The sequence below is a fragment of the Lissotriton helveticus genome, chromosome 5_1 (assembly GCF_964261635.1).
Source record: "Lissotriton helveticus chromosome 5_1, aLisHel1.1, whole genome shotgun sequence".
Classification (NCBI taxonomy): domain Eukaryota; kingdom Metazoa; phylum Chordata; class Amphibia; order Caudata; family Salamandridae; genus Lissotriton; species Lissotriton helveticus.
In genome coordinates, this window is record NC_136065.1 from 1,720,614,336 (window position 1) to 1,720,758,514 (window position 144,179).

Genomic DNA, 144,179 nt, shown 5'->3' on the forward strand with positions numbered 1-144,179 from the left:
AGTTCTTACTTCCAAGGGCCTTAGCAATGTCTCACCAATAATCTCTCTTATGTCTGTGCAATTGCTTGATTTTATCTACAATGTAGTTAATGTTCCAGGTGTGAGAAACAAGATTGCAAATTTTTTGAGTAGGTGTCCTCTCCAGAACTCCTATGTCATTAAGAATGAATGGGACGAGAGGATGGTAGCTTCTGTTTTTGGCAATGAGTTGCAAAGCATTTCCCATGAGGAGTGGAAACAAAGTTTGAGTAAAGATCTAGTGCTAGACACTGTTGTTAAACATGTTCAGAGAGGTTGCCCCTTAAGAACACATTGGAGAAGAATCTTATACCTTTTTGGGAGGTTAGGAACGATTTATCAGTGGAGGATGATTTATTGACCCGTAACGGAAGATTGGTTCCTCCACTAGACTTTAGGAAAAAAGTGATTAATTTGTGTCATGAAGGTCATCTGGGTATCGTTAAGTGCAAGGCTAGAGTAAAACAATCTTATTGGTGGCCTGATCACGACATGGATATTGAAAGGGAGGTTAGGAATTGTTTTCAATGTATCAATTCTGACAACAGCCTTGTTACCAACAAAACACAGTTACATTCCATTGTGGTTCCTCTTATGTCATGGGAAAGGATTGGTATTGATGTGTTTGGTCCTGTAAAAGGGTCTGGTGATGTTTTTAAGTACATTATTGTTGTGGTAGACCATTTTTCTAAGTGGCCTGAATACAATATTGTAGAAAAGGCAGATACAGAGGTTATACTGACATTTTTAGCAGAAATTTGTGGTCGTGAAGGTCTACCTAAGGACATTATCTCTGATAATTGGGGACAATTCATCAGCGATGGTTTTAAGAAATGTATTAAGGAAGCTGGTATCAATCACAGGACCATTTCTGTATATCATCCCGAAGGAAACGGTTCTGTTGAACGCTTTAACAGGGTCATTAAGGGGATTATTGAAATGTCTCGCAGCAATAGTTTAGACTGGGAGGACGAGTTGAGGAAGACAGTGAACGCTTACAGAGTTACCCGTTTTGAGTCTTCAGGATATTCTCCTTTTGAGCTCATGAGGGACAGACTGCCTCGTATAAAGGATAACATGGGCTGGCTTAAGAATACAGATGCTGTAGAGTGGTCAGCTGTAAATGTGAGGAAATCATTAGAAAATTCTCAACTCAAACAAAAGGAGTATTTTGATCGCAGTCACAATGTAAAAAAAGTCAATCTTTATGCGGATGATATTGTGAAAGTTAAAAAAGGAAGATTAACGCTCAAAGGTGAGAGCAAATTCTCAGACCCATTAAAAGTGGTGAGAGTAATGTGTAACTCAGCTTTGTTGAGTGATGGAAAAGTACGGCATGCCAGTTGTATTGCCAAATTTAAGGGTAGTATTGACTTTCCTGCTGTGCACAAAGATGGTTCCACTCATCATCCGATCAAGTATGATTGGATCCAAGATTCTGGTGAGGTGGATTCAACTCTTGAAATTCAAAGAGAGGAGGAAAATAGAGATTCTTCTTCTAACATCACCAAGGAAGCTTGTCCGTGTGGTAAACACACTGATGTGGCTAGGGCCAAAAGAGTGTGTGGAAAATCAATGTATTTACATGATTATTTAACTTATGTTAATTGAAACAATTTCTTTCATGCATGGATTGTGCATTTTGTGAAACATCTTTGATATTCATTCTTATTGGACTATGTATATTCTGGTTTGTTTATTTCCCCTTTTATTTTTTTCCTTTTGTTTTGTTATTGATATATATATTATATTTTAGTGTTCTTATAATGCTTTTTTTTGTAAATTGAAAGAGGGGAGAAGTGTTGTGTCTGCACTCTTGCATCTTCTCCTTCACTGCGTTCCAGAATGGCATTCTTCAGATGTTGGAATGCAGTGAGAGAGGAGAGAAGACAGTACGAGCAAGGAGCGTTGTGTCCTACCATTTCCCTGTAACTGCTGGGTTCATCTTTGAATAACTTTCCACTTTTGTACTGGACCTGAGTCTACATCCCCTCTTTACACAATACACCATTCAAATATACATTCCTGTTGTGATTGTAAAATGACTTGATAACGCAGGAAGCACCAGGGTTATTAATGATCGCACAGATAACAGGGTCTAACAAGAATAAATAATAGAACAATCACGTTTTCAATCATCCAGAAATACAGAGCACTCCTTTCTGGAAATGTATTACATTTACCTTAATAAACTGATCGTAACACCGCCGTGAACGATTCCAAAAGCCTCCAATACATACGACAGAAAGCAAAAATCAACGTGATGTCACACAGAAAACCGTGATCTCGCGACGTACGAGATTTGTCTTTAGTCACTTTTCCTTGGCAGCCATTTTCTTTAGCATTTAACAAAAAAAAAAACAGCTGTGGGTGCGAGCAGCACTGCAAAGCTGTGGTCCGACCGAGCACCATAAAATAAGTGATCGTACTGTGATTATGGGCAAATCGCTTAATCTCCCCGTGCCTATTAAATATTGAATGTGTCCTTAGCTAGTGACCCTCAGGTCCAGTTTGCGCTCTATAAAACTAGAAACCAGCATTTCTAAAAGCTGCAGCTAACAGCAAATAGCAATGGGTGGGTTTTCCAAAGCCACACAGAGAGATATAACAGGTCATTGCTGATTCTCGACCTAAAAATGATCCAAAAATGCAACATGGATAGGTCGAATTAATTCCGCTTAAAGCCGTCCTCTTTTTGAAATTAGGGTACCTGTTGCCTTTAGGCCCTCCCTCAACTAGCACCCAGGGAACCTACAAAAACCATGCATTTATAAAACATAGACACCCAGTGAGCCCTGGGAAGTGTGACTTGTGCTGATATGAGGTTTTCTTCCATAGAAACCTTTGCAAACCTTAAACTTTGGCTAGACGCCACAAATTTCCTACCACCCAGCGTTCCTCCACATCTCTGTATTACAATGGAACCTCACTTGTGTGGGTGGGCTTAGGACCTGCTACAGGAAATGTACAAAAGGCAACATAGACAGGTCAATTCTTTTCACTCAAAACCAACAGTTTTTTGCAATTTAGTTAGATGTGGATATTTTGCCCTAGCTCAACTGTCACCTGAGGAAACCTAAAGATCCAATGGATTTCTGTAAACTAGAGACCTGGGGAGTCAAGGGTGGGGTGATGTGCATGGCTCTTACAATGTTTTCTTACCCAGAAGTCTGTGCAAGTATCGGACATTAGCTCAAATAAACATTACCCCACATATCTGTGATGTAAAGTTGTGTGGCTAGGCCTAGTGCCCGCAACAGGAATTGGGAATCCCCTAGCTAGGACTCCCTATGACTCTAGGTTGATATATTTCATTGTGGACACTTGGCCCTGCCACATGAGTGGGGTATTGATTTTATCAGGTCAAGTGGGTAAATGCTGGTTAGTAGGAATTTTGTGGAACCCTGCTAATGCCAGATGCTTACATCCCAGAACTGCAAGGAAAATGCAAGATTTTAAGCAAGTTTGAGGTTTTCAGGCAGTGTGAGTAATAAAATATTGTGGGATGAACATGAGGACATGAACATGAGGACCACCACCCTGAACATTTCTGGAGTTTAGTTTTCAGAATTGCCTCGGTTTTATTAGGTTTCTTGAGGTGGCCGCTGAACCCGGGCCAAAAAACCATAGGCACCCCTATTGCTGATTTCTCAGAGTTGGGTTTTGTTGACTTTTGAGTTGTGAGTGCTAGGCCCACCCATACAAGTGGCATTGCATTTTCACTGGAACAAGAGAGGGAACACTGAAAGCTTTGATTACAGTGGAATCTGGAAGTTTACCTCACAGAAATGCAAGGAAAATGCTCAAATCTAAGCAAAGTTCTAGGGGTGCCGGGTATTGGCAGTAAGAAAATGTCAGGGCATCCACTCAACGATCATCAACATAGACTCCTCACAGTATTGGTGGCTATAAAAAGCCACAAAGATATCTGCAGTCCCTGGGGATGTGTGACGAGGCAACCCGTGACATCCCTGACAGCTAAGACCACTGAATCCACCTCTAGATGGTAGAGTTAGGCCACCAATAACCATCTGGTCAAGTTGCCCTGCTCTTAATGACGACAGCGGAGCTCATGGAGGGCATATTTCACCCGAGTGGTGAAGAAGCCGTTGAGATCCAAGTGTGCATTCTCCAGACTCCTGTGCATGTGGTCCATGAGGTGGTTCTTATTACAGATATACACAAGAGAAGCTACCCTGAATGAGTGTCTGATTCTAAGATGGAAAAAGGTGCCCTCGCCTTCTTCTGTGGGGTATTGGACATATCAAAAAATTTAAAGGACTGTGCTCACACACCACCAGGTGTCATGTTTTATCATCATCATCATCATCTTTATTTCGGCATCATGTGCCATAAAATGTACAGAAAACATTAAAACAGTAAATGTTAAGATATATACAAGCATTAAAACATGTAGAAACATTAAACAAATACAAGGAGCAGCCTTATGACGTTCTCAGAATATCTAACTCAGGGTTTATCATTTTAACATTTTTCATAGGTCCCCACTTAAAAGATGTCTCCTCTTATGCCATACGGACGCCAAATATTTGGCTAACGCAAAGACAATATGCCCAGAAAGATCCGTCTTTAGAACCCTGTATTCTTGCAGGCAATGGGAGAAGCCCAAATTTTTACATAGCGGGACAATCCATTTTCTCCGCGCCTGCACATACGCATTACAGAAAAACAATATATGCAAATCAGTTTCTAGTTCAGATTTGCATCCTGGGCAATGAAACGGGGATGACTCGGCCCATTTACTAGTAAGAGCCCGTAGCGGTAGACTACCATACCTCCATTGGAGATACAGTTTTCTGATTGATATTGGGGCTATGATGTCTAAAACAGTTTCAAGCCTATAGCTGTCCTTGATTATTAAGAATGATGACGTTAGGGTGCCGGGGGCAGTTCCTTGCATGTTGGTAGCCAATTTACTCTCCTGATACTGGATGATAAGCTGCCTCCGTGTAACCCCGGAACAAGATGTAAGCGGGTCGGACCATAGGGTAGGAATCCCTAGTTTCCTTATTTCTTTCTTAATAAAATTTAGCCATGGAATTTTCCCAATGTTTGGGAGAGTAAGGATTTATTGTAGTTCTAACCTATAGTTAGCTAACTCAGGTACTGACCAAATCCTGCGCCAAAATCCAGGGGTCTCAGGGCCAGGTCAAGTCTAATAGGCAGCAGGGGTGTGCTAGAGGGAAGTGATAGGAGCTGTCTGATAAAATTGTTCTCGGTTACTACCAGATCGCGATTGCACGTGTGGCCCCAGAGTTCACTTCCATACATAACTGCCCCCCTAGCTTGTGCTCTGTAAATCTCTATGGCAGGACCCACCGGCTTAAAGGTAGATTTGTTCTTGGCAATTAGTTTGGCAATTCCTTTTTCATTTAGGGTGATCCCTAAGTAATCAAATGTTTGGACCCTCTCTAGCGCATTAGATCCAATAGAAGGATTAGGGCGAGCTCGAGATGGAGGGTTGAAGACCATATATTTGGTCTTCGAAGCATTGATCTCAAGACCATGATCTTTACAAAATGCCTCGAAGCCATTGAGAACTCGCTGAATCCCCATTGGGGACTTGGAGAGGAGCAGGGTGTCGTCCGCAAACATAATTGCGGGTACCCTGCTGCCTCCAAGTTTGGGAGCATCAGTATTCTAAACCCCATTCAAATGCGCTATTACCCCGTTGACAAAGAGGCAGAACAGCGTCGGTGCAAGCACACAGCCCTGCCTAACCCCCCTGTCAACGGGGAATTTGTTGGACAATATCCCTTCCCTACCGCATCTTACCTGGGCATAATTATCAGTGTGTAATCTGATAATCATACTTAGTAAGTATTGTGGCACCCCCAAACCAGAGAGCACAGACCAGAGTTTCCTACGCGGTACGAGATCGAAGGCCGCTCTTAGGTCAACGAATACAGTGCAGAGGTTGCCACCCTCCAGCTGTACCGTTTTCCAAAATATCATGGAAAGTCGAAAGACTTGATCTACAGTGGACACTTTAGTCCTGAACCCCGCCTGATATGGGCTCAGGACTGAGTGATCTTGGGTCCATTCTAATAGACGGTCCAAGATCAACCTAGCAAAAATCTTTTGGGGGACGTCTATTAAACTAATAGGCCTGTAGTTGGCTGGGAGCAGAGAGGAGCCCTTCTTGAAGATGGGAACAATCTCTGCCCCCAGCCAAGTAGCAGGCACCGGCATCCCCTCCAGGATTGCATTAAATAGAACCTGTAGATATGAAACCCAGATCATGGGTTCACTTTTAAATAGGTCACCAGGGAGTTTGTCCAACCCAGGGGCTTTTTCAGTGGCAAGTCTAGCAATAGCTGCGCCTACTTCTGCCAGACTAATTTTGTCTGTGTCCAGAATTAGCGTAAGGGTCGAGCCTATCATCGGATCAACTTGAGCCTGATTTGGGTCCATGTCAGCCTCAGTGTATAGAGATCTGAAATGATCCTCCCACACACTGGATGCAATATTGGCCTCCACTGCCGGGGTAGGGTCAGCCGAGCCATTTTTGACAATCTGCCAAAATTTCCTGGCGTCCTGGAGTTTGAGCGCATCAGTCATGTCAGCCCAATTAGCATAGTCCCATTCAGTCTTATTATTGGCAATGAGGGATTTGTACTCCCTTCTCTTAGATCTTACCAAGGAGATGTTATGCTGCTGCTTCATGGCCGCTAGTAGATCAGTTTTGGCCTTGCCACAGGCGGCATTAAACCATGGGCCACAGGTCCCCCTTCTTTTGCCTTTGCGTTGCCTCTGCTCCGGGTTCAGAACATCAGCAAAAGTGCTACACATCTCTAGGTGGAGTACACCAAGTTCTTTATGAGTCTCCTCAGGCAAGAGAGAATGGTGTATAAGGTTGTCAACTTTTTGCAGGACCGGAGCAACCTTAGCGTATAGCCTCTGGATGTCCTGGGGATTTCCTACGATTTTGGACCAGCGAACTCTACGCCAGTTTGTAGATAGAATCAGTCTCGGGTCCGCACAGTCACTACCGCCCTCTTTTTGGGTTTTGAGACCCGGGAGTGAGATTTTTAAAATCAGCGCATTATGATCGCGGTCGGCTCGAGGGATTACATTGAAATCCACAATTCTGTCCCATTCAGAGATTCCCACGAATATGTAATCCAATCTGGAATTATGCCCCGGTTTGTTAAAAGTTGGTTTAGGTGGAATATCACCGCTCACCCGACCATTGCAAGCCCTTAAAGAATTCGCTAGGGTTAGGCAAGTAATTTGCATTGCCAATGGCGACCAGGACTTCAATGATGGGCCAGCCAGTTTTGGGATTCCCCATTTTCATCTTCCTCATTGGATGTACCTTCTAGGAATGATGGAAGGGGCTCAAATTGGCAATTAAAATCTCCCCCGACCACATACGGAGTACCCTTGGGGAGTGTGCTCAAAAACAGCACTAGTTCCTCGATAGTATTAGAAACTTTTGTTATACCCACTGGTCTTGAATAGACATTTATCAATGCCAATTTTATTACATCAGACCATTCCAAGAGTACGCATTGAACGTATAAGGAATTAGTTGGTAAAACCCTTGCTTTACAGCCCAGGTCGGAAGCCACCCAAATAAGTAGTCCACCTGATGGGCGACCCTTCCCCTTCCAATTTGCCCCAATTGCAAATGTATCGAATCCTACACGCCAATGATCCTCTCTTGCCCATGTCTCTTGAAAGAGGCATACGTCCTGTGAGTCTATAAATGCCCCCCACTCAGGAGAGTCCAGTTTATTAGCTACACCAGCCAAATTCCATGAGAGGAGGGAGACGAAACCCCTATCGCTATGATCTGCCTTAGGGCGATTGGTCATCCCATTTGCTCCTGCAACGCCCGGGGCGGGCATAGGCTGCAGAGTATTTTGGTTGCGTGGGATGAGACTTCTCTTGTTGGTATGGGGGCAGAGTTTCTTACTCAACCTGCGAATAATGGGCTCACAATGCCCTTCTGCTGCCTCCCTGGTAACTTCATGGTCCACCCCCCCACCCCCACTGAAGGATTACTGAAATTTGGCTGTCAGTCCACCATCTCTAGGCAACTATACCTGTTGGCGGTTGGGAACCTGCCCCAATTTCCCCTGTGTACTTGTTCCCTAAAACCCTGTTCACCCCATGTACCCCAATTTTCATTCCTGGAGGGGCGCCCTACTGTGTGCCAGTTACTATCATTGTGCCAGTTGCGTGTTAATCCTCTCCTGGGGGGTAGAAGAAGGAGAGACGTCGTGTTGTGATCCCCTCATTTCTATCCTGAATTTTCCAGGTACATATATAGTCAACAGTATGGGGTTCCGCAAAGTTAACCAATATGCAATCACCGTGTACCATTTTTCTTTCAAATCCTACCCATGCTACCCTTCGCACTGTCAGGATCTTGGTGGTAAGGTTCGGGGGTAGGGGCCTGTTTGTGTTTAGCCAATATTGGACTTTATTTTTTAGAGACCAATTAGGTTCCTCCTCAGTCTCGCTCAGTTCAGGGACCCCCGTCATGACCACCACATAGGGGCTTGCCTGAGGAGGCTCAGGCAAGTTCACCGATCGTCTCCTATGTGGGCCGCCGCCATTGCTATTCTTATTTGGCTGCGTCGTGTGGTCCCTGAGAAGAGTGGGTCCCTCTTTCATTGGGGTGGCACAGGTTCTTGTTTTAGGTACTGTTAACTTTGTGGTGAGGGAATCAGACTTAGATTTTATGTTAGTCACATTTGCTAATGATTTCTTGGTAACAGTGGCAGTGGGTTTGGCTCGGTTTGTACTTGAATTAGTTCCCCCTACTTGATTAGACCCGCTTGGGTTTACTTTTTTTGGGGCATCACGTACGTCAGCTATCTGTTTTTCAATGACAGCTAATTTTGTCTCGATGGGGGTGAGGTAGAGTTTAAAAAGTTCAGCAATCCTAGGTAGGAGTGAAATGTTTACCTCGTCATCCCTAACGCTGATCCTGTCTAAAATGTCCGAACCTTTTTCGTTCACACTAGAGGTTGCTTCATTTGTAGGGGCGGTACCAGGGGGATCGGTGGCTATAGACAAGTTTTGGGCAGAGGCCAGAGGGGCCTTGCTCAGTTGTTTGCCCCTAACCCTTTCATTTTTGGGGTTAGGTTTTTTGGGAATGCCTCCCTCCCTCCTGGCCTTCAGCTGGGTATCACTCAAATCAGTAGGGGGGGGTAATATCAACTAGGTCTGGGGTTTTATTCAGGTCCGCACTTGATTGAGGGTCTAATGAAAGATGGGAAACTGAGAGGTCTACAGTTGCAGGTAGGCTCTGTCTATGGGCGTGAATATCTGCCTTAGTTATTGTAGGGGTTTCTAAAATAGGCCGTGCCTTGGGTTGGTCGGGAGTTTTGGCTGTAGCAAACTGACCCATAGAGGATCTTTTTGCCAGCACCAGATCTTGAGATACTCTTCTTTCCAAAGAAGTAATTTCCTGATCTATAAAGGAATTAGCCCTTAGAAGGAAGTTATCTAGTGTGCCTGATTGTGGCAGACCCCCCGCAGCGGTTTTACTTCTAGACCCTCTCGTGCACATGACTATTAGGATAAATAACTAACCCACAAGACTCTGCAGAATGAATGTTCCTTCGTACAAACAAATACGTATAAAACTAATGTAGAACGAACACCTGCATGTGGGTCCAGTTGTAAGTCAAGAGTAAGGGGGGTGGCCCAGCCCGGCCTTACACGGACCCTAACGGGCTACAACGGGCCTGCCCTTGGCCCGGGCTTCACCCGGCGCCGTCCCGTGCGCGTACCGCGTTCGCGGTGAGAGGAGGACTTAAGTAAGAGTAGGCGGGGCGGGAAGAGGCTCCAGCTGCGGCGAGTGACCGGCCGCTCAGAATGCTGGGCATCGCAGTCCCAGCCCCGTACTCACTCTCCGTCAGGACCAAGTTTGTAATCCAAATGAGTGCCCCAGTTCTGCACAGCGCAGGGTCCTTCCTTCTCCGGCAATTTCCCTCCAGGGAAAGGAACAGGAAAAACGGCAAGTGTCAGGACTTCTTCCTCGGCTTGCGAGCAGCTCCCGCGAAGCGGGGGCCGCGAGCCGTTATCAGCTGTTGCAGGGAGGCGGGTTGGGAAGAGGCTCCAGCTGCGGCGAGTGACCCACCGCTCAGAATGCTGGGCCTCGCAGTCCCAGCCCCGTACTCACTCTCCGTCAGGACCAAGTTTGTAATACAAATGAGTGCCCCAGTTCTGCACAGCGCAGGGTCCTTCCTTCTACGGCAATTTCCCTCCAGGGAAAGGAACAGGAAAAACGGCAAGTGTCAGGACTGCTTCCTCGGCTTGCGAGCGGCTCCCACGAAGCGGGGGCCGCGAGCCGTTATCAGCTGTTACAGGGAGGCGGGGCGGGAAGAGGCTCCAGCTGCGGCGAGTGACCGGCCGCTCAGAATGCTGGGCCTCGCAGTCCCAGCCCCGTACTCACTCTCCGTCAGGACCAAGTTTGTAATCCAAATGAGTGCCCCAGTTCTGCACAGCGCAGGGTCCTTCCTTCTACGGCAATTTCCCTCCAGGGAAAGGAACAGGAAAAACGGCAAGTGTCAGGACTGCTTCCTTGGCTTGCGAGCGGCTCCCGCGAAGCGGGGGCCGTGAGCCGTTATCAGCTGTTGCAGGGAGGCGGGCGGGAAGAGGCTCCAGCTGCGGCAAGTGACCGGTCGCTCAGAATGCTGGGCCTCGCAGTCCCAGCCGCGTACTCACTCTCCGTCAGGACCAAGTTTGTAATCCAAATGAGTGCCCCAGTTCTGCACAGCGCAGGGTCCTTCATTCTACGGCAATTTCCCTCGAGGGAAAGGAACAGGAGAAACGGCAAGAGTCAGGACTGCTTCCTCGGCTTGCGAGCGGCTCCCGCGAAGCGGGGGCCGCGAGCTGTTATCAGCTGTTGCAGGGAGGCGGGGCGGGAAGAGGCTCCAGCTGCGGCGAGTAACCGGCCGCTCAGAATGCTGGGCCTCGCAGTCCCAGCCCCGTACTCACTCTCCGTCAGGACCAAGTTTGTAATCCAAATGAGTGCCCCAGTTCTGCACAGCGCAGGGTCCTTCCTTCTACGGCAATTTCCCTCCAGGGAAAGGAACAGGAAAAACGGCAAGTGTCAGGACTGCTTCCTCGGCTTGCGAGCGGCACCCTATGTGGAAATCTTCTCTGAGCTGGACTACAGCAAGGGCCAATTGCATCCTCTGTATACCACAATGACTGGCATGCTTTATCATCGACAGTCCTCGCTCTCTAAAAAACGCATTTGATAGAGAGTGGGCCTTTACCTGGAGACAGGGAGGCACTTCTACATCCGCGTTGGCATAAACATGTTGACAAAACTGATGGGGATGGGGTACTAAACCCCGTGTCCCCCTCCCTACCTTTTCATATTAAGCAAAGCCCATAAAAATAAAATTACATGTGGTTTTGCGTTAATTTTTAAACCACTCACTTCTTTGCACAGGCCCCCACTTAGTTGTAGAAGTGCCTCCCTGTCTCCAGGTGAAGTCCCGCTCTCTATCAAATGCGTTTTTTAGAGAGCAAGCCCTGCGTTGATGAAGCACGACACCTGGTGGTGTGTGAGGACAGACATTTCAATTTTTGATATGCCCAGAGAAGAAGGCGTAGTGCACCTTTTTCCATCTTAGAATCAGACAAATTTCACTCTCCACTGGGATTGTTCCATCCCCATGGAAACGGGCCATGGTTAGAGCCCTTTTTAAGAAACCTTCCATGGACCCGGAAATATTGGCAAACTATCGGCCAATATCGCTATTATCAGGGTTTGCGAAAATGTATGAAAAATATGTTAATTCTATCCTCTGCTTTTTTGGAAGAGAACGATCGCTGCACCCCTCTCAAACTGGAGTCCGCACACAGCAAGGCACTGAAACGGCCTTGCTAGTTGTGGCTGAAGAATCAAGAACGTTTTTAGATGTTGGTGGGTCCGCAGCCATCGTGCTACTCGATCTCAGCGTGGTCTTCGACACGGTCAACCATCAACTTCTGACCGAAATACTTAAAGAGAGTGGGGTTTCAGGAGTTTTACTTAAATGGCTGAAGTCATTCCTTAAAGATAGGTCCTTTCAAGTCTTCGATGACACCTTCATCTCGGAGAGAATGCATGTGCATTGTGGGGTTTCCCCAGGGATCTTCCATGAGCCCCATGCTTTTAATGTTTACATGCGACCTCTGGTAGAAATGGTTATGCCCTTTGGGGTTAAGATCGTCTCATATGCAGATGATACACAGCTGATTGTGTCTCTCAATCAGCTGGATGACAAACAGTATTACTTGGCCAATTGTCTGGAGAGTGTGTCCACCTGGATGGATAACTCTTTCCTAAAGTTAAATGGTGCCAAATGGAACTAATGTTTTGGGGGAAATCCATAAACATTGTCCTTGTGTTTTCTGGCCTAAATGCTTAGGTGTTATGCCCACACCTAAAGATCACATAAAAAGTCTCGGAGTGTGGTTTGATCACAAACTAGACTTTAAGGAGCAATCACGTAGAGTGGCAGCCACCTGCTTTGGAATTCGCAAAATGATTAGAAAAATTATTCCCTTGCTGCCTTTTAGTGCAGGGAAACTGCTGGTTCAGGGCCTGATATTGTCACAGCTTGACTACGCTAATGTGCTTTACCTAGGAGCCTCGTGCGCCACCATTAAAAAGCTTCAAATGGTGCAAAACTGTGCTGCACGCTCTTTAATGCAGGCTCCATATCGGGCATCAGCCATGCCATTGATTGTTTCTTTGCACTGGCTGCCAGTGGCCGAGAGAATTCAGTTTAAGGCCTTGTGCATTGCCCACAAGGTGCTTTCCTCTAGGTCATCTCCGATTTTAAGAACTATCACCACCCCCTACCTCCCTAAAAGAACATTACGCTCGGAACGGAAACGTCTCGCAGTAGTTCAGAAAGTTAATCAAGTTCGGAGCGGTGGACGGATGTTTTCCACCATATCAGCGAAGAGCTGGAATCAACTTCCAAACCATATTTGGCTCGAGACCAATAATTTCTCCTTCCGTAAATCTCTGAAGACCCTGCTGTTCCCTTGATGGTCCCTTTTTGGTAATTGGCTTAGTCATTAGCACTGGGAGGCCTTTGGTAGCCATGCGCTTTACAAGTACCTATTCATTCATTTATTCATTCATTCACACTCATTCAGGGTAGCTTCTTTTGTGTGTATCTGTCTTACTAGGAGGCCAGTTGAACTTGAATACCCCGTAGCCTCTGGTTCCCTCCCCTATTGGTTCATATTACGCCGGGTCAGGTCACTGACAGATGCCTCTAGGGAGGCTTGTTGCTATGCCTGGCACCTATTATGGAGCGCTGCATCCCTCATGAGCAGACTCCTAAGGGTGGCAATCACTGCTGCACAAAGAGTTTGTGAGGACTCTGCCAAGATTGTGTTCATTCCAAGACAAGGCCATCAGGAGCAGTGAGTTATGGGACGTAGAGTAAGGGACAGAGGGGGACAGATGGGCCAAGAAGAGGGTGGGGCAGGCAGGCTGTGGGTAAGGAGGTAGATGAACAAGTGGGAGGGACATAGGCTGTGGGAAGGGGAGGGGGAAGAATGAAAAAAGAGAACGACCTTGATGGTCTCTTTTTGGTAATTGGCTTAGTCATTAGCACTGGGAGGCCTTTGGTAGCCATGCGCTTTAGAAGTACCTATTCATTCATTTATTCATTCATTCACACTCATTCAGGGTAGCTTCTTTTGTGTGTATCTGTCTTACTAGGAGGCCAGTTGAACTTGAATACCCCGTAGCCTCTGGTTCCCTCCCCTAGTGGTTCATATTACGCCGGGTCAGGTCACTGACAGATGCCTCTAGGGAGGCTTGTTGCTATGCCTGGCACCTATTGAGCAGACTCCTAAGGGTGGCTTTCACTGCTGCACAAAGAGTTTGTGAGGACTCTGACAAGTTTGTGTTCATTCCAAGACAAGACCATCAGGAGCATTGCGTTATGGGACGTAGAGTAAGGGACAGAGGGGGACAGGTGGGACGAGAAGAGGGTGGGGCAGGCAGGCTGTGGGTAAGGAGGTAGATGAACAAGTGGGAGGGACATAGGCTGTGGGAAAGGGAGGGGGAAGAATGAAAAAAGAGAAAGAGAAAGGTGGGGGGGAGTGGGGCAGGGCAAGGGGAGAGCAAAAGAATAGGAGGGGGAGTAAAAAGGGAAAAGGTCTGGGGTAAGGAGAAACAAGAAGGAAGTGGGCTTGGGTACCTAATGCATGAGGGACGTTAAAGGGAAAAACTACTTCAACCGCAGTGGCAAAAAAACGTTCCCACTACCTGGGGGCGTCGAGGATGGGCCAAACTGGGAAGCCAAATAAAGAAGAAAGGACAAGAAATTGATGGGAGATGTAGGCGAGGAAGGGTAACCGTCCTGAGGGTGGGAGTAAGCCCCCCTTGGAGCTTCTGCACCAGGATATGGAAGAATATGGAAAGGCTCCAAGAAGGGATACCCACAGCATAGCAGAGAAACCCTGCATCCAATATGGGGATGTAGAATGTGAGTTGAGTAAACCAGGATAGAGACAGCACCCGAGTCCCCGCTGGGAAGAGGATGAGCAATAAGACCACCCAAAAAAACACCCAAACCCCCCCCAAGAGAAAGAGCCCCTCACCGAGGAGGGGAAACCAGGCAGTTCAAGCCAGGAAGCAGGCCACAAAGCAGGGCAGGGCCAGCATCACAATTATACCCAACAGTGGGGAGAAAAGTGTAGAAGTAAAAGACATGGCACGGAGCTAGGGATTACACAAAGGGACCCTTGCAGCGCAGCAGGCACTGAAGCATGGCAGGCTGTAATGCACAGGGCCAATCAACAATACGCACTAACATAAAGTATATAACACATGCAACATTCCCCACACCAGAAAGCAAAATGACAGAGCGAATAAGAGCAACTGTAGCAACAGCATCAGCGCTATTCGCATTGAAGAAAATGTAGAACAGTAAATCCAAAAGAGCTCCTACAAAGCCTCCCCCTACAACCTGCCCCAGCTGGTGGTGGTAGGCCAAAAATAAGAAAAGAGGAATGAGCCATTAGGCAGAACGGAGTCAATGCTAGAGGTGACCCCAACAGTGGAGACAAGGGAGAACAAATACAAGCACATGACTCAGCCAGTTGGTATCACATACCTTCTGGAGGTCTCCTTGCTGTCTTCCCCTACCACGTCAGGTGTCTACATGGCATTCAAGGGAGAATGGGACTTCTACCTGCCAGACACCTTGGTAAATTCCATCACAGCCCTGTTGACACTGTCTTTGTTGTTGCGGGAAGGTGTGGAGAAAAGCCACTCCAGCAACTTGCCACGCTTGCACTGCTGGTCCAGTGGCCTGGTACAAGCCAGGTCCCCATCTGGGCAGTGAGAAGTAGAGGCAGGCAGGGTTGTGCCCATGATGGAGTCCATGATGGAGTCCTGCAAGGAGTCCAGAAAGGCCTAGAGGTCACCTGGGACCAGGAAATCTATGAAGCTGCGATCCATGGTGATCCACATACATGCCAGTTACAACAGTCCATACTTGATGTCCCCACTTGTACAGTGCTGCAGCAACAAATGATAGACAGAATGCTGAATGAATCTAGCCTGGCCATTTGGACTGGTCTGTTCCCATGGGGGCAGGGTCAAGACTGATTTGCTTATGGCTGAGTTTAAATAGGAATTCATGGAGCAGCAAAATAATTGATTTCGGCCAGATCCCTGTACTGTGGTGAATGTTTGACATTGTTCAGCATTCTGTCCATCAATTGTTCTTTTTGCACTTGTGCAGGGCTGGGCATCGGGCCAGGAAGGCCCAGCATTTTTGTTGGTTTCTCTCGAGCAGTCCTCTGCAATGCGGTTCTTGTGGCTCATAAAGTCATAGGGACTCTGGGCGTGGGCTGAGGCCAGTATCTGCTGGACCTGGACATGGAACAGGAAACAAGCAATGAGAAGGCAAGGCTTGTCAGTAGGCATTGGGTCATGGTTCTGGATTAGATGGACACATAGGACCTCCAGAGGAGGAGTGAAGGAGAGCCCCAAGAGGCATCAAATAAGGTCACAGAGGATGTACCCATCATCGTCCTGCTCCACCTGCCCAGGGAATCCAAAGAAGCGAATGCTAGCCCGATGGCTTCTGTCCTCCAAGTCAGTAATTTTGTGCAAGAGGTGTTGAAGCTCCACCTCCTGTCCTTTGCTTTTGGCTACCTGTGCTTCCAATGCATAAAGGTGGGATTCCACTCCATACAGGAAGCCCTGAAAGACCCGATCTCTTTCCAAATTGACTTTATGTTGGAGGTGAAGTCAGTGACCTTGGCATCCATCAATTTCAGTTTGTGGCCGACCACCATGATTTCCTGGAGGATGCAATCCATCCAGTCATCCAGGCAGCATGGTGGGACCAGTGCAGGGGGCTTGTGGAAGGCCGCTGCTTCAGAAAAGAGCTGCTGTCAGGATTCCTTCTTAGAGGCCATGCAGATAAAGCAATTACAGGAGACACAAGCGGTGGCGGGAGAGCGGGAGGAGCTGAATCCACACCAACAACCAGAGGATAGTCCCAGTTGGAGACAAAGCAATCCCAAATCAGACGTGGGCCCCTGGAGGAGGGGCAGGGGCACTGCACTGGGGCAGGCTGAGGTAGGAAAACACACTTGCCAACAGCCAGTTGAGCCAGTCACATGTTCCAGGCCCCACATCAGTGGCACAAAATAGTCTCCCAGGGCCACCTGGTATATGCTAAGTCTGGGCAGTGAACACAGCTCCACTCATGGAGTTTGCAAAGTTTTCCGCACTCCCCGTTACGAGGACCTCATGGAGTTCTGAAAAACTTTTGAGGTTTTTTCCTCACTCGTATTTGTCAAAGTCAAGTTGGCGAGCGCGAGCGAGGAAAGTCCACCTCCTGGTGAGATATTTCCTTGTTCACAGTGGTCAAAATCAAGTTGGCGAGCGCAAGCGTGGAAAAACAACCTCCCCGCAAGATTTCTCAATACGGGCAGTGAGATATCTCATTGCGAGTGGTCGCGGATGCTGGTGACCGATTGCATTGAGAAAAACTGTCCGCGTTGAGAAAGCTGTCCCTCAAGTAAAAATCTACTCAAGCTGCAGAAAGGAAGCAGCGCCCACTTGCACTGTGCATGGTGCCGTTCGTGATGATTGCACAGTGCGGACAAGCACCTGGCACTGAGAATCATCGCAACCGGCATTTATCTAACGCACTCTGCCACTTGCGGAGCTTTGCGTAGCGCAGCAGCATTTTTTTTGCACTTTGCGGAGTTCCGCATAACAGAAATCCATGAACTCTGGCCAGGCTTAGTATATGCCCCCACAGTCAGCACGAGGGGGAAAAGGGGAGGTAGAAACAAGAAGCAACCCCCAGGCCTGGGTCACACAGCCCAAGTGTTGATGATCGGGGTCAGCCAGGTCCAGAGCAGCAGATGAGTGGGTTGAAGCAGGGCTCAAATAATCCTCTGTGGGGCTCAAGGATGGGGCCTCTAACAGCCCGGTAAAAGATCCCTCTGCGGGCAGATAAGCCAGGACACCAGCTTGGAGAAGATAGGTGGGCCCAGGCAGTAGAGAGCAGCAGTCAGAGTAACCGGTAATGGCCAGTGTCTCGCCCAGGCCCCCAAGTCTTTGTGGGCAATGAGCAGAGAGGGGGGAGTGCAATAGAGGACGGGGGAGCCATAATCAGTCCCTGGATGACCACCAAGGGCGGCTCTCCCTGCCTCAGCCTGCAGGTAATGAGGGGGCAGGTCCCATGGTGCCATGGCAGTGCTTATCTGGACAAAGAGAGAATCCATCACAGGCCATGCCTGTCTGGAGCACAGACCTCTAAGGTATTCAAACCACTCCTTGGGGCCAGCAGATGGAAGGCTCAGTGCCCCGGGCCCTCTCAGCTGTTGAGGCACTGGGAACAGGTAAATCTGGAGTAGGGTGGGGCTGGGACCACGGCCTCACATGCTCCACTGCCCTCATCGGCCACCGGGAGCTCTGCAGAGGCAGCAGGCATCCTGTATCATCGCTGAGGCATGGGACGTCTCCTGGCTGGGGCACAGACGCTTCTCCAGTGCAGCCGATGCCACTGTGGTGGGGCAGTTCAGAGTTCTGGTTGGCGATGTCAGGCGACAGTGAGCAGGCCGATGCCCATGCCCGGCTCCATCCCATGTTCGCACACCTTTGGGCCTCAGGGCACCAATCAGGGCATTCATGGCAGCAAAGCCGCCCACAATGGGTGGTGAGCAGTCAGAAAGCAGCTTGGGTGCAATTGCCCCCAGCATAGCACCAGAGTCTCTCCAGCAGGCCACGGAAGCAAGGAGCTCTGGCATCAGGGGGCCATTAGTGTCAGCAGCCTAAAAGTGGTATTTTCAGAATTTACCTTTTCAGACTTTAAATCCAACTTTATCATTAAAGAGGGTTTTAAATTACAATTCTTAGGACACAATCTCTCTCTTGCTCCCAATTGAAGGTTATCACTTATTAAATGCAGTAAGGTAACCCAGTGTTATCCTACAGGAGAGGTTGACCTTTCCACTATCTGGACACGTAAAACCTAAACATACTTGCCCGAAAGTTTTAAAGATAATGTACCCTGCCATCTGGGCTTTGTAGGGCATACTCTAGGTGAGATTTATATGTATCTTAAAGGAAGGTTTAGGCTTGGCAAAAGGTTTATTTTGCCAGGTCAAAATGAAAAGGTAAACTTCACACTCAGCCTGCAATTGTAGAGCTGAGTTATGTTTAAAGAAGCTACTTAAGTATGCAGCACTATAATTGCTGCAGGCCCACTAGTAGCATTTCATTTACAGGCTCTGGGGACATGTAGTATCACTTTACTTAGGATTTACTAGTAAAGTACTGTGCCAAATTGGCTGTAAGCCAAATACACCAGGTCTAAGGGAGAGAGCACAAGTACTTCAGCACTGGTAAGAAGTGGTAAAGTGTGCAGAGTTCCAAAAGCCATTAGAAATGGCTTCAGAAAACAGTAGGTTGAAGGCAAAATGTTTGGAGATGACCCTACCAAAAGAGCCAAATACAACAGCTAGGCATTCGGAGCACATCAGAACATCCATACAAAGTCAGAGTGAGTGTGTGTTGTAGTGCCAGGCCACATCATAAACAGCAGAAGAGAGGGTATGAGGTAAACACACAGATGATGCAATGGAAGAGACTAAACACCTAGATAGTTTGTTTAGGATGTCACACGCTCAATATTAGCATGTAGCACGTGTTCTAAATTAACATATTTTAATAGCTCCAGTTACCCTATAAAGGAGGAAGAGGAAACCGTGACACAGGCAAGGAAGTAGAAGCAAGATAACAGAGTCAAGAAACAGACAATTGAGAACGTGAACATGGCATCAGTTTCTTCAATGATAGCTCAATATGGAAAACATTTTGACCCCCCAAAAAAGTTTAAAGAATATTGTAGCGCTGAGTCAGGTTTTTGGGAAGATACTGTAGGATTTCCACTGAAATGGCTCGTCAAAACCTTCAGTTCAGGTATGTAAGACTTTTTAGCTGCCTTCCAATTTTGTGATTCTTCTTACTTCAGTAGCTAACTTTTTAATGTTAATGTGAGCCAAACACCGGAAAATAGCGGTTTTATGGTAATGGCAAATAATGCAAGGTGAGGTTATTACCTTGTGTTTTGTGTCTTCTCCCATGCGAATATGGCCACCTATCCGATGGTAATGTTGTCATTATCTTCCTGCATACCGTGTGCAGCTTTAGTGCATCACTGATGTGGAAAAACTGCATTAAGATATAGCAGGTGTAAAGATGAGCTTCAAAGTTGATAAAATTAAAAAGAAGTGCAGTTTCCATATAGTTTTACTGCTTATACTGTAAAAACTTCTAAATGTTATTCTAGATCGAAGAACCAGGCTGAGTTATATTATTGAATTTTCAATACAAATCAAACAAGTCTTTGCTGAGAACATTATTTTGTGCTGTAATTTGATTGTGTTGTTTAATTTAATTTAATGAATAGAAAAATAACACTGTGCACATAAAGTAAAACATTATATTACTTTAATTTAATTGAAACTAATTTCGTTTAGAGCTGCAATCCAATATCCGATATCCAGGCCTCCAACTCCCGACCATCTGTAGAGGGCCCCTTATGTTATTATAGTTTCCGGACCCAGGCATGTTGATATTAAAAATGCCCGTTGACATCAACAAAGGTAAACAATGTGAGGGGACACATGGGTCATGTTAGAAGATTTCACAGAGATAACTGTGTTACTTAGAGGCACAAGACAAAATCTCAGCAAAGCTTGCTGATCCTTCCTTGCTTTTTAGAACAGTTATCGTATCAGTGAGTTTATTTGGTCACTATTTAACCCATGGGCCAATACATAAAATATACTATTTGTCTGGCTAACTTGTAATTACCAGATTAAATGCCTGCAGAAGGTTGGACGAATGGTCTGCCAAGATGGTAGCCGTAAAGATGGATAAAAAAAATTCAAATTATAATATAATCATAAAACCACTGAATTCCATGGAAAAACAAAGGCTAAAATAACTTTATATTTATGTTTGCTAAAAATATCTTAGAGGACATGCAGATTAGCATGTTCTATGTAGTGGTCTTCAAAACATACAGTCTGGCACAGAAGAGGCCAACCACAAAATACAAGCAATTGTGTTTCAGAATCTAACTCTTGTGTTGCAATTTAAAGCCACAGGTCATTATTGACTCCACTCTGCCAAACCAGTGAGGTAAGCCTACAACAGTAGTGACTCTTTGGAAAAATATGCGGCCACACAGGTTCTGCCAAGTAACTCTTGACCCATAGGCCCAGACTCTTGATCTAGATTTGAATTTAGGCTACGGATGGGATTCATATGTGTTTCTTGATCCAAATGCGACATTGTCAAGCACAAAGCAAACTGGGAAAATCCTACCATTTCTCCCAACCACAACTTTTGTGCGATATAAGCCCCTGAATAGGTCCATTGACATACCAAAAGCCTTCACATGATGCCGCCTTTTTTTGTGTCCTATGCTGCACCTCATTTAAGGTACACTAATAAGTCAGGTAAAATAATTCAGAAGGGAGTAAGGGCATACGGGATATAAAGAAAAATCTGGTGCAAATGAGACTGCTTGGTGTATCGGTAAATTATACAAAATTAAACTTACATTTGAGTGTGAAATTCTATCAGTGACCATCATGTGTGTGAAAGTTTGTTTTTTCCGGGGTATGTGCTCTGGGTAGGCTCATTTTACTCACTAAGCATCCATATGTCTCCTTAGTGTTGAAAAGTGGGTTATTAGTAGTAGTAACTATGCAGCTGCCACTGGCAATAAGTCCTCTAACACAGTCTAGGGCACAGTACAGATCTCAATAAATTGTTCCCATGCTCAACCCTTGGTAACTTGGCTGGGAGCAGACAGGCTTAACCTAGGAGACAGGTTTAAAAAACCCAATTCAGTAAATAATTAAAACACAATAAACAATAAAAATCCCAAACGAATTTATTAAAAATAGGAACATTTGTTATTTTTAAAATGACACCAAGACAACAAAAGTCCAATGTAGGACTTACGAATCTATAGCGCCACTTCGGGACACCTGGTTACGCTTGACAGGGATAAAGTTAAAGTATTAGGTTGACGGCGATGGAACCCTGGTCGGATGCCCTTCTCTGTAAGCCGCAGTCAAGATTTTACGGTGGTGGTGCGGGTGCCGCCGCACTGGCGGTCTGACTGCTCCATTACGACTTGGGCAGTCAAACTGCATTGGCACCACCACAAACGGGCGGTGTTGCGACATTCTTGAGGCCCCAATATGCTTGGCAGGGTTGCTGCAGCCCCTCCAAACATATTCAAAGTTTCCTTTCTGCCAAGGTTTTCATGGTGGTAAGCCTGAAAAGTGTAGTGGAGAGGAAACAAAGGAGCCCTAATGGGTCCCCTGGTGTCTTTGCACCTGGGTATGGATGCAGGGTGGCACATAGTTGCCCCCCCTGTTTGTATGCACCCCAGTTCGAACAGGGAATGGAGTTGAAAGTCCATGCTCTGCAGGAACCTGCAATGGTGTTCCTATTGCGATGCCTGTTACGGCTTTCATGTGAGTTTTTAATCAGCCACCGCTGTGGGCCAGCCGACGCAGGACCGCCTGACCTGAATTCCAGTTGGAATCCGGCAGGCGGTCTAATTATGGCTTTGGTGGTGCAGGAGTGGGTCTCAGGTCTGGCGGCCCTCTTCTGCACAGCCAGAGTCATAAAAAGGCCCTCAGAATCTTTTATGGACTTTTTTCTGCCGGGGTCCCTTGATGCTGTTCACCAGTCCGGATTCAGTGAGATGCAGGCGAGTAGTATTTTAAGTGTTTCTTTATTAAGTTCAGGTTGCAGGGTGGAATTCAAGTAAGATGGTTTCCATATACATCTGCCCTTCAGCCTGGTGAAGCTTATACGCCAGCCCCACCAGGAGCAGCCAGCCTGCTGCTCAGCCCATCTTCCAACTGTCACCACTCATCCACCCAGGCACCCAAACATTCCAAGCATCACAGTCACACCAAGATTCCACTCTCAACACTTGCAGGGCAGCTAGGAGATAGGTAAACTGAGATACATATCGTTACATAAACAGGATATAACATATCACCGTCCTTTTAAATGAAAAATAAAAAGAACAATATAACATGGGAGAAACTGTACACAAGAAACTACAAATGTATAAAAGAGTTCAAAACTCAGGGATGCACAGTAAAATACGACAACTGGAGAAAGCCTGAACCATGAACAAAGCAGAAAGGATGAAGAATACATTGACGAGCAATACCAAATAAATTGACAATCAGTCAGCCACTGAAAGATTAGGACCTCTCTTATGTAAGGGTACCTAAGCTAACCTAAATATACGGGAAAAACAGAGCCCATACAACCATCCCATGTAAGATATTTGTGATACGAAAAAAACATGTAGCACAATAAATGATGTAAACAGTAAAAACACACTACCAATGAGGCATCTTGAACATAGGGCCCTGCAGATGGAACTGTAATCCCAAATACACAAGGTGTGGCCTTACAACATGTTTGACCTAAACACTAGGCCCACTTAATACCTTAATACTATGCTCTAGTGTCCATAATAGGCCTGTTAAAGAGATAAACACTGTAAAATTAAGACAAGTTAAAAAATGGATGACCAATGGGGCCAACAAAAGTAACCAAAACTATTTATTGTGAGCGTAATCCGACTTTAGTGGAAATGGGGGAGAATTTCAAGACAATTAAAAACCACCAACTGCAGCTTCTGTTGAAGCAGGAAGATAAGTCAGACAACACTGGAACAGTCTTATCAGAGACCCAAAGAAAAATGTCATACCCACAGCAGCTGAAAAACATGGATAACGCTGAATACAACTCTTCTCACGAGTGTGAAGATCCTTGTAGAAACTCCCCCAAACTGTTCCGGAGCATCATGTAATGCTGGACATTGTAAACGCTGGCAAAAACTGGAATATTGAGGCAGTGCATGCTAGAGAAATGGGCACAGCAATAGAACCGATTCTTGAAGGAGCTCTGTCAAAAATGCAACAGTGTGAAAGTCGGAACGTCACCCAAAATGGCGGCACGCTGCATCGGATGGCTCAAGGCACGTCGGTGTAGCAGAGCATTTGCAATCAGCATGATCTACTGCCTAGCAACAGTGTCCACAGTATGTCGAGCAGCACATCCACACGATCGTCATGCGATTGTGTAAATCAGGAAAACTTGCGCTTAGCAGGTAAGAAGGCTGTACTTCATTGTTTGAGATGGCTTACAGATTAAAAAAAGTCATTGAAAAGTTCCCACCACAAATGTCCCACACATGACGCCAGTTAGATGGCTGATTTTACATTGTAGTGCAATGAGTTTAAAAGTAGATTTCACTATAATGTCCTCAACGCAAAAGTCTCACTCGTGCCTCAGGCACCGTGACAAAGCTCCAGCAGTGAAAATGCACATAGAGAAATGCCAGAGAAGAGTTCTACTCTCACAGGGAAGAGCGATGGCAAAGTGTGCAGAGATTACCCAAACTCGAGCACACGCTTAGATAAATAACGAATAAACCAATGGTTTCCATTACATTTGACACATGTAAATTGTAACTCCCATTTTCAGCAAGTAAAACATTCTCATAAGCCTTTGAAGAATGATGTGGCTGGAACACACGTGAATGTAATGGAAAGAAGTGCGCCTTGGATAGGGTAGTCAGCTGTTTAAAACGTGTATGCTTGTAACAATCACAAAACCAGTTAACCCATACTGATGTAGAAAGTAGCAAAGTTAAAATGTGGAAGTATTGAGGCTCCCGCCACTTACCCACTTGCAGAAATGTCATTTTTAGAAGACCAATGAAGCACTGAAGCACATCCAGGCTGGGACTTACTGCTGCCAAGGACACTGGTGGGGCTTGGAAGCCTGGTGCTTCATTGTAGATGCTTGGTTCTTGGTGTCTGTACGTTTCTTTAGTTTCTCCAGATCCATAAAATAGACAGTTTCTGTAAATCCTATAGTATGCTTGGTTCTTGGTCCAGGTCGTTGCCAAAATATGTTGTATCTTCCCAGACATAGCCGAGTTGTATTTTAAGTGTTTCTTTATTGAGTTCAGGTTGCAGGATGGCTTTGAGGTACAATACGTTTGTTTCCATTTACATCTGCCCTTCAGCCTGGTGAACCTTATACTCCAGCCCCACCAGGAGTAGCCTGCCTAGTGCTCAGCCCATCTTCCAACTGTCACCACTCAGCCACCCAGGCACATAACCATTCCAAGCATCACAGTCACACCAACACCCCACTCTCAACACTCACACTGGCTGAGCAGCTAGGAGGTAAGTAAACTGGGATACATATAAATACATAAGCAGGATATAACACATTTGGAATACGGCAGACATTCTAAATGAGGCTTTGGTGGTGTGGGAGTGGGGCGCTGGCATGGTAGCTGTTGTAAATAGGAAATATCACACCACAGCAATTCTGTAGTAAAGCTTCTTATCTTTTAATTGCAGCCCAGAGACATAACATGTACCTCACCAGCTGACCAGACTCCAACTGTCGAGACTGGAATCTCATCTAGGTGAGGTCATTACAAAGGAACCATAGTAGGATTCTAATTGCATAGGTAGCAACAACATTAAGAAAGGACTGAATTGACATTGTAACAAAAGCATCAAATATACAACACATCTCCTTCCCTTGGAATGGTAAACTAAAAAACAAAACAACATCATGGATTAATACAACAGGAAGTTACTAGACACAATCAAGAATATCAACAAATATAATCATTCAAATATACAGGTGGACAACGTGATCTTGAACTTCTAGTGATATCATTTGTCAGACTAGATTCAGAATACATACCACAAGAAGATGAAGAACTCTCCTGAACAATTTGACTTTGTAAACCAAAATGATGTGATGCATCACCATCAACTGCCTCTCTCCTAAACTCGGTCAAAGGAGGGGCATTTACTTCTTCTTGAGTAGATAACATATACCCACTGCTACTTGGCGGGTTCTCATACAATTTGCCTCTTGAATTTGAAATGTATCCCTTTTGATATAATGCAACTCTACGATAGTTCCACTTTTCACCATTCTCCAGTAACACATAATACGGGAAAACTTGTTTTACTAAAAACGGTCCCCTAAACTTAGTAAGACCTTTAGATATTCGGCCTGGCTTAACCTTTGCAAGATCTCCCACAGAAATTAAATAAATAGATACTTTTTTACTGTTTTGGGATCCATAACCATTAGTATGATTTTTTAACCAAGTAGGTGTCAATTTTGTGTCTGGGGATCTACCTCGCATCATCTCAAATGGAGACTTACTGTCCTGCTTATGCAGAGTGGAACGATAAGCTTAAACCATTTCTTGAACCTTTTCATTTGAAAAACAACCTAATGCACAGGTCATTTGTATTATGCCTTTTACTAATCTGATGACTCTTAAACAAATGCCATTCCCTTGTGGATTATATAGACTTGTGCGACGATGAATTATCACACAATTTTCCAGAAACAATTTCATCTTGTTAGATGTTAACTGTGTACCATTGTCAATTATTAGTAAAGATGGAAAACCCTCAACCAGAAATACTTCTTTTAAAAACTTTATAATACAGTCAGTCGTAATTTCCTTAACAAAGGAGACAGTGAGCCATTTCGAAAAATTATCTACAACAACTATCGCAAAATGCTGATTGCAAGGCAATTCACCCATTGGCCCAATAAAATGCAAGCATATACTATGCCAAGGCTGATCTGGTGAATCAATTTTCCCCATTTGTTGTCCTGAAACAATCTTAAGCCTTTTCTCACCCTCTCTACAGCTTTCACAATGTTCAACACACGATGCTGCATCAGAATCTATAGAAGGCCACCAGAAATTAATCCTTATTCTACGCTGAGTGAGCGTTTGGCCTAAATGCCCTTCATGAGCTAATTTTAAAAGCTTGTGCCTCAAAGAACATGGAGGAATAAACCTGTCCCCTCTCATCAAAACCACACCATTAGAAACTGAAAATGCATCTAAAACCTGTAAAAAAGGTCTCACAGACGGTTCAACTGTACTTTCACGCCTTGTACTTGTTTTTATGAGCTGGACAACTTTCAATAGCACCAAATCTTTCTCCATGCTGGAACACCACTCATCCCTTGAAAAAAGTACCTTCACCAAGTGATATAAAATCCTGAAAGGAAGCTACAGCAGTCTCCTCTTGAAACTCAACTGCAACATCACCAGAGTTTTCATTTTTCATAGGCAGCCTGAAAAGACAGTCCGCCTGGACATTTCTCCAACCTTGAACAAAAGACAATTCAAATTGATAATCCTGCAACCTTGAAGCAAGCCTAGCTAATCTGGGTGAACCCTTACCTGCACCCCCAGGAGCCAACACATTCACTAAGGGCTTGTGGTCAGATCTTAACAGAAATTTAGCGCCCCACACATAGGTTCTAAAGTTATGCGTACCCCAGACTGCAGCAAGCGCTTCTCTTTCTATTACGGAATAATTCCGCTCAGAAATACTTAAAGGACGAGAAGCAAAAGCTACTATTTTTCTTCATTTCCATGTCTCTGTAACAACACAGCACCTAACCCAATGCTACTAGCATCAACCATCAAGATCGAGGTCAAACGGGGTTAACACTTTTGCATCACACAATTCTTTTTTAATATTTTTGAAACAATTGTTATGCTCTTCATTCCAAGAAAATCTTACACCCTTTTTCAATAAACTCCCCAGTACAGAAGTTTTATCTGAAAAATTCTAACTCTATAAGACCCATAAAGGATCTCAGCTGATCTTTGTCTGCCGGACAAGGAGCTGATTCAATGGCTAACAATACGTTTTTCTTAGGTTTGACACCTTCAGCCGTCATTAAATAACCTAAGTACTCTATTTCTTGTACTAAAAATGAGCACTTTTCCTTTCGCAGTGTCAAGCCTGCCTCCTCAATTCTAGACAAAACAGCCTTGAGTACATCATTGCGTTCATTAATTATATCACCAAAAATAGGTATATCGTCTTGAAAGAATAACTCTTTTTTTATGCCCCTAAAAATTTCCGTAACCATCCTTTGTAATACATTGGCTGTAGAAATTAGGCCAAAGGGCAACCTTGTGAATTGAAATGTACCCTCACTGGTTATAAAAGCTGTAAAGTGTTTTGACTCATCATGACGCCGTATCTGGTGGAATGCACTCTTCAGATCGAGTTTACTAAAATACTTTGCACCTTGTAGAGTTGTAACCAGTTCGCCTATATTAGGCAATGGAAATATGTCGGCTACAACACTCTTATTTAATGATCTTAGAGCACCACAAAATCTTATTTTTTTATCAGCCTTCTGCATGATAACCACCGGAAAACCCAAGTGGCTGCTTCAAACGGCTCTATTATATCCCCTTGAAGCATTTCTTCAATGACACTTTTGACCTCTTCCCTCACTGCAATGGGCACCCTTCTTGCTTTGTGCTGAGTAGGAACTGCATTCTCCTTCAATAAAATTGTGTGTTCATACCCTTTCAACTCCCCCAACTCATCCCTGAAAACACTTTTAGCATCAAGTAAGATGTCATTAATATTTAAGTCATCAATTACCATTACTTGCACTTGAGGTCTAGGGTTGACAATGATATGCATATCGTACTGATGCATCCAGCCCAATATGGGTGGACCATCCACCGATACATATACTTTGCCAAACGTTGACCTGTTCTTGGAACAAATCTTACTTTTAAAATATCCCAACAGATCAATCTTCTCTCCTTGATAACCAGTGGGACATATGTCACATTCCAAAAGTGACCTTTCACCCCAAACTTCTTTTAACATTGAATCAGGAATGATTGTCCTTTTCGAGCCAGTATCAACCATCAGATTAATATTTTTATCATCTATGATAAATTCAGCTTTGGGTCTTTTTTCTTGACAGATGCTCAAAACTGGATCATCAATTACTAAAATGTTGTTCAAATCTCTTTTAATTTCACAAACCGTATCATCTACAATTGCTACTCTAGATTTGGTTTTATTCTTGCACATCCTTGCAAAATGCCCTATTTTGCCACACTTCAAGCATTCTTTGTTGTTGGCAAAACAAAATTTTGCATCTGAATTATGCATGTTACTACCACATTTTGTGTACAACTTACTCTGGCACTTGTTGGTAAAACTCTTCTTTTGCACAAAATAACCTTTCTTTTTTACTAAAGCAACTGCACCATCATCACTGTTGTCACTATCTACTAAAACGTTATCTGAAATCTCAGCAACCTTCTGTTCTGAATTACATTTTTGTAACTCTCTCATGCATTTTTCCGATTCTTTAACCACTTTTTCCAAATCTATGGCAGCTTTCAATGTGGGATTCTTTGCCGCCCACAGCCTCTCCTGTATTTTTCGATTGTTACATTGCACACTCAACTGGTCACAAATTAATTCATCCGTCATCTGCCCAAAATTACATTTCACAGATAATTCTCATAACCGAGCAACAAAATCTTCTATGGATTCCTCACTGCGCTGTTTATTTATGTAAAATTTGTACCTGTTCATGACCAGGTTTTCCTCTTTTGCAAATCTGATCTCCAGTCTTGACACTGCCTCTTTAAATTCCTCTAAGGAAGATTGACTGCTTGAGGGTAGAACTTGAAGAAGATATTTAAATATTCTTTGACCTTCTTTTCCTAACGTAGTCATTAATATAGCCTTCTTTCTTTTAGGTGTAAAGTCTTCTCCATCCAAGGCTTCTATATAATTATTAAACTTCTCTATCCAATCTTCGCATGTTATCTGTGGAGTACCTGGTTCACTCAAGAATTGTGGCGGTAAAGCTACATTAACTGGTTGTGCCATTGTTGATATACGCACAAATTATCACCAAACACAATACAAATTTAAATTTTACAGAAAACTAGCTAGGCTGCAAATTCTTATAACATTAAGAGTACTCCTAAAATTATACTTGTAAATATCTCACACCCAAAGACTCACAGTTGAAATAACCATATAATGTGCAGTATAAAATATAATATACACTTATAACCGGTTGTTTTGCATTTGTGAAGAATGCTGGAGTAAAGTTTAGTTGTATTATATCTTCACACATATGTGATAAATATTTCACATAAGTTAACAGCAGTCACTAAATTCGCTTACTACAAATTCTGCTTTCTTTCAATCTGGCTTCTTTGTGTGTGTTTTCGTTTTGAAATATCCCCCCCAAAAAAACGAAAGAATCTAATTTGGGTGAGCACATCACCGTGCGCAACCACGCTCGTCGATTTCTACTATCCCGCGATCCTTTCCGTGAATTTTAACTGTGAGGAAAACGCCAACAATATCGTATACACTGTCCCAAGATGGCTGCTTGCGTCAGACGTCACTACGCTGCGTGAGAGTAACTCCAACAACGTCGTATTAACTGTCCCAAGATGGCCACTTGCGTCTGACGTCACTGCGCTGCGTGACGTATTTGACGTTACCCAGATACGCTGATTCCAAGTGCGCGTCACTGCCCGACTACACTGTTGCCTAGGACGCTGGTAGCTTGGCAACATAAACGTCAGGAAAGCTTCGTTCGCGTGGATCCTTTTTTTTAAACAAATCAGCTCACTGCATCGTCGCGCCAAAGTTATAATATTAATTTTCTCACCCAAGCCTCTCAGCAGTTATATTCCAATTGCCACTTTACATGGCGCGTATCCGTTTTGTACGTGGATACCGTTAGTCTTCTGTAACAAATCCGTGGACAAAATCCTTCCGCTGCAATGACGAAGCTTTTGACGACCTGGTCAGCACCGAGATCTCTCGCCAAATGTTGTAAGTAGGAAATATCACACCACAGCAATTCTGTAGTAAAGCTTCTTATCTTTTAATTGCAGCCTAGAGACATAACATGTATCTCACTAGCTGACCAGACTCCAACTGTCGAGACTGGAATCTCAGCGGGGTGAGGTCATAACAAAGGAACCATAGTAGGATTCTAATTGCATAGGTAGCAACAACATTAAGAAAGGACTGAATTGACATTGTAACAAAAGCATCAAATATACAACAGTAGCCCGCTCCTACACTGCCAAAGTCATAATAAGGCCCTCAGAAACTTTTCTGGAGTTTTTTCTGCTGGGGTCCCTTGATGCTGTTCATCAGTCTGGATTCGGTGAGGGTTTGCTGGCTTGCTTTTCAGGAAACTGCCAGTCAAAGTGTGGAAGTTGGAGCTCCGAAGCTTTTCAGCGGGCGTTCCAGCAGGTCAGTCCCCTTATGGAGGTTTTGTTTAAATTGGCTCCAAACTTCTGGAACTTTTTCCTGAAGTACCTATTGAGGATCCAAAGTGCCTGAAATACAATCTAAGCGTCTGGAATCTCCATGATGGTCCTTGAAAGTTTGGGACTAAAACTCCCACAATGAACCTGGACAAAACCCTTACAAATCCACTGGATGCACTCCAAGCAAAGAATTCTTGGTGGTTATGGTCCAGGTGAGCTCTGCTAACCTCTAGATTGCAGGGAGTCCAGTCTTTATTCCTCTTGTAGGGGCAGTCAGTTAAAATGCAGGGTCTGATGGTGCAAAGCAAGTTTCCAGCTTGGCAAGCCTTCTTCTTCTTTTAGCTTCAAGCAGCAGATCTGAGAGGATCTGCTCTTCTCAGATTTTTATTCAGTGTTCTCTGGGGTCAAGCAGGGGAGCGCTCTTGTGCTCTTTTCCAATGAGGTGTAAAACAACACCCCCGAGCAAGACCACTTCCTCCAGTGTGGCATAATCTTCTCACCTGCTTAAGGGCCGGGTCGCTCCCCTACGCCGAACAGCACCACCTGTGCGCGCTCACCCAGCTGCTACCGCTCCTAGCGGGTGTTCGATCCTCAGGTGCCCAGGATCGCCAATCTAACTGTGGTTTGGTCTGTAGTCTATTGCACTGTTATTTTCACTGTTGTAGCCCACCTGCGCCCCCACCTCCCCTTTTTGTCTTCTGTGACCCGTTTTTTCCTACCGCTGTCCCCCGTGGCCATGACCCCTCCCCACCTTGCTCCCGCCTCCCAGCTGCTCCTCCCTCCCTCCCCGCCTTAAATGGCGGCCACTGCCCAATGTTAGGGGTGACCTCTGACCCTGCTTACGGGCCAGGTCGCTCTCCTACCGCCAAACAGCACCACCTGTGCGTGTTCACCCCGCTGCTACTGCTCCTAGCGGGTGTTCGATCCTCAGGTGCCCAGGATCGCCGATCTAACTGTTGTTTTCCTTAACTGTTATTTTCCCTCCTGCCTGCTTTCATTTTCTGTTTTCTATTGCACTGTTATTTTCACTGTTGTAGCCCATCTGGGCCCCCCCACACCCTCCTTTTTGCCTTCTGTGACCCGTTTTTTCTTACTGCATTCCCCCACGGCCACGCCCCCCTCGCCGCCCTGCTCCTGCCTCCCAGCTGCTCCTCCCTCCCTCACCACCTTAAATGGCGGCCACTGCATCGACATGCCGCTGGTGCGCCGAAGGCGTGCCAAAGGCAAGCCCGTCTGCGCTTGTCCGCACCGGGACCGCGCCCAGAGCCAGAACCCCAAGACGCCAGACTCCGATACGACGCCAACACCCTCCTCACCCTCAACACCGGCCGAGACCACGGCTGCTTTCAGGCAGACCCGAAACGCCCCCACGGACCCTCCTCTTGCCACGCCTGCAACTTTACATGCGACAGAACCGCCAAACCCCCACGGACAGGACCCAACCACCTCCGCTGCATACTCCTCAACAACCGCTCCGCACGCAAACACGCCGTTGACCTCTGGGACCTGTTCGACACCACCGCCCCAGACGTTGCCTTCCTGACCGAAACCTGGTGGAACGACTCCTCGGCACCTAACATCGCCATTGCCATCCCGGACGGCTACAAAATATCCCGCAGAGACCGCAACAACGGGATGGGAGGAGGAATAGCCATCATCCACAAGTTCACCCTCCAGGTCCACACCCTCGCAGACAATTACCTCAACTCCGCCGAACACCTGCACTTCCGGATCCACACCGACCCCAACACCATCCTCAGATGAACTCATCTACAGACCGCCTGGACCCCGGGCCCTCTTCAGCGATTCCATCACCGACCTCGCCAGCACACACGCACTCGCCTCCACGGACTTTATCATCCTCGGGGACCTGACCTACCACCTTGAGAACAACAACGCCGCCAGCTCTGCCACCCTGATCGACAACCGATCGGAGAGGAGTTGGCCTAACAGCTAGGGCGATCGATCTCGAACCTGGGGAACCCGATTCGAGTCTCAGTAATATCGCTAAACCTCCTGTGATTCTGGGCAAATCACTTAATCTCCGCGTGGCTAACAAAATGAATGTGTGTCCTTGTGTAACGTAACTGATGCTATGTAAAGCGCTTGGATACCCGGTTCAGTTTGGGTCGAGTTCGCGCTATATAAAACTCTGCAAAAAAAAAAAAAAAAACCTAGCCAACCTTGGCCTCTGACAGCTCATCACCGAACCCACCCACGCCGCCAGACACACGCTCGACCCCGTCGGCTTCACTAGCACCCACATCGCCTTCAACCACACCACCGAACTCCACTGGACCGACCACAGATGCATCTACTTCACCTTCAAGAAACCAACCACGCACCACCGCACCCAACAGCTGCCTCGCCGCTGCTGGAGCAAAGTCCAGCTGACCTCCACCCTTGCCCAGAACCCACCCACCAACCCCACCGACACAGACGCCGCCGCCCGAAACTTCAGATAGTGGATCAATGACTGCGCCAACACCCTCGCCCCGATCAAGAAACCATCAATCAACCACCTCAGCAAGAAAGCCGCCTGGTTCACCGAAGAACTCCAGACCTCCAAACGAACATGCCGGAAGCTGGGGAAGATATGGCTCCATGACCGCAGACCAGACAGCGACGCAACCCACAAGGACGCCATCCGCAGACATCACCACCTCATCAGAACAGCCAAGAGATCATCCTTCAAAGCCCGACTGGACAACAATGCACACAACAGCAAAGAACTCTCCAACTCCAGCGCCAACAACAATGACATCCCGCCCTCGAAAGATCTGTGCGACTCACTAGCCACCTTCTTCCATCGCAAGATCACCGACATCCACGACAGCTTCAACTCCTCAGCCGCCCCGTCCGCAACAGGCCCCACCCCAAACTCCACCTGCACCAACCAGCTGACCTCCTGGTCCCCCGTCAACGACGAAGAGACATGCAAGGTCATGAACTCCATCCTCTCAGGATCTCCATCAGACCCCTGCCCACACCACGTCTTCAACAAAGCTGATGCAACTATCGCACCCCAACAGCGGAAGGTCATCAACTTCTCCATCGACACAGCGGCATTCCCAGAAAGCAGGAAGCACGCCGAAATCAACGCCCTCCTCAAGAAACCCAAAGCGGACCCCAAAGACCTCAAGAACTTCCAGCCCATCTCCCTGCTCCCCTTCCCGGCGAAGGTCATTGAGAAAATCTCCAACATACAGCTGACCCGCCACCTCGAGGACAACAACATCCTAGATTCATCCCAGTCCGCATTCAGACGCAACCACAGCACAGAGACTGCCCTCATCGCCGCCACAGACGACATCAGACGCCAGTTAGACAATGGCGAAACTTCAGCCCTCATTCTCCTGGACCTGTCAGCCGCTTTCGACACGGTCTGCCACCACACACTAAGAACACGACTCCAAGAAGCTGGAATCCAGAAGAAGGCACTAGACTGGACCACGTCCTTCCTATCTGGCAAAACCCAGAGAGTCCTCCTCTGCCCTTCCGATCCGAAGCCACCGACATCATCTGCAGCATACCTAAGGGCTCGTCCCTCAGCCCGACCCTGTTCAACGTCTACATGGCCCCCCTTGCACAAGCGGCCAGCCAGCACGACCTGAACATCATCTCCTACGCCAATGACACCCAGATCATCCACTCCCTCACCAAGGATCCACACACTGCCAAAACCAACCTCCACGAGGGAATGAAGGCCGTCGCCGAGTGGATGAGGAGCAGCCGTCTGAAACTGAACTCGGACAAGATGGAGGTCCTCATCCTAGGTTCCACCCCATCTGCGTGGGACGACTCCTGGTGGCCAACCACACTGGGAGCAGCTCCAACACCCACGGACCATGTACGCAACATAGGATTCGTCCTCGACTCCTCCCTCTCCATGTCAAAACAGGTCAACGCCATCTCCTCCTCCTGCTATAACACCCTCCGCATGCTTCGCAGGATCTACAAGTTGATCCTGACCGAAACAAGAAGAACAGTGACCCAAGCCCTCGTCAGCAGCAGGCTGGACTACGGCAACGCACTCTATGCAGGAATCCCGGGCAAACACCTGCATCGATTACAACCCATCCAAAACGTCTCTGCCAGACTGATTCTCAACATCCCCCGCTGCAGCCACATCACCTCCCACCTTAGAGACCTGCACTGGCTCCCCGTTAACAAGAGGATCACCTTCAAGCTTCTCACCGATGCACACAAGGCACTCCACAACACCGGACCAGCCTACCTGAACAACAGACTCAACTTCTACACCCCCGCCAGCTCCGTTCCTCCAGCCTCGCCCTCCCCGCCATCCCGCGCATCCAACGAACAACCTTGGGTGGCAGATCCTTCTCCTTCCTTGCCGCCAAGACATGGAACACCCTCCCCACCCATCTGCGGTAGACCCAAGACCTGCTCATCTTCATAAGGCTCCTCAAGACCTCACTCTTCGAGCAGTAGCAGCACCCACCTCGCCCCCCCCAGCGCCTTGAGACCCTCACGGGTAAGTAGCGCACTTTACAAATTCACTGATTGATGGATTGGTCCAAAATTCAGAATGGCTAAAATTTCAGAAGAAGAGAAAGAACTAGTTAAACCAACCTCCAGGTGGGCTCATTTCCATAGCTCTCCTTCCCCAACCACCTGCAAATTCCTGTCTTAAGCCTGTCATCTGGCTGGGTCAGAGGGGCTGGGGGGTAGATGGGCCTGGCATTCCCTGCATGTTCTATCCCCCTTTGAAGCTCCCTGCTTCATGACCCCCCTCTGTCATTCGTGTGTAGCAGAACTCTCTCTAGTTGTTGAAGTGGAGGAGTCTCATCAAAATACCTTAGACCATTTTCCACAGCTAGACCCAGAAACACTCGAGCCTCTGATGGACCAAATAAAATCTGGATCCCCGTGCGACCCTGCCCCACCAAGCACGCTGGCCTTGGCTGACCAGGTCATTCTTCCGACTCTAATGGAGCTGCTGAACTCCTCCATAGTGACTAGCACTGTACCACCCACCTGGAAACATGCCATGGTGCGAGCACTCCTGAAGAAACCCACTCTTGACCCTGGCAACCTCAATAACTACCGCCTGATCTCATTGCTCCCCTGGGTAAACAAAGTCCTCGAAAAACATATTAACATCTCCTTAACCAGGTTTCTCGAGAATAACCATCTGCTCGACGCTACCCAGACGGGCTTCCGCCCCAAACATGGGACGGAGACGGCTCTGATGGCAGTAACAGAGGAAGCAAGGCGGATCTTAGATCAGGTGGGATCAGTGGCAGTGATCCTCCTTGACCTGAGCGCCGCCTTTGACACGGTGAACCATAAAATCCTCTTGAGACGTCTTCTTAGCATAGGAATATCAGGTAGAAGCCTTGGCCTTGTTCAAGTCCTTTCTAAGTGATCGGACCTTCCAAGTTTTTCAAGGAGCCTCTGTCTCCGCAACCCAGTCTCTGGGCTGCGGGGTGCCACAGGGCTCCTCCCTGAGCCCTACGCTATTTAATGCGTATATGAGACCGCTGGCTGGGATTGTCCGTCCGCATGGTATTAAGATCATTACATATGCGGACGACACCCAGCTGGTGGTCTCTCTTACGCATAAGAACTGCCACCAACCACAGACCAGCCTGACCACCTGCTTGCAGCAGGTGAAGAGCTGGATGACGAAGTCATGCCTGAAGCTCAACGGGGATAACACTGAGCTCATGCTCCTTGGGCCTACAGCTCCCTCGACCTTGGAGCTGTCATGGCCCATTAGTTTAGGTGCACCTCCCACACCGAAAGAAAATATAAAAAGTCTTGGGGTGTGGCTGGACAAATCCCTGACCTTCAATACACAAGCAACTAAACTGTCAGCAACTTGCTTTGGTCTCATCAGGATGATGAAAAAAATCCTCCCGCTTCTACCTTTTGACGCCAAGCAGGTAGTTATTCAGGGCCTAATCCAGTCCCGCATTGACTTCAGTAACACCCTGTACTTAGGGGCGCCTGAATACTGCCTGCAGCGGATTCAGAACTGTGCAGCACGCACACTCCTTGGAATCCCACGCAGAACACCGATAGAGCCTGGGCTGAGAGCTCTACACTGGCTCCCTGTCAGAGAAATAATTAAGTTCAAATCCATGTGTATCACCCACCAAGCTTACTGGAAAGCTGGCCCAACAATCAGCCATTTTCTGATCACCCCTTACTATCCAAAGAAAAAGCTTCGCTCCTGCCATGCCTTTCTGGCAGCAGTCCCCCAGATCCGGAGATCCAGAGCAGGAGGCCGGTCTTTTTCCTACAATGCGTCCAAGCTATGGAACTCACTTCCCCTACATCTAAGATCCAACCCTAACCTGCTGACCTTCCGAAGACAGCTCAAAACTTTTCTTTTTAACTAACCAAGCTTACCCATGGACCGATTTCACTTGAAGGTTCAATCTAGTTCCTAGCGCCTGGACGCCTCAGGGCAGCTGCTTCGCTTAACAAAACCCCATTTCATTTCATTTCATTTCATTTCTCTACCAGATCGCCTCCCCCTGTGTGAGCCACTTATCACTTCATCAAAGCAGCCTGAGTAATCCTGTTAACTCTGACCAATCAGGGAAGAGGGCTCGAAGACTGAATTTTGGCATACAGATAAGAAAGTCTTATAACTTCTTTTCTGCATACTTAAGGATAAATTCAACAATGGCTTTCTGTTGGATTTATCAATACCAGTCTCTTAATTCATTGAGCAGTATTTATATTTAATTCCTAGCAATATTTATACATTCATAAACTATTGCCATGTTATCCTATAGGGTTAGGCATCGACAATGGGGAAACTGCAACGTGAAATTTCTCCACCATCAGGGAATATATAAAACATACTTTATAAGGACCCTGATTATAGTTACCGGTCCCCCCACCCCAGGGGCACCTAGAGGAGACATTAAGGGTCCTGAATATGCAACAATTGTATATATCCTCACCCCACAGAGCTCTTAGCACCAAAGTAAATTGCTAAGCACTCTACTACAATGGGGAAAGTGAAATGTTAAATATCTCTGTCTCCAGGGAATATAAAACTACTTTTTTTAAAGGCCATCATTATATGACCCTCCTTACCTGGAACACCAAGAGGAGAGCTGGGGTACCTAATATGCATATTGTAGTTTATACCTTTTTAAGTGCCCCAACCACCAAAGTCAAGTTTGGGCACAATTTACATTTAAAAGCAGTGCTGAAACACAAGGCTGCTTTTAAAATGACAGCAGACACTAAGCAGTGCACACATGCAAGTGCAGAAAGGGTTCTAAACTGCCATGCTCTATTCTTTACTAGGGACTTATAGGTAGTTTTAATTCCCCTGCCCTATTATCTACTAGGGGCTTATAGGGTAAGTCGTACTAATGGTAAGTGTACCCTAATACCTTGTGTACCTTAATGCATGTGTGTGTTTCAACATAACAGTGGGTCTTTTCAACATAGCACAGGCCCTGGGCCTGCCCAGTGGAGCACAGCGCACTCTCAGAGTCAGAAAACCAGCATACGCGGGCCTCAAATGGGACAAAAAGTGTGGGTGTTCTGCAAACGGTTCTAACACTTAGGGCTCAATTATGAGTCTGGTGGTCCATGGACTGCTAGACGTGTGGGGGCACAGCAATGGCAGTCTCCCATCTGCCCTATTACGTTTATGGCAGTGGAACCACCATTGTCCTGCCGCACCTGCCAGGGAACCGCCATTCCCTGGCGGTGTTGCAGTGGTCAGGAGACATCAATCTGCTTGGGGAAACATCTGTGGTAATAGGAGTTTCCTCTCCGCCATGGTTCTCATGGCAGTTCCTCCTCCATGAAAACCCTGGCGGAGAGGAAAGAAAGAGGGCCCTACAGGGGGTATAAATGAAAACCAAATACTCATTAAGTAAAACATTATATTTCTTTAAGATAGTTTCACCTTTTCATCTTAGAGCTGCAGTATGATTAACTGCCCTCCAGCTCCTGGTCTTCTATTGGAGGGCCCTCTTTTTTTCTCTTTCTCTTTCCTAGTCTTGTTGAGATTAAATGTACCCATTGAAGTCAATAGCTGTGTTCAGTTTTCAGGTGCCAGAGGGGTCATGTGTAAAACTTTCACACAAGCTGAATTCTCAGGAGAGCTTGTTTATCCTTCCTAGATTCTGAGGACAGTAGGCATACTAGTGGGAATATTTGTTCACCATTTAAAGACATAGGACACTACATAAGATACATAAGATACACTCTTTGTCTGACCGACCTGCAGTTTCCAGAAGGAATCACAGCTGTCTTGTATTTAAAAAGTACAATCACAATTAAGATGAGCTGGAAAAAGGTACAGGCTGCGCATTTGTTCTGTGGCAATAATTTGTATCATGTATGTTATCGGATGCTCTGGTTTCATATTGTTGGATTGCTGCATTACCTCCTCTTCGCCTTCCTCATCCCACTACTTAGTTTAGGTTTGAATATACCCATTCACCACTTTCCTTCTTCTGCTTTCGATCTGCCTTCTTTTTCTATGTTTGGGTTGAAGAACTACTCAGAAATTCACTCACCGCTCACAGCATTTCTTGTTCCTTTTTGTGCCCTTTTCCTTCCTGAAGAGGGCTATTTTCTTCCTAGGTTTAGTAATGGTAACCCAGTTGTTAGGGGCTCACTCAATCCGAGGCAGACTTTCTCAGCGAGATCTTTCCATCTTCCCAGGATTTTGTCCTAAACCCTCTCATCTTCCAAGACATGTTCAGGAGGTGAGGTGTCCCTCTGATGGACTTGTTTGCGATGGAACCCAACTCCTAACTATTGTTATTCTTGTCCAAATACTATGGACTGCAGTCAGCAGCCATAGATGCCCTAAACAGTACCTGGTTGAGAGGACTTGTCTACACATTCCTTCCTATTCCCTAATTCCAGTGCTTAATTTGCAAAGAAATAAGTGTCAGGGTTCTCATCCAGAGGCCCCTCCAACTTGCACCACCCATTGCCACTGGTAGCACTGCCAATTACAGTACCAACACAACTACTAACCATCACACTCCAAACAAGTGTGACAATTCAGACTGTTTGAAACCCCCATGGCTCTAAAAATGGCTTGAGAGAAGGTATCAGTTGTTTTTAATGTATAATGAGTTAATAAACTACTGTTGGTCTGCTTATCTTTAAATAACACAAACCACGCCACCATGTGGCAGCTGTCTTAAGTGCCAGTGTTCCTAATTAAGCCTCAGTGCTGAGTGCCGGAAACCACAGGCTCAAATTAAGCACTGCCTGATGCCCAGGGTCCTGGCAGGACCTCAGAAGGAGCCAGTGGAGGTCATCATGGTGCCTCCTTTTCAGACAAAGAGACCATGAATTCCCCTTCTGGTACATCTGCAGGTATAGCAGGAGTGGATTCTGCACTCTCTCCTTCTCTCATATGATATCCTCTCCCATTTCTAGACACCTTAGCACATTTAAGACTATTGGTCTGAAGGGTGAGAGGGAAGAATTTATGAAGAAGGTTGTATCACTCTAGTCTCCACCTCTCTACAGGCTTCTAAAAGGTTGTCCACTAATAATGTTTTGATCGCCAGATAGATAGAGCAGGGATACATGCTTTCCCCCTATGACTACGGACACCCCTAATATTCCTCAATGTTTACAAGAGCAGATTCACAAGGGGTTGTCCGCTTCTAGGCAAAGATCGTAGTAGTCAGTTTTAGGGTATTTAGATCACCTTGGAATGAGTTTTCTTCTATGGAACCTATAATATCAAGGTTAGTTAGAGGATTGAAATCTTGACACCTAAGTATCGTAATCCCTTCTTAGCTTGGGATATACCCCTAGTTTTCCTTCAGAGGACTCCCTTCTAGCCCCCTGATACTATGTCTAAAAAATTCCTCACTCTGAAGATCTTTTTTCTGTGCGGTTATTAGCACAGGCAGACGTTTAGGGGAGGTGGATGCTATACCGTGTCAGCATCCTCAATAAAAAATATATAAAAATCGTATTGTACTCTCTCTAGAGCCCAAATTCTGGCTGAAAATCAATACAGACTTCCATAGCCATCAGCTGGTTGTTATTCCTGCTCCATAACATGACAAAGAATAGTCTGATATACCTATTCACCTTCTAGTTTTAGTAAGAGCCGTAAAATATATTTGAAAAGATCTTCTAAGTGCAGGGTCTTCAATCCCCTTTTTTTTATTAATTACTGGCCTGTCAAGGAAGAACAGAAACCTTCCTCCTACGCCATGGCATAGGGGATAAAGATGGCCCATTGAGTGTTTTGATTTGCATGTTTTGTACAACCAAAAAACACTATATATCCTTACAACCAGAAGGGACTGATGGATGTAAAGTATAATTTCCTGGATTCATCCATGGGGTTCATATCTGTTTTCACAGTAAACTTCAAGTAGGCTGAAACCATGAAACATAGGAAAAATGGACTAGCACTTCACAAAATGCAGAAACGCTGCTTGTTGTTGAAAGGTGTAAAGATAATGCTTTGAGCAATGGTAATGTGCTTTTTTTTTAAAAGAATGTCTTCTTGCACAACACGTTTTGCCAATTTTTTGAAAAAGGACAAGATAGAAGGTTCTTCAAATTGCGCACAAATGTCTAATATTTAAGTTAAATCAATTCTCAATATTGCTACAAGGGACAATAGTGACGTCTATCCAGCGTCAAAAACAATGTAGTAAACTACATATAAGACATTTATAAGCAATATATCCCGAGCAGTTGCAATCTGCGTTAGGAAAAGCAATAAAGAAGAAAAAGTCTTTCAGTATCAATCTTCTTCTTTTAATGTTCTTAAAATAATATTTCTTCAGATCTTTAGCCTTTAGCCAACACGTGTTTCGTCTACAGCAGTCTATGCTGATAGACTTCGTCAGGGCTGTCTGATTGTTAGAACTAGATCTGTATTTCTGATTGGATTTATCCCATAGACAAATTCAATGTCACTCGTAAAATCTTAAAAGGACTATCCAGTCCAATGAAGTAGCAGAATGAAATTAATGTTCTTGAATCGCAAACCCACGTCTGGGTTGGTCAAATCCCACAACTGTGTGCAGTTGAATCTGTATCTCACGAGTATTCAGGGCGCGGCGTGAATACTCGTGAGATACAGATTCAACTGATTCAACTGCACACAGATTAAGATTTTACGAGTGACATTGAATTTGTCTATGGGATAAATCCAATCAGAAATACAGATCTAGTTCTAACAATCAGACAGCCCTGACGAAGTCTATCAGCATAGACTGCTGTAGACGAAACACGTGTTGGCTAAAGGCTAAAGATCTGAAGAAATATTATTTTAAGAACATTAAAAGAAGAAGATTGATACTGAAAGACTTTTTCTTCTTTATTGCTTTTCCTAACGCGGATTGCAACTGCTCGGGATATATTGCTTATAAACGTTTTGCCAATTTTCTGAAGAAAAAACAACAGTTTGGTTTTATTTTGGCTATTTTCTCTGTTCCCTGAATCCACAAACCCTACGTACCATAAAAATCCTCAAGATTTGGGGGGAAAAAACTTGAATATGACATTGATACCATTTGAGGAAAAATTGTCATGAAGGCTTCAGGGCACAGTTTCTCAAACATAAAAAAGACTCAGCTCTAGGGAGCGGGAGAAGCCTCAGAAGCATAATCGTTAAAATATTTAAAAAGTCTAACAAGTTATTTGTATAATTTAGCAACGAAATCCTCTTGCTTAAAAGATGTAAAATGTTTGTATATTTATACTCTTCCTAAGTAGCAGAATAAAGGAGGTAAGTCTTTTTTTATTGAGGCTTTGCATTCTTGCATTAGGAGATTCACACAATACGATATAGTAGTTAAAAAAACAGTGTATTAAACAGAACATAACTAGAATACAAACTAATGCACACATGGAGTATTGTTAGCTTAATCATTCTAATTAACCTAAATATCAATGAACCTTCTTCAGTCACAAACCGTAAACTAAATATTACAGATGTATTCAACTAGAATCATTAAGAGTAACAATGGGTTATTTCACGTTAATAATTATTCAAACATTTCAAATTATTTGAAACAGGCAAGGTAAAGGGGGATACAATCATGCAAATTGGCATGACCTACCTCATACATTTACTTCTACCAACCTGCAAAGTCTTCAAGGAGATCTTTGTTGTTGATATTTTTGACGTCAGCCTCCAGGAAGTTAGAAAATGGCAGGAGAAGGATCCTGGAGCAATCGATCTGTCATCTGCTGCAAAAACGCTTTGCGAACATGAAGGACAAAGGTATGTATCCTAAAAACTTACCAGCTCTTTATAGATATTTCAAGGATTATCCCATCTGGGGCATGTATTACACGTCTATGTCAGAATGGTCTTCTCTTACTATGTCCTGCATAGGTGCTAGTGAAACCGCACTACTTTAATTTTTATCGGGTTAATGGCAACTAGGTAAGACTTTTGCATTTCTGATCAGAATTTCAACATGCAGTGGTAAAACCAAATGGTGTGGCTTTCCTAAATACGTTGCATACTGACAATACTGCAGTGAAAACATGCTTTCACAGAGAACATACAAAGAGCCAAATTGCACTGTCGCATGTGGACACACAACAGAAACTGGCTCCTTGGCACAGACGGCTTGCAAACGTGTATTGGATATGGGTACATGTGCACGCAAAGCAGGTACACATTTTTTGCTGTTTAAAGAATTTGAGCAATGTCTCCTTATTTATTCAATTCTCCCAATAGCCTTTTCATTTCCATTCTAATGTTAATTTCAGAAGAAAGACTATTTGTTAATGTTCTTCTTGCTTTGTCATAAATATTTTTATTGATTTTGTCCTTAATTTTTGTAGTATTTTAAGTTTTTGAATGTGCAAACAGCTGACATGTGTTTCGCCGCTAATGGTCTATTGGACCGGGGCTTTTTCAAGGCTGCAAGAGATGTAACGTGACAGTGTCAGTTTAAATAAAATTACTAAAACTGTATTGAGAACCACTACCGAGTGAGGAAACTATGTTGTGCATAGGTGTCTAACTTTCAGGAAATACAGGGGAGTGTACTGGGGAGTGAAGGGAAAAAAGTGAAATGGAACCAGTGACCAACAAAATGAAAAAAAAAACACCTCAAAGGTATAGTTGATGGGGTACTATTAAGGGTATTAGCAGACACGACAGTGCAGAGAAATTTCCCGTGATAATCTGGCTCTCCTTAGAACTGTTAGAGCCCAATACAAAAAACATATCTTCAACCAAAAAGCCTCCTTTCTCCGGTCACAACTTGACCAGACTAGAAAGCGCCCTAGAGAACTCTTTAACATTGTTAAAAAACAAACCTCCACTGGCCCTCCTAAAATATAAGCCTCTATTTACAGATGCAAAGAAATTGCCAGCTTCTTTACGAATAAAGTCAACAAGATCGAACTATCCTTCTCTTCCCTCCCCCTCTCACTCCAACCTCCCCCATACAACACATCCTCCCCAACACTCCTAACTCACCTTTGTCCACTTTTCCACACCTCACGGTCCTTCTCAACCCCTCCCTGCTCTCCCTCAACCAGACCCCTTTCCCTAAGGCCTCCCTGCTAAACACAATGCCTCATGGAGTGATTTTAAGCCAGTATCAGAATCTACAATCACTAATATCATTGCCAAACTCAAACCTTCCTCCCACTCCAAAGATCCTCTTCCCGCCCATTTGGTTCAAGAACTCAAATTTATCATTGCCCCAATATGGACCAATATCATCAACTCCTCTCTTTCCACTGACTGTGTCCGCGCCTCCCTTCAGCTTGGTCAAATCTCACCCATTCTTAAAAACACCACTGCCGACCCCAATGACCTTAACAACAATCTCTAACCTTCCATTCCTCTCTAAAGCCCTTGAAAAATGTGTCCTATCGCAATTAGAGAAACATATCGTCCCCTTCAATCTCCTTAATGCTTTCCAATCTGGCTTTAGAAAGGGATGCAGTACAGAAACTGCTATGTTAAATATTACTGATGACATTCATCGCTCCCTAGACAAAGGTGAATCCTCACTACTAATCCTCCTTGAACTCTCAGCTGCATTTCTCAAAGAACGGTTTGGCTCATTCCTTCATAATAGATCACAGCAAATCAAGCTCAGCCACTTCCTCTCTGAACCGCATCCTGCCTCACTCGGTGTCCCTCAAGGATACATCCTCTCCCCAAGCCTATTCAATCTTTTCATGGAACCACTCACCCTCATTCTCAAACAAGCTAATATCAGTTACCACCTCCATGCCGATGATACCCAATTATACTACAGAATCAAATCCCAAAAAGACATTCTTCACCTCAATGACACCTTGACTAGAGTTCAAACCTGGTTCCATCTGAACCATCTCAAACTGAACCCGAAAAAAAATGAAATCATACTTTTCACCCCCAATAACAATTCCCTTCGGATTCAACTCTGGATCCATGACATCAAAGCTCTTAATTGCTCACTCTCCACCTCTAATTCAGTTAAATCCCTAGGCATCAGTATCGACCAGAATCTAAAGCTCATCCCCCAAATTAAAAATCCAGCCAAAAGTGCTCTTTTCACCCTTCACCACCTCAAGAAAATTAAACCATTTATTCCAGCGGATGATTTCAAAGTTGTTGTGCAATCGCTTGTCCTTTCCAGGATTGACTATGGTAACGCCACATTGGCAGGCACCCCTAAAGTCCACCTTGCACCAATTAAATCTGTCCTCAACTTAGCTGCTAGACTTATCTCTGACTGTAAAAAAATTGACCACATCTCCCCTGTCCTCAAAAATCTCAATTGGCTCCCAATAGAAGGAAGATCCACCTTCAAGATTGCCTGCATCACTCACAAAGCTTTTCACCAAAACACCTCCTCTTACCTTGCAACCAAACTACATAAAGCAGGATGCTCCAGGTCCCTGAGGGCACAAACTCCCTGGTCCTGATTCCTCCCAGACTCAAATTTCAAAAGACCCAATCCCTTGCATTTTCTGGTACCGCTCCTACAACTTTGAACTCTCTTCCCAAGGATCTTCGCTGCAACCCCTCTTACCCTCTCTTCAAACAAGAACTCAAAGTACTTCTTCTCAACAAATATTGGGGTATCTAATGTTACTGACTCTGAACTTGTTCACTCTTTTCTCTCCCCACCCCCTCTCAATCCTTTCATATTCTCACTCCCCCTCTCTACACCTCTTCTCTCTCCTAACTTTCAATATTCATTTACCCCTACATTTGTTTTCTGTTTCTTTGCCCCCTTAGCTCTTCTGAATGCAATACCATTTTGTGAATTTTTTTGCACATTGCTAATTTTATCTCAATATGTTTACCTTCCTAGTAAAGCGCTCTGATACTCTTGTGTCCAGCAGCGCTATATAAATCCTTTGAAATAAAATAAAATAAATAAATAAAAATATATTTGAGGGCTACATGCTTTGGCGCTGGCAAGAGGGAGAGTTAAAAGAATCTATTCGCTTTGCAAGTCACGTTTTAGAAAGATTGTCTTACTCATGCTTTCATTAATCTTCTTGCAAGGCAAAATTCATTCGAGTGAAGTCAATTCTCATGTGTTGTTTGATTGGATTGGTAAGTTTAGTAATCAAACTTTGGTCAATAGTTGTGCAATTAGTTGTTAAATAACATGCTTAATTAGAAAAACAAGCATAAGTCAATATTCAATAATACATATCCTGTGTACCTTAACAAGTAATCATAATGATAGTATGCAGTTTCCTTCAAATTTGTCATAAAATATTGGTTTTCCAGACAAACGAAAAACTGAGTTCTAATCTGTTAGGAAGATAAGCACAAAAAACGGAAGAAGCCATAAGCAAAAAATGACATTGTTTATAATACATGATTGGCCAACAGTTAGGATAATGAGTGGTATAACTCTGAATATGAGAAAAGGAAAAAGGCATCATATCCTTCATTTTCTGGCTTTATGCTCTCTGCAGTAACAGCTATAAGATTAAAAGTGAATCCAATGATGGTCCCTTGACGGAGCGCTATCATCATGCCTCGATTTCGATTTGATCAAAAAGCCTAGGCAACGGAAGCGAGGGCAGCAGGGGCTTAACAAATGCCCATGCATCCCCGGCAGTGCGGGGGTGGCCCTCAACCTCAAGGGCCCCCCCCTCTCAGCACTGCACTTCGGCCTGAGAGCTCCTAATAGAGTCCGGAGGGGGCCCCTCCACGTACCTGGCAGGGCGGCCCCCGCAATTATTGTTACACCACAGGAGGGCAGAGTCGAAATAATGTTATGCCAATATTAAAGTGTCAATATGATGCAATGGTATAAAAGTCAGCATTCCGATTTTAATTTGACATGGCAATGACTCGAGGTAGTGTGGGTGTAAATATTTGATATTTTTGCTTCTGCAGTGTGTCCGGGGGTCAGTTTGTGTTGCATGTGCATGACTGATTGTACCTGTCATCTTTGAGTATGTTCTCATAGCTAATGGAATTTGCAATGAAATATTGCATTGATAAACAGAGTGCAGAATCATTAATACCCCTAGTAGAATGTTGCTGCTACTCTTCTTACCAAAACAAAAGTGGTGTTCTGTCATCCTCCTCTGGCACAGATGATGAACCTGGCAACTGATATATTCTTCATACCCTGCAAATTTATGCTTACATAAAAAGTATTTAATTAGATAACAATTCAACTATACTATATGTCGATTAGTTTGATTTATGTCAATAATATCTATTTGAAAAACAACTATGATGCTTGATTGTACTTTTCAGATGTCAAATTGTCACTAATGCCTTGAAATGTAAGTATGATGGTAGAATCTTCTAGTAGCCACCAATATGTAACTGACAGTGTCTAAGCAAAGGCTGAAAAGGTCTGATAAAAAGAAGTCAATTGGAGAAAGCCACTGCCTCAATGGCCACTATCTATATTCCGAGTGTCTGAAATAATATGACACATCTATTTGTGCTGTGAAGTCACACCTGAAGATGAAGTATGCAGATTTTATTTATCTGATACTGTCGTGTCCACCCAAATATTATTGGGGTCACACCCAGTAAACCCCCAAGCCCCAAAAGGAAACTTACCTTTGTTGGAGAAAAATGAACTGACAAGGGTCTCTCAGTTCCTCTCCAGTGAGTTATGCTTTATCAGACAGGGAGTATCAATAGTCAGACACACCTGTCCTATAATCTGTTATCTGCAGGGTGATAGATGTAATCTTGTCTGTGTACTACAAAGCAGCCTTCACACCCCCCCCGCACACACACAAGCACACACACACACATACTCTATCAATATATTATTTAGCAGAAGTTGTCTGAGACTCCACACATAAAAAGATAGGCCTATCCTATAATTTTATGTGCAGAGTTCTCCATCCGACTGCAGAGTCTCCACAGTTCTAAAATTATTATTCGTAAAATGTAACTATTAGTTTGTGTCAAAAGGCCCTTAGAGTTTGCAGCAACAGTACTGTGTGTATTTCTTGGTAGGTCTACCTGCAACTGTATGTTAACATGCACAAACCTATATGTGTATTAGTTTAGCCTTGCATAGTTTCATGCTGTTAAATGCACAGAAATGTACTCTTCTCAAGGGTCAGTGGGTGCGATTCAAAAGGGCAATTTGTTCCATTTTTCAGTGAAGAATTAAAACAAATGTCAAAATGTAAATATAAACACTCCTGGAATTCTTTGTGAATCCCATGAAAGTTAGAAAGTTGCTCTAATAATAGGCGCTAAACAATGGGATAAAAATTCCGGTTTTCAAGTTGGCTTTTTTGTTACATTGGCTGACTGTATATTTCTTAGTTGATGTGTTTCTTAACAATTTGCATGTTTTACGTTGTTTGTCAAATCCTTCACTTATAACGAGTTTCAGAGAGGGGGAAGAGAGAAGAAGAAATGCGTGGCATGGGGAGAGGAGTTGGTTTAAGGGCTAGAGCAGTCGACCTTGAACCTGAGGAGCTCGGTTCAAGTTTCGGCAAAGACACTGACATTCCTGTGATTCTGGGCAAATCACGTATCTCCCCGTGCCTAACAAAAATTAATATGTTTCATGTAACGCAACTGGTGCTATGTAAAACGATCTGATACTCGTACCTTCGGGTCAAGTTCCCGCTATATAAAACTCAGTAAAAAATAAAAGGCATGATCTTTTGGTTGGTTTACAAACAAAGCAACGGTGCACCACCAAGGGGTTCAACCAGCAGGGATAAATCAAATGTCCATATTCAACAGTTCTTTGATGTTTCTTTTATTTATTTGTTCTTATTTTCTCTTTGTTATTGTTCCAAACGAGACAGTACAATCAACACAATGGACAACTGACGCGTTTCGTCCATATACAGGACTTCTTCAGGGCATAAGGATAAAGTAGGGAAGGCCCATTCAGTCGTTTTACATAGGGCTTGTAATGTCTTACTGATTGTCGTTCCCCATCAAGGGCAATATATTAGAAAACAGTGGTCCTGAAGTAATTTTATAGGAAGTAAGAATGAACAGCAGGTCCACGTTCACATGAATGGGCGTAATTCCCTAACACAAGCAATATTCCATAATAAGGTAATGTCCTGACTATATCTCCCAATGCTATTTAATAAAGATAAGCAGAGGATAATTTGGTAAGCGTCTCCTTCTGACAACCTCCAGATGACGATAAACGTTAAAGGACAGTGAAAAAGATCTTTTATCGGACGGTCCTTATCATATCACGTCTACTTCATCTAGCAACGCCTATGTGTAGTATATGTTGCTACTGGGGGAATGATCATACTCAACCTTTCCCGTGTCAAATCTAGAATGAATCCGTCGCGCTCCTAAGTAGGTCCCTTTCAACGTACAATGTCCATCTGTACTAGAATAAGTCACCGAATATCTATAATTAATCAAGTAAGAGAGGAGGCGTTCCCATAGAAAAATTATCATCAGTTAATACACCCCAGAGTGTCTCCAGACCAGCCAAGATATAGGCATAATGGCGCGGACCTCAATACGGGTGGTGAAAGGCGTGAACACCAATGATCTTTTGGTTGTTTTATAAATCCTCAGCAGTAGTGTTTCTCACAGTAATACTGAAATACTAAAACACATTGCCATTTAAATACATATTGTATCATGTCTGCACACTATGAAGAACTTGATGAATCGTTTTCTATATGTACAGCTGTGTACTGTAGGATGGAAACATTATGAAGTTGCAAAGTATGACAAACAGTTAAAAAAAAGTTAACATACTGATATGATATTTGTACAAACTGCATCGAAGAAGGGCTGGAAGAATAAGGCCACAGCCATGATGAGTGCAGTAAGTAAGCTTCCATACAGTTTATCTGTCACATATTGATAAATCGTCCTTTACTTACAAATATCATCAGGCTCATCTTAGTTAGGACATTTGGTAGCAGGTGAGCACAAACATTACTCTTCATGAATATGCAAAGGGTGTGCAATATAACAATATACCACACAACAACGTAGGGCATGATTTCCGATGGCGGTCAAACTTTAGTCCGACCGCCATCCTGTTGGGAATGTGACCTCCCAACTAGCTGTCGGCAGTCCTGCTATAGGGATTATGATGCAACCATTTTGCATATCCCTGCACTATGTGGCAGGCACCATGCAGTGCCTGCCACATTGGTGCAGGGATATGTAGGAGGCACCCAGAACCCAAGGCTGAGAGCAAGGTGGAAAGGGAGTCCACTAGGGGCCCCCAAAGTCCCTTTCCACCAGCCTTTGGCCAGCGGACAGGGACATTGTAATCCCTACGGCGGTGCCTGAGCAGGAACCACCACTGTTGGATTCAAGCCCTTTTGATGCACCGACCGACTCCTTGAGCCCGTCGGATATGTGGGGTCGGTCTCTCCATCTGCCACCCATTGTACTGCAGCAGGCAGACCTCTGCGGTCCGATGGTGGTGGGACCACCACTGACAGGCTGACAGTGGCTGTCCCACCACCATCAAAATCAGGCTATATTTAGTAGAGAACTTAGGACCAGATATATGAAGATGTATTGAGTTGGTGATCAGTCACAAATTGATTAGGGTTAAGTTCTGTAAAATAGGGTCAAGTGATGAACAAAAGTTGGAAAAACTACTGAATCAAAAAATAACAAATTAAAACATACATATATGTATTAAAGATTCACAAACAGTGATTCATAGGAAAAGCCCCCTTTGCATTCACAACTTATTATCAAATAGAGAAAGGTATTATGCATGCGCAAAAATAAAAAATCTTAAAAAAAATAATCATAAACTTAAAAACATAAAATTCCATGTAATCTTTGTTTGGGTAAAACTCAGAAAAGCACTCCACTACCCCAAAACACACACTTATATCATCATTGTAGCATTTTTGTTCAGAAATAGGAACATTATGTAAAATGAATGGAACATGACTATATAATCGTAAGGGGAGCTTTTTCAATGTGTTTAATTAAACATCAACTCAACACCTTCTCCGATGACCAACAGTGCCTCTGAATTGAGTATGTTGATGGATCGGTGCCAATTTCTCCTTATTGTACCCTGATGAGGTAGACTGTTCTTCCCTCTTCAGCTTACAAGATACTTAGGCTGGATCCATCTCCAGTCCCCCAACAGAATTACAGCCCTAAAAGCAAAATTAAACATCTTCATCTTCTCTACTGCAGTTGACATTAATTGTAAGGCCTTCGTAACATCTCCTACACAGGGTTTATTCTGCGCCTTCATAGGCCTGGTCGCCCCCATGCTCCTCCTGCCTCCTGCTACCTGGTTTGCCGCTGACTTCTCCTACGCCGACCGCATCTTCCTACAGGTGCCCCAGCCGCCGCTGAGCCGCCCGCACTCGATTTTCCCGCCGCTGCCTCCCCGCGGCCCCGCCCCCCCGCCAGCCGATTGGCTCCCACGCTCCCGCCACCCAGCGGACCCTCCCTCCCGGCTCCCTTCTTAAGGGGACCCTGCCACCATCTCTGGAGCGACCACTGCGCCTTCATAGGCCTGGTCGCCCCCACGCTCCTCCTGCCTCCTGCTACCTGGTTTGCCGCTGACTTCTCCTACGCCGAACGCATCTTCCTACAGACCCTCCCTCCCGGCTCCCTTCTTATGACGCCCCCACGCACGCGCAGCGGAAGCACCGATTGTGCGCCAAAGGCAAGCCCGTCTGCGCCCGTCCGCGCCTGGACCGCGCCCAGCGCCAGGACCCCTGGCCCCCGACGGACCTACGACGCCGCCACCCTCATCGCACTGAAACCCGACCGACCAAGAGCCTGCCACCGAGCGACCCCGAGACGCACCCACGGACCCTTCACCTGTCAAGCCTGCAAGTTCACCTGCCTCCGGATCTGCACCGCAGCCACCAAGCCGAGCACCAACAGCCACCTCAAGTGCATCCTGCTCAACACCCGCTCTATCCACAGACACGCCATCGAACTTTGGGACCTGCTCCACACAACTTCACCGGACGTCGCCTTTCTCACGGAAACCTGGATGAACGCCTCCTCAGCGCCCGACATCGCCATCGCCATCCCAGACGGATACAAGATCACCCGGAGAGACCGCGTCAACCAGACTGGAGGAGGCATCGCCATCGTACACAAGAACACCATCCGCATCACAACCGACTCCAACGACACCTTCACCGCCGCCGAGTATCTCCACTTCCAGATACACACCGACCCAAAGAGGACCCTCAGAGGCACCCTCGTCTACAGGCCCCCTGGACCACGTACACAATTCAGCGACGACATCACGGACTTCATCAGCCCGCACGCCCTCTGCTCCGCTGACTACATCATCCTAGGTGACCTCAACTTCCACCTGGAGAACAACAAGGACCGCAACACCGCCGCCCTGCTGGACAATCTCGCCAACATCGGACTCAAGCAACTGGTCAACACCCCCACCCACGACGCCGGCCACACGCTTGAACCCGTCTTCTCATCCAGCAAGCACATCACCTTCAGCCACTCCACCGGACTTCACTGGACCGACCACAGCTGCGTCCACTTCAGCTTCAGAAGAACCACGACCAACCACCACCCGCAACAGGTTCCTCACAGGAGCTGGAGTAAGATCACCGCCGACCAGCTCACCACCTGCCTCACCCAGAACCCACCCGCCAGCACAATAGACCCCAACGAAGCAGCCCGGCAACTTCACGCAGTGGCTGACCGCCTGCGCCGATGACCTCGCACCACTGAAGAATCCTCCTAGCAGAGCCAGAAGCAAGAAGGCCTCCTGGTTCACCGAAGAACTCAAGGACTCCAAGAAGAACTGCCACACCCTTGAGAAAGCCTGGCTCCTCGACCAGACCACAGACAACATGACCGCCCTCAAAGACGCCACCCGCAAGCACCACCAGCTCATCCGCTCAACTAAGAAGAAATCACTGAAAGAACGACTGGACAACAACGCCCACGACAGCAAGGAGCTCTTCAGCATCGTCAAGGAGTTCTCCAACCCCAGCACCGGCAACAACGACGTCACTCCTTCACAGGATCTCTGCGACTCTCTTGCCTCGTTCTTCCACCGCAAGATCGCCGACATCCACAACAGCTTTGACGCCCCACCCACGCACCCAACCGTCGAACCAACACCCCCCACCGCCACCCTCTGCACCTGGACCACGGTGACCACCGAAGACATAGCCCGCACGATGAACACCATCCGCTCCGGATTTCCAACCGACCCCTGCCCCCACCACATCTTCAACAAGGCCGACTCCATCATCGCACCCCAACTCCGGGACGTCATCAACACCTCCTTCAACACCGCCACCTTCCCGGAGAGCTGGAAGCATGCCGAGCTCAACGCCCTACTGCAGAAACCAACAGCGGACCCCACCGACCTCAAGAACTTCAACCCGATCTCGCTCCTCCCTTTTCCTGCCAAAGTCATCGAGAAGACCGTCAACAGACAGCTTGCAGCCTTCCTCGAGACGAACAGATCCCTCGGCCCCTCGCAGTCCGGTTTCCGAGCCAACCACAGCACCGAGACCGCCCTCATCGCAGCCACCGACATCAGAACCCTGCTCGACAACGGGGAAACAGCGGCCCTCCTCCTCCTGGACCTCTCTGAAGCGTTTGACACCGTCTGCCACCGCACTCTAGTCCAACGCCTCAACAACATCGGGATCCAAGAGAAGGCACTGGAGTGGATCATCTCGTTCCTCGCCGGAAGAACACAGAGAGTCCGCCTCCCCCCGTTCCGATCCGAGGCCACCGAAGTCATCTGCGGCGTACCACAAGGATCATCACTCAGCCCCACCCTCTTCAACGTCTACATAAGACCACTTGCATCCATCGCACGCCAGCACAACCTCAACATCATCTCCTACGCCGACGACACCCAACTGATCCTCTCCCTCACCAGGGACCCCGCCACCGCCAGAACGAGCCTGCACGAAGGGATGAAAAACGTCGCCGAATGGATGAAGAACAGCCGCCTGAAACTGAACTCAGACAAGACGGAAGTCCTCATCCTGGGACCATCGCCCTCCGCCTGGGACGACTCCTGGTGGCCCCCCGCCCTGGGCACCGCTCCCAAGCCAACCGACCACGCACGCAACCTGGGCTTCATCCTGGACTCTTCCCTCTCGATGACCAGACAAGTCAACGCCGTCTCCTCATCGTGTTTCAACACCCTGCGTATGCTCCGAAAGATCCTCCGATGGATCCCGACCGACACAAGGAAGACGGTCACCCAGGCCCTCGTCACCAGCCGACTGGACTACGGGAACACCCTCTACGCGGGAACCACAGCCAAACTACAGAAAAGACTCCAGCGCATACGGAACGCCTCCGCCCGACTCATCCTGGACATCCCCCGACGCAGCCACATCTCCGGCCACCTGAGGGACCTGCACTGGCTTCCCGTCAGCAAAAGGATCACATTCAGGCTCCTTACCCACGCACACAAGTCTCCCCACGACCTGGGCCCAAAGTACCTCAACGACCGCCTGACCTTCTACACGCCCACAAGTCAGCTACCTTCTACAAGCCTCGCCTTCGCTGCCGTACCACGCATCCGAAGAGCCACTGCCGGAGGAAGATCTTTCTCCTACCTGGCAGCCAAGAAATCGAACTCCCTCTCCGTCCACCTCCGGCTGACACAGGACCATCTCGCCTTCAGGAAACAACTCAAGACCTGGCTGTTCGAGCAGTAGCGGACCCCTCCCCAAAGCGCCTTGAGACCCTTCCGGGTGAGTAGCGCGCTATACAAATGGTATGATTGATTGATTGATTGATTGTTGACAGGGTATCTGTAAAGTTTTTCGGAAGCATTAGCATGCCTGTCAAATAACAATGTCTTTCTGGATGTAAGACCACTGACTCATTGTCAGTGAAATTGCTTTCCCTCACTCGCAGCTCACCATTAAGTGAGGCCTTCCCCCGAGTCCCTGCACTCTCGAGTGTTGGTGTTCGAGGCCCTCCTCCACCCGCAGGTTTCACCTGTGCCTCATCTCTAGTGGTCCAGTGGACTTCTGTCTCCATTCTCTTGCTCCACTTTTTCTCTTCTTTTTTACTCATTTTTTCCCTCACTTCTATCTCCCCTTCACTCAACTTCTGGGTCTTAACCTCCATTTTCTGTCGTTTTCCCCTCATTTCAAGCTCCCCCCTTCACTCTCCAGTGTCTTTCCTCCGTTTTTCACTTGTTTTTAAACCTCATCTCAATCTCCCTGTTTGATTCTCCTGTGTCCTCTGTGTCTTTCCTCCACTCTTTCTTTCACTTTTGCTGCCTTATTTGCACTTTTCTCTCTCTTTTTGCCTTTTTCCTCTTGCCTTTTTTAGCCCATTTTTTCCCGCCGCTGATGCCCCCGCGGCCTCTCCCCCCAGCACGACCAGCATCGCCAAGACCACTGACCCAGAGAAATCCGCCCACAAGAACACAACCGAACCGAAGACCCTGCAATACATCCTCCTAAACGTCTAACCCCTCCACAAGCGCGCCACCGAAATCTGGGACCTCGTCAACAGCACTACCCTGGACGTAGCATTCTTTACCTAGACCAACACCACCTCAGGACCGGACATCGCCATTGCCATTCCCCAAGGATACAAGATCACCAAGAAGGACCGCCCCACCCGCCTGGAGGAGGAATCGCCATCATCCACAAATCCACCCCCAGCCTGTACACACTCCCCGACGAGCCCACAGACCTGATAGAACACCTTCACTTCAAGATACTGACCAGCCCTAGCTCCACCCTCCGTGGAACCCTCATCTACCAACCCCCTGGACCCCACAGACTTTTCGCCAACACCATCACGGACATCAACCACATCCTACTGGGAGATCTCAACTTCTACCTCGACAACCAACTGGACCCCAGCACCAAAACCCTTATGGACAACCTCCACAACATCAGACTCTGCCAGATCGCGACCCAACCCATGCACTCAGCAGGACACACCCTTGACCCCCTCTTCACAACAGGAAACTCCATCAACTTCAGCCACACCACCGAACTCCAATGGACTGACCATCGATGCGTCCATTTCACCTTCAGAACACCCACCATCCACAGACACCAGCACCTGCTCCCATGAAGAAACTGGACCAGAATCACCAACGACCAGCTAACCTCATCACTCAGCAACTCCACTCCAACCATCGCGGAAAACGACGACACCAACACCACAGCCCAAACCCTGCACAGATGGATCTCCGACAGCACCAACACCATAGCCCCCCTCAAGAAAAACAACAACACCCACGCCAAGAAAGCTAGATGGTTCACCACCGAACTTTGAGAGTCCAGACGCATTTGCCGGCACCTCAAAAAAGCCTGGAGGAACACCAAATCCACAGAAACCTATAACAACTTCAGAGCCGCCTCCAACGCCCATGACCAACTCATCAGAAAAACGAGGAAAAAAGTGATTGAAGACAGAATCTCCACTTATGCACACAACAGCAAAGAACTCTTCAACATCATTAAGGAGCTCGCTCAACCCACCAGCAAGTCCACCGACATCCCTCCCTCACAAAAACCTCTGCGACAAACTCAGCACCTTTTTCCATCACAAAATCAAGAGCATCTATGACAACTTCAACGAAGACAACCAACACACTGAACCCTCACCAACCACCCCCGACACCCTGAAGCCAGCGATCGACAACTGGACAGCCATCACCACCAAAGACACACTGAAGATGATGAAGTCAGTCCACTACGGGACCCTCATGGACCCCTGCCCGCACCACATTTTCAACAGAGCCGCCGACACCATCGCACCCATGCTCTGCCACACCATCAACGGCTCCCTGGCAACCACCTCGTTCCCTGACGACTGGAAACACGCTGGGATCAATACCCTCCTGAAGAAACCCTTGGCGGACCCCACTGACCTAAAAAACTACAGACCCATCTCCCTGCTCCCTATCCCAGCAAAAGTCATCGAGAAAGCCTTCAACAGCCAACTCGACTCATTGAAGAGCACAACATACTTGACTCCTCCCAATCCGGCTACAGAAAAAAAACACAGTATGGAAACCGCCTCCCTTGCCGCAACAGATGATATTCGCACCTTACTGGACAAAGGAGAAACAGCAGCCCTCATCCTCCTCAACCTCTCAGTGGCGTTCAACGCAGTCTCTCACCACACCCTAATACACAGACTCCACGGCGCAGGGATCCAAGACAAGGCCCTTGACTGGATCCGCTCCTTCCACTCTGGCAGAATGCAGCGGGTCAGACTCCCCCCTTTCCTATCAGACCCTACACCTACCAACTGGAGAGATCCCCAGGGGTACTCCCTCAACCCTACGCTCTTCAACGTCTACATGGCTCCACTCTCCCCCATCGTCAGAACCTACAGACTCAACATTGTGTCATACGCAGATGACACCCAACTCATCCTCTCCCTATCCAACGAACCCAACACCGCCAGACACAACTTTTGAGAAGGCATGGAAGCCATCGCCAAATGGATAAAAAACTGCTGCCTAAAACTAAACACAAAAAACCACGAAAAACTCATCATGGGCCCAAACCCAGACGCCTGAAACGACAGCTGGTGGCCACCCGCCCTCGGAAGCCCGCCCACCCCTATGGACCACGCACGCAACCTTGGAATCATCCTGGACTCAGAGCTCAAAATGGACCACCAGAACAACACCGTCTCGTCCTCCTGCTTTCACACCCTCCACCTCCTACGTAAGACCTTCAAATGGATCCCCCTTGAACACAGAAAGACTGTCACTCAGGCCCAGCTCACCAGCAGGTTCGACTACGGCAATGCACTCTATGCCGGAATGAACAAAAACCTCACCCGCAAGCTACAGAACATCCAAAAAGCCGCCTGAAGACTGGTCCTCAACCTGCCAAGCCACTGCCACATCTCCCAGCACCTGCGCACACCCCAAAGGGCCCTACGATCAGCCCAGCTCTCCTACGCCTTGGTGCCCCGCACTAAAAGGACCAGATCGGGAGGCCGCTACTTCTCCTTCCACGCGGCCAGTGCCTGGAACGACCTTCCACTCCACCTCAGACAGATAACATCGCTCCCCATCTTTGCTAGAAACCTCCAAACCTGGCTCTTCGACAGACCCCCTTCTTGATGGACTGCAACCTGCGAACCCCCCCCCCTCACCCACAGCACCTTGAGACCCTTACGGGTGTGTAGTCGCGCTTAAGAAACATCTGATATGATTTGATTGTCTTTTTCCGTTGCTTTCATTCAAAAAGTTAATCATCGCAACATAATCTGTTGTACTTTTTCAATTGCTTTACATTCTTATCTATCTATATATTCAAAAAACATCCTTTTCCAACAAAAGCATACATTTGTTTAGAGGATTACCCTCTTCATCAAGGCTGTAAAGAAAACAGAAGATGAATCAGAACAACTCAAGTTCAATGTGAAATCATGTCTTACACAACGGCCGCTAATATGCAGCAAGTAAATCATAAAATTAACCCCATTCACCATGAAGTGATTGTTTATATGGATCTCTTTCTTTTGATGCAATGTTATAATTAGCTATTGCTTCACAATTTACTCATCCCTAACACCATTTATGTTGGAGCAACAGTTTAATGAGATATAGGGATTGAACTTGACTTTCAAATTATATATAGTACTCCTTAAATATAATAATAAAGGCAATTTAGATATTGTCTTCATTTTGCTCTCAAGTTATTTTACAACACTCCTGAAGGTCTTTAAATACCGGTAGTTCATACAGTGCTATGAACATTCAAATAAGCCAATCCTCTTTTTGTAACACTAACCTTTGGAGTCCCAAAGCATTCCTTTTATAATATACATGAAGGCAGACACTACCACTATTTGCATCATTTCCCATGTAAAGAGGTATATGTGGCATGAAATATTAAATAGTGAAGTTGTCCTCAAAATAATACAATTTTTATATAGTAGAATGTTTATTCAAATATCACTTTTGATTGATTTTAAAGTTTACATAGTGATACTTTTAAAGATGCTTACTAACTAGACATTTTACATTCTCTGGATTGACTCAATGGCACAAAAACAGAATAAATGTTATGGCCATTTTGGATACTCTATCTTTACCATTTTGAGAAAGGTCCATCAAGTTCTAGTACACATGGTACTGTCCAGAAGTACAAAACTTCTATCTCCCATTTATTGAAACCATGGAGAAAAAAATGACTGCTCACAATTGAAACTGGATCTCTATATCTGTTTCTAAGACTTTTACAAATGATAAACTTCAGATAGTATAGAAAATACTTTGATCAGAATTCTGCAACCAATATACAAATCCATATCCAATCTAAGATTGAATAAACTCTAAAGTTATTAGGGACTGTTCTAGAAGTCACATTCCTTCTTTGTAATCTGCATAGAGGAAAAGAAAATTCCTCATACTTGTGAGGGCAAATGGCAATACTTATGTAAGAACAATTCCATAGCAAAAAGTCTTGATAAAATCAATTCAAATAGGATCTCCACATCTTTAACTAATAGTTTCCCAAAAGATACATTTCCAATGACATGTCAATTACATATGTCTACATTTTATATCAATATAAACATTCTAAATCCAATGTAACATTTAATAAAGACTAAGCGGTCTATTATGATGGCGGAAGGACTTTGTCCACCCGCCATCGCCCTGGGAAATGGGACCGCCCGCTAAGGGTGTTGCGGTCCCGCATGGGCAATTAGGATGTGCCCGCCACACTGGCATTGCATTTTTTGCATTGCGGCGGGCGGTGCTGTTAGCAGCATCTGCCGCAATTCAAAATAGGCATTTGTGCATTTGCATTCACAATGCGGCAGGCACCGTGTGGTGCCTGCCATGTCATCCATGCAAATGCAGGGGGGTAAAATAGGAACCCCCATGTGCCTCCCCCTGCCCCCAACATCCTGGTGGCCCGCAACGGGCCCCCAACTCAGAAATCCGCATGCCTTTCTGTGGTGGCAAGGCTGCTTCCCTCTGTCATCGTAATATGGCTGGTGGTGTCTAGCAGACACCGCCACCATATGCTGCCCTTTTCCGACCGGTCAACTCGTCGACCGGGCGGAAAAGCGGCAGACGGTCTTCTTGTCCGCCCGGTCCTCCCACGATCATAATATGGTTCGGGGGAAATGAGAGGCGGGCGGGGGATGATGTCGGGCGGATCGCCACCCCAATGCGGGCGGTGGCGATCCGCCCGACATCATAATAAACCCCTAAACATTTTGTGGCACGGAATCAAACCCACTCACTTCTTCTTTGGTAACAACACCAAATAATGACAATTTTTCATGTTTATGAGGACAAATGCCAATGTATTTTATCCAGTTCCATTTGTTTTCAGAAACTTATGTTCTACTCCAAATCTCTCATTGAAAATAAGCACACATGTTATTAAACTCTGAACAGGCACACGTTTCATTTGATTCAAACGTTCTTCTTTAAATAAGGTTTCTTTCACCGCAATGTCCAATTGTGTTTTGCTAAATGTGTATTTCAAATAATCACTTCATTGATTATGTCAATTATCACAAGGTCATGAGGCTATTTCAAATCAAACTAATTTAAATCTTCATTTCATACTTCTACGTGAACATTATCCTTACTATATTGTCCATCTTGCACTGAGGAATGAGTTATACTCAGAACTTATTGAAATTTAGTTGAACCTACATATATTAGGTTATATTTATACCCTTGCCATCCTGACAATGGATTTGTATCACCTCAGACATGCTGTATACTCCTCTTCTATCATGATGGAAAATATACATGATGTACATGATTACCATCCCATAGATTTCATTAAAGTGTACATAGTTTTCTATTTGTATTTAAAACAGTTTATATAGTTTTACGTTTCTTAATCCAAAATGTTTCTCTGGAACTTAATTTATGTTCAAAATCACCTCTCAACTATTAAGTGGTATTTGTTCATTTCCCAACAGTTTGATTGGAAATCATAATTTAGTCCAAATGTTTTTCAGATAAATGGGTTGCTCCTGAACATTTTGTGTCACCATTTTTCATTGTAATAAAGTGTTTCCTCTACTGTTCTTTTTGTTTTATGATTGTTGACCCTACATATTGCAAATTGCAGATATAAAGCATCAAATATATTCATTGCTTCAGATTACAATTCATAAAGCTAGTGATATTATAATTCTTGATAGAGTCAGAAAACTCTTTTGTTACATCCATAACAAAAATTTACAACAGTTACATTTAGGACACTTGTAACATTTGCAGGGCTGGGAAGCCATTGGGCTCCTTCATGATGACTTTTATTGGATATATTATATCTAGGTGTAATTTGGGCTAAGGATTATTTTAAGAGTCAAAGCTCGAGTGCATATTAATGTATGTTTATTTAGCAGTTAGATACTTTCTGAAATCATTTAAAATAATTACCGACCGCGGTTGGCCAAAGTTCTTAATATGTAGTCATTATCCAAACTATACATAGGAATAAATCACATATTTTCTGTTTTTATTCAAATCAAATTCTGTTTGGGTTTCAATAGATCTACACAAATAACAGTACTGGTTTTAGTTTAAGCTTTTTGTACTATTTGGGGGTTAAACCCTTTTCAAGGATTTTTTCAACCTCTTCCTTCATATATTCTGTTTCTAAGCTAAAACTCCTTATGGCTCTTAGAAAACTCCCTAAAGGGGGATATTATCTTTCTGCCTACTAGCATGAGCCGATTTTGCATGTGACACTGTGTTAACAGATATGGACTTTCTAAACATTCTGGGCAAAAGAGTCGTATTTTCCAAATAAAGCTAATCTAAGTACACAATTGCATTGTGATGCAATTCGAGATTCAATGTTACATTAAAATCATTTTGGAGATGATATTCATGTCACCAGTTGACCGTTTTTTTAATCATTAGGATATCATCAATAAACATACCCCATTAAGTTAGTTTTTCTGGGAGATACAAATGGACACTGCAGGCATACTTCCTCTCATACAAACCCATAAATAGGTTCGCATGAGAGGTAGAAAACCGAATGCAGCATTTTGTTTTGATAAAACAACCTATCTCCATATAAAAAGAAGATGCTTCCAAGGACATTCTTTGTTAAACCCAGTAGCATCTTAAAGGGTTGCAAACAGCTTTCTAATTTCATGTACAAAAATGATGTCTTCTACCCCTTTCTCAAGCTCAGTGCTCGTATATAGACTAAATACATTCATTGTTACAAAAAAATACTCTTTTGAAAAGTTGGTTCAAGAAATCTTTAGACACACAAATATATGGAGGAAGTGCCATTATCATGGGAGCAAGTTATTTGTCAATGTATTCTGAAATGGGTTCAGTCTGTGAGTAGATCTGCGGTTTGGGAAGGAAATAGATTATTGATTTTGTTGCTTTCTCTACATCTGAATATTTAACTTAAACCTCTGTTAATAAACCCATTTCATACTATCTCTTCTAGTTGGATAGCAATAGATTTTTGTATATAAGTTAACTTTTATCTACAGGTATATTATTATCTTCATTAAATCGAGTAGTGTTTTTGCTTTTTTGTAATAGTCAACATAATTCATGGCTACACATGTCCCCCATTTATCAAACTACCTAATAATATTGGATCTATCCCTTTTCAGAATTTGAAAACCATCAAATTCACTTATATTCAAAATTAAGTTAGCCTTTCTTTTTGTGAACAGATCAACTTCATTAGCTTTAAAATATAGGCTGCATCAATCTGCAGGTGAGGTGGATGCAATCTTTTTTGAAAGTATATATACATATATGAAGTGTGCTAAATTGGATGAGATTTAATATAATGGTTTTTAAAATGATAAAATTATTTATTAGCTTTTATCGATATATTTTCTTATAAAGTATAGATTTGCCACCATGCATCAACAATTTTCAAAATAGCATATGTATTTATACAGCAATTATTTGAAAATGTACAGGGATTACCCCACTACTGCACTTTGTTTTGTGTTTTCTATGTCCATTGATACAAGATACACCCCTCATTGCAATGTCAGCCAATGAAATGTACTGTTTCTTATGCACTTGCACTTTAAATTTTGCTCACTTCCCTCATCGCGTCATGTGACCAAGGCCTCTGGGCAGGCCGAAACGTTATGCTGGCGAGGTGTGCCTGAATAAAGAACTCACCTGCATCCTGGGTCTTCCGTTTCTTTCTCTGCCATGGTTCTGGATAGAGGGCGGGCCGCTGATTGAAACAGTCAGGCATATATATATATATATATATATATATATATATATATATATATATATATATATATATATAGTCTCGTGCTACTCTGTTGCTCCAACAATGACATCACAGATGATAGCATACAGTTTCATTGAGACAAAATATCTAATTGAAAGTAATGCGTTGGCTGATATGTTTTCACAATTACAACATTTTAATGTATTTTACATTTATTGTTGCCTTTGTATTAACTGAATTGTTTGATAAGATATTTTGGTTATGCCTATTACCATGTTGTACCACGTGTGCTGGAATCTACCACTTTAAATATTTCACTTTGTCTCTGACTGCACGTCATGTGATTAAGGCCGAGTCTGGCCGAAATGCGTCATGGCAGCAATGCTGGCTCACTGAAAATAAACACCTGAATTGCACCAAGATTGGGTTTGTCATCCGTTTTTTCCATCCAAAGGAAAAGTGTAAGCGGAGTGTGGCGATATATATAGTCAAAGAAAGTGATTCCTCCTCACAGCGTGCTCAGTCATCCGGTGCAATCATCCAGTTTGGTGGAATCTGACCCCAATATTTTTAAACAAAGAGATTTTGCACTCCAGTGTTTGCAATCAGAGTTTATTAATTTATCACTACCACCATCATGTTTCACCATCAAGGCATGTTGCTATTATGCATTAATTCAAAGTGCCTCGCCACTGGGTACGACACATCCTTATTCACTATGGCCCTTAGATGCTTCATGATGCGTATCTTTGTGAGGTGGATGGTACTCTCAATATATCTCAGCTTGCATGGACATATTAGACAGTAAACCGTAAATGGTGTACTGCAGTTCATACATTTAGATATGGGCTTAGGTTTTTTCAGCCTTGGGAAATCATAAAATAGAACTTTTGAGCTATTGAGACAGGCCTTGCATTTCCCACAAGGGAAACAACCTTGCAATTTTACAGTTTTTCTAAAGCTAATCAGAGGAAAAGAGGGACTATCCGGCCCTATGCAAACACAAAAAGATGATTGATGGAGCGCTGAACATTTTTAGATGCTCAACCCAGAGCCACAGATCTGGGTTGAATCCATAATCATTCATAAGCTAATTTTTCCACCCCAGTTCAGACTCAGCCATGTGCAAATCAGTATTGACCCTGTGTCCCATGGGAAGAGCTCAGCCCGAACTGCCAAGCCAGGTCTTCACTGGACTGGAAACAAGCATCCTGGGACCGGTTTCGTGGTAACACCCTTCAACATCCAGGCTAGCTTGAATCCAGTGGCAAAGTGAGCAAAAGACCCATGTCTGGGTATACCCTGCCAACTTAGGGTGAACAAATCAAACGCAAGGAGATGATGGACGGAGCGCTGAAACTTATCAGCAAGTCACAGCCAGTCACAGATCTGGGTTGAATCCATCATCGTTCTTTAGCTCACTTTGCCACCCACGTTCAGACCCAGCCTTATGCAAATCAGTCCTGACCCTGTGCCTCATGGGAAAAGCCCAGCCCTAAATGCCAAGTGAGCATGAGTGACTTAGTGAAATGGTTCTAGAACTGTTACCACAATTCCTTGGGGAGTCAGAGTTAACATGTTCTGGGGTTGCCCAAACTATGTGTTACCTTGCCAGGTTTAGTGGTATTTATGGCCAACTGTGTGAATCATATCCGATATGTTGAGTCTTCAACGCCGAGGCTTGCTCCATCAAAGGAACTTTTCAGTGGGCCCTGAATGGGTCTTGTAGCCAGCCTGCCCTCCATTGAAGTTGGCCTGAACTTTCCAGTATGTTCGCATGTAACCCCTAAGCACTATTTGCTTCTAAGCTCTATATTGCAGTTTATCTTTAAAAATTCATATCTCAGGTTCTACATGTTGGGGTTTTGTTATGTTGGTCTTGTTATACTCATAAAGATATTCTGTATTTTTCTAAACTAGTGTGGATTATTTTTGTGGTGTTTTCACGGTGTCACTGTCATTATAGTGTTCCACAAATACATTATACTTTGCCTCGTAAGTTAAGCCTGACTGCTCTGCGTGAAGCTACCAGAGGGTGAGCACAGATTAATTAAGGTTGTGTATCTGACTTACCTCGGCTAGAATTGTGGTCCCTACTTGAACAGAATGCAAACCTCTACCAAAGAGAGAACCAATTTCTAACAGACATGTGCTATGATCACCACTCAGCTTCCTTGCATCAGGGCTCAGATTTACAAAGGGCTTGTATCGCCATTGCCTCACGCAAGCCCTTAAGCGAGAGTTACTATGCCACACAGAGCCACCATTCATGGTTCTGCGTGGCATAGTAAATATGGAGTAATGCAATGCAGTGCAAGTCACTGCTTTAGGCAGTAGCAGCCGTGATGGATCAGAGGTGGTGGGTGGGAGGAGAGAGGGCGGAGGTAGGAGACATTTAAAAAAAGAAAAATCTGACCTTACTGCTGCATCTTTCTGTTGTCTCTCCTCACATTGGAAATGAAACAGGAAGCACCCAGCCAGGCTCCCCTGACCAATGACAACGCTGCAATGCAGCATTATGATTGGCCTGAGCACCGTGGTTCAGCGCTCAACCAGGGACTGGGAGCCTAGGTATGTTCTCCATGAAGTCTGTAATGCAGCCTGCATGGAGCACAGGGAAAGTGTGCATCACTGTTTGGCCGGCCTTCTCGCTGGCCAAACAGTCACTGCGAACTTAGCAGGGTGCTACCACTCCTCCCCTGCTCTGCAGCCCCACTCCATTATGCAAAGCTATCACAGCAAGATGACAAAATGAAATGATACAAGGCTTTCCTGTTTTCTGTTTCTATTTTTGGTAAATTTTGATGGTTTTTTACAGTCTTTTCCAGTGATTTCAATACCTTAAACAAACTGTGGTTATCAGGGGTTACACCTTTGAAAACAACAGGAACAGTGTTTTCCAATGTTTATGAAATGTTTTTCTTTTCTTATTGCTAGGTTTCTGCACAGATAGTACATGGTAAATAGACAGTCTACGTACAGTGTATATGTGGTCCAAATACACTTTTGCAAATCAAACATATTATAGTACACCATACAATACTTCTTCAGTGAGTCTTTGGCCATGCACGCTTGCTCTTTGCTTCCCATGTAAACATTTATCTGTGAAAAGGCCCTCTCAACATTGGCACATGAGAGGGGCCATGCCAAAATAGCTAGTACACAATTTACTAACTCTGGCCACTGACATAGCTTTCAATGCCAATATTGGTGCTTCTGAAGATTGTGATTGCCTGTGACTGGTTCAGCGACATATGCTTTGAACTAGGTGCAAATGCCCTCAGAGTTATTGAAGCGGTCAAAAATAAAGCAGCACTTTTGAAAGTCTGGAAACAAATCCCCTTTACAGAAGGGATCTAGAACTTGTGCACAGCGCCACAGTGAGGCTTCATTGACTTCAAATGCAATGGTTGGCAAAAGGACATTTCTATCGATAATTGCAGGCCCTTTCTCATACATTGTAAAATACAATTTCCTGAATTGCTCCTCAACCTTTCTTTGCTCACCAAGTGGCAAGAGATCTAACATGGAACATGTTGCAGTACCAAAGTCACTAAATGTTCTTGGTATGTTTTATGAATAATATGTTTTTATGGATATAAGTGGCTTATTGCTATGTCAACTAGAATATTTTATTTATTGTGAGACCTATGTGTATTTATTCATGGTTTTTGCACTTTTATGGTCTTATTTATACCAAATAAAACTATTTCTGATCTGATCACTAAAACTGTTGCCCTATCAACTCTCAAGGAGATGTTTCACCTCTATAACAATTATGCTGAACACTGGGTAGACAGGGGTGATTTCAGGCACTAGTTTTTTTTATTATGTCCACTACAGCGGTCACGTTTTCCTGTAAAAATCTAAGAATGTAGTAGAGTGTGCTTTTTTTCACATCACGATCAATATGCGACCAAAGATCCTCACATTTCTTGCCTTTGGCATCATCACTCATTAGAAATTCTGGAAATGGTTGTCACGTGAATAATATAGCTTGACTGCCTCCAGGATTGAGAACCACCAGCTAAATGACACATTTGGGATGACTCTTTCTTTGATGAAACACAAAGCACAAAATGAGAAATATTTGCATTTTACTTCCCCCCGTATAACAAAACAGTGTACCAGAATGGACTAGGAAGTCAATAGCATTCTTCATTAACTCTGAAGATTGTAAAGATGCTTTCAGCATCCATTTTGCACGTGGCAAGGCTCTCTTACAGGGATCACTTCAGCTCAAGTTTTGATTTTGAAACACAATATTTTCATAAATGTAGCTGGATCACAGCATATATGAACAATATCACTCCAATCTTTGTTGAACTTGGGAAGAACTTTTTGCAGCAGCATTCCAAGTGATACTGCATTCCATGTTTTCCAAAGGTCTGGTTTCTCATTTTCACCACAATCCCAGGTGCTTGGTGACAGCACTCTTTTCACATATACCTATCACTACACCTTGCATTTAATGTTTAATGCTTGGCAATTCACCTACTATTAATACTGACTCGCCAGAAAAGGGGGCTGATGTATCAAGAGGTTTTACCCATTCTCTATGGGTAAATGAGCAAAATCAAGACCTCTGACCTTCCTGGTCAGTGTCACTGATCTCCCCCTGTGCAGCTGCACCATTGAGGGACTGCCCTTGAGCCCAAGCTCCTTGCCTGGTAGGTGTTCGAGGCCCTCCTCCACCCGCGGGCTCCTGCCTGTGCCTCAACCCTGGTAGTCTAGTGGAAGAGCACCCTCCTCTTCTGCTATTCCGCTCTGTTCTGTGTCCTCTGTTCTCTGTTGTCTCTTTTTCTCTTTTGCCTCTTTCTCTTTTGCCACTTTTTTCTCTTTTGCCTCTTTTTCTCTTCTGTCTCTTTATCTTTTTCCTCTTTTTTCCTTTTGCCCATTTTTTGCTCCCTCTTCCTGTGCTCCCCACTGCTGCTGCCCCAGTGGCCCCTCCCACCAACATGTTGCTTCTGCTCCCACCTCCCAGCTGATCGCCTTCCCCCTCACCCCTACTTAATGGTGGCCGCTGGTGGCCAAGCAGCTGACACACCGCTGGTGCACCAAAGGCAAGCCCGCTTGTCCGTGACCCATCAGTGACCCTGGTCCCCCGGTGGTATGATGACCCCAGCACCCTCCACACTCTCAATCCGCCTGGACACATCAACAACTGCCAGCTCGCAACACGAACAACACCCAAGGCTCGATCTCCTGCCAACACTGCACTGCACCTTCACTCACCTCCGTACCCCAGCAGACCCCCCAGCTCACCGGACACCAGCACACACAAACCACTGAAATGCATAATCCTCAATGTGCATTCTCTGCACAGACACGCCATAGAAATCTGGGACCTTCTCAAATCTCACACGCCTTACGTCACCTTCCTCACAGAGACCTGGACCAATGTCAGCTCTGGACCCGACATCGCAACCACCATCCCAGATGGATACAAGATCCTGAGGAAAGACTGCCCCACATGCCCAGGAGGAGGCCTCGCCATCATCCACGAAAGCTCCCCAGACAACCACAGACTTGAATGATGCCTTACCCTCATGGAATAAATCCCCTTCCAGATCCAGAGCAACCCCTCATCTACAGACCACCTGGCTCCCATGCCCCATTCACCAACATCATTGCCGACCTCATTGCACCCCATGACCTTGACTCGACAGACTACATACTACTCAGAGAACTAAACATACATGGACAACCATGATGAGCCAAACACCACTGCCCTCCTAGAGAACATCCCCAACATAGGACTGAAGCAACTTGTCTCTGCCCTCACTCACAGAGCAGCACACACACTCGACCCTGTGTTGGACAGAGGAAACAGCATCTTCTTCAGCCACACCACTAAACTGTTCTGGACTGACTACCACTGCATAGATTTCTCTTTTAGAAAACCCACCGCTCACAAGCATGCGCACCGTCTCTCACGCCGAATATGGAACAAAGTCTCTGAAGAACACCTCACCTCTGCCCTCACCTGCACTGTGCCCCCAACTATGACAGACTCCAACACCTTTGCAAGTAACCTCCATCAATGGTTCGCCAGCTGCGCCAACACCCTCGCCCCCCTCCAGGAGACTACAAGATGACAAAACAAGAAAGCAAACTGGTTCACCAGGGCAATCTAAGAATTCAAGCGCTCCTTCCGATGACTGGAAAAGATGTGGAGAAACAGCAGAACCACGGCACACCAGCAACTTATCAAATCCACAAAGAAGATTTTCCTCCAAGACAGAATCCTCTCCAATACCCACAACTCCAAGGAACGCTTCTCCATCATAAAAGAATTTGCCAAACCCAACAGCAAAACAACAGATGTCCCTCCCTCCCAAGACCTCTGCAACAGATTCAGGTCCTTCTTTCACCTCAAGATCAAGACAGTCTGTGACAACTTCGCCAAACAAGACCCCTCACCACCTCAATTCCTGCACCCAGCGATGCCACCCAACAGACCCTACTTACTTGGATCCCAATCACGACAGAAGACACTCTAAATACCATGAAGAACATCCACTACAGAGCACCTTCAGATCCCTGCCCAACACACATCTTCCACAGGGCCACCACAGCCATCGCACCTCACCTACGTCGAACCATCAACTGCTTCCTTCAGACTGCCACATTCCCCAACAACTGGAACCGTGCCAAAATCAATCCCCTCTTAAAGAAACCCTGGGAGGACCCGACAGACCTTAAGAACTTCAGGCCCATCTTGCAGCTTTATTTGGCAGCCAAGATCATCGAAAAGGCTGTCAACACCCAGCTAGCATACTTCATTGAAGCCAACAGCATCCTAGATACTGCCCAAACCAGATTCCTCAGCAACCACAGCACTGAGACCACCCTACTCATTGCCAAAGACAACATTCACGCCATCCTTGACCAAGGCCAAACGACAGCCCTCATCCTCCTGGACCTATCAGCAGCCAGCCTTCGACACCACCTCCCACCACACCCTAGCTACCAGACTCCACGACCACGGCATCCAAGGAAAGGCCCTAGGCTGGATAATCTCATTCCTCACTGGCAAAACCCAGAGAATAGCAGAGAGCAGATGCAGAGTACACCAAGGGTCCACCCTCAGCCCCAGCCGCTTCAAAGTATACATGGCCCCCTCACAACCATCATCAGAAACCATGGGCAACATCGTCTCCAATGCAGATATTACCTAACTCATCCTCTCCCTCACCAATGAACCAGACATCACCAGTGACAACTTCCAAGAAGGGATTAAAGAGGTTGCAACCTGGATAAAGAATATTTTATCCCCCCACCCTCGGAAGTCCACCCACCCTTACAGACCATGCATGTAACCTCAGCATCATACTGAGCTCATCGCTCACTGTGAATCGCCAGATCAACGCTGTCTCCTCCGCATGCTTCAACACCCTCCGCATACTACATACAACTTTCAAATGAATCTCCTTTGACTCCAGGAAAATGTTCACTCATGCCCTCATCAGACTGGACTAGCGCAAAACCCTCCATGCTGAAATCAGGAGAAAACTTCACAAACCATTTATAATGCCGCAGCTAGTCTAATGCTCCATATCCCACGGCACAACCACATCACCCAACACCTCTGCGACCTCCACTGGCTCCCTGTTGAAAGAAGAATAACTTTCAAGCTGCACACGCACACCTACAAGACCATCTAAAACATCAAACCACAATACCTCAACAACTGCCTATCCTTCCATGCCTTCCAGAGAAACCTCTGCTCAGCCGTCCTCTCCCTAGCCACCATCTCATGCTTCTACAGGAACAGAGTGGGTGGAAGGTCCTTCTCCTGCCTCACATCTAAGACCTGGAATGAGTTCCCCCTTTACCTCCGGCAAAGCCAGACATTGCACCAATTCAGGAAAGACATCAAAACCTGGCTCTTCGAATGACCCCAATGGAGCTGCACCCCCCCCCCCCAGCGCCTTTGAGACCCTAACTGTTGAGTAGTGCGCTTTACAAACCGCGGATTGATTGATTGATTGATTGATTGATTGATTGATTGACTGATTGATTGAATGTGATGGTACATATTGGGAAAGACCTAGCCAAAATATCAAATATGATTTGGATATTTCCTGATTCTGTACAGTTTATAAAATAATTAAACAAGACCTAAAACATGCTTGTACACCATGCATCTTTAGACCAAAGACCACAAAACTGAAAAAAGTAAAAGGAAGAAGAAACAATATTTTAGTGACATCTTTAAACAACAAAACTCAAGCGGGATAATGTTAGCCCAGTCTTTATTGCTGCTACCTTGTATAACAAACCTACATTGTATTGGATTAAAAATCATTCTTTCACTCTCTTTTTCCTTCCTTTGAATGGCATTTAATTTCCAGTTGTGCAGGTGTTTTTCCAGTGATTATATGTTTACACTGGTAAGGGTTATTTCATTTTCAATGGGGTTTTATCAGATATTATAGGTTTTAACCTAAAACAGGATAGCCTAAATGATAAAAACATTACGTTATTATCATTTTATTTTTCCCTTTCTTTTACTACTTCACAGCAGTGGGCAATGCTCCCCCACCTTAGTGAAGGAGCCGCCACTGACCTTGCTATCCTCTGCCCTGGGAAAGTGCTTCATGGGTGGAGAGTGGGTGTTCTCAAACATTGCTCACCTGGCCACTGGATTCAAGCTAGCCGGACTGATGAGGGGTGTTCCAAGGATGCTTGTTTCCGGTTCAGGGAAGACATGGCTTTGCAGTTCGGGATGGACTGTTCCCATGAGGCACAGGGTCAAGACTGATATGCATATAGCTGTGTCTGAACTGAAGTGGGGAAGTGAGTTAAAGAACAATGATGGATTCAACCCAGATCTGTGACTGGGGGAGTGTTTGAAAAGTTGCAGCACTCCGTCCATCATCTCCTTGTGGTTGCTTTGTTCGCCCTAAGTTGGCAGTATATGCCCAGACGTGGGTACCTTACTCACTTTGCCACTGAATCCAAGCTAGCCTGGGAGATGATGGGTGTTACCCTGAAACCGGTCCCAGGATGCTTATCTCCGGTCTAGGGATGACATGGCTTTGCAATTCAGGCTGGACTGTTCCCATGAGACACAGGGTCAAGACTAATTTGCATAAATGTGTGTCTGAACTGGGGTGGCGAAGTAAGCTAAAGAACGATGATGGATTCAACCCAGATTTATGACTGGGGATGAGTGTCTGTAACATTTCAGCACTCTGTCCATCATCTCCTTGTGTTTGCTTTGTTCGCCCTAAGTTGGCAGTATATGCCCAGACGTGGGCCCCTTGCTCACTTTGCCACTGGATTCAAGCTAGCCTGGCTGATGATGGGTGTTACCCCGAAAATGGTTCCAGGATGCTTGTTTCCTGTTCAGGGAAGACCTAGCTTTGCAGTTCAGGCTGGACTGTTCCCATGAGCCACAGGGTCAATACTGATTTGCATATAGCTGGGTCCTAACTCAGGTGGCGAAGTGAGCTAAAAAACTATAATGGGTTCAACCAGATCAGTGACTGGGGGTGAGTGTCAGAAAAGTTTCAACAGTTCGTCCATCATCTCCTTGTGTTTGCTATGTCCCCACACATCCACACATGGTTGTTTGGCACATTCCCAGATATACTTCCACATGTAAATCTGGGAATGCATCAAAATGCTATGCCATCCCAGGTGAGGCTTAACAAGGAGAAATATTGTATTTCTCCTCGTTTATTTCTCTTTCTACATGTTCTCAATTCAGCAGCATACATAAAAAGAGGAGGAAGCCTCAGAGCATTGTTTTTATTCGGAAAGGTGTCCCCTCCTGCACAGAAACAATCCTGTGTGTAACATAGGCACCCTTGCACCATAGCAAGGGTGCCAGCGCTAGGCTGCACTGTGTTCATCAGCACAGGGACAGAGCAGAAGTGCACCATATCTTAATATCTCACTCTCATGCAGCAAGGTGTTAACTGTGTTGTTTGAATTGTTTGTAAATCTGGGCCCAGAAGTGTGGATGCACTTTATTTGATAGCAAGTGATTTGACAAAATATCCTGGTCTGGACTCGTAGGCTTGCTTTTGTGATGGATAGATGAACATGGTTTCATTAAATGCTTCAGTATTCACAAACAATGAGTCCCACAAATGTTTTGATCATTCTAAACTGTTCCTTTGTGTTTGTCACAAACATATTTTGTATGTACATCATTTTCACTTATGCAGCAGACATAGCTCATGCTTCAACAATATGTGCAGTGTGTTTATACAAAAGTATTATATCATCATGCATGGATTATGGAGGTTTTTCTGCTGCTTTCACCACAGCACTGAAAACTGTAATTACAAAACACTGCTCAATAAAAATGCATGCGGTTTCTTAATTTACCCTTTGTGGTATTTATGTTTACTTGATCATGTTCTGTAAATGAAGGTCCGGTGCTATGAATGCTCTTTCCAGTGATCTAGGAGAATTTTCTTCTTACTATATTTATATGATACACTGACAGCTAATTAATTCAATACGTCATTAATGATTCGAATTAAAGAAAGCATCCAGATGCTTTATGAATATTTATATTTTATGAACTCTGAAGATCACTTTGAGTAATAAAATACACTGGTATTCGTAAGCTGGCTTGATTGATCATTTACTTTTCTATTTAACTTTGGTATTACATTAACATTCATGGAGTATGAGTTTCATTTTTACACTTGCTGTTTTGGTTAAGCATCTGTTTTTGTGTGTTGAAAGAATATAATATTGTTTATGGTTTTTGGTTACTATCATGGTTATTCTCAAATTTTTCGCTATGAATTACTTGCATAATAATGCAGATAGTTCCCATTGTGGCAGCTCAGAGTTTCTGGGGCATTTTTATTCAATTCATGGATAGGGAAGCCAGGGAAAGCCTCCCTCTATATCCACAATACACTAAAATTGTACAAAAATGGTGTGGTGGAGATTAACTGCTATTTACCAATTTGGCTGAATATGTTAATTACACAATATTATGGACTCTTTTCTGACTATTAATGCAATTAGTCTACATGAATTAAGTTACTTAAATAATATTATTCATCCATGAATGTATTATTTTGTTTTTAGGGAAGGAGGTATTAAAAAGGAAGATGAACTACGAAGAAAAATTACACAAATAGTGACGTGTGACATCACTGCAAAGGAACCGTTATCACCTAAAGTTCTGCCTCTTGTAGACTGTCTGTTCCTGGTTCACTGTTTAGAAAGTGTATGTCCTAACAAAGAAGAATACCGGAGTGCATTGAAAAATCTCTCCACATTGTTAAAAAGTGGAGGGAATTTGTTAATGATTGTATGGCTCAAATGCACCTTTTTCATGATAGGAAGTCACAGAGTTCCAAGTCTAGGTATTGATGAAGAGTTGATGAAGAAAATGCTACCTGAAACAGGCTTTGTCATTGAAGAACTCACAGTAGTTCATAGACATGAAAAACACCTTTATTCTCGCACTGATGCAGAAGGTGCAATATATATTGTTGCAAAAAAAGTTTAACTTTTTAATCGCATGCATTATATATTTGCTCCCCAGTGCTCCAGCCCAGTATGAAATTTAAGAAGAAGCATTTTCACAGTATATTGAATGAACATTGGCAACAACGTAATTATGAAGGATAAACAATATCACTCACAAAAATACAGGGCACAGATATTAGAATTGCATATAAAGGAGGTTTTCACATTAAAGTCAGACCGATTTTTTGCCATTGTCTTTCTCTGTGAGATGCTCTAAGTGTAACAGGTATATCCATACATTTATTCTGTCTTTACTATGCCATAGAATACAAACAGCACATCAATGATAAGTCCCAACTGTCATTGTCACTACCTTGCTGTCAGTTGTAGTAGATGTTGTCTCTCCTGGAGCAGAAGTTATTTTGACTGCTGTGGTCTTGCTGATGTGAAAGTTGTTGTTGATGCTGTTGTACCTGCTGTGGTTACAATTTGTTATGCATATTGTGTCTTTTCATCTCTGGGATTTACCTGCTTGATTTACATGTGCCAGTCACTCAATCAAAAGTGAATACAAAGGATTGATAAAATGTTGGATGTGTGTGATTAATATGCATATTTAAGCTATCGTAATATGAGTTTGCAATATGGAAATCAAGCTTACCTGAATATATTTTCAGTATTTCATCTAAACGCTGAATACTCTATTTTACATTAGCAAGGTATTGATTTCCAAGAGTTTCTAGAAGAATGATAGCTGCAGGTCTTCTTTATTGTGATGGTTATTGTTCAAAGGAACACAATTTATTAGAATACAAATAATTAAAGGGCAGCAGGCCACTTTCTGTGAATTATTATAGCTAAGTTTTTCTAATAGGAATGAGATTAGGTTATACAAGCCAGGCATAGAAAGTGAAGGGGAGGCTGAAGTCTTTACACCAGGCAACACTGGGACAGGTCATACAGATTCATACCTTTGGTCCCAATGGAAGGTTACTTGGGAGGCCTTGGACTTCGCTTACTAACTTATCAGTGCAGCTGGTCTCATGTGAGAATAACGTCGGACCATGCCATTTTAACAAACATAGAACTCAATTGTTCAAACAAGAATGTGGGTGTGAACCTTCTCTGAAACTCAAAATAGCTTTGATTTCCTGCTTTGCTAGAAATAGATTATCACTTAGAAGTAGCGGAATGAAGGTAGATTTGCTACAGATTAAAAATAGCAATCATGTTGGAGTGGTATGTATTATTAATGCTTTTTGGAAACATTGCTGCTGTCATTTAATTTGTATTCATTGTGATTACAATTCATATTGTGTGCCCTAGACTCGGATTTTGATATTAAATACATGTTTTAAATATCTTTTCCATGTTCTAGTGTTCATGAGTGTGTTATTTCTTAATTACAGGGGTTTTGTACTTCCACTATTTGTCCTTATATTGTCATATGGTGTTGTTACTTGAAACACATCTTGCTCAAATATTGCTAAGTGGAGTGTGGAATGGTTATTGTACATCTGGTTCTATGTTTCGTGTTGGGTTATTGACTGAGTCCTTGATGCCAAAGGTTCTAAAAAAACTCACTTCTTTGTCACTACAAAACCCAAAGAATGTATCTAATTGTATTCAATGTTGTGGTTCCAAGCTGGCAAGAAACTGTTGTTGCAGTTGTCCCTTCATTTTGTGCAGCTAAGGGTCACTGATTAGTCCCAATTGTGGCCAATGCATTTCCAACAGCTGGGGTTACTGATATTGGGAGAGTTGCTATTACTGCAATTTTCCTGTTGTAATAACAATTGTGATTATTGCTGTGGTCCCCACAGAGATTACACTTGTAGTTGCTGTCATACTCTAGTTTACATGCAAGAAAAAACATTATCTCCTTCAATGTATTTGAATAACAAAGAAGTGTAGGCACCTTGCCATTGTTATGAGTTTCAATAAGTCTAAAGAAGGTGGAGGGCAGTCCAAAAGTTGAATAACATTGAGATATCAATGCCAAGAAGTGATTTGAAGGGGACTTCATCAGGACAGGTACAAAGATATTTGTAGTCAATTATGTAAAATGGGATAAACTATGGAGATATGCACACTTGGAATATGTATTATGTAATTTGCAGCATTATGTATTCTATATTTTCAAGCGTAATAGATTGTTGTCTAGCAGTAGATGGTGCCCGATGGCCCATCAAGCCATCACCTCTGCTCCTCACGTTCTCTGCTTTACCACTCAGCATCTATGAACACATGTTAACCCAGCTATGCTCCTCTCAATACTCTTCTCCTGCACTGAAAGGCTGCTTTGAGAATTTATGAGCACTCAGTCACCCAGATTATGCTCTCTGCTCTACTCCTCCCTTTTCCCACAGGGTTGTTCTAGTATCTATGTGTATCTGAAGAACCTGCTATGCTGCCCCTGACGATCCTACCCTAATACACGAGATTACATCTATGATCTAGAAACGCCTGCAGATATGTAATTTTACAAATGTACACAAGACTCACTTTACAATCTAAACTGCTATGCAATTTAAATTGCTACATTTTGAATATCACGGACTGTATTTTTAATTATGCAGAGCAAATGAAGATCATTACCATCTTTCAACATTACCAGTTTTAGTCATCCGCTTATGTTCATGGCACACTGTACTTCGCACAGCTGGCAGTACCTCATAGAGTCCCCTGAGCCTTTGCAAGATGGACATGATCAGTCCAACTCTGCTGTGGATGTCCAAGACCCAGTGCTCATGGTTTTCTGCCATCTCTTTACCTTCTGTCAATCAGTGCTTCTCTGTTAAAGCAAAGCACTGGTGTTAGACATGACAGTCTTTAGGGCGGTCTCCCCTCAAACATGTTGCCTACTTACCTCCTGTTGCTGAAATTTGTTTTTGTTGGCTTTGGGACTCTGGGCACTTTATTACTGCTACCCAGTGCTAAAGGGCTCATGCAAACTCCTTAAAACATGGTGAAATTGGCCTAAACATGATTGGCACATCTACTTTACTTATAAGTTCCTAGTAAAGTGGACCCAAGTACTGAATATTCAATACTTGTTAGACCTGGCCCTTTTTGCAGGTTTATTCCTAAGAATGTTGCCTTTTGCCTCCTATTTTTCTAATCTTGTTTTTGTTGGCTATAGGATTCTGGGCACTTTACCACTGTTGAATCGGTGCCAAAGTGTATATGCGCTCTGTGTAAATTCATGAATACGATTGGTTATCCATGATTGGCATATTTGATTTACTGGTAAGTCCAATGGCGGCTCGCACAGGTAATGCTGTGGGGTGGTGTGACAGGAGCTGGGGATGTGTATTCACTTTAGGCAGTCACAAGGAGGGGTTGAGGTGTGTTCTGCCGTGCCTAGGTGACTCAATACTTGGCTGAATAGACCTGGTCTGCATTATGAGTGGTGGGAGATGTTTTCTCTAGCACCTGAATAGGCAGTTTATCCTTTGCACAATGCTGTCTCCACCCCCTGTGGTCATGCTAGACCAGGGAGGACAGAACAGGTTTGAATTGAGCACAGAGACTATAACACAAAGAGAACAATGAGAAAATGGGGTTAAAGTATTGGACCTTAAACGCCAAGACTTCGGATTTCTTCAGGAAACAAGAGGACCCTGCCCAGAAAAAGAGCTGATGAACTGTGTGAGGAGCACTGCCTTTTCTGTGTGAGGGGTGGGTTGGCCTACAGTTGATGCTTGTGTGTACTTGCCTCCTGTGGGAAGTCTCAGGGAGATAAAAGACTCCCTGCTGGATTCAAAGAGAATCGTCTGCGAGGAGAGTTGAATAGGCTGTGTGAGGAGCACTGCCCCTGATGTATGTGGGTTAGGACGGCGTGCAGTGGATACTCCAGCCTGGAGTAGGAGAAGGACTGGACTGTTCTTCACATTTTTAAAATGAAAACCTGAAAGAGCACTTTATTGTTTTCTTCCTCCCAAAGTGCACGTGGAGCACTTTGCTTTCCATTCCAAACTGAGAAAGTGCTAAGGAAAACCCAACCACAACAAACACATGTTGAATATTTTATTGTCTGGAACTTCCCTTTGCTTATACTCTACTGAAAGTTCCTGGTGCTTCTTGGAATTTCCTTGTGCTTTTATGTTCCTCTTGGGATCTTCCTAGTACTGTTCCTGTGTGCTTCGCTTGCTAACCCAGGCTTCTGTGGGCAGTTTGCTAGCTGTCTCCACTCTGGGCTGAGTGCCCACCCACTGTGTGCTAAGCAGAGTTTGGAAGAAATCTCAAGAGCCAGAGCAAAGAAATCCCTGGCATTTCCAGGTGCCCAACGCGGCCGCCCGAGTTCCTGACGTTGCCAGGCAACCGCCAGGTAGCAGACAGAGACGCAGCGTTGTCTAGTGCTGCCGAAGAATAATCCCCAGTTAGGGCCTGTGCAGGGCTCTACCCATGTAAACCGGAGCCTTGCCCTCACCACCCCAGCCTCAATGGACCGGCATGGTTGCACACCACAGAAAGGAGTGGTGCTTCCCGCCCCTGAGGCCCAGGGAGAGCTCCCAGTGCCGATTTTGCTCAAAGAGAAGTGCAATTATTTATCTCCATTTCTCTTTCAACAGTTTAGCATATGAAGTGTAATGTTATATATGAACCTATGTTAAAGATTGCAATTAAGTCCTCGGTAGGGAGCTTTTTTCTGTCGATATTTTAGATGGTCTTGCCTAACAACCATTACAAATTGTCGGAAATGTGTCGGAGATAAAAGCAAAAGCAAAGCATGTCAGGGGTGTTTACATTTGTGCATGCTAACAAATAATCTGGCCTGTGAACTTTGCGACCAATAAATCATTCTTAAAACTGCAGCTGGAAAAGCCCTGTTCAGGAAGAAAACAGAAACATTTGTCTGTTCAGTGGATTGTTTGGCAGATCAGTTATTGGAATAAGGGCTACTCAGCTGAAGTCAATCCATTTGCAAGGTAAAACAACCTTTACAACGCAACTTTTACCACGCAGTGCGTTTACGACGCAACTTTTACAACGCAAACCATTACAACGCATTGCGCTGGGGGGCGCTCTAGGATAGGGAATAGGTTTAATGTACTATCCAACACCTTCCCTACTATCCACGGGGACTGGAGTTGGAATAGTAAATTAAACAATTCACTATCCAGCGCCCAAAAGCATTATGCGTTGTAAAGGTATTCGTTGTAAATACCGCGTTGTAAAGGCATGCGATGTAAAAGCATGCGTTGTAATGTCATGCATCCGTTGACTTTGTCCTGGTAACTAGGATGTTTTATTTGGTCCACAGTCCCATCGTAAATCTCTACACATTAAACATCTCTTCACATTAAAAATGGTATCTGGGACATTAGTCTGCAAAAGATAAATGCCATCTTCACCACCAAACCCTTGTAACTGATGTTAAAAAGAGGTGGCATGACCTGCGCAAGAAAGTGCATGGGGATTAAGCAAGGCAAAGCAGCACGCTAAAGGGACAGGTGGTGGGTGTCCCTGAGACCTTTACCATAGTAATGTTAAATTAAACGTTTTAGAGATTATGGATCCTGCTGGATGGTATTGATTCCACCCTTGAATGTACAGAAAATATATAGCCAGGTAAGCTTTATCCCTTCTCCTTTTGTTTGAATGACTTTAGGCCCTAATGTAATGTGCATTACGTGAGCATAACCTCTCATAATTTCCATAATTTTTACATTACACTTGATAAACAACATTTTTTAAATGAATGTAGTATCCCATGTCACATAATTAAACATGATACGTAGAAAATATGTAGCAAAGAAAAATGTGAATGAGCAGAACTCTAGTGGCTGCTGTTTGCAGTCCTTCAGTTTTTTTGCACTCACTCTGTTGCATAATTTAGCCGTCTCCTGCCATCTAATTACAGTGGCTCTGGCTATAATAAAGCGCTAAATGTCAGCAGACTAAACAGGCACTTGTCTCTTCAAAAGTTGTACAATGTTTACTGCCATTTTGACAAAATGTATTCTATGTTAAAATACACAAATTACCAAGATATAACCAGTTTCTTAGGATGAAATGACCACAATCCTTGTCAGTGAATTAAATAGAAGTTGCTAACTAACACTAGAAAACTGTAGGTAAGTGGGGTAAAAACCAACAACAGCGGTAAGCATGGAATGAGCTCCAGAGTTTCGGAGATAACTGTCGGTGGAGGAAATGTAATTAGCTCCAATCATTTTTGAGTAATGGAGAGGTTAAAGACACTTTTCTAACGAACATAATAGCATGTAAATACAGATTCTGGAGGAAATACTTCAGCCTCCAAAATTGGATTTTACTTCACATTAACACATATCAAAATCAGCACCCCCGTATGGTGGTCTTTTGATCTGCCCCGTTTGAGGAATTTCGCGCGGTATAATGTTCATGACAACACTCACTGCAGTCAGCGGGCAGGCGCTCGATAGCTGGCAGAGAGAAACAGGGCACAGCAATGTTGTGCTCCTGGGGGGGGGGGGTCACTTGACAAGTTGTGTCATCGTGCACTCACTCCATCCCAGGCCACTCCGTGGATGGGTGACTAGATTAGCGCATCACCTGTAAAGGAAGAGCCAGTGCGATGTGGGTCTCATGGTGAGAGCAGAAGTGGGTAATTCCTGTGCCTCATTCATAACTGTGTAATTGACAGCCTCAGTAGGGGGGTGGAGGTGTTTCTCCCGGTAGTTTAGCCATAACTACTGCCTTTTCAGACATATGGATATATGCTGTTTTTAAGCCTTGTGTGGTCAAAATAACAAGTAATGTTGATTACAGACAACTGATTTGTGATTATATATTGTTATGACAAATGTCTAGTGGCCGAGTGATTTATGTGCTTGTGGTCTAATGTGTTTTATATAAAAATATGAGATATTTTTTATATCCTGATGTGAAGTCTCAGTGTATGGTGTGTGTCACTGGTGTGTGTGTGTGGTGCGCAAACGCTTCACATGTTGCCTCTGAGATGAGCCAACCTACCATGGGGGTGAGCAGGCGGTATCTTGGCTGTGTAACTCCCTTGCCCTGACTCAAGTGCTTGCTCTTCCATGACCTATCATCACAAGGATCTTATACTATTAAAAACACTATTCTTTGGTTGGAGGCCATAAACTACCTGTCCCAGCCTGCACTTGACGCTGAAGGAGGAGGGGCCCTGTGATGAACAGCAGCAGCAGTGGAAGCACATTAATGCAGCGTCTGCCTTCCCTAGTGCGGGGGCAATCAACTTGCTGTGAGGAACTACTTGTCCCAGCCAGCACTTGGCCTTGAAAGAGTAGGGGCTCGGGGATGAACAGCAGTGGAAGTGCACAAAAGCGGCTTTCACCTCCTGCAGTGCAGGAAGTGTGAAGTGCATGCCAAGGCAAGGGCAGGTCCGTCCTAGCCCTTTTCTAGACCTGTAGAGACCATGCTCGGCATCTCCCCTTGGCTGCAAAATAAAGGGACTGTACTGTGCCTATGTAGAATCCCTCTACAAATATTTTCTGTCTAGGGAACACTGCTTACTTAGCCTTGCACATGGGATATGTCATATTTGAGTGTCACTGGAGCACCACACACAGAAACCTAACACTAGCGAGATTAAATAACTGTTCCTAATTGACACTTTGGTTTTCATGTGCATAGAGTTTCTGAAAATTGTGGTCTAGAGACCTGAATCTTGCCACAGGCCTGCTTGTAATTGTGTGCTATTTTTAGACTTGTGTAGTGACTGGTCCACATTAGCATTGTCCTCCCTACATCCTTTTCCCCCCAGGTGAAGACCCAGACCGAACGTCAACTTTGTCTTTTAACCTATACTCGTTGTTAGGATGGTGTTTGTGAGCTAATTAAAAGCAATTAGTAGTGACTTTTCAGGTAGTGGTGTTGTGTACCTTGAGCAGCAGTAGAGAGGTTTTTCTTTCAGCTGTTCTTTTCCATTACTTCTTTTTCTTATGGTGCCACATTCATATTTTGATTATGATTGTTGTGATTAAACTTCACTAGAAAAGGATAAGGGCAAACGTTAAACTACTGATTCTGCAAAAGGAGCTCCCAAAGAAAGCAAGGTGACAAAGAATATTAGAAAATGCACACTTAGCTAAATAGACTAAATAGATCTGTTGATTGAAGAGGTGGAAACGATTTTCGGCAATAAGAATTCACCCCAGGGGGCCCCGGAGGCTTCTAATAAGAAAACACAAACACTCCTTAATTTATTTAACAAGATGCCGTCTCATACCAGAGGAGTTAAGAAAACACCTGAGATATTTGCTTCCCTATCAATTGGTGCCCCAAATCCGAATTGTTCAGATTCATCACCAGAGCCGACCTTAGAGCCCTTAGTTTTGCCACGAGTAGATTTAAAACCATCTCAATGTGATCGTGAGGCCATACCCAAGACCAGTGACTAAAAAGTAACATCAGGATATGTCGTATCCTATACACCTCAGACCCAGAGCTGGTGAAAGAGGTGAGGAAGGAGCTATTGAACCTCAAGCCTCAAGGTATTGGACTTAATAGCTGGTAAGTTGAAAAATGTCCTTGCATTGATATTCAAATCTGAAAATACCAGAATGGGCCATTAGGAAAAGAAGAATCCTGGAAGCAGACCAAACACTGATAAAGCAGTGTAAAACTGAGTGGAGAGGCATTGTGGGACATTGCCTCTAGATCAGTGCAGGGTACCTTTACTAGGAGGATCCCCGTGGCAACTGGGTCACTGTGCAAAATTGACAATTTTCTCCCATGTGGTCAAATATTCCCAGCTGTACTGTTGGGGGGGAAGCATGTCAATGATATCACATTCCTTGAAGAAAAGGCCAGACATTCGGCTGCCATTTGACATTGCAAACCAGTACAAATCACTACAGCCAATAACATGCTTAAATGCACGGCCAGCAAATGTTAATCACATCACAAGAGGCACAGAAAGGTTTGCATGCGGTTGTTCTGCATCCACAGCAGCCAGATTAATATAAACCAAACGTTTCCTCATAAATAATGTATGTTCAAGTTCAAGTTTATGTTTATTTGTTTGATTAATTAAAATCTTACAAAGAGGCAGATAAAACTATGTTAAAAAATTACAAGGGGTATTTTGTACCAGCAGTTAAATACAAGAAGTTTGGCCGCCCCTGCGGAGGCGTAGCAATATACGTTCCATTGGTATTAGACGCAAAACACGAGCAAATACAGACGAATAATCCAAATCTACTCGCAGTAAAATCACGATATAAAACTCTCAGAAGGGGGTCGTATAAAATCTTGATATTAGTCAACATCTACATACCTCCGAAACAAAATCAAAGAAAGAGATGACTTCCGGCATAAATAATTTACTTCTGGAGCTAATCTTGGAAGAGCCGTTAGCGGACTATATCGTAACAGGTGACTTCAACACAAACTTGCTGACATCCTTTGTGCGGGATGACTTCGTCCAAACCCAAAACCAACAATGGGAAATCCCGGATCCAATAATGGAACCTAGAACACCTAATAAACAAAATAGAACAGGGATAAATTTGGTAAAGGACTTGGAAGCACTTGGTCTCAGGGTACTAAATGGGAGATTCACAACGGACTCTCCACCGGCTTGCTCTTTTTATTCAACTAACGGTAATTCATGTATTGATTACACACTCACATCATTGTGTACATTCAACAGAGTGACATCCTACTGTCTAAAAAAAGTTTTGAACAGCGATCACAGTCAGCAAATCATTAAGATAAAGTTATTTTGCGCAGAATCTGAAAAGTACTCGACATTACAAGGCCAGATCAGTACCACCAATTACAAGAAACTTACTTGGAAATCCGAAAATATGGATGAGATTACTGCAATGGCAAAAAATCTAGCTGTGGAATGCTTTGATGAACAAACAAAGTCTACTGCCCTAGACCAATGGGCTGAATTTACACAGAAAGTGGTGACGTACAATTCAAAAATAATAGGTAAACAAAGGAAAAAGAATACATTTGTGAATACAAGAGAAACCAAGATCTTTCTCCCATATGCTGTAAGGAAAGCTAGAACAATGAGAAACAGGCTGAGGAAACAGCTAACCAAGACCCCACTTAACGAGGAAATACTGGCATCATTAAAAACTACAAATTGCACCTTAAGGAAATTAATCTGGAATGAAAAAAATAAAGACAAACAAGAGCTCTTGACAAAAATCTTTCATGCAAGCACTTTAACAAACTCGCGGGAATTCTGGAGACTAATTAATGGCCTAGCCAGACCAAATAAAGTTGCGATAGGATCTAGTTTATCTGAAGAAGAATGGGTGACGTTCCTAAAAAAAACACCTAGATTCCAAATCCACAGCACATAAACAACCTGCAATCAATCCGATGTATATAAAAGCTGACCAAGAAGGCGACTGTTATATCTTAATAACCAAAACTCAAGTGGCTGGGCTAATTAAAAAGACAGAAGGATGGAGCCCCTGGTCCCAACGGTATTCCATTTGCACTATATAAGGAAGCACCTGATTTCTGGTCTATTTATCTTACAGATGTTTTTAGAGAAATAGTCGAGAGCGGCCAAATCCCTAAATCATGGAAAGGATCGCTAATAACACCGATCCTAAAGAAAGGAAATTGGCAACTACTGGAATACGATCGTCCAATTACATAGCAGGACACCGACGCAAAGTTGTTTGCTAGAATCCTACTGAAGAACTTAACGGAATGGGCAAAGGAGAAACAGGTACTGCCCTCGAATCAAACAGGCTTTGTCAAGGGACTTGGTACATCCACAAATATTTTAATACTATCAATACTAATAGACAAAGCAATTACATCTAAAGAACAGCTATACCTGTCTTTCGTAGACTTTAATTCTGCTTTTGACTGTGTTGACAGAGAACTCCTTTGGGAAAAGCTTAACAAACAAGGAATTCCGCATAATCTCTTACAAATGATCCGGCTCCTGCGCACAGAAACTTGGGTAAAGGTAAGGTTAGGTGAGGGAAACACACTAACCAATAAAATCCCTACATCGAGTGGTCTGAAACAAGGGTGCATTCTGGCCCCATTACTTTTTAATTTATTTTTAGCAGATCTTTCTAAAGACCTAAATGAAATCAATGCACATCCCCCAAGGCTAGAAAACAAACTGACATCTAACCTATTATATGCCGACGACGTTGTACTTTTAAGTCAAACCAAAGTTGGCATGCAACGATTAATCAATGGGATTTTTAGGTATTCACAGGAAAATGGCAAGCAAATAAATGAAGCTAAATTCAAAGTAATGGTCATCTAAAAAAATGTGCATCTTAAATCCAAAAATAAATGGTTATTGAACGGAAAAAAATTGGAGCAAGTAGATGATTATAAATACTTGGGAGTTACTTTTAATGACAAAGGCAACTTTCAGACACAAAAAACGGATATTATAAGGAAAGCAAACTCCCTATTAGGGGCATTTAAAATCATTCAAAAATCAACAGGAGATTTGTCTTATCACCCTTTATTAATTAATTTATTTACCTATGGTAGTGAGGCACTCAATGGTAAAGATGCTGAGATTATTAATATGAGAAAAGCTAGGGGTTGGGCCCGCTGGGAAAGAGGGTAGGTCGGGCCACAATGAACTGTAAAAATGGGGGAGTTTTACCTAGGCCTCTATTAAGAATTTCACAATGAATGTTACCTTAGGATAAACCAAAGTTTATTAGTTTATCCTGACATTTAAGTCTGTCAGTTTTTTTCTATTTAAATTTTGATTATTTTGTACAGGCAAACCAAAGATCGTCATCAACTTCATGTACTGCCATATAGTGCCACATTGCACAAATTAGAAAACAAATCATAAGTATTTACAGTCATATAAACACATTTGTGAACAAATAACAATACATTAGTGAACAAATAACAATATCAATGTGCTCACAGTTTTGATAAAACATGGAACTGTTGCTCAGTATTACAGTCTCAATGATGGATATCAAACCATCAACTTGGCGAAAAAATCTTTAGAGAATGTATCAACCCAGTGCAAAGTCCATCCGCTTATATACAAATCAGAGAAATGGGAACAACTCAGTGTACATAGATCGCTGGCATTAAATGTCGATGAAAAAAGAAAAAATGCCGACGCGTTTCGAGTCCCGTGGGTAAATCAAAGGACTCTCATCAGGGCTGTGTGAGTCTGGTCCATGGGAGCTATTTACAAGACAGAAAAAACAAATGGAATTTTAGCTGTAGGGTCCTCAATCCATTACTTATTTACAAGGATTGCATCAAGGTGCAGCATACCTGGTGATTTCAAATCCCAAGGCTGCACTTGTTGTGAACTGTGGTCTCTGCCGTGGGTGCTGGCTGAAATAGAGTGGTTTTTTTTTAGAAAAATATACTGCTGGAAACTACTCAGTGAAACAGGGTGAGGGAAGGAAACGCATTGTTTTACCTTTCGCGGTTTCACACGGGCGGCGCTACTGCCTTCCTGCCACAAATACTCTCTTCGTGGGGATCACATTTTCTGCAAAAATATATGGACATATGTTGTGGATCTTGCACATTTGGGTGTAAATTGTGCGATGTAAAATCGGTGGCGGACTTACTTTTCGAACGACCCAACCGAATCGGAATTAGCTGCCGCTGCTTTATGTTAGATGCGTTTTAATTCTGTGAAGACATAAAGGCGGTACACGAGCGTGTGTGAATCACTTCACTGTTGTTACTGGCACAAGAGTTATCTGAATCTTTCTTCAATACATTCGAGCCTACCTTCGTTTTAGACTTTTGAAAACGTGTCTCCTTGGCACACAAACGCGGAATCAATCTGCTCGCAGGATGCGCATTCGTCTCTCAGGGTTTGAAAAACGGGTCATGTGATGTTCATGTGACCTGTTGGGGCGTGTTGGGCCAGGGGAGCTGAATAGTGTCTTCTGGGAATGGTAGTTGTGCCGAACTAATGTGTTCTGTGTGATTATCACGCTCTATTTATTTCGCTGAGGCAGTTGAGCCCTTTATTTACACTATCGAATTTCATGATCAAATAGGCTTCTTTTTGGAGTAAGGCTGTTTCGACATTAGTGTAATGTTTTGGGTCAATCCAAAACAATGTTGTCCATCTGAAATCATTTTCACTATGGTTACTGTTCACGAAATGTTCCACCATGGGAGCAGACAGTACTTTTTTCTTTATCCGTGAACGGTGTTGCGTGATCCTTACATTAACAGCCTGAGTTGTCTTCCCAATATACACTCTATTACAAGTGCACACCACAGCGTAGACCACGTTCTTAGTTCTACAATTTGTAAATACATCATGTTTCCATGTCACACCATTATGAGAAAAAACATTTCCTTCCAATGTCGCTGCACATGAGACACAATTGCCACATTTGCGATGCCCACAAATCGGTTTTAAATTCCACTCTGCTATAAGATCACTTTTTTGCTTTGGGATGGAGCTGTCAGCTTTTATCAGATGTTGGCCTATGCTTGTGTTTTTGCGCATGGCGAAAATTGGTTTTTGAAGTGGAGGTTCCAGCGTTTCAAGTAAATGCCAGTTATTAAGAATGATGCGCTTGAATTGGTTCGTGTGCTGACCGAAGGTCGACACGCAAACCAATTTGTCAAGCTCCTCCTTCTTTTTCACTTGCAGCAAAGTCTCCCTAGAGATGAATCTTGCTCTTTTTTTGAGTGTGAAAGCAATTTTTTTGGATAACCCCTTGTCGCCATTTCTCCACAGAATGAAGAAGCATGCGTCTCAAAATCCGACATAGTTGTGCAATTACGCCTTATCCTTAGCAATTGCCCGTAGGGCAAATTCTCTTTTAAGCATTGTGGATGTGAGCTTTTATAATGCAGAATAGTGTTTCTGTCTCTGTCTTTTTTATGAATTGTTGTAAAAAGCGTTCCATTGCTGGTGCCTACTGTGACGTCTAGAAAAGTCATTTTTTGTTGGCTGGAGTTCAATGTGAATTTTATATCGTTGTGTCGAGAGTTTAATCATGCATGGAACCGGTCTAACTGGGTCTGGCTCCCCTGCTACAGGAGCCAGACGTCGTCGATATATCGTAGCCAATGGTGTATATTGTCAGAAAATGGGTTGTTATTGTATATGAATCGTTGTTCATACTGGTCCATGTAAAGCACTGCCAGCTCCGGCGCATAGGGACAACCCATGGCTGTCCCTTTGATCTGAATGTAGAACTCATTTTCAAATTTGAAATAATTGCTCCGTAGCGTAATTTCAGCCAGTGACACAATAAATTAAGTGGGTACCCTGTGGGGTCTCTCTCGCTGGTCCAGATATACTTCTATAACCTCTAATGCCTCATCTTGAGGAATTTGGGTATATAGAGAGGCCACATCAAGTGTGACCATCAGTTGTGTTTCTTCATCAAATGGTTTCCCCTCTATTTTGGTGATAAAATCTGTCGTATCACGAAGATGTGATTTCACCTGCACTATAAAAGGTTTTAGAAAAAAATCGATGTATTTAGACACTGGCTCTAGTGCAGAATCGCAGCCCGAAACGATGGGTCTGCCTGGGGGTACCTGTTCATTTTTGTGTATTTTGGGCAAAAAATAAAGAACGGGCGTTCTTGGCAATTTCTTGTTGAGGTATTCAATCTCTTTGGGACCCAAAAAGCCTTCATCCAGCCGTGTCCTGGATATTCTGTCAATTTTGTCTTGAATTGCATGTATAGGGTCCTCCTTGGACGGCCTATACCACTCACGGTTGTTAACATGTGACTGCCCCTCTGTGAGGTACATGGAGCGGGGCCACAGCACGACTGCCCACCTTTGTCAGCCTGTTTTATTATAATTGATGTGTCAGATTTAAGATCACGAATTGCTGTGGTCATTCCCTTACTGATGTTGTTTTTCATGAAGCTTTTTGTTTTTTCGAGTTTAGTGAGAGACGATAGGACCGTTTGTTCGAAAGCAATTATTTGTTTTGGAATATTTTGAGTCGGGGTAAACTTTGACTTGACTCTCAAACCAGTAATTTCATTACTAGACGTCACCTCGGCAGAAGCAAAGAAGGCCTTCAGTCGTATTTTGCGACAGAAATTTAATGCCTCCAATTTAAGTTTAGTAAAGTCTGTTTTTTTATTTGGGACAAACTTGAGGCCCAGGCCCAAGAGCATCTCTTCATCTTTCGTAAGTTGTTTTTCTGAAAGGTTGACTATAGTGGACACATTTAATTGTTGTAAGTCTTGTTGCGGGTTCGCATCTCCCATGGCTGCTTGAAGCGGACACGCGATTGCCCGCCCCTGGCTAAAAAAGAAGAAGAAGAAGCGGATGAGGCACCTCGTCTTTTAGAATTGTTTTGCCTCGAGTCGTTGGAAGAGTCAGATGAAGTCGTATCAGAGAATGTGAGGAACCTATTTCTTGATCTGCCCTGGAAGGATGTAAGTGCCCCCCGTGACTCTCCTGAAGTGTAAAAGTCTTCTTTGAGAAAGGGATACACTTGTTCTAGTTTAAAAGATTTAGAATCCCTATCAAATTGAGATGATTTGGTATTAAGGGTGTTATCTTTGAAAAGCGCAATTTCCTTCTCAATTTTATCAAGAAGCGCTTTTGCTTCAGTGACAGTTTGGGTGTCGTTAATGGTTTTAATGAATTCCTCTATTTCTTTCTCTTCTTGGTTGCAGATCCGTTGTGCTGTCTCTATGGTATGCACCATTAGATCTCTGCTACATTTAGTGTTTATTTGACTAAATCCCTTCTTATATTCTGTGTCTTCAACAAAGATGACCGGAATATTCTTGACCTGGAGGCCCCAAGGAATAGTCCCTGCTTTAAGATGTTTTAGCAAAAAATGGCCGTGCAGTTCTGTTCGGATATGTTTTTTTTGGAGACGTATTAACTTATCTGCCTCGTTTTGTTGTTTAGCTGAGGTACTGAGGGTGATTGAGGAAAATGGAGAGGACGCAATGAGGTTCTGTATATGGCTTTCCGTGAAGGACAGCGTATCTTTTTCTGCCATGCTAGGCAGGAGACAGCTCTCCTGCAAAAGAGTTAATCTTTAACGTTATTGATAGGAAAGACACGTGTGTGTCAGTCCCTACCCACTCGGGTGAATACCCGCTCAAGGAATGAGAAAAGCTAGGGGTTGGGCCCGCTGGGAAAGAGGGTAGGTCGGGCCACAATGAACTGTAAAAATGGGGGAGTTTTACCTAGGCCTCTATTAAGAATTTCACAATGAATGTTACCTTGTGGAGAAGTGTGGCTCAGGGGTTAGAGGCAGCAGACCCGGAAGCTGAGATCGGTCCTGGACCAGGGTTCAATTCCCCGCCTCGGCGGGTCTTGGGCTAAAAATTCCACGGACTCGATAATTCTCGCCCCGGTGCCTCCTCGACTCACGGGTTCACACTCTGCGACTCTGGGCAATAGCTTGCTTAATCTCCACAACGGCCCCTTGCGGCGGGATGCCTGACTTTCACCTTGTGGATACCCTTCTTTCTCACAGGGGAATACCAGGAAGGGTTCCCTAAGCAAGCGCCGGGACACCCACTGCGGGTAGCTGTGCGCTATATAAGCTCAACTACATTTACATTTACTTAGGATAAACCAAAGTTTATTAGTTTATCCTGACATTTAAGTCTGTCAGTTTTTTTCAATTTAAATTTTGATTATTTTGTACAGGCAAACCAAAGATCGTCATCAACTTCATGTACTGCCATATAGTGCCACATTGCACAAATTAGAAAACAAATCATAAGTATTTACAGTCATATAAACACATTTGTGAACAAATAACAATACATTAGTGAACAAATAACAATATCAATGTGCTCACAGTTTTGATAAAACATGGAACTGTTACTCAGTATTACAGTCTTAATGATGGATATCAAACCATCAACTTGGCGAAAAAATCTTTAGAGAATGTATCAACCCAGTACAAAGTCCATCCGCTTATATACAAATCAGAGAAATGGGAACAACTCAGTGTACATAGATCGCTGGCATTAAATGTCGATGAAAAAAGAAAAAATGCCGACGCGTTTCGAGTCCCGTGGGTAAATCAAAGGACTCTCATCAGGGCTGTGTGAGTCTGGTCCATGGGAGCTATTTACAAGACAGAAAAAACAAATGGAATTTTAGCTGTAGGGTCCTCAATCCATTACTTATTTACAAGGATTGCATCAAGGTGCAGCATACCTGGTGATTTCAAATCCCAAGGCTGCACTTGTTGTGAACTGTGGTCTCTGCCGTGGGTGCTGGCTGAAATAGAGTGGGGTTTTTTTAGAAAAATATACTGCTGGAAACTACTCAGTGAAACAGGGTGAGGGAAGGAAACGCATTGTTTTACCTTTCGCGGTTTCACACGGGCGGCGCTACTGCCTTCCTGCCACAAATACTCTCTTCGTGGGGATCACATTTTCTGCAAAAATATATGGACATATGTTGTGGATCTTGCACATTTGGGTGTAAATTGTGCGATATAAAATCGGTGGCGGACTTACTTTTCGAACGACCCAACCGAATCGGAATTAGCTGCCGCTGCTTTATGTTAGATGCGTTTTAATTCTGTGAAGACATAAAGGCGATACACGAGCGTGTGTGAATCACTTCACTGTTGTTACTGGCACAAGAGTTATCTGAATCTTTCTTCAATACATTCGAGCCTACCTTCGTTTTAGACTTTTGAAAACATGTCTCCTTGGCACACAAACGCGGAATCAATCTGCTCGCAGGATGCGCATTCGTCTCTCAGGGTTTGAAAAACGGGTCATGTGATGTTCATGTGACCTGTTGGGGCGTGTTGGGCCAGGGGAGCTGAATAGTGTCTTCTGGGAATGGTAGTTGTGCCGAACTAATGTGTTCTGTGTGATTATCACGCTCTATTTATTTCGCTGAGGCAGTTGAGCCCTTTATTTACACTATCGAATTTCATGATCAAATAGGCTTCTTTTTGGAGTAAGGCTGTTTCGACATTAGTGTAATGTTTTGGGTCAATCCAAAACAATGTTGTCCATCTGAAATCATTTTCACTATGGTTACTGTTCACGAAATGTTCCACCATGGGAGCAGACAGTACTTTTTTCTTTATCCGTGAACGGTGTTGCGTGATCCTTACATTAACAGCCTGAGTTGTCTTCCCAATATACACTCTATTACAAGTGCACACCACAGCGTAGACCACGTTCTTAGTTCTACAATTTGTAAATACATCATGTTTCCATGTCACACCATTATGAGAAAAAACATTTCCTTCCAATGTCGCTGCACATGAGACACAATTGCCACATTTGCGATGCCCACAAATCGGTTTTAAATTCCACTCTGCTATAAGATCACTTTTTTGCTTTGGGATGGAGCTTTCAGCTTTTATCAGATGTTGGCCTATGCTTGTGTTTTTGCGCATGGCGAAAATTGGTTTTTGAAGTGGAGGTTCCAGCGTTTCAAGTAAATGCCAGTTATTAAGAATGATGCGCTTGAATTGGTTCGTGTGCTGACCGAAGGTCGACACGCAAACCAATTTGTCAAGCTCCTCCTTCTTTTTCACTTGCAGCAAAGTCTCCCTAGAGATGAATCTTGCTCTTTTTTTTGAGTGTGAAAGCAATTTTTTGGATAACCCCTTGTCGCCATTTCTCCGCAGAATGAAGAAGCATGCGTCTCAAAATCCGACATAGTTGTGCAATTACGCCTTATCCTTAGCAATTGCCCGTAGGGCAAATTCTCTTTTAAGCATTGTGGATGTGAGCTTTTATAATGCAGAATAGTGTTTCTGTCTGTGTCTTTTTTATGAATTGTTGTAAAAAGCGTTCCATTGCTGGTGCCTACTGTGACGTCTAGAAAAGTAATTTTTTGTTGGCTGGAGTTCAATGTGAATTTTATATCGTTGTGTCGAGAGTTTAACCATGCATGGAACCGGTCTAACTGGGTCTGGCTCCCCTGCCACAGGAGCCAGACGTCGTCGATATATCGTAGCCATTGGTGTATATTGTCAGAAAATGGGTTGTTATTGTATATGAATCGTTGATCATACTGGTCCATGTAAAGCACTGCCAGCTCCGGCGCATAGGGACAACCCATGGCTGTCCCTTTGATCTGAATGTAGAACTCATTTTCAAATTTGAAATAATTGCTCCGTAGCGTAATTTCAGCCAGTGACACAATAAATGAAGTGGGTACCCTGTGGGGTCTCTCTCGCTGGTCCAGATATACTTCTATAACCTCTAATGCCTCATCTTGAGGAATTTGGGTATATAGAGAGGCCACATCAAGTGTGACCATCAGTTGTGTTTCTTCATCAAATGGTTTCCCCTCTATTTTGGTGATAAAATCTGTCGTATCACGAAGATGTGATTTCACCTGCACTATAAAAGGTTTTAGAAAAAAATCGATGTATTTAGACACTGGCTCTAGTGCAGAATCGCAGCCCGAAACGATGGGTCTGCCTGGGGGTACCTGTTCATTTTTGTGTATTTTGGGCAAAAAATAAAGAACGGGCGTTCTTGGCAATTTCTTGTTGAGGTATTCGAACTCTTTGGGACCCAAAAAGCCTTCATCCAGCCCTGTCCTGGATATTCTGTCAATTTTGTCTTGAATTGCATGTATAGGGTCCTCCTTGGACGGCCTATACCACTCACGGTTGTTAACATGTGACTGCCCCTCTGTGAGGTACATGGAGCGGGGCCACAGCACGACTGCCCCACCTTTGTCAGCCTGTTTTATTATAATTGATGTGTCAGATTTAAGATCACGAATTGCTGTGGTCATTCCCTTACTGATGTTGTTTTTCATGAAGCTTTTTGTTTTTTCGAGTTTAGTGAGAGACGATAGGACCGTTTGTTCGAAAGCAATTATTTGTTTTGGAATATTTTGAGTCGGGGTAAACTTTGACTTGACTCTCAAACCAGTAATTTCATTACTAGACGTCACCTCGGCAGAAGCAAAGAAGGCCTTCAGTCGTATTTTGCGACAGAAATTTAATGCCTCCAATTTAAGTTTAGTAAAGTCTGTTTTTTGATTTGGGACAAACTTGAGGCCCAGGCCCAAGAGCATCTCTTCATCTTTCGTAAGTTGTTTTTCTGAAAGGTTGACTATCAATAACGTTAAAGATTAACTCTTTTGCAGGAGAGCTGTCTCCTGCCTAGCATGGCAGAAAAAGATACGCTGTCCTTCACGGAAAGCCTTATACAGAACCTCATTGCGTCCTCTCCATTTTCCTCAATCACCCTCAGTACCTCAGCTAAACAACAAAACGAGGCAGATAAGTTAATACGTCTCCAAAAAAAACATATCCGAACAGAACTGCACGGCCATTTTTTGCTAAAACATCTTAAAGCAGGGACTATTCCTTGGGGCCTCCAGGTCAAGAATATTCCGGTCATCTTTGTTGAAGACACAGAATATAAGAAGGGATTTAGTCTGGTTTGAGAGTCAAGTCAAAGTTTACCCCGACTCAAAATATTCCAAAACAAATAATTGCTTTCGAACAAACGATCCTATCGTCTCTCACTAAACTCGAAAAAACAAAAAGCTTCATGAAAAACAACATCAGTAAGGGAATGACCACAGCAATTCGTGATCTTAAATCTGACACATCAATTATAATAAAACAGGCTGACAAAGGTGGGGCAGTCGTGCTGTGGCCCCGCTCCATGTACCTCACAGAGGGGCAGTCACATGTTAACAACCGTGAGTGGTATAGTCCAAGGAGGACCCTATACATGCAATTCAAGACAAAATTGACAGAATATCCAGGACAGGGCTGGATGAAGGCTTTTTGGGTCCCAAAGAGTTCGAACACCTCAACAAGAAATTGCCAAGAACGCCCGTTCTTTATTTTTTGCCCAAAATACACAAAAATGACAGGTACCCCCAGGCAGACCCATCGTTTCGGGCTGCGATTCTGCACTAGAGCCAGTGTCTAAATACATCGATTTTTTTCTAAAACCTTTTATAGTGCAGGTGAAATCACATCTTCGTGATACAACAGATTTTATCACCAAAATAGAGGGGAAACCATTTGATGAAGAAACACAACTGATGGTCACACTTGATGTGGCCTCTCTATATACCCAAATTCCTCAAGATGAGGCATTAGAGGTTATAGAAGTATATCTGGACCAGCGAGAGAGACCCCACAGGGTACCCACTTCATTTATTGTGTCACTGGCTGAAATTACGCTACGGAGCAATTATTTCAAATTTGAAAATGAGTTCTACATTCAGATCAAAGGGACAGCCATGGGTTGTCCCTATGCGCCGGAGCTGGCAGTGCTTTACATGGACCAGTATGAACAACGATTCATATACAATAACAACCCATTTTCTGACAATATACACCAATGGCTACGATATATCGACGACGTCTGGCTCCTGTGGCAGGGGAGCCAGACCCAGTTAGACCGGTTCCATGCATGGTTAAACTCTCGACACAACGATATAAAATTCACATTGAACTCCAGCCAACAAAAAATGACTTTTCTAGACGTCACAGTAGGCACCAGCATTGGAACGCTTTTTACAACAATTCATAAAAAAGACACAGACAGAAACACTATTCTGCATTATAAAAGCTCACATCCACAATGCTTAAAAGAGAATTTGCCCTACGGGCAATTGCTAAGGATAAGGCGTAATTGCACAACTATGTCGGATTTTGAGACGCATGCTTCTTCATTCTGCGGAGAAATGGCGACAAGGGGTTATCCAAAAAAATAGCTTTCACACTCAAAAAAAGAGCAAGATTCATCTCTAGGGAGACTTTGCTGCAAGTGAAAAAGAAGGAGGAGCTTGACAAATTGGTTTGCGTGTCGACCTTCGGTCAGCACACGAACCAATTCAAGCGCATCCTTCTTAATAACTGGCATTTACTTGAAACGCTGGAACCTCCACTTCAAAAACCAATTTTCGCCATGCGCAAAAACACAAGCATAGGCCAACATCTGATAAAAGCTGACAGCTCCATCCCAAAGCAAAAAAGTGATCTTATAGCACAGTGGAATTTAAAACCGATTTGTGGGCATCGCAAATGTGGCAATTGTGTCTCATGTGCAGCGACATTGGAAGGAAATGTTTTTTCTCATAATGGTGTGACATGGAAACATGATGTATTTACAAATTGTAGAACTAAGAACGTGGTCTACGCTGTGGTGTGCACTTGTAATAGAGTGTATATTGGGAAGACAACTCAGGCTGTTAATGTAAGGATCACGCAACACCGTTCACGGATAAAGAAAAAAGTACTGTCTGCTCCCATGGTGGAACATTTCGTGAACAGTAACCATAGTGAAAATGATTTCAGATGGACAACATTGTTTTGGATTGACCCAAAACATTACACTAATGTCGAAACAGCCTTACTCCAAAAAGAAGCCTATTTGATCATGAAATTCGATAGTGTAAATAAAGGGCTCAACTGCCTCAGCGAAATAAATAGAGCGTGATAATCACACAGAACACATTAGTTCGGCACAACTACCATTCCCAGAAGACAATATTCAGCTCCCCTGGCCCAACACGCCCCAACAGGTCACATGAACATCACATGACCCGTTTTTCAAACCCTGAGAGACGAATGCGCATCCTGCGAGCAGATTGATTCCGCGTTTGTGTGCCAAGGAGACACGTTTTCAAAAGTCTAAAATGAAGGTAGGCTCGAATGTATTGAAGAAAGATTCAGATAACTCTTGTGCCAGTAACAACAGTGAAGTGATTCACACACGCTCGTGTACCGCCTTTATGTCTTCACAGAATTAAAACGCATCTAACATAAAGCAGCGGCAGCTAATTCCGATTCGGTTGGGTCGTTCGAAAAGTAAGTCCGCCACCGATTTTATATCGTACAATTTACACCCAAATGTGCAAGATCCACAACATATGTCCATATATTTTTGCAGAAAATGTGATCCCCACGAAGAGAGTATTTGTGGCAGGAAGGCAGTAGCGCCGCCCGTGTGAAACCGCGAAAGGTAAAACAATTCCTTTCCTTCCCTCACCCTGTTTCACTGAGTAGTTTCCAGCAGTATATTTTTCTAAAAAAAAACCACTCTATTTCAGCCAGCACCCACGGCAGAGACCACAGTTCACAACAAGTGCAGCCTTGGGATTTGAAATCACCAGGTATGCTGCACCTTGATGCAATCCTTGTAAATAAGTAATGGATTGAGGACCCTACAGCTAAAATTCCATTTGTTTTTTCTGTCTTGTAAATAGCTCCCATGGACCAGACTCACACAGCCCTGATGAGAGTCCTTTGATTTACCCACGGGACTCGAAACGCGTCGGCATTTTTTCTTTTTTCATCGACATTTAATGCCAGCGATCTATGTACACTGAGTTGTTCCCATTTCTCTGATTTGTATATAAGCGGATGGACTTTGTACTGGGTTGATACATTCTCTAAAGATTTTTTCGCCAAGTTGATGGTTTGATATCCATCATTGAGACTGTAATACTGAGTAACAGTTCCATGTTTTATCAAAACTGTGAGCACATTGATATTGTTATTTGTTCACTAATGTATTGTTATTTGTTCACAAATGTGTTTATATGACTGTAAATACTTATGATTTGTTTTCTAATTTGTGCAATGTGGCACTATATGGCAGTACATGAAGTTGATGACGATCTTTGGTTTACCTGTACAAAATAATAAAAATTTAAATTGAAAAAAACTGACAGACTTAAATGTCAGGATAAACTAATAAACTTTGGTTTATCCTAAGGTAACATTCATTGTGAAATTCTTAATAGAGGCCTAGGTAAAACTCCCCCATTTTTACAGTTCATTGTGGCCCGACCTACCCTCTTTCCCAGCGGGCCCAACCCCTAGCTTTTCTCATTCCTTGAGCGGGTATTCACCCGAGTGGGTAGGGACTGACACACACGTGTCTTTCCTATCAATAACGTTAAAGATTAACTCTTTTGCAGGAGAGCTGTGTCCTGCCTAGCATGGCAGAAAAAGATACGCTGTCCTTCACGGAAAGCCATATACAGAACCTCATTGCGCTCAATCACCCTCAGTACCTCAGCTAAACAACAAAACGAGGCAGATAAGTTAATACGTCTCCAAAAAAAACATATCCGAACAGAACTGCACGGCCATTTTTTGCTAAAACATCTTAAAGCAGGGACTATTCCTTGGGGCCTCCAGGTCAAGAATATTCCGGTCATCTTTGTTGAAGACACAGAATATAAGAAGGGATTTAGTCAAATAAACACTAAATGTAGCAGAGATCTAATGGTGCATACCATAGAGACAGCACAACGGATCTGCAACCAAGAAGAGAAAGAAATAGAGGAACTCATTAAAACCATTAACGACACCCAAACTGTCACTGAAGCAAAAGCGCTGCACCTTGATGCAATCCTTGTAAATAAGTAATGGATTGAGGACCCTACAGCTAAAATTCCATTTGTTTTTTCTGTCTTGTAAATAGCTCCCATGGACCAGACTCACACAGCCCTGATGAGAGTCCTTTGATTTACCCACGGGACTCGAAACGCGTCGGCATTTTTTCTTTTTTCATCGACATTTAATGCCAGCGATCTATGTACACTGAGTTGTTCCCATTTCTCTGATTTGTATATAAGCGGATGGACTTTGTACTGGGTTGATACATTCTCTAAAGATTTTTTCGCCAAGTTGATGGTTTGATATCCATCATTGAGACTGTAATACTGAGTAACAGTTCCATGTTTTATCAAAACTGTGAGCACATTGATATTGTTATTTGTTCACTAATGTATTGTTATTTGTTCACAAATGTGTTTATATGACTGTAAATACTTATGATTTGTTTTCTAATTTGTGCAATGTGGCACTATATGGCAGTACTTGAAGTTGATGACGATCTTTGGTTTGCCTGTACAAAATAATCAAAATTTAAATTGAAAAAAACTAACAGACTTAAATGTCAGGATAAACTAATAAACTTTGGTTTATCCTAAGGTAACATTCATTGTGAAATTCTTAATAGAGGCCTAGGTAAAACTCCCCCATTTTTACAGAGAATATTAATATAGCCAAAGCTAAAACGTACAGATCCTTATTCTCTCTCCCGAAGAATGCCTCACAAGCTCAGGTGAGACTTGAGTTTGGGCTAAACAATCAATGCTACGCAAGGAAAGGGCACATACTAAAAGTATGGAACAGAATAAAAAATGACAAGGATAATGAAATGTCCCGCTTATTGTGGCAGGAAGTGAACAACAAAACAAACACAAATGTCAGCTCCTGCTTAAATAGCGCTATTGCAGAATTCTGTATAACACCAATCTGGGAAACCACAATTACGTCGGGGAGCTTAAAAAAAAAAATAAACAAACTCACTAACTACCTCTCCATGATTATGGACAAAGATACTCTGGTCAAACGTAGCCACGCATGGTCAATTGTCTCTGGATTTAAGAAAAAAAAGGTTCAAACCTACCTGGAAACTCCATGGTCTAAGAAAAATAAACAAATTTGTATTAATGCTAGATTTGGCTTCTTTCCAGGCACATGTCACTTAGCACCATGGAAAAGATCACAAGGAAATAACATATGCAGGCTTTGTAACCTAGGAGAAGAAACATCTTACACTTATTGTGTCTTTGCCCGGATCTCGAAATCGAAAGACAAACTACGCTTAAAAGAATGTTTAACATGCGTGGTGTAAGGATATGTAGAAAGGCCCTGATCGCAAGTCTAAATCCAGAAGATTTGCCAATGAGTTCTGCACTTGTTAAATTCCTTTGTGCTGTACAGTAAAATTGAAGGTTTTTGTTTGACCAAACAACAGACTATGTGAATATGGACTTTATACAATACAGCTCTTTTTCTTTTTAATGTGTATGATATATATTTAACTCTTTGAAAATTGATTGAAAATCCGATTGTTTTATCATTTTAAATTTGGTGAAGTTTTATCTGCCTCTTTGTAAGATTTTAATTAATCAAACAAATAAACATGAACTTGAACTTGAACATAAATAATGTATGAAGATGAAGGCTCATTAAACACCAAGGTCATACATTGGATACAATCTGTTAGAGATTGTACATTGGTAATAAGGGAGAGCATTCCTAGTGCCAAAGATTCTCAGTAGATAGCTCCAGATATGACTGTATAGAATTAACTCTTGTTAACAGAAACTTAGCTGGTAGTCCTTGATATTAGGACAAGTTCCCTCCATGATTCTATCATTTTATTAAATATTATTAGAGCTGTAAATAAACAGTTAATAATCATTTCCCTCTAAATGTACACTTCACTCTAGATTCTACTTTACGGAATCCTGATTGAATGTACAGCAAGGGTTTCCACTCTTTCACAAACCTTGGGCCCCAAAATAGTGATTGAAGTAGTGATGGCTAGCAATTCTCCTGATCTGGAGCGTTGATATTCCTGCAGTTTGCGGAGGCCTAGTGACACTAGTCCGAGGGGATTTTGGAATGCTTCTAGCTCATGCGGGGGTCCCTTTGTCTTGGGGAACTGACCTTTAGCCTCAGACTAGTCTTGTTCATGTAGTTCCAGGAGTATTGCCACAGGTGCAGAGTATCCCTCTTTTGGTTAATGCAAGTCCTATTGTTGCAGACACAGTTCTCTTCTTTGTCCTCTTTGATGAAAGTTGGATCACAACTGAATTTCTCGTGCCAGCGACACCCTTAAATCCTAGATTTAGGGGTGTAAGTGGAGGGGGCGCAAGTAGCCAATGGGCTCCTAGTCCCTGCAGCTTGCCTGCCCCTGAGGTGCCCACATCCAGGTGTGTAGGAGTGTGGCTCACGGATTAGAGCGGCAGACCCTGATGCAGAGGTCTGGCCCTAGACCAGGGTTCAATTCCCGACGCGGAAGGGTCCTGAGCCCAAAATGTCCACGGACTCGATAATTCTCGCCTCGGTGCCTATTCTAATCATGGGGTCCCACGCTGCAACTCTGGGCAATAGTTGCTTAATCTCCACTACGGCGGCCCACCCGCTGCGGGATGCCTGGCTTTCACCCTGGGGATACCCAGTAGGGGTTATCTCACAGGGAAAAGCCAGGACGGGTTCCCAAGGCAAGCGCCTTGATGCCTTCGGGTGATACGTGCGCTATATAAGTCACAATACATACATACATACCTATAACATCCAGAACACACTGTTTCTACCACTTTTAAAAATGGCAGAAGTCTTTCTTAGCTGACCAGGCAGCCCCGTCTAGACATGTGGCAAGCCCTCAGGGTGTACACCTCCTTCCAACATTTTTTCTTGCCTGTCCAGGAGAAATGTGCCTGGGGCAGGGGAAGGCTGCCTAATATTTTGGGAGACAGCCTGGATGATATCAGTGGTGGTACAGGCTTTGTAGCTCACCACCTTGATGTGACTTAGCATCCCTGCAACTGATGTGACTTAGAGTCCTAACAACTAAAGCAACTAATAAAAGGATCTACCCATTAAAAAGGTCGTACCCTAGACTTAGTGTTTAGTAACACTGACCTATTACAGGTGCAGACTCCTATTCCCTTAATCTGGTGGGACCAATTTCTGCTCCCAATCATACTACCAGTTCCCTTATCTCCCTCAGTTCTGCCTTTGAACACTCCTTGTTAAATGTTGAGGACTGGTCAGCAGTCTTACAGACCTCAAAACCTGACCTTATTGATACAGTCACTTCTTCCAGGAATATTGCCAGTATTCCAGTCATTGTTTCAATGGATGTATCACTACTTCTTTGGACAATGTCCTTCCTATTAAGAGGTTTAAGACCTTCTAACGGGTAAGAAAATCCTCTTGGTGCAATTCAAACCTTTCGGGTCTGAAAAAAGAATGCAAATCACTAGAAAGATGTTGGAGAAAGGTCTACAAAAAGGCAAGTACAAGAAACTATTAGGTGGTACCACACCGATATTTAAACTACTCAATCTGCCAACTTCTCTTTGAAAATCAAGCAGATCTTTTGGATCTTGAAGTATCTGCTGAGTGCAGCAATAATTGCCATCATTTTTCCAGAGAAGGATCTTAGACATCCACTCTTCCTTACGTGCAGACCCCATAACTGAGCAATCTTTAGAAAGGGAGCCTCCCTCTGCTCAATTGAATGTGAAGCTTACCATTTCTTTTACTCTTATGGTAAGCTCACTCTGATATTTTAGCAATGTTAAACTCTGACTCCTCTGGATCCTGTCGCAAATGTACATCTTGCGCCAGGGGTTTAGATGCATTGCCCCCGACTTTGTTGACTTGTTGGATCTCTCCCTCTTTAGTGGGGTGGTCCCCTCTCAATGGAAACATGCGGTGGTGAAACCGCTTCTTAAAACGGCATGACTTGTTCCTCTCTGCCACAGTGAATATTGGCCAATTTCTCTTCTACCGGGTTTGGCAAAACTCTTGGAAAAGCATGTCAATGAACATCTTTCTGCCTTCCTTGAGTCCAATTAAATCCTCCACCCCATACAAATTGGGTTTAGACCACATCATATAAACAGCTTTGCTTACTGTGGTCGAGGAACTCAAAACTCTCCTGGACAAAGGAGGATCGGCAGCCATTATTGTACTGGACTTGAGCGCAGCCTTCAACAAGGTAGATCACCCTACACTTATCCATAGGATTTCCAAAGTGGGCATCAAAGGCAGAGCCTGGAAATGGCTCTACTTCATCCTGATGAATAGAACTTTCCTAGTGCTTGACCATTCCTGGTAATCTTTGAGCCCTTCATTGAGCTGTGGTGTGCCACTGGCTCTTCTTTGAGCCCAACTCTTTTCAATCATTATGTGTTCCCCTTGGCTGAAATTGTCTGTCCTTTTGGGTTGTCTCTGGTTTCTTATGCAGATGAAACCCAACTGGAGATTTCCATTGCCACTGGTTCCAGCTCTAACCACCTTAGTCAGACCCCCTGTCTTCAGGAAGTGGCCAGATGGATGGCCAATTGCAAGCTGAAGCTCAATGAGGATAAGACAGAGGTCATGGTACTGTGCAATAATTTAAGCACACATTTTTCAAATCCCTCGCCTGACTGCCGGGAAGGTCTTCCTAATCCCAAAAACATGATAAATATTCTGGGTGTGAGGCTGGACTCCAGTCTTGCTATGGAGGACCAAGCAAGTACATTAGTAGCAACCTGCTTTGGTGTTCTTAGACTTCTAAGAAAGTTCCTTAATCTGTTACATTTCATAGCCAGAAGACTCATTGTACTGAATCTTTCTATATCTTGCCTGGACTATGGTAATGCTCTCTACCTTGGCTCCCCTCATTATGGGATGACTATTCTGAATGCCGCCGCTCAGCTTCTTATGAATTTTGCCAGGCACCAATCTGTCAGGAAGGCATTGAATGATTTCCACTGGCTCCCAGTGGTGCAATGTGTTCAATTTAAGGCCCTCTGCATTTTCTTTAGGTCTTGTCATAAAAGAGGTCCCACTCTGTTAAGATCGCTAGCTAGCCCCTACATTCATGGAAGGTTATTAAGCTCCTCCTTCGCGCATTGACTCCAGACCCCCAGAGTTAGAAGATCTAGCTGGTGAGGCTGGTCTTTCTCTTATCAGGCCTTCAAGCGCCGACATTCTCTCCCTCTGGAACTACACCAGCTGTCCAATGAGCTGCCCTTTTGTAAGGCCATGAAAAATTGGCTTTACATTTCTTAGTGTTGTTGGCCAGCAAGAAGTATGAGGAGTTGTTCTAATGCTGGGAAGGCCTCTGAGTAGCTGCGGCTAATAAGAACCTTAGAATAGAATATATTAAAGAATAGAATGTGCCGCTTCACTAGCAATACTGGGAGGGAGGAGGTGTGACATTCTTCCTGCCCAGGCCTTTGTTCCTAACTCCTGGAAGTGATCACACTGCCTGGCATAAGGTCAGTATCCTGTCATGGCAGCAGCAGCCATGGGCTGGCAGCCAGAGCACAGAGAAGCTGGAGCAACCAGGAGCTTCATTATAAATGCAGCACATTGCCATTCATTGCGCTAGGCACAGCTTTATTATGATGAATGCACTGCCCTTTAGGGAAGCTGCAAACTCATGCTGCCCTGGGGACAGCTCATTCAGGTGAAAAACAAATTGGCTGCTTTAAAGTTGCTCTGTGTTTTCACAGGTCAGGTGACAACAAGTCTGCACATTGAAGGGAGATTAGAGATTCCCTTGCAGGTGGGTGCAGTCAGAGATAGCACCCATCTGCCATTGTATGTCTGGGAGGGTCCATGGTACCCTAGTTCCCCCTCCAGAAGGCTGTGTCTCCTGAGAGCTTCTTTGCCTTTGCGCCTGCGTCTGTGATACAAAGATAGCACTGGCTCTTTATGTGTGCCCCTTAAGTAATCTGAAAATGCCCCAGGTGTGCAATGCAGGCCCAAACGCCCGTTGAGTCCCTGGGTCACTTTGTGTGATGCAGCCCTTGGTGTGCAACTTCTAAGTTAGCCACCTGGGTGCATACTCATATCAGGGGTGAGAAGGCACATTGTTTGATACCAAACTTGACATATTTAAGTGGCACCATAAAGGAGCAAGCAACCCCAGGTCTCCCTGTGTGCAAGCCCATTATCTTATGGACGGTCTATCACTTATAGTGTACTTTAATGATAAAGGCCACTATAGAGACATAAGCCACTTACATGCCCACACCTTTACTATAAAGAACCCTGCCTCCTGGACCCAGGAAGTTTTCATTAGAAGTGACTAACATATATTAAAAGCAGAGCATTGACTTTCCCACACATGGTGACGTCAAAGTCGAAATGGAGAAGTTAACACTGGTCCTGCAGTCTGCAATAGCAGTGCTTCTGTCAGTAGTTTACTTGGGTCATTTAGGAAGGCACAAACAGTGATGCAAGCCCTGGTGATCCCTTTACCCCCCTGTGCCTTTGGTACCATATACTAGGAACTTATAAGGGGGTAAAGTCCTTGTTAACTGAGGTTTCCAATTTACAGATAACAGTTTTATGGAGAGAGCACTGGCACTGTGGCCTAGTTAGCAGGCCTCAGTGCACTGTCAGATTTGTAAAACCATCATCTCGTAGTTCAAATGGGTGGGGGGCAAAAAGTATGGGGAAATCTACAAAAAGGCCTTTTTTCTTGCACACAACAAAATAAATTGCCCAGGAATCGGATATCAGTAACTTTTCAAAACCCACGCTGACAGAACACTCTAGAGCATCAGGCACATTTAAATATGATATGACTGTTATGCTATCAATAGTTTCATGGAATGTGGCAGGTCTGAAGTCAAAACTCAAGTAGTCAGATTGGAATGCCTTTGTTGAGGAATTTGACATTTGTGCCTTCCAGGAAAGATAGTGCACCGAGCCTGTGTTTAGGGTAGGGTATGCAAATTACTGAATTCAGCAAATACAATTCCTGCGGTAGACCTTATGGAGGATTGCTAATATAAGTCTCACTAAATTGCAGAAAAAGAACTATGGCGGTCGACTCACTAGATTTAAAGAACATAGTGCATTCTACAGTAAACCAACCACTCCAGTCTTGCAACTCTACGACTCAAACTCTTACAACTTTATAACTCGAAGGTTGTGGACACTGGTGTTTATGGTGTTGAGCTCTGGGGCTTTCCCAACTTATCCAACATGGCCAGACCTAAAAATTAATTTCTACGGTCCCTAGTGTCCATCCCCTCTAGTACTCCATAACACCCATTAAAATTGGATATGACGAGGAAATTGATCACAGATGAAGCAAACATCAGGCCAGTACTATTTTGGAGGAGGCTAAACGTCATGCTAGAATTATCTGCCTAAACTGAGGCCCTCCAAGAGATATTAAAACTAGAAAGATTCCAGCAAATAGGACGGATTGATAATATCAACAAACTTCTTTAGTCCTACAAGATCTATGGGAATTCTCACCCAACGCATGCTTTTCATCTAAAGTTAAAATTAAAGAGCTATATTGACTGCGGATAGATCCGAACAGTGCCCATAATTTAATTATGTATTACTTGGCAATCTAACTTGCTACATTTTAGACCACAAGACATTACAAACAATAGTTAGACCTCGTTACAGAACCGCTAGACTGCACGTTATACACCCAATTTAGGTGTGGCTCTCTACCTCTCAACATGTTCATGGCTAAATGGTCATTCACAACAACTTCATCTACTTGCTGCCCTGTTTGAAACATCCACACTGAAATCCCCACTCATGTCCTGTTTGCTTGCACAGCCTAAATACGACCAGGCTCACTTGGATCAAACCAGGATGTAGTCAGCTGGGAACTTCAAACCATGTGGTAGCACTTAGATGATTAAGAACAGATCACAGACCATGTTTTGCTCATTTTGCATTTCTGGCTAGAATGTGGTCTATAAGCTTTAAAGATATGTTACCCCAAACACAAATATAACAGCATAGAAACCAATGTTTTAGCTTTCAAAGAAATAGTAAGTACTGTCTGAGTGCACACCTCAGGACTACTCAATATAGTGCTGCATGAACCTTATTGTTTACATAGCAGAAGGAAAATAGGTTTTTGTTTAAAGGTATGGCACTGCCATCTTTTTTTCTTCAGGTGCTGCTCTTTGTCCCTAAACTAAGTTGATGGAAGCCGCCGCCTGATAATTAATTACAAGAAATTAACCCCTGAGTAATTTAGCTCGTTTGCTAATATGAACTGTAAATTGGCCGGCTACTCCATGCTTGGATTTTTACACTATTGTATATAGGCCAAGCCTAAACTAATTTTAATTTTAATTCAAATTTATTGAATGAAATTCATTGGAATATACTATAACACCACACTTTGCCCCTATGTATGGGTTGTCATGCTATATTACACCCATGTACAGGTATTCTGGCTGCCAATTTAAAATTCTAAATTTTTCATCTAGTAATGTATTTTACTCTTATAAAAAAGAATGAAACTTTATTGTTCAATTAAATAAAATTGTTACAATATTCTATCAATAAACAAAGGAATATTTAAAATTTCACTCAATTTTACTAAGACTGAAAATACGTTAAAACAATTAAAATAATAAAAGAACTATTGCTAGAACTATTACCCTATCAGTAAGATGTTGTGTATAGGACTTATGAGGAGATTTATCATAGTCTCTCTTGCTTTCTGGCCGACTGATTACTTTTATGTCTCAGTTTTCAGTTTCAGTGCGGCCCGGATTGGGTCTATGAACTTCCCTAATCGGGCCACAGTTTGAGTTGTATTAATGGAGAAGCACAGGTCTGAAACTTCTCTGCAACTTCGAAGGCCATAAAACCTACAGATGGGGAGAACCAAGCGCTGCTGCTCACTAACCAACTTAGGGCAGCAGCACAGCAGATGGAGCCAAGATTCACGGTGGTAGCTGCAGAGTCGACAGGCCGCTAAGTTGTCTGCCGGGCCCAAGTTGAACTAAAGTCCATAATAGGCAGGGCGAGTCATATAGATGATTCTTTCCCAGGCCCAGACTGTCAGAGCTTGCTCAAGGTAGGGCTGCAGTTTTCCCATAATATATGAGGCGTCCAGTGGAGAAAGATTGGCTTTGTGATGCAAACTTTCCAGGTCCCTTTCAAAAGATATTCTCTTGACCTGTCACTGTTTTTCTCCAGGCTATTACTGGGATGTCAGAGTTGTGCAGATTTTGGACATCTATATCCAGTAATCTGATGGCAACTGCCAATTGCACTTGCCATGGAGAGCCGTCCTCTTCTAAAATCATTTTAATTTGCCTTTTTAATGACAATGCTGGGGCTCGCAGAGTTCTACTATAGTATTTTAATAGATCGCCTGAGCAAGTAATGTCCGAATGGGTGAGTCACAGATCCAGCCTCACTCTTTCACTTCTAGCCTGTCGAGGGAGAGCTGGAATCTTTTTATGGGCCATGATTTGAAGGTTCATGAGGAACTTATTAAAGGCACAGGAAAAACGAAATGGCCATAGTTGAGAGAGGGCACTAATTTTGCCTTGAGAACTTTCAGAATAGGTTCTGCTGTTGGTCTGTGAAGTCGCTGGTTAAGGCTTTTTAAGCAAAAAATAATGCCAGCCCCTTTCCTTCTCAGATGTTTCAGGTGGGCTGTAGGTTAAGCCCCTTTCGATAGCCAGAAGCCCAAATAATTGTAGCTTATGCCTGTTTTAATTTGCAAAGCACCAAGTCGCCAGTATGCAGTCTTCTTTCGTTGATACTTCCCGAAAATAAGTATCCTGGTATTCTCCTGATTCACCAGGAGTTTGTTCTGTTGATTGTATCCATGCAGAGCATTTAGGGCCTTCTGTAAGCCAGTTCTCGTGTGGTCCATTATTACAATGTTGTCTGCATACTGGAGTGTTTGAAGCCGCACGCTCCAGTCTTGGAGGCAGTAGACTTACCCCCTCCAGGACTTTCACCAGGTCAGCTGTGTACAGATTAAAAAGTATAGGGGCAAGTACCCACCCTTGTTTTAGACAGTTATTGGTTGGTACATTGGCGGTAACTGATGTTTGGCTGATTATAATACGGACCCCGGTCCCCTGATATGACGAGATAATAGCCTTTAGCAGCTGTTGGGGAATTCCCCAAGAATGCAGTTTTTCCCACAGCTTCCCTCGATCAACCCAATCAAAAGCTGCATTATAATCCACAAAACAGCAGAAAAGGGGTTTCTGTGATGGCTGGGTCGCGCAGTGTGACAGATGGCCCAGTACTAAGATGTTGTCTATAGTTCAGCTTTGAGACCTAAGTCCTGATTGAAAAAGGGGAAGGATGTTGTTATCTGTTGCCCAGACTTCTAGTTCTTTCAGAAGTATTCTGGCATATGCTTTCGCTTCAATAGCTAATAAAGAAATAAGCTGATTATTTCAGGTTTTGTACTGTCCCCTTTTTTATAAGTAGGAAGAAGCATTGAACCTTTCCACTACGATGGAATGGTGGAAGTGGTGAAGGCATGCTTAAAAAGTGATGTTAACTGTTCTGCCCAGAATCCATGCAAAGCTTTAAAGACTGATGCGGGAACTCCATTGGGTCCTGGAGCGCCATCTGTCCTCATTTTTTTTATCAGGGTAGTTACCTCAGCCACTGTGATGTCAGGAGTTTTGACGACTTTGTCTTTTATTGAAGATTGTTGATGAGGATAGGTTTGAACGATATTCTGATGGGTTGAGTACAGCTGCGTTGCATGTTTAACCCACTCCAAGGCTGCCGCTCCATTTCCATTTGCCTGACCGGTGTTAGTGTATTGCTTAATGTATCTCCAAAGTTGAATATGACCCCTTTCTTTGAGGAAGGTAAATAATTTCACCCATTCTGCCTCAATTTTCTTGGATCATATCTACCAAACTTTCTTTCTGTGTTCTGCACGGAGAGCCGTTATTTCCTGAGTTTGGGGATTTTTGATTGCTTTCCTTCTTGTCTTCAAGGCCCTTAAAAGACTGCGTTTTGTGTGAATTAGGTCTCTTGATTTGATTAGTTGAGGGGGTCCCTGGGAGTGGGTGTTCTGCTCTTGAGTGCCTCCAGTTCGTACCCTTAGGGCTGATTTTAATTCTACTAGGAGTGCTTCCCAGTGCTCCTGGGGGGAGACTATGCTCATGACTATGGAATTTGACTCTTTATAATTTACCCACTCCAGGAGTGTTGGACCATGATTGGTAGTCCATTTTATTCTACTCAGGACTTCATAGCTTTCTTTGCCAGTTAAAACCCCCAGTGCTTCCAATTGTGTTGCAGTTTTCCCGTTTAGCTACAGGGTTATCCTCAGTGGCCTGTGATCGCTCTCATCCCTATTGTCCACTTCGAAGTTGTTAAAGTATGGTACTAGGTGATCCGAAATAAAGATATAGTCTATTGTACACTTATCCCTGAAGGTGGCGAGAGGGAGCCAGAGAGGAACCACAGCTGTTTTGATGGTATGAGCGGAGACCAAGCTACGATTATGAAAAAGCCGCTGCAATGGGGCAAAATCTATGTGCGGTAGGTAGGTGTATGAATCCAGGGCTGGAGTTGGAAACTGATGGGCTGATGTTGACTTCGGTGGATATGGGTAAAACTTGATTGTCAAGCTTTATGGTGGGATTACTCAAGTTGATTGTAGCCAGATTGGCTTGAAGCTCTACACTGTTTGTTGTGGATGGTGTGTCCCTGTTTTTACCTGGCGACTGGTTCCTTCTGTTTGTACCTTCAATGAGGCTATGAAGCCCGTTAAAATTTTAGGGAGTGTTGCCCATTTATCGATGAGTTCAGCACACGAGCAAGTACAGTGTTGGTTGTCCTGTGTAACACTAAGCTTGTTCTCTATAAAATCCACCTTGTTGTTTAACTCCACCAAGAGTTGTGCAATTGTAGATAGCAGGTCAATTTGCAGCTGCATTTTATTAGACTGCCAAAGTAGTACCTTTTTTGCATTGATTGGTTTGTTACGCCTGTTAAAGTTGGTCCTGGATCGTTTATGAAGCTGCGCTGTGTATACTATGGCTTTGAAAAGTTTGGGTTGGAGAAGGAGAGAGCCGAGTATCATTGGCGTTCTAAGAAGCTTTGGAGTAAGCTCCAATGTTCTTTGTATCTTCGTTTCAAAATTCTGTAGAAATTTTGGTGATAAGAACCAGCAATTTCCCTGATGTTCTAGTGTTTCAGTCTTGATTGAGTCAAAACCTAATGGCTCTAAAGAAGGTGCCAGAATAGGGGACTGCAAAGTTGCTTGTTGGTAGCAGTGTATTTGGGCTGGGGCAACCTGCATGTGCTTTCCGAGAATTAAAGTGGTGGTAGCCCCTGGTGAATCAGGTAATTCACTTACATATTTATATTTATTTCCTGGCCAAGGGCAGAATTTGGGACCGGCGTCTCCCAATTTGAATGCTCTGGTCTTGTATTGCAGAGGAGTGAATGTTGTGAGATCTCTCCAAAAAGGGGTTCGTTCCATTGCTGGCCTTAGTCCTTTATGGTAAGTCGTTACTGATAGGGGAAAAGTTATCATTAGAATGGCTATTACATAAAAATTGAGCGATCAGGCCTGCTTTTGGTGTCTTTCAAAATGACTTTGTGTCAGGGACTGCATTCCGTGAAATCCTTAAAAATCTGGGTGAAACTTGAGTCGCGGGGTTTGATTTTACAAGGGTGTATCCTTGTGGTTGGGAAGCTGGATTTTTTTTGGCATCCTGTGGTAGAAGCCCTGTATATTATCCCAGTAGTCTTTACCTTCCTCCTTGGGGGTAGCCAATCACCAGGAAGGGTGGCTGCAGTGAGCCAACAAACCACCTCTCCTCGGGGGGCCAAAGGAAGTCAGGAGGCCCTGGGCCAAAGGAAGTCAGGAGGCCCGGGCCAAAGGTAGCCAGGAGGCCTGGGGCCAAAGCCAACCAGCTCTGGAGTTTAGCCTCTGGGGAGCCCAGGGGAAACCCAGGAGGAGCCCAGGGCGTGCCCAGGTGGCAAAACAGGATGCTCTCTAGCCCCCACTTCCCCCAGCGTACACCCCTCTGTGTCGCGGGCGCACCTCCCTGCAGCTTCCCTGAGTCTCTGCTGCACAGGGGACTTCGGGAGCCTCAGTATTACTGGCTACCCCTCCCCCTCTCCAACTCACCTCACTCACTCAGCTCCACACCGTCAGCTGCTTCTCTGGCGTCTGGCTCCTTGGCTCTGGCTCTCAGTTGGAGTCCGTCCGTTTGAGTCCGTTCTCTGTTTCCCTCTATCTGTTCCCCGGCTGCAGTTGCGGGTGCGGGTTTTGCTTCGCTGCCGGGGTGCCACTCAGGAGGCAGAGAAGGGCTCAGGGGGCTTTGGGGCCTTGGTAATACTGCTCTCCCACCCCCGTGTCCCGTCTACCGCTTGCATGCTCGCTCCGCTTCATGCCATCAGCTGCTTTCTCCAGCGTCTGACTCCGGCTCTCAGTTCTCTGGTGACACGTGGTGCTCTGTCCTGCCCTGCCACCTGTCTAGCCCCGAGTGGTCACGCAGGAAAGACACAGCACCATCCTCCTGCGGGCCGCGCCTGGCTGCCATCAAGAGAACTTTGGGGATTACCAGGCCGACCCAAGCACTAGAGAAGGCGGGCACTTAGCCGCCTGCAGGGCCGGCTCTAGGCTCATGGTGGCCTTGGGCAGGAAGCTTAGGTAGGGGGCCCGGAAGAGGGGGTCCGGGCGGGGCGGAGCGCGCCGGCCAGTAAAGAGGAGAGGGGGTCAGGGTGTTTAGAAGTGGAACAGAGCCGGAGGCCGCCAAATCCCTGTCAGGGGTCACCACGCAAATATGTATCCATCCTCAGAGGATTAATATATTAAGGATATATATTGGCGTGGTGGCCCCTGGGGTTTGGTGGCCCTGTGCAGGTGCACAGCTTGCACATGCCTAAAGCCGGCCCTGCCGCCTGATGCTGGACACTGGATGCGGCCAGATGCTGCCCGCGGCCCCGGCTGAGCTGCGTTTAGTTAGAGCCCCGGTGAGGGAAACTGGAGCTGAAGTCAGCGGGGAGCTGTGAGCTCGACCGCAGCAGTTCGATGTCCTGCTGCTCACTCACTGCAGCCACTAGTCGATATGAAAACGTGGTAACTGGAACCGGACTGAAGCAGGATTAGTAGAATTAGCATAAGGTTTCCCAGCATGCCCATCATTGAATAAATGTATTTTATTGCTCACTTTTTTTTATGAATTGGTTGATAATTTTATATGTTTTTTACATAATTTTATCTGTAACTTCTATTGCTTCTTGCCAAATAAAGTTTGTATGAATAGTTGAACTATTGAGATAGAGAAGTAGCACTATGTTTAACATGGATGACAACATTTTCTGTACAAAGGCGCAAAGATGTGCAAAAAGCTGCACAGTTCACAAAAAAACATTGATGCATCTGTCAATGGCGTCTTCAACTATAAAATCCTCTCCAGAATGCCACACCGACACAGAAAACACCGGATAAACAACGGCTACCAGACTAAGGGCAAGTACACGAGGCAATACTCTTGGTAAAAAGTAATATGAAACTTTCTGCCAGTTAAATTATAGCTACCATCTATCGACTGTTAGGTGGATGTGCTCGCATGGCACCTCCAGGCTTATAAGCCCTTCTGTTATTTAGAACGTTTATAGGTGTGAGATTGGGTAGTTCACTGACCCTTTGAGTGTGGTGTGGGGGGCGGGGGGAGTTGATGGTGAATTTAAGTTGCCTAATACATTCCTTGAAATGCCAACAGGGAAATCAAGGTTAGCCTACAGAAAGCATTATATCATAACAAACACACAGGCCATCTGTTGGATTCAGCCCTCTCTACAGGGGCATAACAAACTTTTGGTCATCCCCCTCCTGTGTTCTAAACTCTTATTTATTGCCTTTTAGGGAGTGCTTAATTTGTTAATAAATGTAGTGCCAGGGCCCTCGACAGGAGGACACTAGAGCTTGCACCCTCCGTTGCCCCTGGCAGCAATGCCAATGACAGCACCAACACACTGCTAATCATCAAACTCTTAAAAGTATTTATTTATTTTTGAGATTTGTAAAGCGCACAAATACCCTGGGGTGTCTCGGCGCTACGGACTGCAGTAGGTAATCCTGATAGAGATCTTATTGATTGAACAGCCAGGTTTTATTTGACAATTCATACTATTACAATTCATACTAATACAGGCCACCAAAGCTCTAAGAATGGCTCTGGAGGCAAATACTCATAATTGGAAATTACATTTTAAATAATAAGCAGAAGTTGTTGTGCTTGTACCTAAATTTTCAGAGACCAATACCATGTGGCAGACAGTCATAATCCCTGGTGCTGGCAATTAAGTTGCGGTGCTGAGCACCGGAAAGCACGGGCACAAATTAAGCACTGCTTTTAGGCTCACCTAACCAGTGAGAAAGTGCTTATGCTCTCTTCTTTGAACATGGTGAAATTGGCTTACAGCCAATTGACACATTTAATTTACAAGTAAATTCCTAGTAAAGTGGAACTACACGGATGCCAAAACCTGTAAATTAAATGCTACTAGTAGACTTGCAGCACTCATTTTGTCACCCACTTGAGTAGCTCCTTTAAGTATGTCCCAGGTATTGCAGTGCAGGATGTGAGTATAGTTTTAAAAACTTTAAGAAAAATGATATGCAGCAATTGGCATCTGATACAAAAACTGAAAAAAACCTCTGAATGCGGATTTGACCCTCCCATGTTTGCGATGAAAAAAAGTCCCAGTGTAGGATCACAAATCGTAAGGGCCAATTTGGTGCAGCCCTAGAAGAGCAGCAGCATGAAACTTGAAACCACTTCAAGGACATCATAAATATATCCAATGTAACAACTGCAATCAAACTATGTAAGGTCGCATCTTCACTGAAGGTAAAATAAAGTGGCTTGATGACGAATTCTCAAATCGCAAACCCACGATTGTTGTTTATGCTGTAATCTGCCTGTGTAATAAAGTCTACATTGGTAAAACTAACCAAGAGGTGAGACAACATATTGAGCAACACAAGTCTAGAATCAAGACGAATACTATTGCACCACCTATGGTGAACCATTTCAACCAAATGGGTCACACAGAAAAAGATCGCCATTGGACAGTGGTAAGTGTAATGCAGGCTGACCCCAGAGGAGGAGACTTGGATAGCAGAACTTTGTATAGAGAGGCAGACCTGATAATGAAATTTAATATGTGGTGCAAGGGGCTGAATAAAATGTCTGAGGCCCTCAGGCTGCAAAAAAGAATTTGTCACATCTTAATATTCGAGCGTGATGTTTTAAACACTTTCCATGAATCTATATTAGTCCACACTACAACTCCCAGAATCCCTTGGTAAATGGTTTGTGCTCAATTAGGCTTCCCTGGAGCCAAAAGTAAATGTATCAGCCTTCATTCCTTGACGAGTTCGAAGAAGCACTGTGAGCTGGTTGTGTCAAGCTGAAAGTTGTTGAAAGTGGGAAACAGCCACTACGCGGCCATTTCCACGCGTACACATAACCACGCATGCATTACAACGCATGCATGGTTACCACTCATAGCCTTTACCACGCATAACTTTACAACGAGATAAGTAGTAAAGGCATGTTTGTTAAAGGAACAAGCTAATGACCAAAAAATACAGACTTAAACATTACAAAGAATTTTCATTAAAAAAACGCACCTCTTTCCGTTGGCTTCACAGACAAAACATTTATTGAGGAAAGATGTGGAAACTGTAACCTAACCCCTGGGATGGGATTCATGGACAATAAGTGTTTTGGGTGAGCGAGTACATTTCTGAAACAAATGAATATTTTTAAAGCTATGAATATATTTTTCACGGAAAGTTATTTCTCGCTATATATTCACAGCCGTGCTTCTTCTCCTTTGCTTAATTTACACAAATGAACATATGTCGATACATCACAAACAAATAATTTTAATGCTTTTACAACGCCTTCATCATGCTTTCTTACTGGCTTTACTTTACATTTCTCTTCATTAAATACGTTCCTTTTATAATCTACACAAATACAGCATACCACCCTCCTCTCACTTTACATTTACCCGTACCTCTACTAACTTTTATAATAAAAGTTTTAAAGCTCTTACCTGGAAAACGCTCATCTGTGCTTCTTGTACTTCACGCGATGAGCCTCCCTAATGACGTTATTACGTACGTGCGTCTATGTACTGCATTTTCCCAAAAATAGAAAAAGGAGAATTACGTCCTTAGAAAGCTTTTAAAAACTGTGAGTATATTTTTTTTATTATACCAATTTATAGGTTTCGCCTGGCGATCCGCTGCGCAGCAGCGTTCGCGCAGGCGAAATCTTTTGAGAACATATATGTGCCTTTGTCCCGCCTCTCACTTCCATTGGCTAGCTCCATAAATGGAGGCTAGCCATTGGAAGAGAGAGGCGTCCGTCATTGTCCGAGACGATTCGTGGGCGTTCCGGCGATTTTTTCCCTCTCCGCCCCTTGTAGAACGGCGGTGGGCGGTTCTTTTTTTTTTTTTCTCGGCATGTTTTGGCCATTTTGGACGTGTCTTTTGCAGGGGTGGGTTGCGCGATTTCCGTGTCCAGTCGTCTCTGTGTACTGTTCTTCGTGTCTGTTGGTTGTCGGGCTGACACTTTGCGCCCCGTACTGTGCGTGGCATCTTGCCGGTATGGTGCGCATCGAAAAGACTGTGCGCTTCAGGAAAACTAACTGTACGCTTGGCAGCTCGCCCGTAACCTGTGCGCACCATTCTGCCCATCTGGACTGCCTTTAAAAAGAATCGTGCGCTCCCACTGTACACTGCCGGATTATAAACTGTGCGCTTCATATTGCCTGGTGAACTGTATGCTTCCGCTTCCCCCCCTTTGAAAAGACCCGTACGCTTCGATCCTCATTGCGAAGCTGTACGCCATGTACGGTTGCTCACGCTAGATGCGTGAGCATTGGTAGGGGCCGTCAATTTCTCACGCTAGATGTGTGAGCATTGGTAGAGGCCGTCCATTTCTCCCGTTCGGAGCGCAAAGGAGCGCTACAAAGCGTACACCCTGCCCCAAACTTGCTAAAAGTAGCAAAAACGCGGGGAAAAGTATTTTTAAATCCCATGCTTTCTCCAGAAGGGACCTTTTAGTGCACTCTGCGGGTGCAGACAGTGCACTTCCTGGCACCTCATAGTTTCCATTGTTTGCAGCGGCGGCTACCGATATTTAAGACGACTGCACTTTCATGTCCGCAGACAGTACATACAAAGTGCACTTTCCCATTACACATACTGAACAGGGACTGGAACAAAAAGGCTTCACGTAAGAGTAATTTTTGTTTCATTTATATGCAGCCTGACGCAGTTGCTGGGCTTTCTGTAACTGTATAGTGCACACAATCATATGTTTATTAGGTAGCTCAACTAAAGTGCACCTCGTGCACTTTCACCACATGTGGGAACTTATGGCCAGTACATACTATTTGTATTTCTCAGTTTTCCTCAAGAAAAGCTACAGAAGTGAGCAAGGCTTGTGCCCCGCCTGGAGAGTTGCCCGAGTGTGAAGCTGAGGTGGTGGCGCTAAGAAAAGGTTCCTGAAATGGCTCTATATACACACGATGTATGTGTCTGCTGGCACTTTGGAGTTAGGAGTGCAGTTGTTCCTTTTAGGTGTGCATATCAGACACGTAGGTTGCAGTTGATGTTTGTCCTGTACCGTGTATCTTTGTGACGGCACACAGCAGAGGTGTGCCAGTGCAGATGATGGGCATCCGCCCCCTGGTTCCCCTTCCCCTGGCTGTGCTTGCTCCCCTGCAACCTGGCTGTGCTTGATTCCCTGCCACCTGGCTGTGCCTGCTTCCCTGCCCCCTCGCTGTGCTTGCTTTCCTGCCCCCTCGCTGTGCTTGCTTCCCTGCCCCCTCGCTGTGCTTGTTTCTCTGCCCCCTCGCTGTGCTTCCTTGCCTGCCCCCTTGCTGTGCTTGCTCTCCTGAGTGTGTGTGTGGCTCTGGGTGGGTGTGTGTGGCTCTGGGTGGGTGTGTGTGGCTCTGTGTGTGTGTGTGTGTGGCTCTGTGTGTGTGTGGCTCTGGGTGTGTGTGTGTGTGTGGCGCTGGGTGTGTGTGTGAGTGTGGCTCTGGGTGTGTGTGTGTGTGTGTGGCTCTGTGTGTGTGTGTGGCTCTGGGAGTGTGTGTGTGTGTGTGGCTCTGTGTGTGTGTGTGTGTGTGGCTCTGGGTGTGTGTGTGTGTGTGGCTCTGGGTGTGTGCGTGTGTGTGTGGCTGGCTCTGGGTGTGTGTGGCTGGCTCGGTGTGTGTGTGTGTGTGTGTGGCTCTGGGTGTGTGTGTGTGGCTCTGGGTGTGTGTGTGTGTGTGGTAGTAATTGCTGTCTGCTGAGATCGTCCGTAGGGTACATAGGTCTCACATTTGCGAGAGATTAAGCGAATGGCAATGTAAATGACAATGCCATTTATTTATCTGTTTTCAAAACCAACACATAAATACAAATGTTGTCATTTACAATGCCAATAGCTCTAACTTTTCCAAAGGTGAAACCATTGCATTGTAAATGCATGTTTATGTTAGGCTTTTAAAAAAATATATTTTTAGATTTTATCTAAATATTCAGCTCTGCAGTCGGTAAGGGTGTGGTTGGATTGGGGGATGGGGTCGGGGGTCGCGCAGGGGTACAGAGGAGGGGTATTTTAACTAGATAATCAGAAAGCAGAAGGGGGAGGGGGGAGGGAGCAAGGGAACAGTTATAGGAATTGGGGCAGGGATTTAAGATAGGATTTACCATGAATATGCCATTACCAAGTTTGGTTTTACAACGAAAATCGTCGTAAAGGTATGTGTGGTAAAGGCATTTTCATGGTAAAGGTTATGTGAGGGAATGGCATTCGCGTTGTAAAGCATGCATTGTAACGTCATACAACCCTGAATGATTAATCAGGGAGCCTCGGATGGGAAACGGCCAATACAACGTCATACAACCGCAGTGAGTTCTCGCTGTCAGGCCCACAGCACGTCTAGAAGCAAGCGAGTCAGAGGCATACAGACACTCGAAATCTGTTACTTAATATGATCGGCAGCTCCTAGAGAAACTTTCCAAACAGCGCAGAAGCTACAATGTTACAGTAGCACACACAAGCAGATTGTCTACGCATATTTTCATTAACTGAAGCAAGATTTGGTTTAACACGCCCAAAGCGGTTTTTCATAGACGCTCTGCAATTCTTGATCACTGGGCCTGATGTGGTCTTTTCAAATTAAAGCACGGTACCAGGTCTCTGAAAATATTCTTTACCACCCGAATGATGCATCGACAACTGGAGATAATATCTGAGGCACTCAAGAGGTTTCCCTTGTTCTCTGCCTGCAATTAGAGACAAATGCCTTAAATAATTAAGGTAATAAACACTCAAAATATTTCGGGGGCATATTATCAAAACAGGCGATAAAATTATCGCTGCTTTAGTGGCAGAAAACTGTCGCTAAAACGGCGATAATGGGCTTGATAATATGCTCTATGGTATTCCAATTGAATCTCAGGTTAGATGTCCTTCACATCTAAGATGGGCTTCAATTAGAATTCCATAGAGCAATAAAGATAATTGTATTACAAAAGATAGATGTGATTGAAACTATTAAATTAAGATAAAAAATAGGCCCTTTATATCAAATGTTTTCTGAAAGATGCGAAGACGATCTTGCGATTTGTGAGGCAAAATGTCAAAATAAATTGGAGATAGAACGAATTAATTTAGAGAAAATTATTGGGTTATCCATAGAAGTATTATATAATGGCCTTTTAAAAAGCCAACACTTTATGTCTATCTTTGATTTATACTATACTCGAAGAAAATTTGCTAAGTGGAAATCTACAAGGGGTAACCAGTGTAATCGATGTGGGTTATATACTGCTGATGCAGCGCATATGTTTTCCTTTTGCCCCAAACTCTCGCAATTTATCAAGGAAGTGGGCATTTTCTAATACATAGCCTGGGTATCCGAACTCATCTATCAGCTGAACTGGTGATTCTTGGCTGGCAAGAAAATTCAGTTACTCCGATGTCGAGATCCGAAGAAGGATTCCTGTTTATTTGTATGTCCATTTTCCGTCTATGTATTACATCTCAATGGCAGGATGTTAATCCGCCAACTTTCATTAATTGGCAATCCAGATTATTGTCTATTTATCATTTTGAGATCTCAGTGTACAAAACAAAGGGTGTTAGAAAGAAAATGCAAGGTTTGAAATTGTGGTCTTTTATTGTTAAATGGTTATGATGGAATTTTTTCCAATTTTGACTGTTATTTTTTTAATGCACGATGATTTCTAGAATTATGATTTACTGATTATAAATGATATTTAAGTGTAAATATGAGGGTAAAACGGGAATATGTATTCTGATTGCCTATATATCACCGCTTTTTATCTTGTCTGTATGCTGACAGAAAAGCTCAATAAAAATATAAAAAAATAAAAATAAAAAAAAGAATGCATTTTTATAAAGAGTGGACTTTACCCGAAGGTGTCAGAGCACTGTACAATAGAACCAGTTACGTTACATGAGAGAACTGTTGCAGAAATAAAACAAACAAAAATAGCAGGCCATAGAATTGGAGTGACGCAGGCAAAAGGCACACAATCTCTAGCACAGCATGAACAGACTGTACAAGCAAAAATAAGAATAAATATGACAAATTATACAATTACTAAAGAACTTCCTGGGGAACAATAGCAGGGATGGAATCAAAATAACGCAGGCAAAAGTAACACAATGTCAAACGCAGCAAGCACAGGATGTACAAACAAAAATACAAATATTTGTGACAAATTTACAATGACTAAAGAACTTCCTGGTGGGGTCTGGGAAGGAGGGAATTAGTTCTGAAAGTGACTTTGGAATAAAAGAGATGTTAGGTCCACTTTGAAGATCTGGATGGAGGTGATGGTACGGAGCGAATGAGAAAGCGAGTTCCAGATTCTCATCGCATTACCTGAGAACGATTGTGCCAACAGTTTTTCCCTTTTGAAGGAGGGGGGTTCAAGAAGGAACTTTTCCGTATTCCGAGAAGGTCTTGAGCCTCCAGACAGTTTGAGTTTATTCGCCAGATAGCGAGGGGAGGAAGAGTGCACAGCTTTGTGGGTGATGCACGCTGTTTTGTAGATAGCTCTAGCCTCGATGGGAAGCCATTGGAGAGAAGACAGGATGCGAGTGATGTGGTCACTACGTTTGGACCGTGTAAGGAAGCGAGCTGCTGAACGGAGGACGGATTTGAGAGGGGAGAGGTGAGATTTGGGAAGGCCAGTCAGAAGAGAATTACAATATCTACTATTATGTTTGCAAAGTAATGTTAACAAAGGTTTCTGCGAAACACCTTGTGCATGGGCCTGACCTCTAGGTCAGGGAAGGTATGCTCTGCAGTTACATCTACATCATTGTGTTCAATGGTGGCAAGTAGTATTGATACCTATACTTACTTACTATAGGAGCAGGAGGTAAACTGTGTGGATCTTCAATTCTAAAAACCACAATTGTAAGCTTAGTAAGGGGGGGACTGATGTATTTTAATAAGAACCAACACACCAGTTACATCGACTGGCAAAGTACTCTAGGGAGAACACGAAGGAGCATATAATATTATATTGTTTCAAAGAAGTAAGAGTAGATACAGAACGTAATCTGGAAATAGGGCAGCAAGGTGCTAAACACATCATCTGCTCGCTGTTACTTGGGAACCTTTCATATTATTATACCCTAATATGAATATCAACTGTACATATTTCTTTTTAAAGATTTTTAGCGGACTGGTAACTTCAAAGCAGAATTAACTAGCAATCAGGTTCAAGTTAGCTATTTCTTCTTGCTGCCTCATTTTACATAGGACCTTTATCGATTTGTCTTGCCTGACTGTAACAAAATGTGGAGGGATCATTATTAACAGACCACCTGGTATTAGTGACTGTAATCTTATGCCACACTGCTGTGATATAACTGCTCACACTTGTGATGTTGTTTTATTGACAAGCCTGTCCAACCGTAAGAAACATTCTACGAACATGTATACTATTGCTTTTTGAAGCAAGCAAGCAATCGCTTCCCGTTGTATTTTCAGAACTGTCTTTGAATCAGTAATAGAACAGCAAACTAAAACATGTTCAAGCATTGAGGGGTGCATACTGCTGAGTTCATAACATCATTCTCATACGCACCTTATTTGTGTAGGAAATGTGATGTTTATTTTTTACACCAGTGAGGTTCGAAATATTTTTCATTGTTAAGTGTTGGAGAACTGCCATGTAGAAAGAGTACCACACCCAAATAAAATAAACTAGCTACCTAAATATATAACATTTCTTAGGAGCAAAATGGTTAGTCTTTCTGCCAAGTGGTTGTTAGTAGCCTAGAATAAGAAAGACACCAGAAAAAGAACAGAGCACATGATAGACACCCAGGATTTCAGGTGTGTAGGGATACAAGACAGAAGACGTCACTTCAAATAACAACCAGAGTGAAAGAAGACAAGTTCAAACTGAAGCCCATCAGGTTCCTCATCCACAATTGCTGATGCAGATACTATATGAATACAATTCTCCTACGGGCCAAATGTGAAATACTTTCTGGTGTACTGCTTTTGTTAATAGCGATAAACAAAACTTAGGATGACATCTGTGTCCCACAATCATGACAAGCAGTCTCATAGAAACGTGTAAGGCTGCAACAGCAATAGGTGAAATTAATACAAATGCATGATGGTCTACTTTCTCCATTTAATTTGTATCCCTCGAAAACTATTTTAACTCACTCCTTCTGAGATTAACCTGGCTGCTCATGCCAAGCTATCAAGTGGGTGAGCAGGGGTTATTTCAGGTAGTGCATCTCCCGTATCCTGACTGGAAGAAAAGATCTCAATTTGGACACAGGTGTAAACCATTGCCAACTAGAGACCCCCATTTCTAATATTGGTTGTCAGCGTTGAGGACAGGACTTGTGTTTGCACGTGATCTACAGTGATTGGTGTATACTACTACCATATCACAGACCACTATGTACCACATCCTGATTCTTTTTAGCCTATTTTTGATCTTGCTATTTTATGAGAACTTGAACTTGCTATTGCAAAAAGCCTGAATCAAGAGCATCACCCGTAGCATACTTGAAAGTATACTTTGAGGAGGAGAGATTAGAAACCTACAACCTGAAGGAGTTGAAGGCTATTTGCAAGAACCTCAAAATCCAAAGCAGTGGCCTCACCAGGAAAGAGGAGCTGATGGCCTGGGTAGTAGCCAGACATGCCAGTGGGCAGTCTTGAGATCTCAGTGTGGAGGCAAAGGAGCCTATTCCTAGGATGGATGTGCTTTAGGGAGGGTGGGAACCTCCAGGTCAGGCAGCAGTTGCTTGTGCCAAGAGGAGCTGAAGTACGGGCAGGAAGCAAGGAAGTTTGAACTGGAAAACTCCAGCTAGAGAATGAGGGAAGGCAAAAGAATAGCCATGGAGGAAAGAAAGATGATCTTGGATCATGAGCGTGGTATTAAGGAGTTGGAGCTAAGAAGTAGTTTCAGCACAGATGGTTGCAGCAATTCCTCAGTGCAGGCAGATAGAATTGTCCACATCCCCAAGAATGTAGGCAAGGAATTCAAGAAGGGGGATTACATAATAAGGTGGTTTCAGGGTTGTGAGGCATTGATACACATGAATGGGGTCCCTGAAAAGAATTGGGGAGCAGGATTGTGGCCTATTTTCCCAGAAGAGGGAAAGGACACTTTAGTAGAAGTGGGTAAAGGGCAGACACTCACCTATGCTAACATGAAGGAGGGCCTTCTAACCAGGTATGGTCTCACTCCTGACAAGTACAAGGATCAGTTTAGGTGCAGTAGGAAAACTGATGCAAACTCTTGGTTGGAATGTGTGGTTTCTTTTTGCAGGTCACAGGATGGTTGTGTGAAGGGCAGTAATGTGACAGATTTTCAGGGGCTTTACAATTCGATTGCAAGGAAGCATTTGTCTAGTCTATGTTTTGCAGAGCTGCGCCAGCACTTGACTGATAGTAAGCTGACTGACCTCAGGAAGCTTGCTATGGAGGCTGACCGCTGGGTAAGTACCAGGGCCCACAAGAAGGTGTATTGTGGAGAATTCATCAAAGGTGGGCAGGGTCCCCAGCAGAGTGGGGGGGGGGGGTTAAGGGTAAAGCATAAGAGTTCTCTAAAGGGCCCCAAACTAATACCCAGGATGAAGGTTCCCATCCCCTAGGAGATAAGAAACAAGGGGTCTTTCCAGGGAAGCTTGCAGAGACCGGACCCCGCAAGTGCTATGCCTGTGAGTAGGTGGGTCACTTGCAGGGGGACCCCAGTGTCCCAAGAGGGCACAGCCCCCACCGGTGGACAGTCAATGGTTTTGGCTAGTGTAGCCCTTGGGGAGGGTGGGGATCCCGCAGAGATGACCCTTGTCTCACTGGGGGACAGTGAGATGGTCCCGGGAAATCAGGTGTCTGCTAACGCTAAGAAATACCGTGCCTGAGTGACCATCAATGAGAAAAGGGTAGAGGCTCTCAGAGATACTGGAGCCAGTGTGACCTCAGTCTGGTATCACCTGGTCTCTGAGGAGCAAGTAGTCCCTTGGGCGTTCCACTGAGTAGCTGCTGTGGACAACTCAGAGTGCCATTCTATGATGTCACTGGTTGCCTTTAAATGGGGAGGCCTCAGGTCCCTTGAGGGTGGTAGCGAGCCCTTCCATGCCTGTAGATTGTCTGCTAGATGTTGAGCTCAGGTCTCTCTTGGAGATGCTTGGGTTGCCAGAGTGGGCCTGCATTACCACTCGGTTCATGGCAGCCGGGCAAGTTTATCAGAAGGACCTGGAGCCTGAAACAGTGACCCAGGTTACTGCCAAGAGAAAGGGCAATGGGTGCGGAAATTCGCCCCTGAGGTTCCCACGGTCCGGGAGGAGACTGACCTTGAGTGGGATGCCCTGGTACGTACAGGGAAGCAAGTGGCTGACCTGGGGGACTTACCTGAGCTGACACATTGGCAGCAAGAAGGTGGTCCCACCAGGGAAGAATTCTGCAGGGAACGGAAGAAATGTCCTTCTCTGGAGGGTTTGCGGTAGTAAGCTGCAAACCAGGCAACTAGTGATCAGTCTGGATCACACTGGATTTACAGGGAGAATTGTCTTCTCTACAGCGAGCTTAAGGTTTCTGAGCCTGAGTCAGCCCGTGTGCTGGTGGTACCCCAGGGCTTTAGTACCTTCCTATTGGATCTGTCTCACAACGTGCCTTTGGCAGGACATTTGGGGGTGACTGTCCCTTTGAGCTTCGTATGGCCACCCTGTGAAAGGACCTCTCAGTTTGGTCAAGGAAGGCTGGGAGACAGCTCCCAGGAAAACTCCCCAGGATTTATTTTGGTACATGCTGGCCTTCAGGAACCAAACGTAACGCTTCAGGAAACTCACTCAGGTGAACCTGGAAGCAAACCAGGAGGAGTTGAAACATGTATGACCAGAATGCCGTTCTGGCAGTTTCAACCTGGTCAGGAAGGGTGGGTCATGGCCCCCGTTGAACCTGGTGCCTTGCAGGACAAGTGGACTGGGCCTTTTGAGGTGGTGGAGCACAAAAGCAATGTCACCTACATGGTGGATTTGCCGATTCCCAGGAACTCTTTGAGGGTTCTTCATGTGAATGGCCTCAAGCCTCACTGTGAGAGGTCCAAAGTGAGCATACTCTTGGGAAAGATATAGGGGTGGAATAGAAGAGTGAATCTCTACTTGACCTCCTGTCTAGGAAGGAACATGATGGGTCAGTGGAAGGTGTGATTCTCTTCCTTACATTGACCCCAGAGCAGCAGAGTCACTGTCACCAATTATTGGGGCAGTTCTCTGGGCTGTTCTCCCTGACCCCAGGTGATACTCACTGGTGAGAAAGAGGTGTGGCGCCGCGGCCAGGGCGACTGACGCTGGAATCTGGGGACCACGGTTCGATCCCCGGCTCCGGCGGCAGGTTAGCCCAGCACCATGTGACTCTGGGCAATAGCTCGCTTAATCTTCCCGACGGCCCCCAGCGCCTAGAGACCCTTACGGGTGATTGTGCGCTTTACAAATGTGGACTTTGGTGTACCCATGACATGTACACTGGTGACATCACTCCTGTGAAAAACAAGATTTACAGGTTGACTGACCGGGTCAGAGCCAGCATCAAAGAGGAGGTCTCCAAGATGTTGGCATTAGGGATGATCGAGCCATCCAACAATCCTTGGGCCAGCCCAGCAGTCTTGGTCTAAAGGCTGCTGCACCCGGTGCCACTCTTGAACTGCGGTTCTGTATGGACTACCATGGGCTCAAGGCCGTCACCAGGACTGATGCTTACCCCATCCCCAGAGCTGATGAGCTTATTGATTGGTTTGGAACTGCCAAGTTCGTCAGCACAGTTGATTTGATGTCTGGGTACTAGCCGATTGCCTTAACCGAGTGGGCCCACAAAAAGTCAGCATTTTCAACCCCAGAGTGGTACTATCAGTTGCAGGTGATGCCGTTTGGGTTTAAGAATGCCCCTGCCACCTTTTAGAGGTTGGCCAATCAGGTGTTGGCTGGGCTGGAGGATTACAGTGTTGCCTACCTGGATGACATTGCAGTGTTCAGTTCCAGCTAGGAAGAATACTAGCAACACCTCTGGGAAGTGTTGAAGGATCTGCAGAGGGCAGGCTTCACAGTAAAGGTTAGTAAGTGCCAGATCAGGTAGGGCTCTGTGGTCTACTTAGGGCAAGAGATAGGGAGCTGCCAGGTGGTGCCCCAAAAGCCTAAAATTTACATCATTCTGGCTTGGAAGCCCCAAAACCCAGACAGAGGTGAGAGCCTTTTTAGGTCTCACCGGCTACTATAGGAGATTTATCAAGGGCTATGGCACCATTGTTGCCCCCTTGACGGAGCTGACTTCTGGGAAGTAGCCCATGAAGTTGATGTAGACTAACGCCTGCCGAATGCTTTTGATGCCCTGAAGGCAGCCATGTGCACAGCACCCTGCTCAAGGTACTCGACTGCCCCAAGGAATTTGTTGTTCACACAGACGCTTCAGAACATGATGTTGGAGCAGTGCTCACACAACTGAACAATGAGGTCCGAGTCTAGCCTGTAGTCTTCCTTAGCAGGAGACTACTCCCCAGGGAACAGAGGTGGAGTGCCATAGAGCGAGAAGCGTGTGCTGTGGTCCGGGCGTTGAAGAAGCTAAGACCCTACCTGTTTGGGACTCACTTCCGAGTTTAGACAGTCCACAGCCCCTCAGATGGTTGATGCATATAAGGGGTGAGAACTTAAACTACTGAGGTGGTCCATCTCCCTACAGGGTATTGACTTTATGATGGCACACCGCCCTGGCACAGAACATCCCAATGCTGATTGTCTTGCCAGGTTCTTATGCCTTAGTGAAGAGAACTCCGAGGAGATTGGGTAGTTCTCACTACTTTCAGTGGGAGGGGACACGTGTTAGACCTGGCATCTTCTGGTGTATTTCCCCTGTCTTTTTGCTTTCTGACCTTCCGGTTTTGACTCTGTTTTTGCTGGTTTAGTGTATGTGTGCACTTTCTCACTGCTGTCCAGTGTTAAAGTGCAAGTGTTCATATTGTAAATTGGATTATGGATTAGTGTTTCCATGATTGCCATATTTGATTTACCTGTAAGTTCCTGAGAGTGCCAAGGCCTGTAAATCAAATGCTGCTAGTGGTTCTGCAGCACAGATTGTGCCACCCAAGTGAGCCTCCTTTCAAAGGGTTCTCAGACCTGCCACTGCAGTGTTAGCACACAGTTTTTACTGCCATGTCGACATTGGCAAGTGCACCCACTTGTTAAGCCCTAACCTTCCCTTTTATTACATGTGAGTCACCACTAAGGTAGGACTAAGGTACGTGAAAGGTAGGACATGTCCTGGTGTGTGTAATACAGTGTCATTTGTTTTTCAGTGTTGAAAGGCAATTTGTACCATAGGATATGATAGGGAATATATTGTAAATATTTTACAAGTATATCTTCCCATTGGGACAAGATGAAGAAATGGAGTTTAGTATGCCTGAATGTAGAAATGCATATTTTAGTAAAGATGGTTTTTATGCTCTGTGTTGTGAAAATACCACTTTTAGAAATAGATATTTTCTGGCTTAGTATTAGAAGGATTTTTGGTCGACCAGGGCTGCATGTGCCAAAATCGGGCAGAAACCAGCAATCTAATCAGAATAAGGGAGTTACACTCCTAAAATAATCCCTGCTCACCCCCTTGGTAGCTTGGCACGAGCAGTCAGGCTTATCTTAGAGGCAGTGTGTAAAGCATTTGTACATAACCAACAGTAATACAGTGTAAGCACTACAAAAGGACACAACACCAGTTTAGAAAAATATCCAATATTTTTATATACGTAAGACCAGACCAAAAATGATAAAAATCCACAATACAGTACTTGAAAATCTTCAGTTATCAAAACATGCTTGAAAAACAGTTCCTTGATGTCGATAGCACCGTGCGAATCACAGCGTCGTGAACAAACAAATCCAAACAGTTCTGGCTGACCGCGGTGTCGCGGGCCAGCTACTGTGTCGGGAAGACCGTCAAACAGTACCTTTTTAGAACTGCAGGGCGTCCGCTCCCTCTCATTGAGTTTCCAAAAGCACAGGGTCTGCAGACTTGAGTTCCGGAGGTCAGTGCAGGAGTCGTCGGGGCCCTCCAAGTCACACGGATGGTCATGCAGTGTAACATTCCTCCCCGGTGCAGATGGTAAAGCTGCCCTTACTAATTGATCTTTCAGACGTTTGTTTTTCTTGAAAGCAAAGAGAGGAACCTCCCAATTAAGGGGGCCCGAATTCAGAATATGCCAGTTTTTTCTTATGCATTGCGTTACCCGATGAGATATGGCAGAGAAAGTGGTCACACATACTGTTTTTACATCAGTTTCTTTAGGTTTAGGCTCTAGCAAAGTGTCACGGGGACAGTACCAGGTCATTACCACCCCTACGAGGTCATTCTAAATGTGGCTCATGTGTAGTCTGTGATTTTACAATAGAGGGAAAAGAATTTGTGTACAGAGATGTGAAAAATGATTTGCGTACCTTTACTAACTGTAACAGTTGTAATCTTATTTATGCGATCTTATGCCCTTGTAATTGCATTTATGTTGGACAGACAAAACAAAAAATTAAACTACGGATATCCCAGCACCGCAGTCGCATTAGGTGCAAAACCCCCAACGCTCCCTTGGTTGAACATTTTTTGGACAAGGGACATACTGAAAATGAGATCCGTTGGACTGTCATTACACAGATCATTATACCACCCAGAGGTGGTGACCTGAGTCGGATTCTCAACAGAGAGGAGTTAAAGTGGATACTGAAGACGGATAGCTTGAATTCCGGCTTGAACCTGCAAGAGGAGTGGACATCACTAATCTAAATTGCCTTTAGTAATTTTCTGACTCTGTTTAAAACGATTATTCAACCAACAATGTGTCTTTAAATGAAACTGTAATTTTTAAGTCACTATGCATGGTAATCACGCTAGGCATCACCTCAAGATGGCCGCTGTACCTTAGTCCTTCTTTTATTCTTATGCCCTCGGTTTCACACGCACTGCCCAATCACAACGCACCAACCCCCTTTTTACTTCCTGCTCTCAGCACACGAGCACGCCAGGGAATATCTCCATGACCGAAGAAATCGGTAAGTGTACTAGCATGACTAAGAATTAATTCTGTATATTAGCCTATCGTTCCTTTTTTTAAAACGGGTCCTTGTTTAACTTAGGCTTGCCCTGGCGTCGTCTGGTTACAATCGTGTAACTTGGTCAACCTGACGCCCCACCTTGGTAAGATTGCTTGCATGGCTGTCCTTACTGGCACCCGGTATTATTCGAGCCCTCTTGTTTTAACATACGGTATCCTTTTACAGGGCTGTCGGTCCGGGCCACACGAAGTATCGACCTTACTGTGCCCTAATGCGCACTGCCTCGGTAAGCAGTGCGGTTCGTTCACTGTCTCCGAAATAGCCCCACTATTCGGCGAGTGTTAAGTACACTTCTACCACATTACTAGTTCACTGACACTCCGGTCAATTGCCTGCGCAACCACTAAGGCCCCTTAGACACGTTATAGCAACTCTGGACGCATGCCTATAGTTAAGATTAAGGTCACTGCCTCTACATTCTTGTTAAAAGTAAGACCTCACCTCTTGACGAATGAGCATGTGCACGGTGCACAAAGAGTCACTTTTCGTATTTCCTTATATGTATTCTGTTCCTAAAGTACACCTTTATTTTATCTCTTCTTATAGGCAAAATTGAGGTTTAGTGAAAAGGCAAAATTATTTATTTGTCCTGATGATGGTTCCTATGATTCCTTAGTGGAACCGAAACGCCGTCGACTTGCTCATGCACCCGATACAAATCTGATTGATTGATTTTCTGTAATGGTGCAGCTTGATATTTTCTGTGCAATGTATATGTAAACAGAAAAACGTTTGTTTTGCCTGAACCTTTCCTGTTTTCTCCAACTGTAATCACCCCGTAAGTGTTGGGCACAGGCTTGTGTACCACATAGGGGCATTGTGGAAGGTATTCCTAATTTCTATTCTGAGAATCTTGTTTATTAAGTAAACCTGAATGACCTCTGTCCGGCTGGACATGTCCTTCTAAAAATATAGAATTGATTTCGTCTGTATTTATTGGTTGTGTTTTATCATTTATGCATGGGACCACTGTTGTTTCCAAAAAACTGTTCCCCGAGGTCCCTGCCTGACTGAATTGGGGTCCCTTGTTGTTAAAAAGTGCAGGCCCACTAGTAGCATTTGATTTACAGGCCCTCGCACTCTCAGTGAACTTTACTAGGGACTAACAAGTAAATCAAATATCCAATCATGGAAACACCAATCCATAACATAATGTACACAGAGAGCATATGCACTTTAGCACTGATGGGCAGTGGTTAAGTGCCAAGAGTACTAAAACCAATAAAAACAGGGCAGGAACAAATAGGAGGAAAAAGCAAAAGGTTTGGGGATAACCCTGCAAAAAAGGGCCATTTCCAACACTTAGCCATCCTGTGCGCCACTGCTGGGTTGTGGATTGACTGGCTGGCTTTGGAGTGACAGGGGCTGGGGATGTGCATTTTTTTCAGACAGCCACTTGGGAAGTCGAGGTGTGTCCTGCCTTTCCTGCATGAGTTAGGGCAGGGCTGATCAGACTTGGGCTGCATTTAGAGTAGTGGGAGGAGATTACCTTGTACCCGAATGGCCTGGTCTGCCACGGAAAATGCTGTCTCTATCAGCTGCCGTAAAGCTGGGCCAGGGAGGACCAAACTGGTTTGAACTGAGCACAGACGCCCTCTGCCCAAGAGAACAAAGTGAAACTGAGTATAAATATTGGGGCCCAGAACTTTATAACTCGCTTGGATCAAGGAACCTGCCAAGAAGTAGAGCTGGAAGAACTGCCAGGAGGAGGACTGCCACCTTTGCTGTGTTGTTGCTTTGCTGGGCTGGCCTGCAGTTGCTGCTTCTGCCTTGGGCAGTGAAAGGACTGGACTGAACTTTCTTCACTTGTCTCTGTGTATCCGCAATTGCTTGAAATAGAGATTTCCTCTTGTTCACAAAGCCTCAGGGACAGCAAAGAATTCACTTATCTCTGGTTACCACCTCTAGAACCATGGGTTTTAGTTGCCACAGAGAGGAAAGGTAGCCAACACCATCACAGACACCGCTGCTGGCTCTGCATCATGAAAGCACCACAAAAGGCACTGCTGTACTTCGCACCACAACCCTGGTCTCAGCGATGACGACTGCCTCCGAGCCACTGCTTGCACCTTGACCTGTGGGCACTGCACTACGCACCACTTTGCTTCACTCGCCATCCTGGTCTCACCGACCATGTAACTGCACGCTGACCTTGACATCCGTGACTGCACTGTGGTTTGGTGGCACCACTTGTAAGACACACAATGCACTGCCCCACCCCACAGCACAGTCTGGGTCGGCTGACACCAGCTCCCATCAACTGGCACTGATGCAACCTGTCAGCAGTGTCACGAGCACGAGCACTACAACACAGCCCTGGTCTTACCGACACTGCTGGACGACCGTCACTAAGCGGCTGCCTGCACTGCTACTTGAGGGCACTGCACGCCACACTGCTATACTTAACATCGCAACCGCAATGGTTGCCACAACTGGTCCACACCGACGCAGGTACTGTTTACGAGTCTGCTAACACAACACCGGTCCACACTGACATGATCGGCCGGAACGATTACATTCTGTTGTATTCAGCACTGCGGTAGCCCCGGACAAAGGTACCAGCTTCAAGGAACTGCATTTCAAAGTTATTCTTGCACAGTGCATATTTTTGATTATTTCATGTTGGTCTTTTATCGTTTTGGTCTTGTTTTTACAGATAAATATTGGTTATTTTTCTAAAACTGGTGTGGTGTCCTTTTGTAGTGTTTTCACTGTGTTACTGTTGGCATGGGCAAATGCTTTACACACTGCCTCTGAGATAAGCCTGACTGCTCGTGCCAAGCTGTCAAGGGGGTGAGCAGGATTATTATAGTAGTATATCCCCTTATCCTAACTAGAAGGAAGTGTCCCTATTTGGACAAAGGTACAAACCATTGCAACTAGAGACCTCCATTTCTAATTTGCACAATTCTTGGTTTTATCTTCAATTCCTCAGTTCCTTTCTCTAATCATAGCTCATCCAGTGCCTCCTCATAAATCTAGTGCTATAACCTTAATAAGGTCAACACTCTCAAAAAAAAAAATTCCTCTTACCAAGATTTACATCTCTACTCATAACCTTCCTTACTTTTATTACTGCTTTCCACACCGTATTTGTTTCTCTTTCTGATCTCTTGTCCTTCTTCTCTCAATTTAGAATTCTTTAATATTACTTCATAATTCACCTTACTCTCAGCATTTCTCTTTCCTTCACCATTGTATCTCTACATCAGCTTCCATTTCACTCTCATAATCTCTTTTGCATTATTTGAAATACTTTAAAATGTATGATGGTTTTGAAACTTGCTTTCTATAAAAACATGTTATCACTATGAAATTACTGTATGGTCAGTTGGTCATCTGAACTGTCCCCAATAAATCCTGCAAAAACACTGGAATCCTGGCACTTCTGCCATATAGAACATCTAGTGATGAAGGTTTGCGTATTCTACCAGATCCTTTTACAATTTAGAATGGAAGATGTTAGACCTGACAACCTTTGGTGTGGCATTCCCCCAATCATTTTGTCCTCTCTGCTTCTGTTGTCTGAATATGGTTAATATTGGCATTAGGACTCTGTACTCTTTACCACTGCTAAACAGTGCTAACATGCTTGCATTCTCTCTTTTGAACATTGTTTAATTGACTTATGCCCAATTAACACGTTCAATTTCAATATATAAGTCTTTAGTAAAGTGGTACTACATGGTCTGTAATTTAAATGCTACTAGTGGGCCTGCAGCAGTTACTGTGCCACCCACTTTTACAAGATATCTCAGGTCTGCTCATGAAGCTTGTGTGCAGTTGTTAACTGCCAATTTCATTTGTCACAATAAATCTTTTGGCAGGCCAAAACCTACCTGTTCAATACATAAAAGTCACTTGTATGGTAGGCCCTAAACAGCCCATAGGGCAGGGTGCATGGTAATTAAAATGTAGTATGTGAGTTTTAAAGTTTTACATGGACTGGTAATAAAGAAACTCAGAAGCAAGCTTTGCAATACTGTGAGGCCTACCTCACCCACTGGATAACATTGCGTTACCTTATTTAATGTAATATCATGTTTGGTCTCAAAAGAATTGTCATTTAAAATATTATTTAATGGTAAAGTTGGATTTTTAGTCACAATCCTGAAAATGGCACTTTTAGAAAGTTGACATTTTCTATTCCTAACCACTTGCCGCCTGCAGTTTATGTCCTGTGTTGCATGACTGTGAATATTTGCCAGTTGGTTCTGTGTATTCCTTCCAGACAGTGAGAAGAAGGAGGACAAGGTATTGGCAGAATGGGTTATCATGATATGATGGGTGGGGAGGAGCTGTTCCCAGCCACACTTACATTGTAAAAGGATACCTCCAGCACATTCACAAAGGAACTTGACCCAGCCTTTTGTCACCATAGACAACTTGGAGCTGTGGCAGAGGAAATAGGGGAAATTCACAAAACCAGATGTGGAGGTAGTCTACAGGTTTTCCCTAATTGAAAGGACAGCATCAGGTATAAACATTGGACCCACCAACCAACTCTTCAATTCACTCCTGGACCTGCAGGGGACCATCAGAAGTACTGCCTTGTACTTCAGAGGACTGCCTTGCTGCCGGAGGCCTAATTTTAACTAACCCTGGGCGTAGTGAGCGTAGTGGGGCTACGCGAAGCTACGCAAAGTGGGCGAGAAACTACGCCCACCTGCGCACTTCGCGTAGCCCCACTATGCGCCGCATGCCCCCCTCCCGAACATACCTAATTTTTATGAAATGGGCACATTAAAATAAATAAAAGACACTTACCTTGCTCGCGGCGTCACGGGGCACCCTCTGCTCGTTCATGCCGTTCACGCCGCCGTCTGCTAACCAATGCGCATGCGCGGCCGCCCGCGCATGCGAATTGGTTAGCAGACAGCGGCGTGAACGAGCAGAGGGAGCCCCGGGATGCCGCAGACAAGGTAAGTGTCTTTATTTATTTTTATGTGCCCATTTCTTAAAAATTAGGTATGTTCGGGAGGGCGGGAGGGAGGCGGGTGGCGGCAACTTCGCTACGCCCAAGGAGTGGGCGTAGTGTTGCCTGCTTCGCCTACTTTGCAAAGGGTGAAGTAGGCAACACTACGCCCACTTCGTGGGCGTAGCAAAGTCCTTCGCCCAGGGTTAATTTTAACCTCAGAATACTGCCTTGGTACTAGCAGAGGAATGCACTGATTCCAGGACTACCAGAGTGACTCCAAGGGCTAGTTGGCTGGCCTCCTGTGTTAACGATAGGGTCACATCAAGCTCCAGAGACTTTCAACTGTAGTGCAGTTCCTATATTACCAATAGGCTCTGCGCATTGGAATAATATATCCTATAGATTAGACCTAGGACTGAGATGAACTAGGTCTCTATCGAATATACTAGACTTAATTGTGAGTGCCAGCTAGCTCAGAGATCACTAAAAACTTTCTCGAATAAACAAGAAGGGATTAGTTTCTGCCAACCGCATAAACATGACAACTTTGTTTCCCAAGAATAAGAAATGTATCTCTAGAGTCGCGGAAACAATAGATAGTTATTTCACTCAGTCAATCGTGCATGCTTCGTTTCACCAGAGGTGCAGAGAAATAGAGAGACGGGTGTTTTCAATAAAAAGTATTTATTGAACAGTCTTCTGTCTCATGCAGGAGAAATGAACTGCTACAATCGTAATACTGGTTGCAAAGTACAATGCGTACAGTACGAAGAGTATTATAAAATAATACTGTAAAAGCATGATATGGTTTCTAAGCCATAAAATACATGGAATACATACATTAATAAATAAAGACTAAAAGTACTCAACTGGTGCTTCTAAAATACGCCTACCCCGGTGTACCTAACCTAGGTCTAGTACAAGGGAAGAAGTAAGTGAGGTGTAGCTTAGTTTCAGTATTTTATTTCAAGAATCTATCCAAGAGTTCTCTATGGGTCTAAACAGCTCCGTACCTTGGTTTCAGAATGAAGGAGGTCTGGTATCTCTCTCTCAGGACTCGATTTCCCAACAACCCGCAAGGGTAGCTTGGAAACACTGGAGCTGGATTTCTAGGCAAGATAAAAGACAGCATCTTCCTCAGTGCGTCTGCTGGATGGTCGGCCTCCTTCGGCACTTGCTACGGCAAGCTGTGTTGTGTAGGTAGATAGTCGAACTGCTCCAAACCACCATGTGTTTGCCTGGGCAAGTGTGGGCATATTTATACCTTGAAGGTGCCTAGTTTGACGTAAGGTTGGACATAATAATGTCATCAAAGACTCAGTTCTTTGAAAACTCCATGAGTTCTTGGATAAGGCGGGTTTTTCCAAGAAATTGTTGTGGATTTTTGGAACTAGTGGAAGTAGCCATGCCGTATTCGGACTGTATAGGCTAAGTCTAAATATGGTTAGGAATTCTATGCCTATATAAGGCTAGGGTGATTTATACCTATACTGTGTATCTGCAATTGCTTGAAATAGAGATTTCCTCTTGTTCACAAAGCCTCAGGGACAGCAAAGAATTCACTTATCTCTGGTTACCACCTCTAGAACCATGGGTTTTAGTTGCCACAGAGAGGAAAGGTAGCCAACACCATCACAGACACCGCTGCTGGCTCTGCATCATGAAAGCACCACAAAAGGCACTGCTGTACTTCGCACCACAACCCTGGTCTCAGAGATGACGACTGCCTCCGAGCCACTGCTTGCACCTTGACCTGTGGGCACTGCACTACGCACCACTTTGCTTCACTCGCCATCCTGGTCTCACCGACCATGTAACTGCACGCTGACCTTGACATCCGTGACTGCACTGTGGTTTGGTGGCACCACTTGTAAGACACACAATGCACTGCCCCATCCCACAGCACAGTCTGGGTCGGCTGACACCAGCTCCCCTCAACTGGCACTGATGCAACCTGTCAGCAGTGTCACGAGCACGAGCACTACAACACAGCCCTGGTCTTACCGACACTGCTGGACGACCGTCACTAAGCGGCTGCCTGCACTGCTACTTGAGGGCACTGCACGCCACACTGCTATACTTAACATCGCAACCGCAATGGTTGCCACAACTGGTCCACACCGACGCAGGCACTGTTTACGGGTCTGCTAACACAACACCGGTCCACACTGACATGATCGGCCGGAACGATTGTATTCTGTTGTATTCAGCACTGCGGTAGCCCCGGACAGAGGTACCAGCTTCAAGGAACTGCATTTCAAAGTTATTCTTGCACAGTGCATATTTTTGATTATTTCATGTTGGTCTTTTATCGTTTTGGTCTTGTTTTTACAGATAAATATTGGTTATTTTTCTAAAACTGGTGTGGTGTCCTTTTGTAGTGTTTTCACTGTGTTACTGTTGGCATGGGCAAATGCTTTACACACTGCCTCTGAGATAAGCCTGACTGCTCGTGCCAAGCTGTCAAGGGGGTGAGCAGGATTATTATAGTAGTATATCCCCTTATCCTAACTAGAAGGAAGGGTCCCTATTTGGACAAAGGTACAAACCATTGCAACTAGAGACCTCCATTTCTAATTTGCACAATTCTTGGTTTTATCTTCAATTCCTCAGTTCCTTTCTCTAATCATAGCTCATCCAGTGCCTCCTCATAAATCTAGTGCTATAACCTTAATAAGGTCAACACTCTCAAAAAAAAAAATTCCTCTTACCAAGATTTACATCTCTACTCATAACCTTCCTTACTTTTATTACTGCTTTCCACACCGTATTTGTTTCTCTTTCTGATCTCTTGTCCTTCTTCTCTCAATTTAGAATTCTTTAATATTACTTCATAATTCACCTTACTCTCAGCATTTCTCTTTCCTTCACCATTGTATCTCTACATCAGCTTCCATTTCACTCTCATAATCTCTTTTGCATTATTTGAAATACTTTAAAATGTATAATGGTTTTGAAACTTGCTTTCTATAAAAACATGTTATCACTATGAAATTACTGTATGGTCAGTTGGTCATCTGAACTGTCCCCAATAAATCCTGCAAAAACACTGGAATCCTGGCACTTCTGCCATATAGAACATCTAGTGATGAAGGTTTGCGTATTCTACCAGATCCTTTTACAATTTAGAATGGAAGATGTTAGACCTGACAACCTTTGGTGTGGCATTCCCCCAATCATTTTGTCCTCTCTGCTTCTGTTGTCTGAATATGGTTAATATTGGCATTAGGACTCTGTACACTTTACCACTGCTAAACAGTGCTAACATGCTTGCATTCTCTCTTTTGAACATTGTTTAATTGACTTATGCCCAATTAACACGTTCCATTTCAATATATAAGTCTTTAGTAAAGTGGTACTACATGGTCTGTAATTTAAATGCTACTAGTGGGCCTGCAGCAGTTACTGTGCCACCCACTTTTACAAGATATCTCAGGTCTGCTCATGAAGCTTGTGTGCAGTTGTTAACTGCCAATTTCATTTGTCACAATAAATCTTTTGGCAGGCCAAAACCTACCTGTTCAATACATAAAAGTCACTTGTATGGTAGGCCCTAAACAGCCCATAGGGCAGGGTGCATGGTAATTAAAATGTAGTATGTGAGTTTTAAAGTTTTACATGGACTGGTAATAAAGAAACTCAGAAGCAAGCTTTGCAATACTGTGAGGCCTACCTCACCCACTGGATAACATTGCGTTACCTTATTTAATGTAATATCATGTTTGGTCTCAAAAGAATTGTCATTTAAAATATTATTTAATGGTAAAGTTGGATTTTTAGTCACAATCCTGAAAATGGCACTTTTAGAAAGTTGACATTTTCTATTCCTAACCACTTGCCGCCTGCAGTTTATGTCCTGTGTTGCATGACTGTGAATATTTGCCAGTTGGTTCTGTGTATTCCTTCCAGACAGTGAGAAGAAGGAGGACAAGGTATTGGCATTATGGGTTATCATGATATGATGGGTGGGGAGGAGCTGTTCCTAGCCACACTTACATTGTAAAAGGATACCTCCAGCACATTCACAAAGGAACTTGACCCAGCCTTTTGTCACCATAGACAACTTGGAGCTGTGGCAGAGGAAATAGGGGAAATTCACAAAACCAGATGTGGAGGTAGTCTACAGGTTTTCCCTAATTGAAAGGACAGCATCAGGTATAAACATTGGACCCACCAACCAACTCTTCAATTCACTCCTGGACGTGCAGGGGACCATCAGAAGTACTGCCTTGTACTTCAGAGGACTGCCTTGCTGCCGGAGGCCTAATTTTAACTAACCCTGGGCGTAGTGAGCGTAGTGGGGCTACCCGAAGCTACGCAAAGTGGGCAAGAAACTACGCCCACCTGCGCACTTCGTGTAGCCCCACTATGCGCCGCATGCCCCCCTCCCGAACATACCTAATTTTTATGAAATGGGCACATTAAAATAAATAAAAGACACTTACCTTGCACGCGGCGTCACGGGGCACGCTCTGCTCGTTCATGCCGTTCACGCCGCCGTCTGCGCATTGGTTAGCAGATAGCGGCGTGAACGAGCAGAGGGAGCCCCGGGATGCCGCAGACAAGGTAAGTGTCTTTATTTATTTTTATGTGCCCATTTCTTAAAAATTAGGTATGTTCGGGAGGGCGGGAGGGAGGCGGGTGGCGGCAACTTCGCTACGCCCAAGCAGTGGGCGTAGTGTTGCCTGCTTCGCCTACTTTGCAAAGGGCGAAGTAGGCAACACTACGCCCACTTCGTGGGCATAGCAAAGTCCTTCGCCCAGGGTTAATTTTAACCTCAGAATACTGCCTTGGTACTAGCAGAGGAATGCACTGATTCCAGGATTACCAGAGTGACTCCAAGGGCTAGTTGGCTGGCCTCCTGTGTTAACGATAGGGTCACATCAAGCTCCAGAGACTTTCAACTGTAGTGCAGTTCCTATATTACCAATAGGCTCTGCGCATTGGAATAATATATCCTATAGATTAGACCTAGGACTGAGATGAACTAGGTCTCTATCGAATATACTAGACTTAATTGTGAGTGCCAGCTAGCTCAGAGATCACTAAAAACTTTCTCGAATAAACAAGAAGGGATTAGTTTCTGCCAACCGCATAAACATGACAACTTTGTTTCCCAAGAATAAGAAATGTATCTCTAGAGTCGCGGAAACAATAGATAGTTATTTCACTCAGTCAATCGTGCATGCTTCGTTTCACCAGAGGTGCAGAGAAATAGAGAGACGGGCGTTTTCAATAAAAAGTATTTATTGAACAGTCTTCTGTCTCATGCAGGAGAAATGAACTGCTACAATTGTAATACTGGTTGCAAAGTACAATGCGTACAGTACGAAGAGTATTATAAAATAATACTGTAAAAGCATGATATGGTTTCTAAGCCATAAAATACATGGAATACATACATTAATAAATAAAGACTAAAAGTACTCAACTGGTGCTTCTAAAATACGCCAACCCCGGTGTACCTAACCTAGGTCTAGTACAAGGGAAGAAGTAAGTGAGGTGTAGCTTAGTTTCAGTATTTTATTTCAAGAATCTATCCAAGAGTTCTCTATGGGTCTAAACAGCTCCGTACCTTGGTTTCAGAATGAAGGAGGTCTGGTATCTCTCTCTCAGGACTCGATTTCCCAACAACCCGCAAGGGTAGCTTGGAAACACTGGAGCTGGATTTCTAGGCAAGATAAAAGACAGCATCTTCCTCAGTGCGTCTGCTGGATGGTCGGCCTCCTTCGGCACTTGCTACGGCAAGCTGTGTCGTGTAGGTAGATAGTCAAACTGCTCCAAACCACCATGTGTTTGCCTGGGCAAGTGTGGGCATATTTATACCTTGAAGGTGCCTAGTTTGACGTAAGGTTGGACATAATAATGTCATCAAAGACTCAGTTCTTTGAAAACTCCATGAGTTCTTGGATAAGGCAGGTTTTTCCAAGAAATTGTTGTGGATTTTTGGAACTAGTGGAAGTAGCCATGCCGTATTTGGACTGTATAGGCTAAGTCTAAATATGGTTAGGAATTCTATGCCTATATAAGGCTAGGGTGATTTATACCTATATATGGGCATGAATCGGGAAAATTACACTAGGGTCCTAAATTCATATACAACACCCACTTCACTTTATTATGTTTAACATTACTAAATTATAAGCACTAAAACATAACTAAGGCATGTGTTTTCAATCCCACCCAAAGTACACAAAATGCATTTGAAAGGGTTTGCACACGAAAAATGAGCATTTGTACAGTACGCATTTAAAAGCAATAGGCGTCATTCAAAACATGAATTACGATGTTGGCAAAGCTAACTGAACAAATCATGGAGCCTTTTCAAACAGGAGGGGGTGGGCGCACACTGCTTGTCCTGTAAAACAGCCAAACTTTTCTTTGATATCCTGGATCAGCATTCTAGTACCAAATAGTAATTCATATGGAGTGATTCCACCCAGAGAATTTCTTGGCAGATTATTAAGACTACATTGGACATTTATTAGATGTTAGGACTCACCCTTCACCCGAGCCTAATACCCTTTGCTGTTATAGATTGCTTTATGACACAGTTTTTTTTTCCACTACCGCATTTCCATCAGTATGGAATAGACTTGAGTACCGCAATGCAACGCCCAAGCTGGCCATGGCCTCTTTGTAAGCCCGAGAGCTAAACGCAGGACCCTGGTCAGAATGCAGCATGCCGATTGCATATGTGCCGATAAAGACTCGCAAATCTTTTATAACAGTTGGGGCGTCAGCCGAGTGCTGAGGCCACATCCAAATGAATCTTGTCCTATTAGTTGTGGGACTGCATTCGTCCATTGTGACGTTTGCGTGTAGGTAGTCTAATGCTGTCTAACAATGGTGTCTGAACTGGGCTGGCTACACTGTAGTCAGGTATCTGGTGGTTTTCAAAGCTATGATCTCTGTAACAGACATCGCAATTAATTCTGAATTCGTAAACTTGGACGCTCATTCCCGGCCACCAGTACATCTCTTCTAATACTATTAGAGATTTTAAGATCCCTTGATGTGTCAGATCTTCTCCCATAAGTGCTTCGTGAACCAAAGCATCTCTCTGGTTCCTGTTTGAAAATACTCTATCCCCACTCCAGTGATTCAAGCAAAAGGAACGGAGTTTGCATCAATTATATATGTATATACAAGTGGATAATTTAGAGGTAACGCTGCATAGCTGCCTTTCATTGAGGCATTTACTGCTAGCATTGTTTCACCGTCTTTTTTTGTTTTTGAATGACTGATTGCAGCTACGGAAGCCGTTTGCACAGCTGCCTTTGCGGCTTCATCAACCAATGAATTCCCTGCAATGTGATTGCCATCACACTGATGACTCAGTGTATGAATCACGTGAGTCTTTTGTAGTTCTTTTTGTAATAGAACTACTTGTTCTCAAAGCATTTTATGCTAATTGGGCCACCTGTTGCATCTTTAAAACCGTTTTGAACCCAGATCTGCAGATATTCATTGTAAGACTGGACGCAGTAATACGAATCGCACACTATGAGTGTGGGGAATTCGCGATCAGTATTTTCAAGCGCCATCTTGAAAGCCTGTAGTTCAGCTCGCTGAGCTGTACAGTCTCCGAGTGATTGAGTTTTAGATACCATAGGTCGAAATTTACCTTCGCGCTAGCGACCTTTAACAATCGCGCACGCAGCACTATGTGCTTGTTTACCCCCAATTGCGGGCTGTGCTGATCCATCTGTATAGATTATACATCCGGAATGTTCTAGAGGCAGAATGTTGGTTGGCAGAGGACATTCGTGTTCGTATTGTATAAATTCTTGTGTTTTCAAGTAGGGGTCAAAAACGTATTCAACAACTGTTGCAGCAAGAGAATTAACTCATTGTATTCATCTCAGATGTAAAGCCTTAGCATTTGGAATGCTCGCTTTTGTTATTGCCTCTAAGGCAGGTACAGGTGTAACGATCATTATGCATTTACCCTGTGCGAGAGCTCTCTCTTTTACTACTGCAGTTTGAACCGCTGTCAGAATGTTTTCTGTAGAAGTGAATTTCATTTCAGCCTGTGTGTACAAGTGTGATTTGTAAGCTATTGGTACCTTTTCACCTTCATTAAAGGTTAGGTATGTGAATCCGCATCTCCTTGGGATGATTCGAATGACAAGGTTACGTACGTTGTCGCGTGTCTGTAATTGTGTTTTTGCTAACATGTCTGTTTGCACTGAACACAAAATTTCCATGTGTTTTTGATTCCAATTAGTTTATTTGAAATCAGGTTTTATTAGTTCGTAGAGAGGTTTTACCCTTTCTGCGTAATTTAGAACATAAGTTCTTCCAAAATTCAGGAAACGTGTGGTGCAATCCCCATGGTAAACAGATTGTCAGAATCCTGTGTTTCTCATGAGGTGTACTATCAGGAAATACTGCCTCTATTTAAGTAATTTTCTGGGCTAACCCGAACGGAATTTGTTCCCTTTTTGCGGGCAATTTACCGATTACTGACAGAATAGTCTGTGGTGTAATTTTGTTTGTGTTCCCCTGGTGAGGGGTGTGTGGAGGAATCCTTACAGCAGGTTGGACTGTTAAAGTCCGCATGACATATTGAACCAATGTCTATGTATTTTAATTAACTGTTTCAGCTGAGCTAACAGTTCTGGACCTGTCCTTCTTTCAATGTCAGGATCTGGTGTATAGCTGGCTAGTACCGGCCATGTTGCTCCTGGTCTACCTAGTGGACCGAGCCTGATAATGTGATTTTGATGTTGTAGGGCGCCTTTAAACCAGAGCTGATGCTCTTGGTAAGTTAGTGGAATTTCAATGTCCTCAAAAGGAACGTATTCCGCTGGATGTTCCTCTATCTTATAAAAGTGGAACACATGTGTTGTTGGATTTGCTTGTGGAAAGATAATCCCTGAATAGAATACCTCTGTCGGCCGATATTCATGTGCCTCTATGACAAATATGACTCTACTACCTCTCGATGATACTCCATTTTCTAAAAGTTGTATAGCTACATGTAGGAAGGTGGATACCTGACTATGGCTACCGCAGTTTTTCTTTGCCTTGTGTTTAGCTGGTTTTCGACTTAGTTGGCCTGGGATCCTGCTAATCAGGGCCCAAGGCTATCTGCTCTCTCTTTAAATGGACTCCATGTATTATAGGTACATAACCAATTTGGTACTGGACACCTTGTCAGCCCCTGTACAGTGCTCTATAGGTGCCCAGGGCATAGGTGCATCCAAGGCCTACCAGGGGCTGCAGCATATCTTTTGCCACCCCTGGCTGGTACTTAAATCGACACAACTGGCTGTTCACACAGCTGGGGCACGTGGTATACTCATCCCTTGCTTAGATATGGTATACCTATGTCTAAACCTATATCTGGACACATATACACCTATAAGTCACTCCTATGGCAGGCCTTTACAATCCTGGAGGCAGAGTGCTTGGTTTTATGTGAGATGGTGCTCTAGCATGAGCTGAGCCTGTCTGAAGTGTTCGGAACCATTTCCTTACTGCTGTTCCAGTGATACTGCCATACCATATACTCTTAAGTGCATTATAATCCTCGCGGGTATTGCTAACTTTGTTTTGGCTTTATCAAAACATGTTGTGTTTGGTGT

General features: G+C 44.1%; 1 protein-coding gene across 1 annotated transcript; it reads left to right on the top strand.

Annotated features, from left to right (window-relative positions):
* Window positions 1-19,288: 19,288 nt before the first annotated feature.
* LOC144753798 (nicotinamide N-methyltransferase-like) lies at window positions 19,289-76,142 on the top strand. Its single transcript, XM_078641369.1, has 3 exons — window positions 19,289-19,477; window positions 42,777-42,984; window positions 74,391-76,142. Exons 1-3 carry the CDS (start codon window positions 19,330-19,332, stop codon window positions 74,815-74,817), a joined length of 783 nt encoding a protein of 260 aa, XP_078497495.1. The 5' UTR covers window positions 19,289-19,329; the 3' UTR covers window positions 74,818-76,142.
* The last annotated feature ends 68,037 nt before the right edge of the window (window positions 76,143-144,179 follow it).

What these genes read in the sequence shown, in the direction of transcription:
- LOC144753798 (XM_078641369.1), top strand. Translation starts at nt 19,330, where the DNA reads ATGGCATCAGTTTCTTCAATGATAGCTCAATATGGAAAACATTTTGAC. An exon ending in CGTCAAAACCTTCAGTTCAG is followed by an intron (nt 19,478 to 42,776) that starts GTATGTAAGACT and finishes TATTTGAAACAG; the next exon opens with GCAAGGTAAAGGGGGATACA. An exon ending in TGCGAACATGAAGGACAAAG is followed by an intron (nt 42,985 to 74,390) that starts GTATGTATCCTA and finishes TTTTGTTTTTAG; the next exon opens with GGAAGGAGGTATTAAAAAGG.